Source organism: Mirounga angustirostris, unplaced genomic scaffold (assembly GCF_029215605.1).
Source record: "Mirounga angustirostris isolate CCGP_5_RB_7025 unplaced genomic scaffold, mMirAng1.0.hap1 SCAF_122, whole genome shotgun sequence".
Classification (NCBI taxonomy): Eukaryota; Metazoa; Chordata; class Mammalia; order Carnivora; family Phocidae; genus Mirounga; species Mirounga angustirostris.
In genome coordinates this window covers 20,810-156,014 of record NW_026991830.1, presented here as the reverse complement: position 1 = coordinate 156,014, position 135,205 = coordinate 20,810, and the positions used below count along the sequence as shown (strand labels likewise).

The 135,205-nt window shown below is 43.0% G+C and overlaps 1 protein-coding gene across 2 annotated transcripts; it reads left to right on the top strand.

Annotated features, from left to right (window-relative positions):
- Positions 1–14,039: 14,039 nt before the first annotated feature.
- LOC123853845 (centrosomal protein of 112 kDa) lies at positions 14,040–106,047 on the top strand. 2 transcript variants are annotated; one of them, XM_064583904.1, is made up of 6 exons: positions 14,040–14,339; positions 20,540–20,689; positions 62,750–62,839; positions 100,662–100,763; positions 104,677–104,741; positions 104,903–105,572. In XM_064583904.1, exons 1-6 carry the CDS (start codon positions 14,208–14,210, stop codon positions 104,964–104,966), a joined length of 603 nt encoding a protein of 200 aa, XP_064439974.1. In that variant the 5' UTR covers positions 14,040–14,207; the 3' UTR covers positions 104,967–105,572. The 2 variants fall into 2 exon arrangements, with proteins under 2 accessions (XP_064439974.1, XP_064439975.1); XM_064583905.1 differs by lacking the exon at positions 104,903–105,572 and adding an exon at positions 105,583–106,047 and having other exon boundaries at positions 14,048–14,339.
- Positions 106,048–135,205: the final 29,158 nt, after the last annotated feature.

Sequence of the window (135,205 nt, the reverse complement as noted above, 5' to 3'; positions counted from 1 at the left end):
TTGGCAACAGTTGTTGGGATAGTCAATCAAAGTAACTTGAGTTGATGAAAAGATGGTTGAAGTAGCTTTGAGGGTCTGGGTGATGGAAAATTCACCTACACAGCAACAAAACCAACTGAAGACCTCATGTGTGCAGACAAAGTGGGGGATAAGACATGGTTTTGGGGGGTTTTTAAAGATTTTATTTGCTTGAGAGAGAGCACGAGCAGGGGGAGGGGCAGAAAGAGGGAGAACAGGCTCCCCGCTGAGCAAGGAGTTGGATGCGGGGCTCTTAACCAACTGAGCCACCCAGGCACCCCAGGATATGTTTTATATAGGCATCATACTCATTGTTGTCAAACATTTTGAATATTATTTTTAAATAAATTGGTATGGTAAAAAAATAAAATAAAAATAAAAATAAATTGGTATGGTTTTTCTATCTCAGCATAGATGACCCTGGGAAGCTGGATAAGCTCTAAGTCGTCTTTAATTAGGAAGATCCGAAGACTGAATCTCAAGAATGTCCTCCCAGTACCTATTCCAAATTTCCAAATTATCCAGTAGAGAAAATAGAGATTTTGTTAAGTATTGAGATTTATGTTGAATTGCCTACAAATCTAACATAGCAACTTCCTGTAAATGCATTATTTCATAAACTTTCCAATTAATATTCATTACGTTCTTTTTTTCTTATATAAATGAGCCAAAAAGTAGAAAAATTTCCAAAACAATAAGCAAAATAATAATGGGATTTATGAGTATGATAAGTCAGGACTTCTCTAACTCCCAGATTCAAAGCTTATTTGAAATAATTTATTACTTGACCAACAATTCAATTAACATCATTTGGTCATTAGACAATATAAAGTCATATATTTGAGATAGATCTTCTATCTGCTTCCTAAAAGTCTTATACCAACAAATGTGCCACTCCTATGTAAATATATTAAGTAAATTTAAAATGTATATTAAGTATGTTAAAATTTGTTAAATACAGTAGTCATTTCTCTTTAACTTTTGTCAAATCATGCAACCTTAGATTTTGATGTAAAGCATAACAGTAACAAAGGCATAAAAATATTTTAGAAGGTAGAGATTCTTAAAAAAATTAATTGGCCCCATTTACATTTGGTCTTTGATGATAAATTCTTTTTTGCACATCAGAGAATAGTTGCTTCTTCCCTAGAGCAAAGTAAAGTTTTTTTTTTCTACTTCATTCTCTTAAAGTTTGTATTTCTGCCCAAGTAATAAATGAGTTTCAGTTTCTGCTTCAGAGCATTCCTTGGAGGGCGAGCTTTTGAAACATGATTAGATCTTAATTCTTTAACTATTTCCATAAGCTTGTTTCACAGTTTGCTTGCTTATTCAGTGAGTGGGGTGGAAACTCATGTAAATCTTATGTGATCATTTATGGGTGTTAGCCACATAAATACCTGTGTTGCAATGGGAAGAAAATTAGTCCTTCTGAATTACAGTGACGGCAGAAAATCAACTGTCCCATGTGATTCCATAGGTTATCTGTCATTAAATGCACATTATTTAATGTAGACAGAGAATGTATTCAATACTAATTGGGCATAGTCAGATATAGGGCCAAATGCAGGAATATGGGCACTTTTTCTGAGAATGGATCCACCGATACTTACTGAGAACTCAAGAAACAGTGATATTGATAATGATACCACAGCCCTTTTCTAAAACTGTCTGGTTTCTTTCTCCCTTTATGGAGGATGTGGCTTCTCCCTGGAATTCTTACAAAATAGTTAGGCAGTGACAAAAGCAAAGCAAAGCACTTGGAGTTCCTAATTATCAATTCTGGTTCTGGGTAAAGCAACTGTATAAAATGACTTAATCATTTTTTTAGAAATGAATTATAACTGAAGAGTCGCTCAGTGTGGAGCACGGACATCTGCAGGTCAAATGTTAATTCAGGCTTGGAAGGAGGGAGTCTAGGCTTCATGCTCCAGCCCACTCCCCACATCCACCGTATCGGGCCTGTCATCTGTCTCCCGATTGCTGCCATTCCTCTCATGGACCTCTCCTTCCTGGAGGGGAAGCATGATGGCAAGAGGGATCTGAGCCAAATGACAGCAAAGTCTCACCCCAGCCCTTAATAGTGATAGACATGAAATGGTATAAATCCCAGGTCCTAAACTCAGATGTGCTTATTTTGCTATAATCCCAGTTTCTGTTTTGAGCTACCACTTGGCTGCATGGCAAAAACTTGATACGTGTCCTCAGTCACCTCAGACCTCCATCAGTCTCCCCCTTCCCCAGGATAGCATGTGAGCGCAAGGGCTCTATCATGCCATGGTGTGGTGGATGAGACATGGAGCCCTCTGATCCTGGGTATGACCCGTCCACGAAGGCATCCACTGAGACATCTGTGGCCCCCACGAATCTTCAGTAGTCAGTTGATCTGGGTCACTTCTCTGTAACCCCTCCTTTCTCTTTGAAAGCCCCTTGGGCCTTGCATTCTCAGTGCTACATCCACGCTGCTCTCAGACACCCAGGAGGTTTTATAATCTTGCCTTTAGTCGGGGAGAGGTGCGAACGCACAGGAAACTAGGTACAGCAGTCTTGCTGGCCTGCTTAGACACACGTGCCACACAGCTCATTTCTGCTATGGCTCTAGTGTGCGTGCCAGTGTGGCTAAGAACTCAAGGTCACATGCCCCTTGCCTCCGTCTGGCATGTGAGCGCAGCCCCCTCTGCAATTAGAGTAGCCCTATCTGTATGGGGGGGAGGGGTCCATGCATTCCCCATCCTTCAGGCTTGGCCCAGAGAATAGGACAAGAAACAAGGCCTTTTCTCAAGAACAGACTCACAGATAAACATTTTCCCCTTCACTTCAGACGATGTCTCATTTCCGCCACTAGAGAACCATCTTTAGTCTGGACGGGGGAAGCAGTAGGGCAAGCAGACAGAATAAGACCCACTCTGACTGATACACTTTCTCTCAGTTTCGCAGTCTATAAATGAGGATAGTAATCGTGGCTACCTCACGAAGTTTTGGGGACGGTTAGATCTGTTAATATATGTAAAGCATTTCAACAATATGTGTCAGTAGAGTAAGAGCAAAATAAATACTGGTCGTTGTTTTGTTGTTGCTATCATCATGATCATTATATCCATCATCATTAGCCTTTAATATTTGCCTCCTACAAAAGCCTTCTCTGGTGTGAGGTGTCTCATAGTTTTTCCCTAATAACACCCTGTGCATAGCTCTCCCATGACATTTGTGCTGTATTTTATTGACTCACTTATTTGTGTCCTCCCCAGCTGCAGTAGATAGTTTACCTCTATAAACACAGAGTGTCTGGCACTGAGGAGGTGCTCAAAGTAAATGTTCGTAAAACCATCGCAAGGATATAGCAGGGTTTCAGGGCGGGCTGTGTGTGTGTGTGTGAAATTAGCCTGTTACAGTCACCTGGAAATGAGTCAATGTAAAAGAAAATATTGGTAATGTGAAAGGAAAGGAGACGGGTATCAGACTCCTGATGGTGGTAAGAGGTGGAATCCTTGTTTTGGTGGAGAAACAATGCTCCCTTAAGTTATCGTGACATAATTTCTGCATATTCTATTTTCTGAAAGAGTTTATGTGGAGTTGATATTATTTCTTCCATAGATGTTTGATAGAATTCACTAGTGAAGCTGCTTGGGCTTCAGTATAGTGTGTGAGTGAAGGTGTGTGTGTGTGGGCGTGCGTGTACATGTTTAATACTTAAAGGGATGTATGACTCTTTGAGTTCTGTATTCTTGCCTTACTTTTGGTAATTTGTATCATTTAAGAGACTTTTGTGTTTTGCCTAATTTATCAAAAAATTTTGGCAATATGTTATTCATAATCTTTCCTTATTGCCCTATTAATCTCTGTGGTTCTGATAGTCATGTCCCTTTTCTCATTCCTGATATTGGTTAATTTGTATCTTCTCTCAGTTGTTTCTGATTGGTCTACCGAGAGATTTATCGATTTTTTTTTTTTTTATCTCAGGGAACCAGCTTTTGGTTTCACTGATTTTCTTATTGTTTTTGTTTTCTATTTCACTGATTTCTATTCTGGCATTTATTATTTTCTTTCTTTTGCTTATTTTGTCTTTAATTTGATATTCTTTTTCAAGTTTCTTTAGGGGAAGCTTATATCAATATCACTTATTTCAAATTTTCCTCTTGTGCTAATAAAGTAATTCAAAGCTAGGGATGCCTGGGTGGCTCAGTTGGTTAAGCATCTGCCTTCGATTCAGGTCATGATCCCAGGGTCCTGGGATCGAGGTCCAAATCGGGCTCCTTGATCAGCAGGGAGCCTGCTTCTCCCTCTGCCTGCCTCTCTCACTCTCTCATTCTCTCTGACAAATAAATAAATAAAATCTTTAAAAAAAAGTAATTCAAAGCTAAAAATTTCCCCTAAGCACTGATTTAGCTGCATTCTATAAACACAATGCTTCCATTTTCATTAATTTTAAAATATTTTCTAATTGCCCTTGTAAATTCTTTTTTGACCCATAGAAATTAGGTGTATATTTAATTTTCTGAATATTTTGAGAGTAGCAGATACATATCTATTATCATTTCTAATTTAATTTCATTGTGGTCTGAGAATATACTGTGTGTAATTTTAATCCTTTAAAAATTTATTGAAAGTTCTTGTATGAACCAGAATATGGTGTCTGATTAATGGTCAAGTTGGTTGACAGCATTTTTCAGATCATCTACATCCTCACTAATTTTCTATCTCCTTTTTTTATCGATTCCTGAGAGAGTAGAGTTGAAATCTCATTTACAATTTGTGGATTTGCTTATTTCTCCTTTCAGTGCTGTCAGTCTTTGCCTCGTGTATTTTGAAGCTCTTGAAATTAGGTACTACACATTAGGATTGTTCTATCATTTTTATGAATTAGATTTTTATGATTATTGAAATATTCCTCTTTTTTTTGCTAAGTTTCTTTGTTCTCAAATCTACTTTGATATGAGCATAGCCACCTCACTTATGATTACCTTTTTCATGGTTTGTCTTTCTTCATCCTTTTACTTTTAACATGTTTAAATATATAGTGTTTATTTTGAAAATATCATGTAGTTACACCTTCTTTTAGATCCAGCCTGACAATCTTTGTCATTTAGATAAATTTTTTAACTATTTATATTTAATGTAATTATTGATATTGTTGGGTTTTATTCTATCTTGCTATTTGTTTTCTATTTGTCTCATCGTTTTTTTTCCCTCTTTTCATACCTTTTATTGAATTCACTGAGTACTTATTAATATTCCATTTTATTTCTACTATTATCTTAGTAGATATACCTTTTTCTTTCTTCCTTTTTTTTTTGTGATATGGAGCTTTATTACAGTCTGCCTGCATGTACTCTTATACCAGTTTACCATAAAATGTAAGTGCCTTCATAACAGTGTAGCTCCATTTTCCTATTCCTATCCTGTTTCTACATATATTATAAACCCCAAAATATACTTTTATTATTTCTGCTTTTTTAAAAAAAGATTTAGTTATTTATTTTAGAGAGCTCATGAGTGGGGGGGAGGAGCATAGGGAGAGGGAGAGAGAATGTCAAGCAGACTCCACACCCAGCTTGGAGCCCCACACAGGGCTCAATCCCAGGACCCTGAGATCATGACCTGAGCCAAAATCAAGAGTCAGCTGCTTAACCAAATGACCCACCCAGGTGCCCCTATTATTTCTGCTTTTATTTATTTTTTTTAATTTATTTTTTTTTATTTTTTAAAGATTTTATTTATTTATTTGACAGAGAAAGACACAGCGAGAGAGGGAACACAAGTAGGGGGAGTGGGAGAGGGAGAAGCAGACTCCCTGCCGAGCAGGGAGCCCGATGCGGGACTCGATCCAGGGACTCCAGGATCATGACCTGAGCCGAAGGCAGTCGCTTAACCAACTGAGCCACCCAGCGCCCTATTTCTGCTTTTAAAAGTACATTTTCTTTCAAAGAAATTTTAAAAGGGGGAAAAAGATAATTTATATTTACATACTTATTTTCTGTGTCCAGTGTTCTTTATTCTTCGAGTTGATCCAGGTTTGCTTTTAGTATCATTTTCCATCTGTTGGAATAACTTCCTTTAACCTTGCCTATTGTTCATGTCTGCTGGTGACAGATTTTTGTTTGAAGATGTCTGTAGTTCATCTTCAGTTTTAAAGGATATTTTTACTAAGTACACAATTCTAGATTGACAGATTTTTTTTTCTTTCAGCATTTTAAAGATTCATTATGTTATCTTCTGACTAGCATAGTTTCAGATGAGAAATCCTCAGTCATTCTTATCTTTTAAATGCATCTGCCTTCTCTGGCTGCTTTTAAGATGTTATCTTTAGTTCTGTTCTTGCAGTTAGATTATGATGTATCTTGATGTGGTTTTCTTTGTGTTTATCTTTTCTGTTCATTGGTTTTTTTCCACTGGTACATTTACAGTTTTTTCATATTGCAAAATTTGTACCTATTGTGTCTTCAAATATTTTCCCAAACCTTTCTCCTATACACAATTATACATATGTTAGATGACATGATATAGTCTCATATATTACTGAGGTTATTCATTAAATTCAGCCTTTTGTCTTTCTGGCAGTCATTTGGATACTTAAAATGCTTTTTCTTCATATTCACTGATCTTTTCCTCTATTGTGCCAAATCTGTTGTAATCCCATCCAGTGAAATTTTCCTTTCAGATAATATATTGCTATGCCCTGGGCTATTTAAGTTTTTTTTGTATATCTTCCATTTCTCTCCTCATTATGTTCATGTTTTTGTTTAAATATTTAGGTGTGGTTTTAATAGCTATTTTAAAAACATAATGGTAGTCTTTGTCTACTGATTTCACCATTTCTGTCATTTCTTAATCTAACTCTATTGACTAATTTTTATTCTGCTATGGCTCACATATCCCTGCTTCTTCTTATGCCATCTTTTATTGAATGCTGGACATTATAAAATTTATGTTCTTGAATACTGGGTTTTCTTGACTTCTTTTAAAAAATATTGAGCTTTGTTTAGGAAGCAGTTACTTGTCAATGACCAGTTTGATCCATTTGAGGCTTATTTTTAGACTTTGTTAGAGCAGATTTAAAGTTGACTTTATTCTAAGGCTAATTTAACCCCGTGACTAAGTGTGACCTTCCTGGATGTTCTATGAGAACCATTCGTTCTGCCTGGTCAGAAGTCAAGCTTTGTGTAAGCTTGGGAAATTGTTTATCTTAAATCTCACCAGCCACTTTTTATTTGACCTTGTAGAACCTTACCCTATACATGCACAACTCAGTATCAGCAACAGACTCAAAGGGAACCTATGTAGGTGTCTGGAGCTCTTTCTGTGCATAGCTCCCTCCTGTCTAGTGCTCTGTCCCCACAAACTCCAACTGCCTCAGCCTTCCCAGACTCCAGTCTTTGTCTCCTCAGTTCACAATGCTGCTATACTGTACTTTGATTCCCTTGCTTATGTTCAGGCCTCATGTGCCTCCAGGAAGAAAGGGGTGATTGGAGGGTTTACCTCACTTGTTTCCCCTTTCTTCACAGGGTCACAGTCCTGTGTCTCTTGTTTCTCAACATCCTAAAACAATTTTTTTCCCTATATTTTGTCCAGTTTTCTAGCTGTTGACTCTAGCAGATTAGGTATGGTCCCAGTTACTCCATCATAGCCCAAGCAGAAATCATGAATTTTACTTATGCTTCACAAATTTATACCTTTATTTTGAGGTAAAATATAAGCAACTTCAAGTTTGAAAGTTCTGTAAATATTTTAAACTAAATTAAATATAAATATGTTCTATGAATTCTCTGAATATTTTTTGTTTTTAGGGGAGTGCACAGTTGTATACTCACATCTGGCACCAACTGGCCATAACTGTATTCACAGTGTTTGGAGAAGCTTCAAATGAATGCCTACAGAGCTTTTGAGTAGGAAATACTGCATAATAATCTGAGCTTTATGTTATGTTTCAAGAATCTGGGAGGCATCCTTTTTTTTTTTAAATCCTAAAGGCAAATATTTAATTTAGAAACTAATGCTGTTATATTTTGTGGAAATTTATCTTTATAAGATCTGGGCTTGCCTCAAATATAAGTATTTTAGAGGAGTCTCCTAATTCTCCTCTAAATTATCTTCCTGGAAATATGAATGCCTGAACTTTCACCAATAATAAGAAATGGGGGCGCCTGGGTGGCTCAGTTGGTTAAGCGACTGCCTTCAGCTCAGGTCATGATCCCAGGGTCCTGGGATCGAATCCTGCATCGGGCTCCCTGCTCTGAGGGGAACCTGCTTCTCCCTCTCCCACTCCCCCTGCTTGTGTTCCCTCTCTCGCTGTGTCTCTCTCTGTCAAATAAATAAATAAAATCTTTAAAAAAGAAAAAAAAAAGAAATGGAAAATAAAGGAATGAAAGACTGTTTTGAATGAAGATATAATGCAAAGTACCCTGCAAGAAAAGAGTAGCATATTAAGATGACTAACCATCGACACCTTTCTAAAAATTGGTTTATTTCTCTCCACCAAAGTTTTAACCCAGGATTTTAACCCAAGATTTTAATAGGAACTGCATAGAGAAAGTGGACCAATACATTTGTGGCTTTTTAACAAGGAAGAGTGACCTGAGAAAGAGGCCCTAGAAAAGCAGAGGGGAACAAAGTACTTGGTGGAGGGTGGAGGGCATGACCAGCCACAATGGGAACAGTTAGGAAGAGCCAGAGATTAAAACAGCAGCAATGACAAAACAAAATAACTTTGCTCACTTCAAAATTATGATTTTCCTCTCATCTGTTATTCCACATCTGTTCAGGATATGCTGCAGATGTTTGAAAATTGTCCTTCTATATAGTAATGGTAGCTATAAAAATAAGACTTGGATTAAAATAACCATAACTTAACTTTATGTATGGAAATGTACAGTCAGTACCATCCTGAGAATAAAATTATTCAAAACATGTTTTAGGGATAGTTTGCATGATAAATTAGCTGTAAATTTTTAACCATGCTAAACCAGAGCTGTTGTTTTTTTTTCTTTTGAGAGAGAGGGAGAAAGCACTTGGGCAGGGGGAGGGGTAGAGGGGGACAGAGAGAGAGAGAATCTTAAGCAGGCTCCACGCACTTGGGGCTCGATCTCATGAGCCTGAGATCATGACCTGAGCCAAAATGAAGAGTCGGACACTTAACCAACTGAGCCAGGTGCCCCTAAACCAGAGCTTTTTCAATTTATTTGAGAAAATTCAGGCAATTGTGACTTAGTTTCAAATACATAATAGAAAGCTTGAAGGGTGATAAATTAATTTTATTTCTTCAGTCACTCTTATTATTCTCCAAAGTAGTGATTCTGTTCTATTTAGCTATTGGCAAGTTCTGGAGGTATTCATATATTAACCAGCTGGCCTCACTTTATTTATTTGTTTGTTTATAAAAGATGTATTTATTTATTTTAGAGAGCAAGCATGGGGGTGGGCAGAGGGAGAGGGAGAGGGAGAGAATCTCAGGCAGATTCCCTGCTGAGCATGGAGCCCTACATGGGGCTCAATCTTATGACCCATGATCATGACCTGAGCCAAAATCAAGAGTTGGCCCCTCGACCAACCGAGCTACCTATGTGCCCCCGGCTGGCCTCACTTTAAATTCAACATTAGTGATTTTAAGTGGGTCCTAATGCTTCCTGGAGGCCTGAGACTCATACTGCATTCCTCAGTCCTTTCCCTTTCCCACTTTCCTAGATGACCATCCATACCCTTCCCTCCCACCTCGAATCTGCCACCCCTCTCTTCTGCCATCCTCGTGCTTTGCTGTGAATCTTTCCCTCTACTTCCTGGGGAAGGTGGAAGCAAGCAGAACTTGCCCTACTGGGGCTGGGCGTGATTTATGTGGACTCCTAGCCAAGCCCCTCTCCTCCCCTGTGCTCTAGATCCTGTCCCCTCCCCTTTACTCAAGAACATGTCTCCTCTGAATCTCTGGCAGCACCGAGTTTTCCCTCTCTCCTGCTAGATCTTTCCCATCAGCCGGCACACATGCTGTTAGTTCTCTCATCGTGCGAAAAACCAAACAAAACAAGTCAGTCCTTTCTTTATCCACTTCCCCTACAGCTTCCAGCCCATTCCTCCCTTCCCCTTGTGACAGAACTCTGGACAAATTGTCTGTGTGTGCCCCACTTCCTCTCCTTCTCTGGAGCTTCTACACTACACCACAACTGCTTGTGTTCACATCACCAACATCCTCCACAGGCTTAAGCCATGTGCTTATTTCTCAGTCCTTGTTGCACATGACCTCTGTGTCCCTGCAGCAGCTGATGCAGGTGAATAGTCCTTGACACATTTTCTTCACTTGGCTTCAGGATTGCATATTATCTTGATTTCTTCTCTCTCTGGCCTTTCCTTTGGTTTGCTTTCCTCCTTCTCTCCAGCCTCCTGACATTTGCAGGCTCGGGTCTCAGTATACCTAGACTTCTCTGTTTTTTGTACACTCAATGCCTTGAAGTCTCATCCAGGAGCATTGTTCCATCTGCCACTTATATATTGCAGATGTCTGAATTTTTACTTCCAACCTAGACCTCTCCCCCGAGCTCCAGACTTGAATATCCAAATAGTCACCTCAACACAGATGTCTGAGAGACATCTCCATGCTTAATGTGTCTGAAACTGATCTCTTCATCTCCCCCCCAAAACCTGTTCCACCCATAATTTTCCTGATGTAAGGTAATGACAACCCCGCTCTTCCGGTTGCATGGGAGAAAAATCTTGAAGTCATCTTTGGTTTATCTCTTTTTATCATACAGCATATTCAGTTGGCTCTACTTTCAAATCTTTCAGAGAACCCGACCACTTCTCACCACATCCTCTGTCATATCGCAGATTATTTGTGACAGCCTCCCAACTGGCTGCCCTGCTGGGTTCTTGCCCCAAACAGGAGCTAGAGTAATCCTGTGACAACTTAAATTAAATCATGTCACTGCTGTGCTGAAACCTGTTCAGTGACTCTCGGTTTCACTCATATTATCAGCCACATTCCATACAATTGCCTACAACACCAGGAAGGATCTGGCTCCTTGTTCTCTCTCAGACCTTATCCAAGGGACATGTTGCTCCATGACCCAGCCACACTGGCCGCCTCACTGTGCCTTGAACAAGCCTCTGGGCTTTTGTAACCGGCCCTTCCTCTGCCTCAAGTGTTCTTTCCCTAGAGGTCCCCGTGGCCCCTTCATCTCCTACAGGTCTGTGCTCAGACATCGTATCCGTATCGTTCAGCGAGGCTTTCCCTAACTCCCACCTTCGTAACACTGCAAACTACCCCTACCTTCCATCACTTCTCATCCCTTTCCTGCGCCAGCCTTTCCATAACACTTGCACCATCTAAAATATTGTCACTTGTGTCAGTTAATTCATTTACTCGCTAGTATAGAATTTCCGTGAAGGTCAGGAGGAATGTTTGTCTGTTTTATACACTGCTCTATGCCCAGTTGCCTGGAATGGATGAATGAATTAGATGGTTGCAAAGGCACTTAGGTGAGTTTGTGGGATTCTGACACAGGCGGTCCTGTAGGAACCAGCATCTCTGACTCCAGCTCTTTTAGGGAAAATAACATAACCTTGATGGCACTGTAATTTTTAAATTTTTTTAGTGAGTAAATATTTTTAAAGTGCTTATAGCAGTGCCTAGCACATGGTGTGAGCTCTGTCAATGTTTACCAAATAAGCAAAAAATACCTTATCATGCATTTTGTGATTTAAAAAATATTGGTGGAATGTAAACCAAGACAAACCTCAAGAGGTTCAGAGTGGCCTTCGTTCTATAATGGAGAGTGGCTTTATTCATTATCAAGGTAGAATAGAGTCTGATGGCTTAAGAGAAAAGATAGTAATAGTCACATGCCCTCTCTAGTCGGAAAAAACAAAACTACCCAGTGTATTCAGCGGGACTATAGATGCAGAGAGATTTATGCAATAAACTCTAAAGAATTGCTTTTGAACTCAAGTCCATAAAACACATGGCTATTGTCTTAGTCAGCTCGGGTTCTATAACAAAACACCATAAACTGGGAAGCTTATCAAGAACAGAAATTTATCCCTGATAGTTCTGGAGGCTGGAAGTCTGAGCTCAGGCTGCCAGCGTATCAAGTTCTGGTGAGAGCCTTCTTCTGGGTTGTAGACTCCATCTTCTTGTTATATCCTCACAGGGCAGGAGAAAGCGAGCTCTGTGGCTTCTTGTAAGGGCCCTAATCCCATCCATGAGGGGATTCCACCCCATTACCTAATTACCCCCGAAAGGCCTCACCACCAAATCCCATCACATTGGGATTAGGGCTTCCATGTCTGCCTCCCCCCACCACCCCTGGTTTGCTCTCTGGGGAGATGGAATGAGAGGGGGGACGCAGGCGTGGCTGGGGGCAAAATGAAATTGGGATTGTGCAAGAGTCGATATCCTGAACCCGTAGATACCCTTCGGCAAACACTGATAGCCAGATCTCTGCCGCCAGGAAGTAGGCTGGAGGATGCAGCTCAGAGCAAAATGGCCCAAGAGGAATGTCCAGTCAGAGACGGGCATGGGAGAGTCCAGGCCCTCCTAAGACACCCTGTGACAGGATGTCCATGCATCCCAAGCCTGCCTGTTGTAGAGGCCTCACTTTAAATACAAAAGGTCACCAGACAAGTGAGGAGAGTTTCTAAAGGGAAAAACAGAGACAAAACTGCTTGGCAAAGCAAATACATAAAAGGAACTCAGAAAAAAACAGATGCTCTAGAGAGCAGAAAAATGTTTGTATGTGTATATGGACATTCAGATACGTATTAAGTGTATATGGATCTAATAACCTCAGCAGAGAGAGGTAGGCAATGTGCTCTGCCTGGTGGAGCACCCATGCTCCACTGAGGGGGGTTAAAGTGGCTTCATCACTTCCTAGCTGTGTGACGCTGGGCAAGTTACTTAAGATCTCTGTGTCTCCATTTCCTCAACTTAAAAAGGGGATTAACGATGCTACTCAGAGAACAGCAACAACAACAAAAACTTCTTGGAAATTACGAATAGTATGGCTGTATTTTTTTTTTTAAATCCAGTAGAAAGTTTAAAATTAGAAGTTGAGAACTCAGGGTGCCTGGGTGGCTCAGTCGTTGAGGTCTGCCTTCGGCTCAGGTCATGATCCCAAGGTCCTGGGATCAAGCCCTGCATTGGGCTCCCTGCTTGGCAGGAAGCCTGCTTCTCCCTCTCCCACTCCCCCTGCTTGTGTTCCCTCTCTCGCTATGTCTCTCCCTGTCAAATAAATAAATAAAATCTAAAAAAAAAAAAAAAGTTGAGAACTCTCTGTGAAAGATCAAAAAGACAAAGAAATAGAAAATAGAAATGACAAAAAAAAAAAAAAAAGAGATAATACACCTGAGCAGCCCAACAGCCAGAGCTGCAGAGATAGATGAACAGACAGACAAGACAGGGTGCAGGTGTGTGTGTGGGGGGGGGAACCTGGGAACAGAGAGAGGGAACTTTGAGTGTAATGACCAAGGCTTTTCTAGAGGTAGAAGACACAGTCAGGTCGGAAGCGCCTCCTCGGTGCTTTTGCACAATGAATGAGAAGAAAGGCCCAGTCCAGGCATGTCACAGAGCCATTTCCGAGCACTCAGGATGCGGTGACGCTCCCAGAGGCTTCCGGAGAGCAGGAAAGCGGGTCACATGCGGAGGACGGGAACTTGAGTGGCAGAAGAGATAGTCGAGTTCTAAGTAACGCAGACTTATTCTGGGAAGGCCACCCTCCATCCAGGACATGAAAATTGTTTGATGTAGATATATTTGTCACTTTAAAAAAGTAGCTCTTGTGTGTTAGGCAGAGTGGGGGCTCATGTCTTTGCTAGGTGAGTCTCTATCTGCCTCTGTCCAGGAGCACCCTAGTTCTTTCATCTTTCAACAATAGGAAAGAGGATTAAATTTACCTTTTCCTGTTTCTCCTCCTCCCTTTCCCTCCCCTTGTTTGCCTTCTCGTCTCCTTCTGCCGTTCCCTACTTTACCTTCTACAGCGCTCACACTCTTGCTAGGTCTATTTCTGTCTCTTCTTCTCGCTTTCTCTTTCTCTCCACAGAAGTCTGTGTTTGTCTCATAATTGGCAGGAGAGATTTTTTTTTTTTTTTGCTTTTGCTTTTTGCTTTTTAAGTGATGAATAGTTGGCGTGAGATCAAAGACAAGCCCTGTGGTTTTCTGGCTGCCCCAGTAGGGCGGTGCGGCTGGCAGTCATCCCAGCTGCCTGGTGATAGGCATGTGGAAGAGATACCAAGCTCACAGGTCACTGTGTGTGTGTGTGTGTTCATGTACGTGTGTTTTTCAGGCCAACAGCAGGCTGAAGCAGATTGAGAAGGAATACACTCAGAAGCTTGCCAAATCTTCACAGGTAAGAATGTTGAAAGAAAAAAAAACAAAATCAAAACAAACAAAAAAGAAACCTCCACATAAAAGCATTTGTACTTTAGAGTTAAACTTAATTCTCTTCATTGTTTTTATGGGTCAGTATCCTATTTTTGATGGGTACATGGATAAATAATATATGCTTTTAATATTTTGGCCTTCTTAAAAGATTTTTTTAATTAGGCATATTGAACCATTTGGACTCACACACACACACACACACACACGCACACTCAGATGTTGTAAAACCAGCCAGTGCACTTGAACAAGCCCAGGCTGCAACATATTTCACAAGGGCGGGAGATACACACCTACATTTGTGATGTAAGCAGTTTGATACCATCTGTGCTTTTTTGCAATATTCCATTTAGTTGTACCTAAAGACTGCTTAGCAATAAAGTTCAAAATGATAAATGTTCTAGGTTAAGTTAGCCGCTCAACTGTTGACTCCTTTTGGGGAAAAGAAGAATTATAAATCCCTACATTGATATCTTGCTTCTTGGTGTTGTTCTAGTAGTTTTAGTAGAAAGCCAATAATTGAATGCCTGTCTCAACTCGACAAATGATGCTTAAAATACTTTTTCTGTATAAGTTGTTGTAATAATATCCTATAGTGTCATCTAAGGAATCTCAAGCATTCCTTAGTTTTATGAGTAATTCTAGAATAAAAAATACTCATTTTCATTGTATAGATGGATAGGTTAAACCCTTCACTTTTGGGGGCATCATATGTAATGATTTTTTAAAATCAGCTCTTCTAGTATTTTTGCATATACACAGTGATGTGTAGCCATGAACCGAAATTTATGTGCCATTTTATAAGTTACCACACAGTGGTTGTAATAGCAACACAATGACAAAATAGTAATAAAATCAAGAATTTTATGGGGCACTAACCATGTTGAATCAGTGTTCATTCATGATAACTCTGGGGTTAGGAACTATTACTGGCCCCATTTAAGGAAACTGAGGCTCAGAGAGCTGAGCTCACACGAGAGACTCAGAGAGCTGAGGACACATGGGTTAGCAAGTGACTAAGCCAGGACCCCACCTGGATCAGACTGGGGAGCAGAAGCTCACAACCTGACGCCACTGGCCTGGCTCAGTCCCTCCCGTTTTTCATATGGCAGAACTCTGGGGATAGCGCTCATAAAATTTCTGTGATTATACAATTATTTCTAAAATATGCATATGCCATATAATTTACATCCCACTTGGAAAGCAAACTGTCTCTGTCTCAGTGAAGACTTACATGTATTTACCTAAAAGATAGTGATATTTCTTGATTGCCATTATCCCAGACCTTCTTTGAAGAAGGAACATGGGGAATATTCTTTTACAATCACCAAAGAAGGTTCTTATAATCAGAAGAAATATTATGACTCCCAAAGTTACAGTTTAAACTACGACTGGAAAAATCCCCAACTGGCATACCCTTACGTCCTGCTTATTTTGCGTTATGTTAAATGGGGGAGGCAGACCGAAAGTGAGATATAAGATAGCTAATAAAAATGCTTAAATAATGAGAGTGTAAACAGGAATATTTAAGTTTATCTAAAGGAATGTGTGAAGAAGCCTGATTAGTTCATATTAAAGCAAATTAAATGGAAGTTCTTGTGGAAGAAAACCTAAGCTTTGGAGTCCAGCAGACCTGAATTTGAGTACCAGCCCTACTACCTATATGACCTTGAGCGAGTTACCTGGACTCTCTGGAATTCAGTTCCCTCATTTGTAAAATGAGGGAGTAGTACTTACCTCATAGGTTAGTTTTAAGTATTAAGTAACGTAAGGCCAAAAAAGTGCTTAGTAGAGAGTGCTTAGTACACAGTAAAGCATTTAATGACTGTTAGCTCATATAGCAGCAGGATTAAAATGGGAATAGAGACAAGAAAGGAGGGAGCAAAGAAGAAAAAAGATATGGAAGGAGCAAGAAGTTATTTTTAATTTATTTTTGGGTGTTCAAGAATTGATAAAATCTCCCTCCACAATTTGGAGAGGCGGGGGGGTGGGGTGGTTGCTAAATATTTTCCCAAGTAAAGACATGAAGAAGCAGGAGGAAGAGGTGGAGGAGGGAAAACCCAACTAGGGACAGCAATCATGTCCTATAGCCATGACTTCATACGTCAAAGGACAGCACAACACCAAAAAGGAAAAAAAAATCTTTGAAAGAGTATAATATAATAAAAGACAGTCCATCTTCCTCATAAGGATGACAACCTTACATTGATAATATTTTGTTTGCCCACCTCTAAATACATATAAATACTTATACGTATATAAACATATACATATATTTGTATCTGTGTACTGGTATTTGGGAAACATTGGTCTACAGTCCAATCAAGTTGAAGAAACAGATTATTTGAAAATCAACATTACAAACAGAACCATGGACTGACTTTTTCTGTGTTCCAGTGATAGTTTGCTGGAACCTCTAACTCATATCTAAGCTGAGGACAATGCCAGAAGCAAAGTTGCTTAACTGTTTATCAGACTTAAAAAAAAAAAAAAACCCTCTTTGAAAAAAAGATTTTTTTTTAAGTAATATGATGAATGCATTCGTAACGAATGCACTGGTACCCAAGAGATCATCAGGTTAAATTTGGAAAAATATTTTAAATATTTTCCTCCCTTAAAGGAAGTTACTTAATCTTTAAGATTTTATCAAGCTTTTAAGATCTAATGGACCATGAACACCAAGCCCGTGGCATACCCAGGACTGTGCCCCTTCTGGGATTCTCCACGTTCATCATGATGGCAATGATTGCGTCATCTCTGGGCACACTCCTGAATATAATTTCCATCAGAATCACGTATTTTTCTTTTTGTCTTAATATTACATACTCACCTTGCCTTTTCAATGTTAGCACAATTGTCCCCACTCAACTGACTCACCCCGTCACCATTTTTCAGAGAAAGATATTGCCATGTTGCAAGAATACAGGTAGTTGTGGACAAGACTAGAGCTGGAGTACCAGGAGAGCTTGCCCACTGCCAAGAGCCTGGCTCCCCCCAGTGCCCTCACTTGCTCCCACATACCTGATGCAGATATGCCTGAGCGTATTCCACACGTCCCACATGCCCCCAACCTTCACGTCATTCTCCAGGGTGACAACCCAGAAGGCAAAACGCGCTGAGGAATCACCCTCCCACTTACTTGATGAGAATCCTCAGTGTCCACCAAATCTTCCCACGTATGCCCTGTTGTATTTTAAAGAAGGGTTTTGTAAAGATCTCAAGCTATACTACAATCTGAAAAACATCAAAGTGAGTTAAAGATGAAATTTTAACCTCTATACAGAATCCTATTTTTAAGACTTAATAAGACCCATGAACATTTTTTGCAAAGTGTTAACTGCTTAGCAATAATTAACTATTAGAGCTTTCACCAGTTAGGTTGCTTATGGCATCAGCCTGAAATAGCTCTCCTTTTGCTTCCCAAAATGTTAATTTTTAATATCATATGGAAATGTTCGAATCCACTTCTTTCTCTGAAGCTGAATGCAGGGTAAACATTCAGTTGAGTGGTGACATTTTGTTTTATGATTTTTAATTATGATTCAATCAAAACTGGTGGGGTTTATGATTGCATAGATTAGTTATGGTTTTTCTCAGAAACTTTTTATATCATTATTCTATGAAAGGCTAGATTATCTCAATGTAATTTGTCGGATAATTATTATTTTTATTTAGTATGATTATAGTTCCACTACTTAAATATTAAGTGCCAGTTACGTGCACTGAGCTAAGGTGAATATATGGTCTTTTACTCTATGTCTAAAATCAAGTGAGTTTTGTTCTTTACCTAAAGCATATTAATCAAGTCAGTATTATTTCTCAATCTTAAATCTCAATTCTGGTTTTAAAAATTATCCACACTTTAGCCACCTCTCTATATCCATCTCGTCTGTCAGTTTGTCAACCTCTTTATCTACTCATCTACCTACCGTGTTTCACCTGAAATGTTTTGATGATCGTCATAAGTTTTTGGAATAACTTTCCAAAGATAATCTCATTACTTCCCCAAAGAATCTCATTATTCCCCCCAGGAATGTAAGGTTTCATTTTCCACACAAAAACAAGCATGCTCTCCTCAGAACATCCTGGACTTTGCTCATAGATCCTTCCAAAACCTGCATTTATTTCTTTTTGATGTACTCTTGTCATTAAGCTTCTGAAAACGAGAGATCCCTGTTTCATGCCCTTGTGGTCACTTGAAGAACCTGCAAATATTTTTATCTTCAGTCTTGGTCAGTTAAAAGCTAATCTAATCTAAAGAAACAAAATTACTTTGTACTTTAAAAATATATTACATGATTGTGGTAGTGGATATATAAATCCGGACATGTGCTAAAACTGCATAGCACTAAACATACACGCACGCACGTGTACATACTCACACACGCATGCACTGAACACACACAGTGAACACATGACAGACTTAAGCTTACCAATTCTACAAAGTTGTAGTTTACTTAACTTGAAACGCTCCAATAGTCATTGAAATAGTAAGTTATTTTTACTATTTGGCTCCATGCTCTTACAAAATATCAATCTTAAGTTTCATGTTGGGCCAAGGAAATTTGGCTCTTTCTTATCTCTGGCCCCTCTTGCTCTGTGACTATGAGTGAGCTGATTATTCTGTGCCTCAGTTTTTGACATTCACTAAAAGAATGTAACCTTCCCTGCTTTGTAGAAGTGCTGTGAGAATTAATTGAATTGATGCCAGAATGGGAACAACATTTAATCAAAATTCAGAAAACAGATGAAAAACATCTTTATTCTCAGTAAATGGATTCCTCCACTCATAGCAAAAGGTTCAAGTTTGTATTTAGGAATATTAACGTACTGCTATTATATATTTTGCCATTTATTTCACAATGGTCTTAACATATGATGATTTACAAATCCTGAATGTTAAACTTTGTTACAGTGAGTTTGCTCACTTCTAAAAGCATAGATATTCCATATTTTATTGTAAATATGCTATCATTTATGTCCATAGTAACAATGAATATTTCTATAGGACTTGGCTTCTGGCAGACTCCAGACAGTCTCTATTTATTGTCTTACAATATCGTACTCTAGTTTTGCCACCAAATACTAGGTGGAAAAACTGAACTTCAAGGAAGATAACTGACTTGTCCAACGTATCTCACCAACCAGCCCTGTTCCCATAGAACCAACGGAATTCTATTCTAACCAGGACTAAGTTTTTTTTTTTTTAATTAGAAGAAGAAACAACTATTTCCTGCTTTTAAAAAGTCATCACTATTGAATTTGAAAGGAAATGGATACATCCAAACCCAAGGAAGAGCCATGTTCTCAGCTCATTAAGAAAGGTCCCTCATCGGATGATTACTTAGGAGAACTTAGAGGGAACCCGTTCATGGAGAGAACTAGTTCTCCAATGTGGAGAATACTACAGAGGTCTCTGAATAAACTTTCATGGATATCTATCAGTTGGGGAACTGTGTCATGATAAGCTTCTCTTCTACACCAAAACCTTGTCTAAGAAAAACAAAGGCTAGTGAGAGGAACCAATTCGTATGGCGATTGATCTGATTGTGTGGTTCAAGTCCTGCCTGTCTTTTTGGTTCGATGTCATCTTCGACAATGGGAAATATGTGACCTCTTTCTATGCCTCTGTTTCTCCATTTGTAAAAGATGGATGATAATCACATTTGTAAATGACATAGGAACTTAAGGCATTTAACACAGTGCCCAAACCTTAGTGAGTACTCAAAAATTGTGTAGAATTAGGTAAGGATAAAGAAGGAGCCCTGTTCATTATTTTTTTGGTCATTACAGTTCCAAGTATTAGAAAAGGCAAAACCGCTTTCTTCATTCTAATAAGTCTATTTCTCAGTGAAATAAAATCTGACGCTTTTCATATTTTTGAGATCACAGATGTTCTTTCTTCTGATGAGTAAATATTGTGGAATGTTATAGTGGAAATGTCTTCCAAATATATTTGGTTCACCAGTTGTTCACCATTCACAGTTTTATTATAGTCTTTTATTGTGTGGAATTTCATGCGTTATAGTGTGCGATATGTTAATTGAAAATATTTAGTTTGTGGATTAGAGTTTTGCCAAATCCGCTCTTTTGTTAAGCATAAATACATATAAAATAGATGCCTCTCACTGAAGAATTGGACGTTATAGCATGCTGTTTTCATTTTAGATCATAGCAGAACTTCAGACAACCATTTCCTCTCTGAAAGAGGAGAAGAGCCGGCAGCAGCTTGCTGCAGAAAGGCGGCTCCAGGATGTTATACAGAAGTTTGAAGATGAGAAGCAGCAGCTGATTAGAGATAATGACCGAGCAATCAAGGTAATCTGAAGACTTCGGTAACCAGTGGTACCAGCTGCTTTAATGTAATTAAAAGGAGGGCTGAAATCGCAGCAGTGGGCAGATGAATGCAGGTATCTGGCTTGCTCACACAGCCTGCTGGAATTCCATTCACTGGACTCTACCTTTGATGTATCCAGTGACTCAGGCTGACTTCCCTCGAAGAGATCACATGCCAGCATAAAAAGTCATTTTTGGCAAGCCCAGTCCATTCACATTGAACAAATATTTGAAAAATACCCTGTCCTTTCTCTTGAGAACCACTTTGGAACTGTCTCTTGAAATTAGGATGACTGTTTTAGCCCAGTACTGCTGGCTAATAAATTCGGAAGTCAGCTTCCAATTTACATTCTATTCTTTGCCCACATCCTTTCATTATGTATTCACATAATGAGAAATAACCTGTTTGAGGTTTGGAATGCCAACCATTTGATGTGCTTTGACATAGTACAGGGTAGATGTGTTGCTGCTGAGAACCTAGGCTGTTTCCAAATGGCTTCAGAGAATCATGCCTTTAATAGCAACAGAAAGTTCCCTGGACCCTGATTCTTTAGGTGATAGGCAGTTAGATCTCAAAGTAGTTTTTTTCTTAGCTTCATAGCAGCGAATATTATTGTAAGTGTCTACATCATGCTGTGTTTAATCTGTGAGGATAAGCATCTGGAAACCTTTATAAATAAGATTTAAAAGAGAACAAAATTTTTTTAAGCATTTCCAGCAAAAGATTATTTTTCAGTGATTTTACTTTGTTATAACAATGCTTAAAGCATGTTGGGTAATCATACAAAGCAAGGAAAAATAAAAGAAACATTTGGGTTTTATCGCTGCCCTTTTCTGCCTAACCCCTCCGTCTTTCTTTTCTATAGCCTATTGTAGGCAATCTGAGTAATTTACGGAGAAGCTAGTGTTAATGTAAGTTGCTTTTTAAAATATACTCTTTAAGCCTGGACAAGACTGAATGGAATAAAAAAAACCCCTTCAGATATGGACAAAATCTTGGAGGCCATTTCATCCAGCCTCCTCACTTTAGAGGTGAGGACTGACTTTATTTTGTTCTTAATGAGATTTTCCTTATATATTGCCATCAGCCAGCTTCTTTTCCCCCTATGTGGGATATGAGACAAAAAAGAGGGTTCTTTTTTATATTCTGGTAATTGAAAAAAAATCTTTGAAGCTCTTCTCATTTATAAATGCACAGGAGGTACTCGTTGATCTGTATAACTGTTTTGCTTGGCATGAACTGAGCTGAATACTTTGTTTAAATTCCTTTAGTTATATAAAAATTTCATTTTAAGTGAATTTCTTTTCCACTTGATGTCCAAATACCATGCACTAGGCAATTTCCAAATTTTAAATAAATAATTGAATCCCAATATACGCAAAAAGGGAAAACATAGATTTACTCCATAATGGCATAGTTTCTAGTATTGTTTCTTAAGATTAAAAAAAAAATCTTGAAAGAAATATAATTAGTACAACTGCCTATTTTTAACTGTTTCTGCAGTTTTAGTCCACTTACCTGTTAAAACAGAAAACCATTGTGATCCTAATTTCCAGAAAAGTGTCAGATCTTAAAGACTGAATTTAAAAGATGTACATACATAATATTATATTAAAATATATATTATATGATACTTATGACCTCCGGAACATAGGTACTTGAAAATAACTAAAATTAGAATGTAGGTAAGATATAGTTCAGTTTTTTGTTTCGTTTTGTTTTTTACGAGGGGGGAGAGAGAGAGAGTGGGGAGGAGGGGCAGAAGGAGAGGAGAGAGAATCTTAAACAGACTCCTTGCTGAGCTCAGGACCCTGAGATCTCAACCTGAGCCCAAATCAAGAGTCGGCCGCGTAACCGACTGAGCCACCCAGGCGCCGCAGATATGGTATAGTTTTGATTGACTCAATTAGATTATGTGTAAAGTGAATGATCGTTGTGGGGTTTCTTTACTAACCTACATAAGGTAAGTAATTCATTGGCACTCCTCGCCTTGCTTTTCTTTTCCAGACTATGTCACCAAAAATGAAAGGAATAATAGCTTATTCTTATTTAACATGTCCTATGTACCACACTCTCTGCCAGACATTTTTATTCATCGCCAGTCCCGTTATGTCATTTAGGCCTTCTAGTAATCTTTAAAAGGAAGGTATTTCTATCATCCCCATCTTACAGGTGGGAGAACTGAGGCTCTGAGGTTCAATAACCAGCCCAAGGTCATACTGCTCAACAACTGTCAGAGCCAGGTTCAAGTCATGGTCTTCCTGACAGGAAAGGCTCAGCCATGAACTATTGGACACACACCAGCCTCTACATTCTGTCCCTGAAAGCCAGTCGTTGGCCAAGTGCACAAATGAACCCGGATAGCCTCACTCTCATTTTCTGTCTGCCTGAGTGATAATAGCACGTCTGCAACAGCTGTTTGATTTGGACACTCTAATTGTGTTGGAGTGTTTTGTACATATAGATACATAGATAGATCCGGATACTCAGAGAGAGGCACAGAGAGAGAGGCACATGAGGCTTGTATTTGGTTTTCTGAAACCAAATGTATTTGTCTGCATCTATATTAAAACAAGCTAATATGTACCGAAGATTTTGTGATATTAAATATTACTGTATTGAAATACTGGAATCAAAGAGTGCTGTATAAAGAGTGTGCATGCTAATTGTGAAATGCACTTTGCCCCACGTTCTGGGTTAGGGACGAGCTGAGCTCTCAAGCTGGCGGTCAGGGATGAGGGTGGAGAGTAAATCTCGTACTCACCCTGCCAGAGCTTACAATAATGTCTCCGTGGATCAGCAGACCTTTTCTTAAAGTAATTCTTGAGAGAAAAGTTTGGGTATAAAGTAGTCTACCACAATCCACTTTTAAGGGCCACTACTCTGGTATAGTGTATGTAACCTGCTAAAACATTTCTGGAGAATAATTTGGCAATACCTATCTTTATTACATTGCCTGAGGGACATGCCCATTGACCCATTTCCAGAATGTGCCCAAAGGGGGCAGTTAAACGGTTGCACAGAGCTTTAGCTAGCCAAAAAAATATTCATTCTAACATTCATTCATCAATCAAATAACTATTTATCAAGGTCCTGCTGCATGCAAGGCACCCACCATACTCACATTTTCTATTTCCCTTCTATATTTTTTGCCATAGTACATAAACTAAAAGTGATGCACTATTGAAAATAGTATTGGAGAATGATATTTAAGGATAGTGAAAATGTTCACAAGATAGTTTTCAATGAAAATACAGTTTACAGAAATTGTATATGAGGTCATGTTTGCAAATAAAAGTGCATATAAAGAGAAAAAAGAAGGAATCATATATCAAAATTTTACTGGAGGACATCTCTGCGGGGTGGAATTTGTGGTAATTTTCTTTTATCTTAGCTCCATATTTTTAATTATAACATCACTTCTGCAATAAGAAACAAAACTATGGTGAAAGAGGAAGAGCCAGCAGTCTAAAGGAGCCCAGTGGATATTAATCATGGTAGCGGAGACCCACGAGCAGGCATGATCCTGGCTGTCTAAGAGACAAAAGTCCAAGCGAGGTCTTTCACAGAACAGAATTCCTGGAGTGTAAAAGGAGTTATAGAAACAAATGCATTCATTCGGGTAAATCTTTTATACTGTAGTATGCCCTATCTTGAGAGCAAAAAGATCTTTATCACTTATCTACTGCTTTAGCTCACTCCTTACCTTCAAAGTCAAGCTTCTAAAAAGAGCCGGCTCTCCTGCATATAACACACTACCCCAAAACTTGATGTTTTAAAGCAACAACCATTTTATATGCCTAGAATTCTTTGGATCAGAAATTCAGGCAGGGATAGCCTGGGTGGTTCTTCTGCTCCATGTGTAGCATTGTGGAGTTACGTTCAGCAGGAAGCTTGGCTGGGCTGCAACATCCAGTATGGCTCCAGGTGCTGTCCATATGGCCTCGCTCTCTGGGTGGTCAGACCTTTCACGTGGAAGCCGGCATCCAAGAGGAGTATTCCAATAGGTGAAGGCAGATCTGCACTTCCCTTAAGGCTACTGTAGGAAGATTCACAGTGGCACTTCCATCACTTCCATTCTATTGGTTGAGATAGGTCCCAGGGTCAGCCTGAACCAAGGAGGGAGTGGAATTAGCCTCTACCTCTGGAAGGGAGGAGTGGCAGAGATGGTGAAGCCATCTTGAACCCATACAATAATCTATGCTAAATGTCATCTCCCATTGATTCCTCACCTGTACGAAATAGTACCAAGTAGAAAAATAACTATATTTATATTCCTACGACCCAGAATCAACATTGTTATTTAACGTCATAGCCTAGCTGTATGCATAATTTTAAAGAAAATCTCTGTTGTTTTCTAAAAAGATGGATAATCGCATATGCTCACAAATGATTCAAAATGTAGGGGGAAAGGTAATATTTAAAGTAACCCCAAATCCCATCACTCAGAAATAACCATCATCACATTAAGGTGAACATCATTTCAGATAATCCTACTACATATAAGGAGAAAAGAGAAGGAAAGCTAAATAGACTCATAAAATGAGGTAATCCTCCAGATTCTGTATTTCTGCTTGTTTTAGAAAGATCTCTGGAGTTAATTTTACTTCAGTTCAACAGATGAAAGAAACTAGCGTCTAAAGAAGGAATTATTAGACTTTTGGACAGAATTTGATTTGGGGTTGAAAATGAGTACATTAAGACATTCATACTTCCTCCCATAACCCCTGCTTTCCGCCTCTAGCCTGGGACAGTGTTATTATTTTTACACTGTCCAGGTTTGTGATAGTCACAATTTGTCCATAACCCTATTCTTCAGTTTAATACTCAAGCTGTCCTTGGTGGATTTGGGGCTTACCACTGGACCTTTTACCACAGCGACTCCATTTCTGAAGTTTTTACTTCGATTTGGTTCTTAATTGGCTGGATTTCATGGTCAAATCATTTTTTGAAGACTCATGGTACTGTCTTCCCTGAATTGTTCATGTTTAAGAATGTCTGCTGATTTATCTTTATGTTTGAATGCCATGTTAGATGGGCACCATCTTGGTCATGTGTTTTCCCATGAGAACTGTAAACACTGCCCACCTAGCATTTAATATTGCTGTGGGGGAGGCTGGGCAAGATTAGGTTTTCCCCCATGGAAATGATTTGCCTTTTTTTGAGGGATTCCTAAAGAAGTCTTTCTTTATTGTGTTCAGGTTAGTAGATTAACCAGGATAAATTCGGTAATTAACCAGAATACCTCTACATGTTAAACATTCAGTATATGTTTCTGAAGCATCGTGATTCTCCCCTCTCTGTAAGTAAAACTGATTTGTGGAGTCTGTGCATTTTCTCTAATCCGAGGGGAGGGAAAAGAAGACCTGGGGTAGAGGTGTGTGTGTAGTCTGGTTGGGGTGACTGTTCTGTGTTTCTGTGTTCATGCTACCTAAATGGGAGAGGGCATCTGATATCCCTTTGGGGTTTGAATGATCCCAATTTGGCATGTATTCCTGAAGTCCTGACACCTTCACTTTTCTCAGAAATAGAAAGCCCTGGTATTTACCTGTTTTTCCATCACATCCTTTTCCACTTCTCACAGTCGGAAGAGGAAAAAGATGAGGTGGTCACTCATACAGCTTTTTTCTCTCCACATTTGGTGATATTAATGAGATTTGTCAGGATTTCATTGACTTCTAACAAAATAACAAATTGGGGGACATTGGCAGATATGGAGGTTGTGTCCTGATGTAATACTCTGGTGCGCTCCAGAATCATGTTTCTTTCCTTGACTACAGGCTTTTGGGAGGTTTTTTGTTTTTGGTTTTGGTTTTTTTGTATTATTTACCTTACTACCCTATTTCAATGCTTCAGTGCATTTTTGCTAGTTTTTACTTGTTAGTCACTTCATTTGGCGTTGTAAAACCTTCTATTTGATCTCAGAAGCCCCTCTGACTCCTTTATAACATTTAACAAGGAACCTGTGTTCATCTTCTATTGCCACAATAATGCTGCATAACAAACAGGCCCCCAAATTTAATGACTTATAATGACAAGCATTTATTTATTTAATTTTTTGCAGAAAATCTATGGATTATTGCTATGGCTTAGATTCAGGCTGTTGATTGGCTGCATTTGACTCCAGGCTTTAGAATGAGTTCAGGCCTACTCTATCTGTCTGCACAATCTCCCCAGACTAGTAGCTGCCTGGGGTATCCTCCTCATGGTGGATTATGATGAGTACAAAATGATGAACAGGAAAAAACATTCCTGCAGCCCATGCCTTATTTCCATCCACATCAATGGGGCAGGGAAATTGTAGAACCACTCAAATAAGAGTCCATGAACATCTATGAACAAGGATTTAATCGGCCACATAAACAGTCTCTAAAATCTCCCTTAGCTCCATGGCAACACATTCCCAGTTCATCCACCATTCTGAAACCCTCTCTCCCACCTCCATTCCCTGTTTCTTCCTCCTCTTTTTACATTCAAAAATAGTGGTCTTAGGTAAGACCACTTCTACTTTCTTTGTATGTATCCCGGACAGTCTCACCTCTTCATTATGTAGCTTCTGTGCAAATGAATTTTGAATCTTCATCTCCACCTAGACTTTTTTTCTGAGCTCTCAATCCAGATTTCTAACTACCATCACAGATTTCCCTTGATGACCCATTAGGCTGCTCAAACTAGACATCCTATAAACTGAACATATCTTCCTCTCACTCTTGTCTTGCCCCCAACCTGTTTTTCTTCTTGTATTGATGATCTGAATTGACTGGTCCCTCAAGTCAGATTCTGAAAGTCCCCTTGAATGAATCCTTCTCCTCCCCCACCTCTCTGAGGTCAATTCCTAGAAATAATGCCTAAATATCTGCCAACACATACCCCATTCTGCAATCACTAGTTCCTACCTTCTTAGTCAGCTCTTTATCATCTTTGTCCTTGCCTGTTACAACCCCTCCTATATAGAATCACTGCCAACAACTCAACTGTCCCAAGTCTATTCCTCCCCATGTTGATAAGGTGACCTTTCTAAAACACAAATATGAGCATGTGGTTTGCTACTTAAAATCCATCAGTGGCTTTCCATTGCCTACAAGCCTATACTTGCCAGCATGGCATACAAAACACCTGATGATCCACACCAGCAGTTCTCAAGGTGTCCTCAGACCCGTGTGCGTCCCTGATACCTTTTCAGGAGCTCCACAAGATCAAAACTGTTTTCTAAGACATCATTTGCCTTTTTCACTGTGTTCACATTTGCACTGATGGTATAAAAGCCACAGTGGATAAAACAACTGGTGTCTTAGCACAAAACACAACATTGTCACTAAACTGAGTAGTGATTATTTCCTTCACCACCATCTACTTGTGCTTTAAAAAAAAAACTGAAGCAATAAAGTATCACTTCTATTAAATCTCAACCCTTGAGAACACATCTTTTTAATATTAATAGGAAGTACACACAAAGCACTTCTCCTGCAGACTGAAGTATGGTGTTGTCTCTAGGAAAAGCAGCACTGCGTTTGTTTGAGTGCGAGCTGAACTCTAGGCACCTGGAAGGAACAAGGACTGGCAAAGTAGGCTTATTCAGATCTGACTCTCTGGCAGAGGTGTTCTTGAGAAGGAAGGAAGTGAACCTGACACTTCAAGGCCAACAACTGGTTATACTGTTGCTAATGATAAAATCTGAGCTTTTAAGCAAAAATCAGAAATTTGGAAAACCTTGTACCATCACTGTAAGCTTGACAGCACCCCAGTACTTAAAGACTTTTCTGATGAGGTCAATGGTATTACCAATGATGTGAATGGGAAGAAAGGGGGAGGAATATAATGAAGTGTATCAACATTTGGAAGATTTATATAACTCACTGTACCAGTGTTTTCCAAATGACCAATAGCTGGTGTTACAAAATCATGTGTGGGTAAAAGATCCTTACAACGTATAAAAGAGAACAATGGATTTTTTTTTAAGACTTTATTTATTTTTGTGCATGCATGCAAGAGAGAGAAAGAGAAAGATGGTGAGCATGAGAGGTGGGGAAGGGCAGAGGGAGAAGCAGACTCCCGGCTGGGCAGGGATCCCAATGCGGAACTCGATCCCAGGACCCTGGGACCACGACTGAGCTAAAGGCAGACGCTCAACGGACTGAGCCACCCAGGCACCTGAGAACAATGGATTTTAATGGAGTAGTAGGCAAAGTTCACGGCTAAGAGTTCCAAATTGGGTATTGCAGCTAACCTTTAAGAAACTACCACGTCAAGTTTGGGGTTTTTAAAAAGATTTTATTTATTTATTTATTTGTGAGAGAGAGAGAAGGAGCGAGAGTACGTGCACACACGAGCAGGGAAAGGGGCAGAAAGAGAGGGAGAAGCAGACTCCTCACTGAGCAGGGAGCCCGATAAGGGACTCATTCCCAGGACCCCGGGATCATGACCTGAGCCAAAGGCAGACGCTCAACCGAGCGAACCACCCGGGAGCCCCTACTGCTTGTCAAGTTTTGATTTGTCCTAATGAGTACCCACAATCATCTGAAAAGGCTCCTAAAATAATCCTTCCTTTCCTAATTACTTATTTATGGGAGACTAGATTGTTTTCCTGTACCTCACCCAGAGCAACACATTGCAAGAGATGGAGCGCAGAAGCAGGTAGGAGAATCCAGCTCCCTTCTATTAAGCCAGACATTAAAAAGACTCAGAAAAATATAAAGCATAGCCACTCTTCTCACTAATTTTTTTTTTGCTTTAGAAAAGTTATTTTTATTAAAAATATGGTATTTATGTTCACACACAATGGATTTATGGCTTATTTTAAAATTAATATTTTAATATTTCTTAATTTTAATTTCTAATACAGTATATATCAATAAATAGAACACACATAAACAAAACCTCTGGGATTCTTTTAAGAGTGTAAAGGGATCCAGAGACCAAAAACTTTGAGAACTGCCGCCCTTTTGTCTGCCTCATCAAACAGCCAGTCCTCAGCATTCATGCCATGCTCCCTGTGATCCCGTAACTGTGTGTGAGGTCCTTCCCTTTTAAGATTTAAATGTCATCTTTTCTGTGACGTGTCGGAGTGGGAAGCTCATGCCAGCTTTGGCCTTCCTCTGGTGAAGCTTTCACTGCTCTGTAACACTGGTCTGCAACCCCTGATCCAAACCGTGGATTGGCTATGCTCCACAAATCAGGATCTGCAGATTCCGGGAAGGTGGTACGGTGCTTGTCCTTTATCCCCGGGGGGGTTGGGTCGGCACATGTGCCCAGACACCCAAATGCACAGTGAAACGTGCTAGTATCTCAAATGGGACAAATAAAGACTAAGACCCCTGGCAGACATCAGTCCGGTTTTGTTGCCTCGCAAGTGAACCGCAACCTTTCAAAAATAATTTGTGGTTTTCGGAAGATTTTTGAATTTCAGGATTGCAGATAGGAGATTGCGAATCTGTCTTTTGACTGATTGTCTTTCTCACCGCCTAGTCTCTGAGCTTCTTGGGAACAGGCTCTTGCCACAACATTTAGTCCAGTGGAAGGTGCCAGAAATATGCTGAGTGAATGAACGATACTGCCTCATAAGTCCAGGCTCTGAGCACTAATAGTGTCCATTTATTCTCATGTTATCTTATGGATGGCAGCAAGCTTGTAAATATTTTGGGATGGTATAGCAGATAGGTGTAAATAACTTTGATCTTGTGATAAACAGTGACATGTTTGCCTGATTAGGCAGATTCAAATAAAATACCCTATAACTTGCATATATTATCCGAGAGCATAATTTGTCTCCTCCAGGGGAAGGCTCCCAAAAGGCTGTCCACCGAAGCAAAGTTATCTAAATGTTAGTTCTACTACCCACGGCACTCACAGAAGTTCACTGGGGGAAACTGTTAGAACTAGCTCTATAGAAAGACTGTGGAACATTCTTCTGGCATCACTGCCCCACCAGGGCTAAGCCCTTTCTTTGAAGCTAGTGTATTGAAAGTTCCTCACTGTGAAGCCAGATGTCCAAGCAGAGATTTCATATCAAGGAGAAATGTTGTAAAATTTTTGCTTGCAGGCATAGAAAAGAGATTTTAAAGCATTGATCCTTCTCTCCCTTGGCCACTGACTGGAGTTCACGAGAAAAGGTCGGCTGCCAGTAGGACATCTAGAAATCTGGTCTGTATTACCAGAAGGGCTTGAGGGGGGAAAAGAGAATATTTCATAAGATTGGGCAATTCTCACTGTGCTAAAAGCTTACAGGAATCCATTTCCCAAAGAATAAAATTACAAACCTCATTGTGGGGTTTTAGTAGCATTGAGAAACAGAAAGAAATCTCAGTCCCAGCATCAGATGGCTTTGTTTGGGACCTGTTCATTATTTAATTCCTATCTCCCCTGTATGCACGTCCTGAGGGTGCGGGGGCGAAGTGGCATTTTCTTTGTGCTCTCCTGAATTAGAATTAATAATGCTAAGAATAGGACTGTATTTTCCATCCCACCCAAGAAGGCTTGCCTGCGTACTCAGAAAGGAAGACAGAGCCATTCATTCATACTAGCAAAAACTGTAAGTGCCATTTTCCAGGAAGAATATTCTGGAAGATAAGGTTCGATACAGTGTGGTAGTGAATTATGACTTCGCTTCCTAGAGGAAGGAGAAGCAATAACAGTAAATGAGCAGAGAAGGAATGAACAGTTCTCCCCGCAAAGCGTTTTACCCCCATATCTTTCCTTCAGTTCTGTTCTCTGGCAAAATTTTATTTTATTTAAAGACTAGTTGAAGATCATTTGTTCAGTGGACAAAATCCTTCAGGCATTATGAAAAGTATTTTCAGCCTCTGGGACACTGCCTTCATATACTAAGAGATCAATTAGGGTTCAATGAGTGAATGTGGGAGTGACCGAAAGTGATTCAAAGAATACAGGTGAAAACAGATTCTCCTTCACTAGGAGCTGTGTAAACTCTACTCTTTGGAAGCCACTCCGTGAATTTTATTACTGCATGGTCCAAAATATGAATGGCTTTGGTGAATCAAATTTTGGGATATATAAGCATCAGTTTCTTTAATTTTTGAAAAAAATTAAAAAATAACTATTTGGAAATATTTTAATCTTTAATGATTCTGAACTATCTCAGAAACTATTTCAGAGCCAGTATGATGCACATAATGAGCACTGAAATACATAATTGTAAGCCTCCATAACCAAAATTACTGAATGATTACTATGTATATACATATGTGTATATACACATAATTATATATATATTCACATCCGTGTGTTATTCAGAAGCACTGGGTTATAAAGAATTTTAATTATTAGAAGACTTGATAATGATTTAATATATTCAGTATATTAAATAGTTTTGTGATGTCTTGATTTAATTAGCTGTTGGCCCATTCTCTCTAGCAGAAGCTGGGTTTCTGGTCAGTCTCGGGTGACTCTTGATAAACCTCTCTTTTACTATTTACCAACAGTGAAATTTATGCCTCTTCCTTTTAGGGAACATAATACTATCTCTTGCTTCCCCAGGTTTTATTCCCAAAGAATTCAGCATGTTGCTGTTGTCCTCCTATACTCTGTCCCCCACGTTGGGCATGGGTGACAGCAGCACCCAGTTGGGGTGCTGGCCCAGGCTTGTGCTAGCTTGAGTGAGCTGACTGTTACGTTGTCAGGGATTCTGCCGGCTGCAATGTGTGCACCGTGGAAGTCGGTGCACACTGCTACAAAGATTTTTTTTTGAGAGCCAGTTATTAAACATGGGTACTACAGCTACAAGAGTTCCTTTTCTCCTACTTTCTTGATGAAATCAACTTCCAGCTATAGTCACCATGCTCATGGTGCTGCTCAGCCTTCTCAGAACAAGGGGTGTTTGGATGGACAGGTGGATAAACAGCATTCTGTTATCCCTCTTGCTACTCTTTCTAGCTACCAACCAACCACTTGCTCTGCTTTTTTGGATATGTACTATATGATTTAGCTCTTCCAAATGTTCCCTTAAAGTCTGTTTTCTAAGCCCAATATCATATGGGAAGTTTACAAAGTAACCTATTACCTCTAAATTCAGTGGTGTTTTCCCCACTTCTAATCATCCTCTAACTCCATGCAGCCTTTGACTATACTGACCAACAATTTTCCTTCTAGAACAGAGGTTGGCAAACTTCTTCTGTAAAGGCCAGATAGCGAATATTTTGGGCTTTGTGGGCCATACAATCTCTGTGGCAGCTACTCAGCTCCTGCTTCTGTGGGGAAAAGTAGCCTTAGACAATATGTCAGCAAGTGGGCATGGCTGTGTTCCAATAAAACTTTATTTACAAAAACTGGATAGGTGCTAGTTTTGGTCTGTTGGCCATAGTTTTCTAACCTCTGCTCTAGAAATTCTTTTCTTGGTTTATACGATACTTCTTTTGCTTGTTTCCTCTATTGATGTCTTTCCTCCCTGTGGGTGTTCCTCAAGTCTGTGTCCTGGGCTTCACTTCCCCTTTTCCCTTCCACTGTGAGCTCATCTCCTGCATGACTTAAGCTGTCACTTCTATAGGGATGCTTCCCAGAAGCCTCAGCCTGATTCTCTCTTGGGTCCTGTATCTCATACTGCCTGTAAATCATCTTCATTTGGAGAATGCTCTACTATTTCAAACTCACTAACTACAACATTGAATTATCATCCTCCCTTCCAAATTGGCTCTTCTTTAGTCTATCAGGGTTACCCCCAGGCTTTCTATTTCCTGTTAGAAACTTTGGGTTCATCTTTGTCCTTTCTTTCCTTCATCCCAATTTACCTCAAGCCTATCACCAGAATCCGAGAATATATATCTTATTCCTCTGCTATGACCCTATTCAGAGCCCTTCTCAACTTGCAGTTGATTTAAAACAGCCTCCTCTCAGCTGGTGTCCCTGCCAAAAGTCTCTCAGCTCAGTCCAGGATGAAGAACTCTGCCAGAGAAATCTTAAATCACTGACTTCCCTGCCTTACAAAGGGTGCTTGAAAATCAATAGGAAGACTAAAAAGCTGGTGGACGAAGAAAGCAAAGGATGTGAACACAGAATTCACAGACAAAAAGCAACATCCAGCAAACCTGTGAAAAATATGCTAATTCTCATTCATAATTAAAGAAATGTAAATCAACACTACAAAGTTGTGAAGGGCCTGGCTGCCATTTGATAGGCATAAATTTTGAATTTGAAAAAAATAGCTGATAATGCGCAGTTGTTGGGAGCATAGGTAGATGCAGCCTCTTTGGAGGGCAGCAAGTACAACCACTTGAAATGCACAGAGCCTTTGGGTCAGCAGTTCCATGGGTAGGAATTTATCCTACGGACGTACTTACAGGGATATGCAATATTATTTGAGCAAAAATCTAAGGAAAATGATGAATTATGGTACACACATCCATACAACAGAATACCACGAGGCCATTTTAAAAGACTGAAGTAGATCTCTATGGGAAAGGAGACAAGATAGCCAACATGTTGTAAATGAAAACAAGGCAGAATGGCACGTACATTTAAATTTGCCCAAATGGGTCTCAAAATGGGGCAACTGGCCATTTTGGGGGATAGGACATTTCATTTTTCCTTGTCTGTATTTTGATGATGTTTTAATTTCTTACAAGGTCACATTACTAGATTGAATGTCGAGGGTTGCTTATAACCTTAAGGTGCAGCTCTTCTGCCTGGCTTTCATAGCCCATCCAGATTTCTCAGGATTCCCCAACATGCGCATTCTGTTGTAGCCAACTGGTCTCCCTGCCTGAAAGTATGAGACACTGCCTACATCCACCATTCATGGATTCACGCTGTGCCTTCCTCCTCACTGCAGCCTCTTCTCCACCCCCTCAGACTTGTCATGTATCACCAAGGCCATCTCAAGGTCCTACCTGACTATTCCTTCCCTGGGGACCTTTTACTTTCATGAAGCTCCCCTTAAGGCTTAGTGATTCTTTCATTATTTCTGGTTTCTGCATAACACCCACATCACTGGGCACCCAAGAATACAGACGTAGTTGATTTAAAGAATATAATCTCTCATTATTAAATGCTAAATCTTAGGTCTGTTATTGTATTTTTTTAAGGCAGCTTGAAGCATATCATCACCAACCTTGCAGTTAAAAGAAGTGTGGTTACACACACACACACACACACACAAATACATCTGCAGTTAACTGTCTAAGCCTTTGGGTTAGCAAACTCCTCTTTTAAGATGCAGACATCCTTGATGTGTTAACATATTAAAACCACTTGAAGTCGTTCACACTCTAATGTGAAGTTGTTTAATCAGAGACTTTCTTCCTAACAATTAGATGAGATCATCTCATTTGAAGGACTAGGAAGTGGTATCTGGAGCGGGAAGGGGGGAGCGGACAGCTATAGGGTACTGAGAGGCCTGAGGCACAGAGCCAGGGAGGGGCAGGAGGGGAGGCCACAGTGAACAGGGAGGTGGCTAGACAGGGATGGGAGGAAGAGTCCCTGGATCCCCATGGCCTGGTGGGACTTTGTTTGCCATCATCTTTGTCACTACAGAAGTTAACACCTGACTTCATAAGTCGTTCTGACTCTATTTTACATGATTCTATGTTGACGGGTGTTGGGTTTTACAAAAGGAAATGGAATGGATGTATATGTGTGTGTGTGTGTGTGTGTTGGTGTGTTGGTGTGTACATGCTTTTCCAAAAAAGATAGGATGTGTGTACCTATGTATATACATGCATGTATGTTTTCCAGCAGTTATTACATATTCTTGGTGAGAAAAAAGTGAAGCTGTGAATAAACAGTTGTATTATCATAGCTCATTCTGCTTTGTGTGTGTGTGTGTGTGTGTGTGTATTTAGGGCATTTGTTGCAGGAGGTAATACAGAATGTAGAGAGTTAATTGACAGCTTGAACAGAATTTCTAAGGAACTAAATCAAAATCAATAAATGAATCAAATTAATCCAGTTTTTGTATGTGTATTGTGTTTGCCAAATGCATATAACTGGAAAAAAAATCATAAAAAACTGACGCGATGCTGTCGAGCCATCAGGACAGACCAAAATGTCATTTTCAGGCTTGTCAATAGGAGGCTGTTTCTACCAGGGCACGGGAGGAGCAGCTGAAACCAAAGATTTGGAGCGAAAGAGATCTGGGGTGGTTGGTGGGTTACAGGAATGCTTTAATGTTGGAAGCACAGAGGAAAAAGTGGAATTAAAAACAAAGCAACAGCCCCCATTTTCTTCAAGAGAGGCAGAGCCCTTTTGCTTTTATGTCTCTGTCACTTGCTCCAGGATTCTTCATAAAGCCCTCTAACCACCTAAATAAATATTCATATGGCTGCTCACCATCTCATTAATAAAACAAGATTTGGTGGTACAATATTTCGGAGTAACATGCGATTTGCCTCTCACCCTTGTTTAACTTTAAATCTCAAGCAATTAATAAATTAGACTCGAGAGCTTTTTAAGAAGTAACATCCTCCATGCACCACAAATTGCATTATTTTTATGTGTAAATAATGATGAAAGGAGAGATTGTTCCTTTGATGTCTATAAACTACACTGTAAAATATGCAGAAAACATTCTTGAGTTTAGTCGCAGCCAAAACAAATAGACTAGTTCATAAAACAAAGCAGCGGCATTCTTAGAAACAAGCATTATTTTTCTTTTCATCTCAATGGCTCTTTTTCCATCTTCTATTCTTGCCATTTTTGTGGCAGATTTGTTCCAAATGCAAAAGCGACACTGGTCTGCATTTTCTCATCCAGAGGACCGGGTCCCTCCCAGGTTCCTCCCCAGTAAAGTTTCTTCCTCTACAGCTATGACCAGACCTCAACTGGACTGCCAGGCTTTGTGCAGGGAATCATTTTTGTCAGTAGCATTTCATTGTTGCTTTAAAAACGATTTCAAATGTTAACAAATATCCGTGTTCCTCAGAGAGATCTATTTACTTTCCTCTTGATTCTCCAAGCTGGCTTATCTGGTTTTGTTTTCTTTTTAAATAGGATCTGCAAAGTTTACGAAGTCTGAGTTTGGCCTATTTTTTTTCCTTGGGTAGAGATAATAAATAGCACCTCGTTGTAAGTTTTTACCTATCATGGGAAGGGGACAGAAACAGTTTGGGCTTCTGTTAGAATATGGCATAAGCTGGTGTGTGATCTACGTTGGACCCTGCATGTATTCTTCTCTGAATACACTATGTAGCATAAGATTAAATACTAGGTGAATATGCTTATTTGGAGAGGCCAAAGATGTATGCTTAACTTCCAGTCCCTCCCAGCCTGAGCAATGGATATTCTTCCACGGGATCAGCTCTTCTGTGGCCCCCGTTTCGCCTTGCTAGCAAGTCTACTGTTTCACTTCTTAGCCTAATGCGCTCTCATTAAAATGGATCCCGAGCTCTGATCAATTCAAATACCAGTCTTGTCTATCAGGTCCCATTTCCTCCGGCTGAGTTTTTCTTCTGATTTCTCTTTTCTCCTTGACGGCATGTTTCCACTTGAACTCGCCATCTCTCTGTTCTCGAACATCATGTCCTCCTCCATCCTTCCTGTCATCCTTCCTGTATTCTTAACCAAGTTTAATGAGCAGATTATTAAAAATAGTAGATATTCATGTGAAACTGTTTTCTCTTACACCAACTGAAATCATAGTCCCATATTATTTCATTGATCACTAGCATCTTCAAGCGGAAACGAATCTTAAAGAGTTGGCCCACGGACCTCACTGACCTCCCATTCTCTCCATCCTCGTCCCCCATTTCACAAATAAAAATCTTGAGCCCGCCTTGGGGGAGGTGCCTGGTCACACAGCTGTGGCAGCACTGAGACTTGAACCCCAAGCCTTCTGAGGCTTTGGTTTTTCCCTCGTACTCCGTGTTGTCAAACACACATGGAAATGGAATGTACGTACGATTTTTACTGTAAAATGGATGGGGCGTCTTCCTCACAATCTTCTATGGCTCCTCTCAACCTAAGCAGAACTTGCCCTTGGCTTTTAGAGAGGAGCTCAGCAAAGCCATTTCTCATTTGGACTGTTTAAGAAATGTTTCCTTCAATAGTTGGCGTTAGTGCTTGCTGTGATTTTTAAAAAATTATCTTTAGCTGTCCTTGGAAACAGAATGTTCAAGGCCAATTTAGAAAAGAGGTCATGATTTGAAAAGTAACTTTCTAAACACTTTACCTAATTTAAAGAGCATTCCAGAGGAAGGAAATGTTGATGAATAATGATCTCTTCAGCCTTTTAGATGTGGGGGGGTTCAGCAAAGACACTTATGCCAAGATTGATCTGTGAGAAGGCTGAGGAATTTGTTTTCCAAGAGGAAACCAATTATTTTGAGAATCCATTTAGTTCAAATGATTTTATTTCTGTGATGTCCAATGATCAATGAATAAATAAAAGGGGTCAGTACAACAGCACTCTTGATTTGGGGAAGGCCACAAGCGCAGTGGAATGAAGATGGCAGCCTCAGGATCACTTTGAGTGATTTTTCAACCTTTGCCAAACTGTGAAGTGTTACATGAAACCTGATCCTTTGAATGTTACCACTGTGTCATTTTTCTAAGGCTCCAGGTATCCTCTTGGGTTATCCTGCATGTTTTGCGTTAAAGAGAGGTGTAGGGCTTAATAGCATGTGTTTTAGAGCCAAACTGCCTGGGCTTAAATCTTGGCTGCACCACTTAGAAATCATGGGACCTCAGACAAGCTCTCTGTTCCTCCATTTCCCCATTTCAAAAAAGTGGAAATGATAATAAAACTTGGAGGAATTTCTGTGAGAATTAAATGAGGTAATGCTCGAAAAGCACTTAGAATCATGCCTTCTACTAAAAAGTCCTACTACATGATCGTTAAATTATTTTTTTTAGAGACCCTAGCCAATAAGAGTTGAGGTATGCTCAGATGTAACCCCTAGTAAGTAAACCTCTCTTGATCCTATTCCCCTTCAAGCTGCCGTGTCTACTTCATTCCCACTCATTTTTTGTTACTTAACAGTCTCACTTCTGTCCCTGTCCCTCCAAAGAAACCAGTCTTTGGGTTGCCAGTGGCTTCCTTGTTGCTAAATCCACCAGACGCTCTGTCTTCATCTGCTTGACTCCCCAACAGCACCTGACAGGGTGGAAGGCAGCTCTCCCTTAGTCACATTTATGGGCCCCTCTTGCCCTCAAAGTCCATTGTTCTTCAGGGAGATTGTTCTGGGCTGTTTTGTTTTTCTGATTAAGCTCAATGATCTCTTGTAGGCCATCTTGTCCACTACCACCTATATTTTGAAAACTGGCAACTTTCTATCTCTACCCCAGATCTCTTAGATCTTATTGCATTCCAGATCTTTCTGGAAGCTTCTTGGTTATCTCCACAGATCTTGACGTGTCCTACAGAAACCTGAGAACTCACCATGTTCAAAACTGAAGTGATTACCTGAGCCCCTTATACCTGATTCTGCTCCTGTGTTCCCAAGTGCAAGTAATGGCTCTGTCCTTCCTTCCCACAGGCAGCCAGTCCCCTGAGTCTAATCTTCACTTTGGCTTACCCTCTTCTCTGCACCCACAAGGCCCTTCCCCTCGTGCAGGAACCTACCAGCCCTCTCCTGAGTCTCAAGCCTCCAGTCCCTCCTCCATACCACACCCTGAGTGATTTTTGCTTCCCTGGGTCCCCATGGGCCCGAGGATGCAGCCCAGATGCTCTAACGAGGCTCACCAGACTCCACAACCACCCAGCCTGACTCTGCTGCCACTTGCCTCCCCTCCCTGCGCCCCACATTCACACCATTACTCACCCTCAAACTCTTCAGCTCCACTGAGCTTCTCTCATCCTCAGCTTTTGCCCCTTCCCCTGCCCAACTCCTGTGCATCCCATGGCCTCGTCTTAGATGTCTCTGTCCCTGGAAAGACTTCCTTGGCCATCCCAGCCTCCCAGGGCTGGCTTGCATTCCATCCCTTTTGCTCCTCTTGTGCCTGACTCTCCCACTGTCACACAGGCACACATGACATGGTAACCGCTATCCTTCTCTGCACCTCCCCGTGGCCTCTACCTCACGAGAACAGGGCCACTCACTGCCAGCCCCAGGGCTGAGCCCAGTGCCTGAGACACATGATCACTCAGAGTTCACTTGTCAATTCACCGGATGTTCGTGGCCAATAAACCCAGGCCTCGTGTCCACCCCCACGTGGACTGTGTGAAGCAATAAAAATATAGTTCCCTTTAGGAAGCACTTTCTTCTTAAAATGGTATGGCAACACGTGCGTATGCAGAGAAAACAAGCAATTTAACTTCTTTAGCATCTAAAACCTCTTATACTCTTCATGACGTATTTTGGGGTGAAGCCTCAGGTTTACCTCCCCACTCCCTCTGTCTTCCCCTTTCTCTCTCCACCTCGCTGAGGCAAATCATTAAGAGCATTTCTTTGAATTTGTCATGTGGAAACACTTGACAGAATTTTTAGGGCTAAAAGAACTGTCGTACGTACAGGCTTCACCCCAAGATGAGAACATTTTCTGGTCTGTCCTCTCTCAGTCGTAAGCCCTAAACTATCTCGAAGCTCTGCAAAGTTGGATTTCCCTTTCCTTTCTCTTATGATGTTTATCCAAGTTTTTGTTTCATCTTGTCGAGGCTAGATTAGTTCATGACATAAAAATTCCTTTCATTTTATCAGTAAACATAAACAACTATGTCAAAAAAAAGAAAAAGAAAGAAGAAAAAAAAGTTAAACTACATCCTCCTGAAATAAAATCGATAGAATTAAATCCACGGACATGTTGAACCACTAAGATCGAGGGGCCCATGGAAGGAGGCTGTCTCCCTCCTGGGATGTGTTGGAGGAGGCCCTTGGCAAACATTTAGTCACTGATTATCTTCTAGGGAAAAATAGTAAATATTTTATTGAAATTAAGTTAGTAAATACAAGTCCCAGTTAAAATGTAACATAATACCACCTTTACATTCCAGCACCTTCACTTAGTCAAGTTTGGAGAGTTAAAGAGATGAGTCAGGTTTTATATTAATAGAGAAACATTGTCAGAAAAAAATTTGTTGGGGATCCCTTTGTTTTTTAGGGGAAGATTCTACAAATGCCTATTAGTTCTGCCAATTAAATAACTGTCAACAGACAAGACAGCAGTCAACCCCCCGGCTTCTATTCCTCTCATTTCTTCCTGGTCAAGAAGTCAGGGGCCCTTTGAAACATTTTCACCTTCAGCCATCCATACCTTCACCTGGGCACAAATTCTCTAGCTGCTAGTTTTCCAAGAAATTGTGTTCAGGAAAATTAAAACTTTAAAGCCAGGAGAATCTGGAAAAAAAGGATTTGGGAAAAAGATATTTTTCAAAGCAGTGCTTTGTATTTATTATCTAGCATCTATAAAGTTTACCTACGATGCCGGGGGATACAGAATGCGAGTATGTACTTTCAAACACCAGCCTTTAGGTTAAGCTGGGGAGCCAGGAGGAAGAGCCAGTATTCAAAAGGCAGAGAGGAAAAATCGCTAATCAAAAGAATAGATAAAAATTAAGTACAGGTGGTCATAATAGGGCATTCCATTCCATTTGATGAAAATCATCAAATAAGTTTGAAACCTTATTTTTGTTCTGGTTTCTTTTTGGAATTCTTCTCTCTCTTCTGGGACTAACCTGTTTTCATATCTGTGAGATCATTATATTTTAAAGAGAGGATGTCTGAGCTGTGCACTACCCGTCCAGTCACTTGCCTGAGGCACATGACATCCTTTCAAAGGCTGTTTCCAGGGGCAAAGGCAAGTTTGTAAATTCACAGTAAAAACTTTTAAGTGTGATATAGTAAGAAGTCCTAAAATATACATGTGTATTTAGCTGAGCAAATTACATTTCCTAATGAGAGCCCAGTCATAGAGGTTAGCATTTTTCTCTTTTTTAAAGATGTATTTATTTTAGAGAGAGACAGAGAGCGTGGGCGGGGGAGGGGCAGAGGGAGAGGGAAAGAGAATCTCAAGCAGACTCTGAGTGTAGAGCCCAATGTGGGGCTCGATCTCACGACCCTGAGATCACAACCTGAGCCGAAACCAAGAATCAGACCTTCACTGACTGTGCCACCCAGGAGCCCCGAGGTTAGCATTTTTTCTAGGAATTAAGTAAAATGGAATATGTAAATGTAAATTTTATTGCAGCTGAGAATGTCTTCATGCATAAATTCTCTGCACCATTGTTTAGAGACTCCTGGCTTCTATAGATATGAAATGCAATTTTTTACTTAAAGGTTATGACAGCAGTAATATCTAGAGTCCAGACCTGTGATCATAGCATGATTCGCAGTCTCCCAGTTCCTGGGCCTTCCTGTCCCATATTGTTGCCAGCAAGGCCCTCAGCAACACATTGTCCCTTGCAATGCCCCTTTATGGCATCATGTTCTCTGCTTTTCTCCTCCTGGTCTTATAATCCTGTCTCTCATTTCCACCATTACCCCCCTCATTTGAATTGATTACACTACCAAGACTATTGTAGGCAAAGATGTGTTCCTTGCATCCCAGATGGAAACTCTGAGCACATTTTCCAAGGGAAACTGTTACAAATAGTGAAAGGGTCCCACAGTACACTTACTACAATATAATATTTCAGACAAGTAAAGGTTAAATAATCTTGTTCAGATTCAGTTCTTCCCCCAAAGAACTAAACTTTGACTTGACTCTGACTCATTCCCCCACCTAGACAACTTTCCCCTCTTAACCTGTTACAGCCCCAGATTCTTACAAGAGTAGGACTTCGCTCATCCTCTGCTTTCTCACCGGGCATTCTTTCTTGTTCTTTGCTTTATACCCTAGTTTCCAGTTCAGTATCTGGCAAAGTAGTAAGACCCAGTAAATTTTTGTTGAATGTAAGAAATGAATTTGGGATTTACATCTACCAACTAGTAAAACCACATTCTTAGAAATGATGAACTTCCTCCCACTTCCCCACCCAACTATCAGCAATGGTGGTTGTTGTAAGGTGATCATACTGATGATGATGGTGAGGGTGATATCAGTTGTGAATCTCCCCCGACTGCTCTGAACAGCATTCAGTTCTGATAACCACCTCCTTGAAATCCTCTCCTTCCTTGGCTCCCTGGATTCCACACTATACTTACAATGTTTTCTATGGTTATATTCATTGGCTTTTCTTTTTCTCTTTGGGAGCCCTCAAAATAAATTATGCACCACCGCTCTATGATTTTTTTCCTTTATTCTATTTCCCTCAGCAAATGCAATCCAATTCCAACCCTGGCTACTCTGCAGAAGAATCACAACTTTGAACTCCTGACCCTGGTTTTCCCTCAAGTTCCAGACTGAATAGACATGTCTTTATGGATGATCTTGGCATCTAGAACTCGGCATACTTCCTCCTCACTCTTACTGCTCATGACTTAAATTATACCAAGATCCTCAGCTGATTCTTCCCTTCCTTGCTTCCTACACAGAACCAGTTGTTTCTGTGCCTTAAATTCACCCTTTCCTCTCTATTAGCATTCCCTCAGTCCAATTTATGCTTGTGACTTCTCTCCTGGACTCTTCCTGAGTCTCCTTGCTCCTCCCATCCAACTCCTTTGTGTATCGCCAGAGCAGAGAAATTAGCTGTAGATCTAAACAGACCTAATCATATCACTTCCCTACTCAAGACCTTTGAATTGTTCCTCACTGCCCAGTGAGACATAAACAACTCAACTAGCCCATCTACCCCTCATCTTCTGTTTCCACATGCACCCAAAGCATCAACCAGAGTAGACTTCTTATTGCCTAACCACACCCGCTGTTCCCTTGTATATAAATCTTGGATGATGATGTTCCTTTTATTAGATCAGCATATGGGATTGCTTAATTTAAGATGTTTGAGATGCACCAATTCTAAATAATAAGAGGAGATATGTATGATATAGCAGTAGAATGGATCGCCAAAATGGAGGTGAAGTTAAGGTTTTCAGAGATGAAGAAAAGAAGGAACTAGGGAGATGACTAGGGAGACCGATGGCTGATTAATGAGGACCCTGAGGTCCTATGATTGTAGCTGAGAAAGAGAAAGACCAGGACCGGGTCACATTCTGAATCCACAGATAACAGGACAAGAGTGAACTGACAGATGCATGTACTGTTTGGTGGTGTTCATCTTTGTGTAAATGGCCAATAATTATCAAATCAGTGGTAAAAATTTTTGGTAACATATAGAGGAGGAAAAAATAGGGATCTTGTAAAATATCTGGTTTGTTGACTTTTATACATTTTGATCAGTTGAGTTATTGCAACTCGAAGTAAATTAAATGTAACAAACAGAATTACCTTAAAAATGTTACACATTTACATTGTGGGCAGAGAGAGAGAGAGAGGAGGGAGAGAGGGAGAGAAGGGCTGTGTTTGGAGCTCAAAGGGACATATTCTCTTGGGAAACATCAAATTCTTTCTGAAGAGGAGAAGGTAGAAGATGCTTGCATAATTTAGATGAGGCGCATATTCCAGGTTTAAAGAGCTGGCATTCAAAGACTTCTTTAGAAGGGTGGATGAGAAGCTGGAACGCACAAATGGAGAGTGCCCAAAGTGAGAGAGAAGAGGCAGATCAAGTACTCATCAGCTCCTCGGAGAGGAACTAGGGGAAGAAGGAAAGTAAACTGACCCGACATGGAAGGAAATAATAGCTATTAAAGAGTTTGAGGGTTGGGAATAAACTATATTCGTGAACTATTTGAATTTTACATCACCTGAGTGTGTTTCATAGGAACCAGTGGGGAACACGATAATTTGGTATGGTTCTTAAAATAACTTCAAAATTGTTCTTTAGATAGTATAGGTTTTCCTTAAATGGCTGTATTTAGATTTTCTTATGTTTTTGTTTCTAAAGTTAATATAATATGTATCCTTTGCAGAGTTGGGCTTGTAGTTCCCCAAAAATAAAAACAGCAATTTCGGAAGGCTGTGTAATAATTTTAATTATATCAGCAGGTTCTAATTATCTGCATACCTGGTAACACCCTAGACCACTACGCTCTGCTAGAAAGCCGTACTCTCCTCACATCTTATATTACGCCTTTCCGTAAAGCTACCAGAATACTCACTTGCCCTATATCTACCTACCTTCCCCTAAAACGCAGGAACCCAGAAAAACACACAGGAAAAGTGAGCATGACTGCCGTGTGGAGATTATAGTGTGGTCTGGGTTGTCCATGTTCTCTCCTTTGAAGACTTTGAATGTGTTTTCCCATTTCTTTTGTGCCTCGAGCCTGCCTTCCCTGGGTTTTATGCCCACTTTTTCCTTCCTTCCTGGCCCAGCATTAGCTAGCTCAGCTGGGCACTGGTGATTTTTGGCCCGGACCCAGGGCAGTTGTAGCTCTGTGTTGGGGGTGGCGCAGCTGTGAGTCCCATCCAGCCCTTACTTTCGAATGTCACCCACAGCACCCACCTACACAGAGGGGAGACTTGCTCACATGCTCTCATCAAAAGTGAAAATTAGAGCAGGCCCAGACAGCTCTGACCCTGCTTACTTTCTAGTACTATTTTGGTCACTATTTACACTTGCTGGTGAGAAAGCCGAGGCTTTTTTTGTTCCTCAAAACCCTTTTGAAGCCCATGGCGCAGCAGAAATTATATGTTGTCTGGGCTCTACCACTCAGAGGGACGAGTGCCGTAAGTACACAATGAGGATGGTGGTGTGCATAACCCTGGCCTGTTTATGTGACTCTCCCAAGCATTCGTAATAGGCCGTATTTCAAAAGTCTTTGGAAGTCTTCCTGCCTGGGATATAAGCAGTATTAGACATCATTTTCTCCAGGCTACTTTCTACCTGACATACAAATACTGAATACTTTAGTCTCCTCAGAGATCTAAAAGAGGTGGTTGAAGAAGTGTTTATTTTTTGTTCAACTACTCATCTTCTGTGGGTCTTCTCCATGAAGACCCTTCTCCACCCTGTGAGGGCATGAACCATTAATTTCATGCCCTGATTTCCCTCACGTACAGCACCTCAGAATTGTTCCGTTGAGCACAGTGGGCCTTGGATACATAATCGTCAAATGGGCACCAGATGATAGGGTCCCACTCAATGTGCCTTCTCCGTGCAGAAGACAGAGGGGAGTGAGGAGGGTCACTCCATCCAGCATGCCAAGATCAACGTACAAAGAGAACTGCAGCCAAGAACGGAAGCCCAGGAGGCAGGGTGAAGACAAATGTTAGGGGATATTCCCAGGGAAGAGTAAACTATAACAAGTCTCCAGTCAGGGACGTTGGGGTGCAGGGCTCCCCCAGGACCACCCACCTGCTTCAGGTCCCTGGATCAAAGACAAACAGAAAGCAAAAGTATGTCCATAATAAGCCATAGAATGGTGCTCTGGAGTCCCTTGAATATGTCTTGCCTTAGATGAAATTGCCTTTAGGAACAATTTAAATTTGTTAAGAACAATACAAATGGAATAAGAGTATGTGTCCAGTTTAAAGTCACTGTCGGACTAGGGTGACCTGAAAATCAAGGCCCCTTCTGAGTTTCCACCAGGGGACAGGAGAGAAGCTATCTCCACTAAGCAGGATTATAGGAAGAGTGGGAGACAGAGGATGGGGGCTCCCATGATCACGCTCAGTGAGTCCTACGAGTTCAACATGCTGGTTTCATATGTGTAGGGAAAAAGCCATGGTGTGAGTAGTGGTTATGTCTGGGTGCAAGGAGTATGGAATTTTATTTTCCTCTTTATGCTTGTTGATTTTCCTTCAATTAGCACGTATTACTTGACAATCAGAAGTCACACATAAAAACGGGGGCGGGGGGGAAGTAAAACAAATGTTTGAAATTGATATTAGGTCCTAGAACAAAGTTTCATTTACTAGTGAGAGGTGGAGAGGTCTTAGCTATTCAGCAGTTGGGCTAAGAAGCCATGCTAGCAATAAATCACTGAGGAAAGAATTCTTAAAAATTAATTTAAAACGTTGGATTTCCTAAACCACATCTTTTTCAAGGATACTGATCATGTAATGCATTAAAACGAGTTTTATCCATTTTGAAAAGAAACAACACTCACCTGAAGCTGTAGGTGTTTGGTTTGTGGTGGTTCATTTCAAAGGGGCCATGCTGGTCTTCCAGTTTTAGTTCCAGGCATAATTCATTAGTAAAGGAAAGTCTTTGATGAAAAGTTAAGGTTGAAAAAATATGTTTTGGCTAAGCTCTGCCAAGAACCAGCCTTGGTTTTTTGGATTTTTTTCTTTTGTTTTGGTTTTGTTTTTGTTGTTGTTGTTTGCTTAAAAATATTTTTTTAACTGTTTACATCCCTACTTTAAGTGCGATGGGTCCAACCTAGTTCATGAAATCATGGTTCACCTTGCACATCATTGTCTCTGATTAAAGCTGATTTGAAAGCTGTGGAAACATTATGGTCTTTTCTTTGTATTTATCATGTACTACTGATATCATGTACTACTGTACAGTGATTGAGGGAAAACGCATTCCTGACAATAGCAGTTGTTAATCCAGTCATTCAAAAAAAGTTTTAATCTTTTTCATTCTCTTAACTCACATGGGAAATACAATCTTAAAAAAAAAAAAAATCCAGTTGGAAACTTCTGAAACTTTCACCTTTTTTCTGTGTGTGAGCTCTACACCCGGTGTGGGGCTCAAACTCATGACCCCAAGATCAAGGGTCACATGCTTTACTGAGTGAGCCAACCAAGAACCCCTCTAAAACTTCCTCTTAAAAAAGCAACATAAACCATCAAGTTAAAGGTCTCATAATTTCATCACGAATGTAATTTTTGCTACATATTTAGGAGCATCAATGTTCGTGTTCATTATTGTACTTTCAGACCAGAATTCGGAAATAATTCACATTTTCTCTGCCCCCACTGTCAGTAAATTTCACTTCACAGGAGAATGAGCTTTTTAACACAGTGGTCTTTAAAATTCTTCAATGCCAAGACCAGCCCCTGCCCTCATGGGAAATATGGCTAGAAGAAGAGACAGATGCCAGTCAAATAAAACAATCACAGACATAAATATAAAAATTGTGATCCTGATGGAGCTACCAAAGAGAGGCCCATGGTGCTCTGGGAGGTCATCCTCGCAGGCCGGAATGGAGAAGTTGCTCTACAAGAGTGATGTTTAAGCTGGGTTCTAAAGGATGTGTGGAGAGGGCGCCTGGGTGGCTCAGTTGGCTAAGCGACTGCCTTCAGCTCAGGTCGTGATCCTGGAGTCCCTGGATCGAGTCCCGCATCGGGCTCCCTGCTCGGCGGGGAGTCTGCTTCTCCCTCTGACCCTCACCCCTCTCATGCTCTCTCTCATTCTCTCTCGCAAATAAATAAATAAAATCTTTAAAAAATAAAAAATAAAAAAATAAAGGATGTGTGGAGAGAGATCATTAAGTATTAAGCGGCAAAATCATGCTCCAGATAGAAAGGACTATGCAAAGCCCCGTGGTGGAAGCAAGATGGTAGGTGTGCCAAACTCAGCCAGTGTTGCTGCAGGGGTGGGCAAGGGCCGTGCATGGCAGAGACAGACCAGGGGGCAGGAGTCCTAGAGGCAGTGCCCGAAGACTGTGCATGAACCTTTGGAATATTTCCAGGAGAGGACGACATGACCAGATACTCCACAGCAAGTATGTATTGAGCCCCTTCTAATATGCCAAGCTCTATCCTAGGTCCCTGAAATTCAGTGATAAATAGGATCCATTCCTGGCCTTCATAGGGTCTTCTAAATAAAAGAGAAACAGAAAAGGAAGAAGAAGAGGATCAAATGGTAATAAGTGTTCTGCAAAGACCTTAGGTGGGATGTCGTAAAGGATGGCCAGGTGTCCAGTTTCGGCTGCATGGTCAGGAAAGGTGTCCCCAAGCAAGTGATTATGATCTGAGACTAGCTACAAGAAGTTGACCACGTGAAGGTCATGGGGAAAATATTCCTGAAAGAAGGGAAGAGCTAGTTACAAGTCTCAACAGTGGTAATAAATTTGGTGATGTTCAAAGAACAAAAGGAAGCCAGTGTGTGGCTGGACCAAGGACAAGAGAGAGGCTGGTACAGGAGGCCTGAGGGACAGGTGGTCGTGAGGGCCTCACCCGCCTCGGGGGAGGTAGGATATTATTCCAAGTGTAACGCGAAGCCCCTGGAGAGTTTTGAGCAGGTGAGAGCCATTCACACTTGAGTGGGTCAAGCTGTCTACCGCGTGCAGAAGGTGTAGGAGGGAGATGAAGGGAGACCAGAGGCTACTGCGGGAGTCTTCAGGTGAAAGGCGGCCATGGCTCAGATGCGGCTGGTGGAAGCAGAGGCGGAGAGAAGGGGGCGAGTTGTGCATGTTGTAAGGTAGAGGCAACAGAACTTACTGATGAATGGCATGTGGCAGGGGGGCTAGGGGAAGAAGGGATGCAATGGTAACTTCTTATATGCCTTTTGAAGTCATAACTGGCTGCTCTGTGGAGACTAGGCCGATAGGAGCCTCCAGGAGCGAGTGGAGACCAGAGAGCAAGCTCTGACAAGAGAGTCCGAGAATGTCAATTGAGATGGCACCACGTGGACCCAAGCAAAGGTATTGAAGACATTGAATCCACAAGGCTTAGTGAGGAAAACCAGGACTCTGGGGGAGGGGGGTAAGTGAGATAAAAGCAAGTTGTCGAGGAAACCTCCTGAGCTTTTTCCTTGGAGATAACAGGCTGGATTGTGTGGCTGATGCTGGTGCTGTTCGTAGACATGGGGAGAAGTCGACCGGGACGTTACTCTGGCAGCAGTGAGCTGGAAAGGAGAGACCTGTGAGTGTGTTCATAGCCCAGATGAGAATCAGCAAGCACAGTAACAGTGGGCTGGAGAGGAGATGCAGTCAGAAGGCAGGTAGATGATCCACCAGGAGGTTTAAGGGTAGGGAAAATTGAGGCATGTCTTCGAGCTTCCTGATTCAGATGACTGGGGGAACATGGGTTCCATTAATCTAGCTCCGAATACATAGGGAGATAAACAGGTTTAGGCAAAGGGGCGGGGTGGGTAGGAGGATAGGGAAGAAAGTAGGAGAACTGATAATAACATCCAGTTTTGTACGTGCTAAGCCTGGGACATGCGTCATTGGTATCTAGGTAGTAATTATGTATAAGTTTAAGCATGGCACAAAAGTGCATCTCCTCTTCACCGAATTAAGTGTAAACTCAGCCTGGCGTTCAAGGCCTCTGTGCCCTGACCTTGACTCTGTTTTCGGGACCGCCTCGCCTTCCCAGAGGCTGCTCCTTTGGACTGCAGGTCCATTTTCCTCTTATTTACCTTTGCAAATGCTATTTCTTTGGCAGACATTTCTTCTCCTTTCCCCACCTGCCTGTCCAAATTGCAACTATCATTCAAGGTTTCCCCCAAATGCCACTTTCTACATGAAGACTTCCCTGATAATTTCGTGCTCCCCTCCACCATTTCATTTTCTTGTATACATATATTTTTAAATTTTATTCCGAAAATTTGCACACCTACCCGAAGTAGAGATTATGGTACTCTATACCCACCTTCAATAATTATCCATCATCATGCAGCTTCAGTAATTATCAAGATCTGGCCACATGTACTTTATCTTTTCTCCCCATTTTCTTCGCTAACATACTTTAAAGCAAATTCCAGACGTCATGTCGTTTTACCCTGGATGTTCCAGAATGCCTCTCCAAAAATGTGGACATTATCTCACACGGTCATGGCCACTGTCATACCGAAGAAAATTAGCAATTGTCTTTTAGTATCATCAAATGCCTGCTTCATAACTAGGTATCCCCATTTGAATTTAAAATGCCATTTTGCAGTTGACTTGTCTGAATCAGGATCCAAACAAGATCCAAACATTACATTTGGTGTTTATTTACCTTATATCTTTTTCAATTAAAAGCAGACCCTTTCTCACTTTTTACTCTGTGCTATCAACTTCTTACAGAAACAAAATCCGTGGTCCTGTACAATGTCCCCCATTCTGTATTTATCTGCTTGCTTCTTTGTGGTGTCCTTGAACTCCTTTGTCTGTCCTCCCTCTTCTCTTTTGTTTTCTCAGTTGGATGCTTAAGACACTTCTTAAGTGTCTCAGGTGGACACTTAAGACTCCTGCTTTTTTTGTCCTTATTGCATACCTCCTGTGATAGTGTAAGCTCCTTAAAAAGTAAGACCACGTCTTACCCAACTTGGTGCTTTCCAAATGAGGGCTAATATATTGTCTACACTTTAAAAACATTATTCAGTGGAATTATTTAGAAAGAGTTTTGATTCCTCTTGGGAAAATGTAAACTGGAGTTATTCTCAATGTGAAGAAATCTATACTAGGATTAAGTTGCCAGAGAAATCTCAGTGATGTAGGTCACTGTTTCCTAATTGGCACTGAAAGAATTGTAGACTAACTTAAAGTGGCCCGCTCTTATATCTGAAGAGTCTTAAATTTGAAGCATTATAAAACACTTAAGTGAAATTTCCAAGCCCCCTCCATAGTCTCTGGGTCCCCACAGAAGTGATTTCAGAGATCAATTGTGTTGCGCGTTCAGCATGAAAACTAGGTCACTAATCATTTTTCTGATCAGGAGAATTTAATTTTGCTTAGTAGTTCAGAAATCAGACTGAAAGACTATAAAAACACTATCACGTGTATGCTTTGTTGTTGATAACTAACTGCAATCCAAGCTTTAATAACTAAAAGGGAGTGAAAGGAACTTCAAAAGGTTGCATGATAAATGTTTTTGACAATGTGTCAGCTGAACATTAAACAGGATCTTTGTAAATCCTCTCATTCTAAGTGGTTTAAACAGAAATTTTTAAACTTCTTTCTTTGTAAGTATTGGCTCCAGATATCACAGTATCTTAAGGTTGAAAGAAAGAAAGAAAGAGAAAAATACTTTCTGTGGCATATATAATTTCCATCCCCTCTGTGAATGTGGGAATGCTGGAAACAGGCTCACCTAAGGATCTCTGCCTCCACGTCTTGGGCATCTTCTCTTTCATGGTCTAGGAATACGCCAGTGTTTTACTGGAATGACTGCCTTTATAACCTATATGAGCATGGACACAAAATGATAGAAATGCGAATGGATACATATAATTGTAATATTCTTCAAATGCCAACTTTGGAGAAAATCTCCAAGTTGACAGATTGTCGCACGGTGAGAATGCTGTTGGTCCTTACGTGGACAAAATGAAGTCTAGAACTAGGTAGTACAAAAGGAATGTGCATGCATGCGTGTGTATGCTTCAGGGTGTATGCGTGCGCACATGCACTACAGTGTTTCAGAGAGAAAACATGTAAGACAAAGGAAGTTCCTTGGTGTGTATGAGTTCCTTAGGGTTGCCATCACAAAGGACCAACAACCAACTGGCTTAAAACAGCAGAAAGTTATCATCTCACAGTTCTAGAGACTAAATGTCTGAAATCAAGGTGTCAGCAGGGCCGTGCTAAAGTTTCCAGGGAAGAATCCTCCCTTGCTTCTTTACCTTCTGGTGTTTCCCAGCAATCTCTGGTGTCCTTGGCTTATAGATGCATCTCTGTCCAGTCTATGTCTCTGGTTTCACATGGCCAACCTCTTCCCTCTTCTTCTTCGTATAGGAAGACCAGTCATACTGGATTAAGGGCCTACTCTAGTCCAGTATGACTTCTTCTTAACTAATTCCATCTTCAAGAACCCCATTTCCAAATAAAGCCATTTTTTGAGGTTCTGAGGTTAGGACTTCAACATGTCTTTTTGAGGGCATGTAATTCAACCCAGAATATGGCGTAATGCCCTTCTTTTGTGACACCATACTCTGATAGGCAAACCACTGGCATAATTTTTACTATTGAATCTGTGACACAAAAACTTTTTTCCTCCTGCCTTCTATACATTTTGATTCATTAAGTTAAAGACTAAATATCTTAAGACCAAACTCAGATCATTTCCAGTCATTGAAGGCTTTTGAAGGAAAGTAGCATTAGCATAGACAGTTGGAGGTATTCTAGATAAGATGAAGAAAGGAACAGAGGCCCTCAGGGCAGTGTGGGGGGGGCGGGTAGAGGGGAGGCAGAGAGGCAGGTGCTCAGGCAGCACCAGTCCCGCCTCGAGGGTCCCTGGACCTGGGGCCATTTCCTCCTTTTATGACTTTCTAGCTGGAAAGCTTGGGCAATCTGTAGCAGCTTTAGCTGCCTCCCAAGTGAGGCTTCTCAGAGAGTAATTGTGAAAAGAAGTGGAGTATTTAAGGCTCCTAGCCTGATGAAGGAGCTGACATGTTAGCACAGCATCTGACCTGTGGGAGCTAACATGTTAGCACAGCGCCTGACCTGTGGGATCTGACATGTTAGCACAGTACCTGACCTGTAGGAGCTAACGTGTTAGCTTTGAGTTAGTATGCTGAGCACAGTAAGCAAGACTATGGAGGGATTTGGAACTAGGTAGAAGAATGTTAACCTTGACAGGGTTAAGAGATGGTCAGGCATTTATGTTTTTGGAGATGGAGAATGGCAATAAAAAGAGAGTCTTTGAGAAAAATTTGTCTTCCAGGGGGTTGCAGTGAGTTCACAGCCGGGAAAAATACGGAATCCCACTGTGCAAAAATGAAGGCTGAAGTAAGAGTGCCTTCAAATAGAAATTGAAGGAACTCGGGCAACTAACGGGGACTGAGAATTGAAAGAGGGACAGCCCACGGAGGGCCGTGAGTTTAAACCTGGGTGGCGGCAGAAAGAGGGCTGTGTCACTGATGGGCAGGACAGTGGGGAGGGAAGCTGGTGGAGGAGGAACACCATGAGTTTGGTCTTGGACTTGATAGTCTGAGATGATGGTGAGCAGCTATGTGCACACAGAGACAGTGGGAGACACCACACCAGAGGACATGTGAGATGTGTGTGGAGATGAGCTTCAGGGCCCTCAGCAGGAAGGTCCTTGCTGGAGCTGGGGGCCACTGCCCGCGGGACAGGGGACACTGGTGTCGTGGTGCGCACTCCACCTCTAACACTCAACTCAAGATCTCACTGCCCCGAAGTGCTTCCTTCATGATCTCTCTCTCGCTCGTGGTCGTCACTGGCATCGTATTACCACTGAATCTGTCTCACACAGAAATGTATTTTCTCTCTTCCTTCCCATATATTTTAATTCTGCTCTGTCTGTCCCCCGCCCTTAGTTAATGACAGCCCCCAGCCACCTCCGCAGGGAGCCCCATAGCCATTCCTTCATCTGCCTTCTCTCTTAGCCGGCACGTCCCTTCTTCAGTTTTAATAGAGGAGACAATCACGGTTTGTTGGAATGAATGCTGCAGGCTCAAGGGATCACGTGTGTGACTGATTAGCCATTTTAAGAAAGTCGAAATTGAAATGAATGACTTATGGGTGCTCCCTCTTCCCTGGGCTTGTGCAGAAGAGGGGTGGTCTGCAAGACGTCAACACTTTTCACTCTGTCGCCCTCTTCCATGATCCTGAAACATCCTAGCTGTGGTTCTTGAGCTTGATCCTCGATTTCTACTACCTGAGATAAGAACCTGTGATTTGGATTTCCTGAGTAGAAAAATACTTGCTACTTGAAGAGGAGACGTGGGTCAGGTCAGGAAGGTCTTTGTGTGACTAGGGAAACATTGATAAGGTGCGTCAGGAGATGCCAGCTTCCTCAGGTCATAGTCTTGGAATAACATGACTTCTGTTCCTAGAACTTGTGTTAAGACCAGGAAAAACCAACATTTTTAAAAGTGCATTTTTAGGACTTTTAAAGGAAGTTCTTTAGGAATTTTAAAAGCCTGAAAATAGGTGAGAAAAAGAGAAGAGAGATTAGGTAAAAACTTTCTTCTTCTCGGGTGAAAACGCTATTCTTGTGTTTCATACTGGCCACAATAATTTTGCCTTTCATGCTGAATCAGTAGCCTACTACATACTATAGCAATGGCTCACGTCCAAGTGCAATTTCTTATACATGTGGTTTGTTGCAACAAGGACTAGAAACTTTCCACCTGAAAGGAATCTTGCCTGATGTGAAGAGTAACATATGTATGGGGTTAACACCCCCAAAGATCTCCTTTTCTTCATACCAATATCACCAGAGACTGAATTATGAGGCTTAAAAAAGAAAAAAAAAAAGTGCTTGCTTGGAATGTGAAAAAAAAATTAAAAACCTGAATGTAAGCCATAAAATATATATATATACTGTTGTGTTTTAAATACATTAGTGGCCTCTGCAGTGACTGTGGTTCTGGTTTTCTTTAGATCTCTAGTATGAGCCCGTTCTCCATCGCTGTAGAATCACGAATAAAACTTTCTTATGGTTTGTTATTCATCCTGGGTAGGTCTAAATGAAGAAATCACTTTGAAAGAAATCTTGACTGGCATTTCAGTTGAAGACTTGTTACTTTTGTTAGTAGATTTAGCCTATTAAAAAAATAAAATCAGACAGGAGCTATAGTGGCCTCTGTAAATAGCCAGTGAGACCACCCAGGAAAAATGTCCCTCTGCCATTGTGTCATCTTCCCTCCCCCCCAGAGTTAGATCTCCTCATCTGGGAGACAGGGCTTGGTCTTCCTGCTGTATCCCAGTTGTTCAAGATGTGCTTTAAAAAAAGTCTATAAATCTGACATAAAAGTAGTGAGATTTTGTTGCTTTTCTTTCATTTTCCCTAGCTTTCAGTTAGCAATAGTAGAAAGAAAATCATCTGCTGTTTCTGTATCCATTGACATGCCAAGGAAAACCGACTCGTCAGAAATAATGTCGGCACCGTTTGTAAACTGAATTGAAGTAATGCTACTTACACAAATGTGGGCGTTATTAAAAAGGCAATTAAGGTTTAAATGAGAGTCATGCCTATATCCCCTTCATAATTATTGTCTCTTCCCTGTAGTCACAGATCAGGTGTCATTTCGGGTTGATAGATAAACCAATCGGGATGATGGCTTATATCAGGATTTTATCATCTTAATAGATATTTTATGACACAAACTTTTAAATCATCTTACATGTTTTAAATAGAAAACAGACCACTTCCATTAAAAAATAAACCTGGAATTTTACTGTCTATAAATTATATCTTAATAAAAATATAAATAAGCCTTCCCTTTCCAATTATCTTCTCCTTAGGTCAAAATATGAACATCACTCCTTGCTTCCTTAACTTTATGTTCAGAATACACATGGGGAAGTCCTTCTATATCTCTCCTACCCATTGAATGATGAATGAATCATGTCTTCTCTGAAGTAAGATAGCAAATTCAAACCTATGAAAGGAAGGATATGGTGACTTCATGTTTTTTAAGTAGGAAAAGCTTAACATTTTTTTTAGCTTCTCATTATGGAAACTTTGGAACATACACAAAAGTAGGGGGAATAGTATGCAGAACCCCCATGTACCCATCAATTTTCAACAGTTTGCCTGGTGGACTTCTTTTGGGCAGCATCTTTGGTACAGATACTCGGCTTTTTTGCTTATTAAACTCCTTGGCTGTGCAGAGACTGCTGCTAATGAGGCCCCTTCTGCATTTCACCCAGCAGAGGCTCGTCTGCTTCCTCGTTTCATGACCACAGACCTAACCCAAAGTCTTCAAAATCAATGACTTTGAGGACCCCAATTTTATATTTATACAGGGCAAAACTTAATCCATGATTTTTTGGTCTACATATGCTTTACCCCAGTTTCTTCAAATAAAAGAACTCTACACTATTCGAGATTCCCACTTCCCAGAGAACATGTAGAACACGGTCTATGGGAGAGAACCAAGGAAAGGGTCCATTTATCCTTTGCCCCTCAATGTACGGCAGGCTCAGAAAAATGTGCCCATAGGCCTCGTGATGATTTGTGAAAAAGTCAGACATAGGCATTTTGCCAAAATTTGGCAACACAGGATGAGGCAGAATGTAAGCATAAAATGCATTAAATTTCAAGTCAGTGAGAACTGGTTTGAAAACTCTTAAAAAGCGGGAAGGCATACTCCTACAGTCTACCTAACAAAATGGAAGAGCTCACTCTGCTGACAGTGTTTCCAGAAGTGACTCAGGAGAGGGAAGCTTTTTCCTCTTGATTCTATTTTGATTAGAACGTAGTTTTCCAAATTTCTCACAATGGAGGTTTTGGTAAAGATGGGGAAGTAGAGAGTTTGAGATGGTAGTCTCTGGTGACAACCTGGAGGCCAGATATTCTGGGTGATGAGCTGAGGACAAATTTGCTTGCCCAGACAGCCTACTGAAAAAGGATCACAAGGTGATAGCTCTCATGGGCCAGAATGGATGCCCACCCCCACCTCCATCTGTGGAGCTGGCCAAGAGGTTGGCTAAGGGCAAGGTCAGATCTCTAGAAAGGCTTCTGGTCACACCAAAAGACTAAGTTTGAAAGCCTCTGTCCTATGCCTTGTATACTGGGAACATTCTGTCTATCTGTCTGTCTATCTATCTATCCATCTATCTAAGCAATCTCTCTACCCATTGTGGGGCCCAAACTCATGACCCCAAGATCAAGAGTCATACACTCTTCTGACTGAGCCAGCCAGATGCCCCATTTCTTTTTTATCACTATAGCACAGGGTTTCTCCCTTCCAATGACTTTTTCCTTCATAGAATAACTTGTTAACCACTTTATAATTGAAACGAACTTGTTTCATTTATTCATTATTAAAAGGCATGTATCTGCCATCATTTCATGTTTGTTTAATTGATTGAGAACTGCCAGAGAAACTTTGGTTTTTAATAAGACTACAAATAAATCCTTAATGCATGATTTTACAAGCTGAGTGCTTTGCTTTGAATCGTGTTTATAAATTTTATGAAAATAACATCGACTCTAGTACTCTTTCTTTCCCCCCAAACCAGCAGCAAAGCTCTAGTCCTGACACAGGTGCTATTTAATGGGGACGTTAGCCACCAGCCCTTCTTACCCCACAAAGTCCACTGACATGTATAATCTTTCAGACTTTAATTTGCCCTAATTATTTTCATATTTTAAACAAACAAATCAAATTATCTTATAACATGCTCCCTTTTCAAGAGTGTGGTATACCCTCATTGTTCTTGCAAAGCTTATTATGTCATTTACATTTTTCTTCTGGAAAGTGTCATTCTTTCTTCCCGACCACCACAAAGCACTCTGAAAGTCGGCACAGTGTAGCTTCCTACAGCAAGCTGACTTACATGGCATTTAAAGACAGGTTTAATTGGGAGAAAAGAACTGCCTTTTCAGTAATGATGCAAGTTAACACAGCAGAGCTGAGAGATGAGGAATAATTTTGCAGAATAAACAGTTTAACCGTGCAAGTTGGATTGTTTTATATTTGTGACCCAATGTTGGACATTCTGTTCTTTCATTATCATGGGCTTTTCTCAGGAATAAACCAAAAGTTGTGATTTTGTGTGTGTGTGTCAAATGTCAGATCTGAAGGCTTTTGAATAAAGAAGCCACAACTCGAAAGAATGTTCCTTCTTGTACTGATTGAGTAATTGTGGTCACTTTCACACTGTCCTTATGTCAGATCCTGAGGTTGGAACTCTAATGGCCTAATAATTTTTTAGAATATGAGACTAGGAACAGCTGCCAATATAAACCATCATTTTCCTTTCATCTAAGTACATCTGAACTTTTTTGAAAGTGGTATATTATTTGGTTACTTTTCCAATTTTTTAAACTGATTTTTTAACAGATAATAAAAGTAATTTCTCGACATACTGCTTTCTCTGATTAACCTTCAAAAGGTCATGTCTTACATCTTTAAATTACGAGCAAATTTGGAAAATGGTACCTTTTTAAAAAGCAAATGTAATTTCACTTCTAGTTTGATAACATTGATAAAATATGGTTGACTTAGACTTTTCACTGTGTGGAGTGTGGAGAAAGGATCAGATGTAATTCTGTGACCCGTCCTGTTAGAAACGCTTTCAGCTAGAGTCCCGTAAGGCTCAATTCTCAGCTGCCCCCTCACCCCCAAGTTCTCACCGGCCCCCTTGGCCTCCTCCCCCTCTGCCTGCTCTTCCGTGGGCTGTCAGCCATGATTCAGATTCTTAAACCTCTTCGCTTTCGACTTACTTCCCCAAGGAAGTGTCCTATTTGCACCTAGTCTGAGACCCCTCTCCGCTGCTCAGAACCCCCTCCCACTGTGACTGGTCCTCTGTGAAGTCCCACCAGCACCTTAAACTCAACTTGTCAAAAACCAGCCTGCCTCCACTGCTCTGGCTCCTTGTCCCTCCAGTAGTCCGCGGTGTCTATTCTGTGGTCGTCCAGTGTCAAAGCCTTGTGGTATCTCGGAGTCCCTCTTTCCCTGACGCCCCATTCATGATTCTGCCACCGCCACCCCCAGCCCTCCTCCAAGCCCTCCTGTCCCATCTGGCCTGTGCTTTTGCAGCAGCCTCCTTACTTGAGCCCTGGCTTCACTCTGCAGAGTTAGTCGCTCACAATTCAAGGGAAAAAATACCGCGGCATGAACAGGGCCAAATACTGCCACAGGATGGGGAAGAAAACTGGCTTCCGGCTTGGCCATTTGGGAGGGAACAAGTGACTGATGAAAATGGACTCGGGAGCGTGGAGGAGACAGCTGGCCGGTGTGACGGGGATGCCCAGAGGGTAGAGAGGAGGACAGGGGACGCTGCGTGTGGCTGCTCCCAGGGTCCGCTGCCACACGAGGCGGAGGGAGACGAGGCAGGGAGCAATGTTTTGTTTAAGACAACAGAGGTGCACATCTCCTTTATTTCTTCTATGAAATAAAAATAAAAACTCGGGGCACCTGGGTGGCTCAGTCGGTTGAGTGCCAGACTCTTGGTTTCAGCTCAGGTCATGATCTCAGGGTCGTCGGGCTCCGTGGTCTGCGGGGAGTCTGCTTGAGGATTCTCTCTCCCTCTCCCTCTGCCCCTCACCTCCCCCGCCCCCATGCATGTGCATGAGCGCGTGCTCTCGCTCTCTCTCAAATAAATAAATAAATAAATCTTTAAAAAAATAGAATAAAGATAAAAATTAAAACTAAAAAAAGTACAGGAAGTGGTATATTTTTTATTGTGGCAGAAAGCAGACGATATTATCACAAGTAACAACAATGTCATATATATACATATATAATATATGTCTAGCTATAGATATTTGGAAGGTATAGTTGTATCTTCTCTGTTTCGAGAAACATAATAACCTTTAGTTGAATGTGCTGCATTCAGGACGTTTGGAAGCCCTGATGATTGAAGTACATTTCTTCAGGGAGGATAGCTCAAATATTTATTAGCTCCTTCCACAAACATGAATTCAGTGTCAAGTGTGTGCCAGGCGTCGAGCTGGTCTGGCACTAGGCTTGCAGGCCTGAGGGGGAGAGAGCCCCGAGCTGCTGCTTATGCTCTCAGTCCTGCATGGACACGGACGCTGATTCTCTGAAGCACTAGAAGGATAAAAGCCCCGAGGAGTCCATTCTTCGCTCTCACGATTGACGCCATCAAGCAGAGCAGGTGGGGAAGCTTGCAAGCAAAGAAAAGAGAAAAATAGGTACAGAGGGAGAAGGAGGCAGCGCGAATAGCAAAATGTACAGAATGTGAAGTTAATGTTTTAAAATTCCAGTCCAGTGCCTGAGAACCGGCCACGGGGACCTGAGCAGGCTACGGAATCTCGCCAAACCTCAATTCTGTGCTCTCCAACGCAGAGGAAGCAGCACCTACTGCCCAGGATTGCAGTGAGGGTTAAAAATAAACCCCACACAGTCAGTGATAGCCGCCCTGGTTATTGATCCTGGCCACAGCCCCTCAGCGGGATGCCGAGGCTTCACGGGGCTCAGCCTGGCCAGAACCAGAAGACAGAGGTCCCTGCAAGCCACGTTCAGGACTTTGAGCTGTATCTCAGGGACGCTGGAGTCTTGTTCAAGCATTTCAGTGGGGCGCTGACATAATTAGATTTCGGTTTAAGAAGATCTCTCTGACAGCAGGATGAGAGTGGATGGGAGAGCAGGAAAGACTGGGAACAAAAAAACATGCAAACATTCTTCCCACTACAGTAATCCTTCCTCTCCCCAATGATGCCATCAGAGAAGCGGATACGATCCTATTTATTGGTAGCTACCAAAAGGAAAAAAGAAACTGTGACTTGATCAACAAACATAGGAACAGTTACATTCCCAGACCACAATACCAGAATTGTAAACAAGAAGACCTTCAAGCTTGTTGGCAGACTTGGTTGAACTGGGGATTTTATAGTCAAACATAGTATCAAAGAGCCCCTAAAGCTTTCAACCTCATCCTCAGACCTTTTTACTTTTTAAATTAGAGGTTCTTGGCCTGGGGTTCAGCCGTGGATGGGCTTCAGGCAATCTGTAGACTCCCTGATCTCAAAGACCGAATTATAAGCATACTTTTTCCATGTGGGGAGTGACCACATCTCATTCATCAGATGCTGGCTTGCTGGATCTAGAACCCCAGAAAAGGTGAAGAACCACTATGTATATCTGTATGTAGATATACATAGCTTCAACCCAACATCTTTGCTTGGATGTGTAATGGGCATCCCAGACTTAACGTAATGCATCCCAAGCTAAACAGATGTTCTGCTCCGACCCCTCCCTTACCTTCCCCAACTGCCTTCTTCTACCTGCTCAAGCCAAAATCCTGGGGATCTTTTTATTTCCATGCTCTGCATCCACCCCTTGGGGCTGTCACTCTATCTTCAAACCCCCAACTGCCACCACCCACCACCCTGGTCCATTTCCCCATTGTCCTTCCCCAGTATGTTTCAATGCCTCTACCCTGCCTCCCTGCTTCTGCCCTTATCCCTTTTCCATCTATTCCTTACAGAAACTAAAGCAACACTTGCCCACACCCTCCAGTAGCCTTCCTTCTACCTCTGAATAAAATCTAAAGTTCTTATTTGCCCTCCAAGGCTTTGCGTGACTTAATGTGACTTGGCACCTATGATGTCCCTGATGGTTTGGCTCACCCTGTGCCCACTCTCCATGCTGACTCAAACCCGCCACCTCAGGGCCTTTGCACATACAGTGTCCCCTGCTTGGAAGGCTCTGCCTGCAGCTGTCCATGACTTGCTCTCTCTCCTCCTTCCAGTCGTTGTTCAAGTCATCTCAGACCACCGGTTTAATATTGCAATACCTTCCCCGACCCCAATCCAGAATATTCTCCTGGGCTGCTTTATTTCTCTTCTATACTTATCACTGATATATTACACTTATTTGCTTATTGTCCTACCCCCCAATGTAATATAAGCTTCATGAGAACAGGGAATTTTTTGTTGTCTGGTTTCTTTTACTATTCTATCTCGAGTGCCTATCACAGTTCTTGACACATAGCAGGAAGTCCGTTGTCTTGATTGAATGAATTTTATTTTGAGAATTTATTTGGTACCTTTGCAGTTACCATGCCATGTGTCCTTCTCCCTGTAACTTTCTGTATATCATATCCATAATTACGTCAGATTGTTTGAGTGCATTCTATTTCTTTTCGACTTCCCCTCTTTACTTAAAATAGTGATGGAGGCAATGATGATTATTGATCTCATGGTTCCTAAATTCCCCATGTTAACCTGAATTCTGTTTCCAGCAGCCACTTGGCCACTGAAAGAGCTCCTCTCCGTACACTTCTTACGGGCTCCTCAAATTCCACACCATCCTTCATGACTTAATGAAGAAATTCCTTTAAGGTTACTATTAGTGTAATTTGGAAACCTGTCATGTTAGTCCGACATTACAATTCCTAGGCTGTCACAACACTTCTCAGAGTGCAGCGTACCTTGCAGGTGGACGAGAGAGCTACATTCATTAGCGATAGCTTTATGCTTGATTGCATGCTTGTGGCTCTGTGCTGGGAATATCAGAGACATTTTTTTTTTAAAGGTTTTATTTATTTATTTGACAGGAAGAGAGAAAGCACAAGCAGGGAGAGCAGCAGGTAGAGGGAGAGGGAGAAGCAGGCTCCCCGCCGAGCAGGGAGCCAGACGCGGGGCTCGATCCCAGGACCCTGGGATCATGACCTGAGCCGAAGGCAGACGCTTCACCCACTGAGCCACCCAGGCGCCCCAGAGACATTTTTATAAACGGAATGTGCTAATGTGTCTGTCTTCTGTTTGGAATTTGTGATACTGGTTATTCCTAAAGCAGAAAACACCTGGGCGTCACCTTAAAAGTCTGGTTTTGTTTGCCTGAGCTCCGGGGAAGAGCAGTAATGGCTCGAGCCGAGGCCTTTCTAATGCCAGTTCAGGTGGCAAGACTTCGTTTCGAGGATGCGAATTTTTAACATGTACGTGTTTATCTTACACCGTTTCAGGCTTTACAAGACGAACTAGAAAACCGCGCTAACCAGGTGCGATGCGCAGAGAAGAAACTACAGCACAAGGAACTAGAGTCACAGGAACAGGTAGGCACTCCCCGCTGCCGCTGGGCCGGTTGGCCGGCTTCCTGTCCCCAGGCCAAGCCGCTTCCTTACTTCCCGTTGCCCCTGGGGTGCGCCGGCTGCGAGGAGCAGAATACCCCACCCCTAGTTGGCGGAAGCGGCGTGGGGACCGATTAGCTCCCACGACCGAAGTCTGCAGGTAGGGCAGGCTCTGCTTCTCTGCCATTCCCGTGGCTCCCCCTCCCATGATGGCTTCATCCCAAACGCAATCCAAGAGGACCACTGCAGCTCCAGGCATACCGTGCAGACCTGGCAGTGTCCAGAATGCCCTTCTGAAGAGTAAGAAGACCTTTCCCAGAACCGCCGCCGCCCCCCTCCATGCCTCCCTTCACATCTCATTGGCCAGAACCGGTCATGTGCTCAGCCTGGCCTGTCCAGGCCCTGGCAAGAGGACTCAGAGGCCCAAGCTAGCCTAGACCGATCGGGAGGCACCTGCTGGTGAGGGACTAGGAGAGGAAGGATGGCCTGGACCGAGAAGGGGGGAAATGGATGCTGAGTGTGCAGCCGGCAGTGGCTGCCACGTCATCACACTCAGATGTATGGACATTCTCGTACTCACGTAAATCAGATTTTCTTTTGAGCTTTACTTTTCCCCCTCTTTGCATTATGTTGATGAAATAAGTCTAAAATAACCAGAATAATCTGGCTATGACAGTAGCTAATGACCTATTTTATTTTCAAATGACAGGATTATTTTCATCCAGTACTTCTGGTTATACTGAATTATTCTTTGTGGTAATTTTGACAGCTTAAACTAAAAAGTCAACAACGTTATCAATAGAGATTGTGAGTCTTGATGAAACCTTTGATAAACGCATTTTCCCCAGCCATTGGATAGAGGATTGCTAACGTTCTCCTAAGTGCCACCAGCCTTTGTGCCCAGAAAGTGCCATAGGTATTGACAGATTCTCACACTTCAGTTGTCTCGTAGAAGCATTAGCTTAGATAATTAAGACCTTGTGGGAAGAGTAAACACTGAAGTACGGCTGAGAGGGAAGCTTTATTCATCTTTGCAGATGTTTACAAACAGGAACCGAGGTAGGGGATTGCACAAAATGGCAAACGTGAGCACCTAGTAGATGCTGAATATTACCGCTTAGTGCATTGACTTGACCTCCTATAATTCCTTCCTACTCTCTGATCTGTCCTGTGTAACATATATGCCATGTATCTATGTATATATCATGTCTTATACAATGTGCATAAGTATGTATGTATGTATGTGCACATACATGGATATATATGAATTTCCTAGAGTCTAATGTACAGTCAATAACAGGATCACAATGTAAGATGATACTAGGATGAAACATTTAATAATAACTACACTTGATCAAAGGTGTGAAGGTGACAGACACTGTCTGAGACACGATACACACGGTAGTTCCCTTGTCGTGATAATAACCACATAGGGCCAGGACTATCATCCCCGTTTCACCGAGGGCACGCTAAAACCCGGAGAAGCTGAGTAACTCGTCCAAGCTCACACAAGTAGTGACTAGTAGAGGCAGATTCGAAGCCAGATGTATCAGAATCCTGAACCCTTCCTCCTTCCATGACATTTCTGGTGAATAAAAAGGCTGCACAGCAGTGACGAACGGTTGCAGATACCTGGTACGGTGGCAAATGCCGCTAACCCTCCGTGGGCCGAGCGCGGCAAAGAGAGAAGGCGACCAAAGCTGAGCAGATTTGGCTGCAGATGACGATGGCTCATGGGACGGCGGCGTAGTGTTCAGCTGCATCCCCCATAGGCCTGCTCGCCGCAGAAGGGCGGCTGAGCTCACTCCGCCTGAGATGCTCAGAACTAGAAGACCAGCTGCTTAAAGGCAGGAAATGGTGCTCCCTCCTGGGGCTCCTCCAATTTGTGATAAAATATGACTTAAGGTAAAACTTTGTTGACATCACTCTAATTCGTGGCAAAACTTCACACAGAAAATTCCATAATATATTGAGAGTAGGGAAATTAAGAAATCCCAAATGAACAATAGGGAAGGATTCAGGGGCCATTTTCTGTCTTTTTTTATTGACTTCTTTTTGATCATCAAAGTTGCTTTCATCTTTGTAGTGACAATGGCTTTTTAGACTATTTCTTGCACTAATTCCTGATATCTTCTGTTAGGGCTACAGTTTACCAAAGAAATGTCAGGAAATACCCATGGGTAAAACTGAGTATTTCGTAATCATTGCAACCATAAAATGTTGAATTCTTTCCACAAGATCCTAGGGTGTGGCTAGGATTCGATGCCAATTGTTTCAACAAAACTCAAGAGCAAATAATGGGCACATAATAAATCCTATTCCTCTATCTTTCCCTTAATTTAATTTTGGTTTTATCTAAATTTGACCCATGGCCCCCTTTCAACTTGTGACACTAATGGGAATAGTCAAAAATAATTACAAGTATCGCCATGGACATTTTGTAGGGTCTCCTTATAGATGAGCTTACTTAGGATATTTCAAATGTCGAAATTGTTGTGTAGGGTTTTCTTTTTTGCATCTGTCAAAGCAACTGTAGGACCAGTAGCCAGCCTGACATCAGCCTCTCAAATAATCAAAACAACTTCTTGGAAATTTCTTCTCTTTCTTTTCAACCAAATATTATTATCCTGATACTCGTTGCACAAAGAATCAAAATTGAGACTGGCAGAATTACAAAAGACAATTTCCTGGCCTTCCTTTTTTAACTTGCTTGCTTTAAAAAAAAAAAAAAGTTTAAACTGTTTCTGCTTTTCATTTAAGAAAAATTCCTGTGTTTTGAGTCTATAAAAACAAAAAATGAATGAGGCATTTTAAAAGTTATGTTTTTAATTAAAAACAAAAAGCTGCTTCTCATCAGGTCTTGATGGGTGGTATTCTTGCTGTCCACCCCTTGCCTGTGCGCCATCACCTCTCCCCTCACCCCAGGGGCTGCAGTCAAGGAGTCACCAAAGAAGGCTTGTTCACCCATAGTTCCAAAGGGTTAATGTGCTCTGATGCACCTTCAAGATAACACAAATAAAATGAGAAGAATACTAATTTTCTAAGTCAGCCCTATAGAAGCACGTTTCCTATAATCCACAAATAACAAAGTAATTTAAAAATCATCCTTATTTTTCTCCATACCAGGAGTTAATAAATTTCGAATTCTAGATTAGATCAAGCAAGAATCCCGTAAGTGCAGCAAGAAAAAGGGATCAGAGCTCTGAGCGAACTTCCTCATTGTGCAAGGAAACGAAGCCATCAGAAAAGGAAGGGAATCCCTAACGTGGTAGTGGTGGGCCCAGGGTAGGACTGCTCCTACCTATCCAGCTCACTTGCAGGAAATTATTTTCCGTTATATGGAGCACTCTGTAAAATGGATAAATGCCACGCAACTCTTAGGTTCAGATATGTGTAAAACTAAATCTCATTCATGGGAGCAAACAAGATTTCATTGTTTGCAATGAGACTAAGTAATTTTCTAGCCCTGGCCAAGATAATTTGGTCTGATAAGTTACAGAAAAGAGAAGGAAGAAAAGAAATAGTCTAACATTTTACTTGGTATTTTTAACACTATACAAAGCAATATTTATCACAAAGTCCCCAAACAATGTCTGATAATAACATACATGGGACAAAATCCCTCCTTTGAGCTGAGTATCTTAAGTTTTGAAAGTATGAGTAGCTCTGATTACATTGGTCACACAGTTTCTCAGCAGATGATTTTAAATAAGTTAGTAAAAAAAAACAATACCTTCAAGATCCAATAAATAAAATATAATGCTGCGCATTTCACTCGCAGGGTCCTACTTTTTTTTTTGCACAAAGTCTCATTCTTTTGATAGGCATATTGTGCCAGGCAGTGATCGGTACTGAGAAGACACGAAGATGAATAAGTCATGGTTCTTGTCCTCAAGGAGCTTACAGTCAAGTAGAGTAGAGAACATATGTGTAAAAGGGACTTCAGGCATGGAATATAAAGGAGGTTTTTTTTTTCTTCTAACTGGCATAGAGGTTCAAACTCACAAGATGCAGAAAGAACATGCACGTTGGTACTGCTGTCCATCTTCCCCAAGGGGAAGGGACGGAAAGATCTCTAGCTGGTAACAGGGTAGGGTCCACCTCCCCAGGTAGGCCGTGGTTTCAGGAGCCTGTGGCCTTCAGGGGAACCAGGTCCTTGCTGAATGGTCGGGACTGGGGAGGCGAGAGGGAGCAGTACTTCTGCCAGCTTCTTGTGGAGCACATGGGCCCCTACCACATCTTGTTGCCTGGGACTGCCCCTGGAGAGCCTGTCTGGTTTTATGGCTAGCATTTTGGGGCAGCCAGCTGGTTTAGTTCCTAGTCATATCTGGTGTGCCCAGGCATGAAGGGTCTGGACTGCGCTGACACAAGTAATTCATAAATTGTCTTAAAATATAGAGTGAAGGCAACCTGCTGAATGGGAAAAGCTATTTGCAAATGATATATCCTATAATGGCTAACATCCAAAATATATAAAGAACTTATACGACTCAACACCAAAATAACCCAAGCGATCCGATTAAAAAATGGGCACAGGACCTGAATAGACATTTCTCCAAAGAAGACATCCAGATGGCCATCAGACACATGAAAAGATGCTCAACATCACTCATCATCAGGGAACTGCAAATCAGACCACAATAAGATATTACCTCACACCTGTCAGAATGGCTGGAAGCAAAAAGACAAGAAATAACAGGTGTGGCAAGGATGTGGAGAAAAAGGAACCCTCGTGCACTGTTGGTGGGAACGTAAACTGGTGCAGCCACTCAGGAGAACAGTGTGGAGGTTCCTCAGACAATTAAAAATAGAATTACCATATAATGCAGTAATTCTACTTCTGGGTATTTACCTAAAGAAAACAAAAATACTAATTCAAAAAGATAAATGCCCCCCTATGTTTACTGCAGCATTATTTACAATAGCCAAGATATGGGAGCGACCTAAGTGTCAATCAGTAGAAGAATGGATAAGGAAAATATGACTTATATATGTGAGAAGAGAGAGTATGTGAGAAAGGGAGAGAGAAATTGGAATCTATATGAAATATATATAAATGGAATATATACAATGGAATAAATTCTCTCTATATGTATATGTGTGTGTATATATATATACACACAGTGGAATATTACACAGCCATAAAAAGTGATGAGATCATGCCATTTGCAACAACATGGATGAACCTATTATGCTGAGTGAAATAAGAATGAGAAAGACAAATACCATATGATTTCATTTATGTGGATCCTAAAAAAAAACAAAACAAATGAATAAACAAACAAAAAGCAGAATCAGACCTATAACAGATAACAAACTGGTGGTTGCCACAGGGGAGGGGCATGGGGGGATGGGCAAAATGGGTACAGGGGGGAGGGAGATAGAGGCTTCCAGTTATGGAATGAATAAGTCATGGGAATAAAAGGCACAGCGTAAGGAATATAGTAAATATACTATAATAGCATTGTATGGTAACAGATGGTAGCTACACTTGTGGTGAGCATAGCATAATCTATAAACTTGTCAAGTCACTATCTTGTACACCTGAAACTAATGGAACATTGTGTGTCAACTATACTCAAAAAATTGGAAGATTATTAAAAAGTGCAAAAACTAAATCAATAATGTAATATTTATTACATGTAATATATATTATATATGCAAATATATACGGGATATAAAATCCGGTCACACTTAACATTTCAATCACTGCTTTGTAGCAGCTCACTTTATATTTAAGGTCTAACCACATCAATTAATTTAGGAGAGAATCTAGTGAACAGGACAGTCACAGATAATTGTGTGTGTTTGAGGAGGGAACAAAGGTTGGCCCAGAGACCCCTACCAAGACATGGGGAGGAGAAAAAGGAGAGGCTTCAGGGACTAGTATGATCCAACAGAGAAGCACCACTGCTTCTAGGTCGATCTTTGTCACTGTGGTCATGTGTTCTTGGGCAAGTCACTTAACCTTTCTGGATATCAGGTTCATAAAATGTCAGTAATAATACCCTTCCACAGGATTGATGTGAACATCAAAACAAGATACTGTGTGAGAAATACTTCAAAAAGTATAAAACATAATGCAGATGAAATGTGTGTTATTACAGTTGTCCATAGAGTATAAGGGGACAGGTAACCTAGGCATTAGCAGGAAGGAAAGACATTTGGAACAGAATGAGGGAAGATGTGAAGCAGAATGCAGGCTCAGAAGGTTCAGGGAATAGTGACTAATATCTTGGTCAGAGGGTAGCATCAGTGAAGAGGAGAATAAGACCAGAGAGTTAGCTGGGTTCATTTCATCCGTTCAAAAAAAGAACAAACCTGTGTTATTACCTATTCTTTACCAAGCACTGCGCTATGTGTTAGGAGCATTGGTGGCTAATCTTGGATGCAGTGCTAAGGAAATCTGTCATTGGTCAGAAAGCAGTTGTCGGCCACTGAGGATTTTTGCCCTTTAACTGGGTAGTGTTCTATGATTGCATTTATACTTTAGAAAGATTAATCTGGTAGCAGAAGATGAGATGACCAGGGGATGAAAAGAGATGAATTCAGAGGGTATAGCACTAAAATTCACATCACAAATCACAAGAGATCAGGAGGGCTCGAACTCTATCTTGTCAAAGGGAGTAGAAAGGAGTAGATGTGAAGACTCACTTGAAATTCACCGAACACAAAGATTTAGAGGGCAAAAGAAAAGAATAATACCACATCTTTGAATTGATAGGCTGATGAATAGTGTATTGTGCATGAGATATTGAGTCTGAGAGGCTAGCTGCAAGACATTCATTTGGAGACATGTAATTGAAAATATGAACTAGAACTCATAAAGAATGTATTCATGTCTGGATCCTCTTGATGGGGGAATCTAGCAAAGGCCACAGGATGAGGATGATACTGAGAGGCAAGAGATGAGAGGCCCGCGGGCAGATGAATGGACAAGAAAAAGTAGGGAGGTTTTAAAGGCATGAATGGTCAAGTCACTATCTTGTACACCTGAATTTAATGTCATGAAAACCAAAGAGAGTCCCCATAGACTTTAAGCTCCTTGAGGGTAACGGCCCTATGTATCATCTCAAGGCACTCCCCCCAGGGCTTGTCGTCACACCGAATTGCTCAGTAAAGCCCTTGCTGCCCTGAATCTCATCCTCAAAACTCTCTTGCCCACTCCATGTCCCTCTTTCATCTGTGCTCTTTTAACACTTTCTGTGAAACTCTGTTAAAGGTTTTCCCATCAAACTCCCTTAGTAGATGTTTGCCTTCTTTGAGGGTGGGCCCCTGAGCTGGGACTGTGTCATATTCATCCTTATAATCAGCATTCGGCCCATGCTGGGCCCATGTGGCACCCGGGGGATTCGTGGAAGGAAGACAGGAAGAAGGAATGGGGGATTAGCAGCAGCATCTCCACAAGGAGTCTGAGAATGAAGAGTTCCCAAAGCCACCAAACTCGGGTAGCAACTCCAGATCCTTTATATTGCACCCCTAACCATATGCTAAGTAGACTCTTTCTGAACATATTCTTGTCTAGGCTTTTGTTAGAATAAATATATTCTTGTATAATTGTCCTCTGGAGTGAGTGGGATCATTGAGCGTTCTCATGGCTTATCTCATGGCTTATCTGGGGTTCTCAGAAGGTTCGTAGCTTGGGAAAACCAAGGGAAAGTGGAATGCCAGCACCCTACCCACACAGCCCACCTTCCCTCTTGTTTTCTCAGTAATTTTTTCTACCTTTATTGAGGTATGTTGACAAATAAAATTGTATATATTTAAAACAAACATAAAGCAATGTGTTGATATGATACACATTGTGAAATGATTGCCACAATTAAGTTAATTAACACTTCCATCACCTCATGTAGTTACTGTGGTGTGTGTGTGTGTGTGGTAAGAATGCTGAAGATCCACTCTCATGGCGAATTTCAAGGAGACAACACAGTCTTACGAACGATAGTCACCGCGCTGTAGGCTAAATCCCAGAACTATCTTAACAACTGCCAGTCTTCACCCTTTACCCAACATCTCCACATTTCCCCCCCACACACACTCTCCACCCCCAGCACCCAGCATACCACTCTGTTTCCCTGAGCTCCCCTTTTTTCCATCTTTTTAAAAATCCACAGAGGGATGAGAGCCTCTGAGTTCTCTGCATTATTTCTCTCAGCCTGCTGTCCCCTGGGTTCATCCGTGGTGTGGCAAATACCATGCAGCCCACCTTTCTGCTCCTCTCTCAATCAGGGCAGATTTTCCTTGCAATCTATTCCACAAGATGCCCTCAGAAGGACAAAGCAGGAGGGATACCAGCCAAGTCCTTTATTTTTTATTTTTTATTTTTTATTTTTTTTTTAAAGATTTTATTTATTTATTTGAGAGAGAGAGAATGAGAGACAGAGAGCATGAGAGGGAGGAGGGTCAGAGGGAGAAGCAGACTCCCTGCTGAGCAGGGAGCCCGATGCGGGACTCGATCCCGGGACTCCAGGATCATGACCTGAGCCGAAGGCAGTCGCTTAACCAACTGAGCCACCCAGGCGCCCAGCCAAGTCCTTTATTTTCTCTACAGATAAACTTAGCATTCTGCAGCTTCCTTCCTAGGTTCCTGGGTTTAAGAATAAAATTGGATCCCTTTAGTATCGGTGGCTTTGGGCTCATGTTACCCATATCTGGCAGAGCCTTAGCTGTTTCTGCCTGGCCCACCCTTACAACGATCATCATTTGTATTCCCAAAGACTTTATTTGCCTCCCACAAAGCCCAGTGATCTGTGGGGGAGCAGCATGGATATTAGGAGAAGCAACATCAATATATTTAAAGCTTCCATTGGGGAGCACTGCTTGTCTTTAAACCACCTCAGTCATCAAGAGTAACTAACAAATCTATAGAGTCACAGGCAGCCCTACAGAGGAAGACGCTATGTAGACAGAAAATCAATGAGGCAATAATCGTGACAATTGTTAAGAGGAAGAATTGGTCTTTTGCAGACTTCCAAGCCTTTAATTTCTGTTTTCCATAATGGATTTTAAAACTTCACAGTCTTAGCTGCTGTTGGCTAACTCAGCTGCAGTGAAATCTATTTAAAAGTACTAACAGCTCAAAACTATGTTTTATCCCAAAGCACATTATGAAAACAGGAATAATAATTGCAACAGAAATAAAATTCAAAGACTTTTATTGACTTTTCATGTTTAATGGTTATTATTCTGGCTTGTTTCGAGTGATTTTAATAACCACAGTTTATTTACAAAATTCAGACTAATTCTTTTGTTCCCATGCCAACAAAATACATTTGTTCCCAGACAGCTGGTATGATGCATCATTCTAAAATTTGTGTTGTTATGAGGGATAGAACCACATTTAATTTTGGCCACATCTTATTCTCAATGAGGGTTTATTTGAATACTTGCCGCTGTTTTCTGAAAAACACTTGAAACACTGTGTCAGGGACATGAGTATTTTCATTAAAATATGCATCTCATCAAAATGTTCCTTATAAATCAGTTCTGTAAGAATTCTAGATTTTAGGGGCAAAGCAAGTCAACACCTGTACACAAACTATGCACAAGGATCACAACGCTGTTGTTAAAGGAGAACTTAAAGCAGCTCTTCTGGGATGAATGTGCTCTGTATTTCGTCATGGCTTTCTTGAGATTCCCTTTGTTTTTAACTTCACCAGGCTGGTTGTGCTGGGGGGAGGAGAGAGGAGGCATGTTTTTAATCCTGTGCTTTGCTGACGTATCAAATCCGGTGTCAGCAAAGCACCCACTGCATCATTGCAGGTGTTTTTCCATAAAGCATTTTCTACATTGTCGAAGGGGCTCTTTGTCCATGCAGCGAACACTGGGGGGCCACGGGGACGGGGGTGAGGGCCACAAAGTCTCTGACCTGGGGCTGCCTGGGGCTGGGTCTCATCTTGCACTCCTGTAATGAAGTAATGTGGTAATACATTATGCCTTCTTGTGGTTTAATTTTATCTTTAAGGTAGTTTTGGCTGGAATTTTAGTGGGTTTTTTTAACTGTCTTTTTATTCCAAAAATGATTTACTCCAAATCACTGAATTATGGAGGCACTTAAAACGCAAGAATAAAAGCTTAAAACCAAGTTTTCTTCTATGCCACCTTTGTACATTGGTGGACAAGAAGAATGATCACGAGCATTAGCCTGCGTAATGGAATACAGTCTCCCAGGAAGAGAGAAAGGAGACTATATCCCTGACCAGTGTCCTGTCAAGGCTTACTTTTCTGGCAGCTGCTGAGCACTGGTCATGGAATTGAGTGAATGGCTGGAAAGAGGAAGTCCAAGAAGAGAGAAAGAGAGAGATGGTAAAAGAGGATGGGAGTGAGTCAGCACGGTGACAGGGAAAAACATTTGATGACTACTTACTGTGCCTGTCACGCTCAGAAGTCATCGCGTATTCTGAGCTAACATTTACTTAAAATTCCTCTTCTGCTCTCATCCAGCCAGAGAAGATCTCCTTCCAGTTGAAAGAGGCTATTTGGAGGTAGAAGCAATGGAAATTGTTTATTGTCAAACAAATGACAGAGCCCAGGTATTTTCGAGGCCTCAGATGTATATCTGTTTAAACTAGAAATAAGGAAAGAAAGGTGATATTTTTATACAAAGGAAAATTGAGAAACTTAAAAGGCCCTTTGAACATACGTAACCTTTTGGATTTCTATACAGAACTCGAGGACAGTTCCAATTGAAGAAAATATTGTCATAAAATGTTCAAGTGCAAAGAATGACTTCTTGAATCACATAGAGAAATTAGAACTAGTGAAGAATAGAGCATCATTGGCGTGGTTAAAATTGTATGAAATATGACACCTGTTTTGAAGCAGACAATCTAATACCTTCTCAGCACTCAGCGTATAGAGTTGACATGGAAACCTTGTCCTCTAGGAGCTTCTGTTATTATAATAAAGGAAAACATCATTTAAAGATCCATTTTTGGTTTTGTATGTGAGATTTACACTCAGGATTATTGAGAAGAGGCAAGAAGTAGGAGTAGAAAGCCCTCTGACAGATTTTCTAATTTTAATTAAGAAGTAAGGGAGGGTTTGCACTGTTTTAGCAACGACAGACTTATGTGGGGGGCTCTTCCTGGCTCAGGTAGGTAGCAAGGCATGGTGGAGAAGAAAGGGCCCAGATGTCAGGCTTACATCAAGCTTGGTTCTTTCGGTAGCGGCAGAAAGGATCTGACAGATGGCACGTCAGGCCTGGCCCCCCACTATAGAACCAGATCAGCAATTTATCTCGTTTTTCTACCCTTCTGCTTTAAGATTTTATTTGAAGGAATGCCCATGCAGAAAGAATGGGAAAAAATTGGAAACCTAGACCAAATGATTCCAAATGCTTCATTTGGCTCAGAAGATTTTGAGGTTTTGCTTGAGTTGGTAAAAAGAGGAAGGTAAATAAGATGGTAAATTAGAACATGCCACAGCTCAGGGTGAACTCTCTAAACTCCTAAGTGATACATTCAACATTTCAATTCAATTTAACAAATACTTCCTGAGCAACTACTATGTATCAGATCCTTTACTGGCCTTGATAGACATCAGTGAGCAAAGAAAAATCCTTGCTCTTATGAAGCTTACATTTTAGTGATAGGTTTTTTGTAGCCTTTTGCATTTCTGTATAAATTTTAGACTCAACTTGTCAATTTCTAATGTCTCCCAGTCCATGAGCATAGTATATCCCTCTGCTTTATTTAAGAATTCTTTAATTCTTTTATTATTTTATGTAAAGATATCTTACACATCTCATGTTAAATTTATTCCTATTTATTTTACATATTATGATGCTTTTTGAAATGGTACTACTTTTAAAATTTTATTTTCTCACCATTGGTTCCTGGTATATAGAAATAAAGTTGACTTCTGTGTAGTTTCCCTTTTCATATTAAGAAAGTTTCTTTCTATTCTTACAAAGATTTTTTTCACTTTTAAATTATAAATGGATGTTTCTTAAAGGCCCTTTTGTCCATCTTTTGAGATAGTCATATGAATTTTGCCCTTCATTCTGCTAATACTATGAACTACATAGATTAGTTTTCTAACATTGAATCATCAGTGTTGAGTTTCTGGAATAAGCCCTTTTTGATTGTGATGAGTTATCCCTTTTTATCTGTTGCTGGATTTTGGTTTACCAATATTTTGTTTAGGATTTTTACATCTGTGTTTATGAGTGAGATTAGCCTATACTTTTCTTTTATTATAATGTTCTTACTAGATTTTGGTATCAAAGTTTGCTGTCCTCATAAAACAAACTGGAGTGTTCTCTCTTTATCTGTTTCCTGGAGGAGTTTGTCTAATACTGATACTATTTCATCCTTAAAATGGTAGATGAAGCCATTGGGACTTAGAGTTTTCTTTGTTGGAAGATTTTCAATTAGTCATGTATATACTTTCCTTAGTGGTTATAGTATCAGATTTTCTATTTTAACGTCTGCCTGACTCTCTTTCCTCTTTTTGGGACTATAATTATATGTATGTTAGATCTTCTAACTTTGTTCCCTGTGTTCTGTATTTATTCTGGATATTTTTTAAATCCAGCTTCTGGTTCCTTTCCTTAATTGTGTTTAATCTGCTGTTAAACCCATTCTTAATTTTGGTTATTATATTTTCCAGAGCTAGAATTTCTGCTTAGTTTCTTTTTAGTTTCCTGTCCTGTGCTGAAGTTCACAGCTGTTTTTCTTATTTTGTTGAACATATTTATCTCAGTTCTTTTAAAGTCTAAGTCTGATCATCATTATGTGGAATTCACATGGATCTTATTTTATTGTCTTTGTTTCTCTTGGCTTTTGGTCATACTGTCTTGCTTTCTTGTGAGCCTGGCTATTTTTGATTGAATGCCAGATATTTTATATAGAACTTCATAGAAATAATTTGAAGCCTACCTAGAATGATGATAATTTTCTCCAGAGAGAATTTACATTTGCTTCTAGGTGGGCAGGTAGTGGCACTTGCTATCCTGAATAACCTTAATCCATTTTCAGGAATTGAGATGATTTGAAGCTAGTTTTAGAGAGGGCTGGTCTATTTCCAATTCACTCCTTCTCATAGGGTGTGAAGTCCACCCAAAGCATGGGATTTTACCGGGTGCTCCCATTTAGTGAGACCTGGACTGCAGCCTGTGTCTCCATGGCCTTTTTTTTGTGAGGCTGTTAAAAGATCTGTTCAGCTTCTCAGCCTCTTACCAACCACTCTAGAGTTGGCAAAGGCCACTACATAAAAATATTCCCAAGACTTACAAGCTCTCTTAATATCTATCATTTTCAGGATCTTGGTCCTATGCTTCTTCCCTCGTTAGTTCCATAATGCTTTGGGGGTTTTTTTGTTTGTTTGTTTTAAAGATTTATTTATTTATTTATTTATTTATTTATTTATTTATTTATTTATTTATTTATTTATTTATTTATTTATTTATTTGACAGAGAGCGAGACAGCGAGAGAGGGAACACAAGCAGGGGGAGTGGGAGAGGGAGAAGCAGGCTTCCTGCTGAGCAGAGAGCCTGATGCAGAGCTGATCCCAGGACCCTGGGATCATGACCTGAGCTGAAGGCAGACTCCCAACAACTGAGCCACCCAGGTGCCCCAAGTTCCCTAATACTTCAAAACAGACTTGGAGAGAATTATTTAAGTGGAAATCCAGTATTTGCATTTCTGTGAGTTGCTTCATCACATTCATTGCTAATTTGTTCTATCGATTTGTTTTCCTAATTTGACCTATAGAAATTAATTTTCTTACATATTCTGTATCTTAGTGGTGTGATAAATAAATTGCAAGTGCTTCCAGTTTCTTCTCCTTTAATTTTATATTCAATATTTTAATTTTTTGAGAACACTATTTTTCATTTTTTCTTTATGGTTTCTAAGTTTGCCTGGGAAGGTCTTCCCTACCCTAAGATTATAAAATATATTCTCTTGGGGCTGCCTTTGGCTCAGGTCATGATCCCAGGGTCCTGGAATTGAGCCCCTCATTGGGCTCCTTGCTCAGTGGGGAGCCTGCTTCTCCCTCTGCCTCTGCCTGCCGCTCCCCCTGCTTGTACTCTTTCTCTCACTATCTCTCTCTCTGTGTCAAATAAAAATAAATAAAATCTTTAAAAATAAATAAATAAAATAAAATATATTCTCTTTGTAAATGTAGATAAGGTTACTAATCACTGACTTCAAAATAAGGAGTAGGCCTAATCTAAATCCATGACCACTTAAGGGCAGAGAACGTTCTCTGGCTGGAGGCAGAAGAGATGTGACAGAAGAAGAGGGCAGAGAGATTTGAAGTGTGAGAAGGATCCAGTTCACCGGTGCTGATTAAAATTGGAGGGGGTAATATAAGGTGGCCTTCAGGGCCTGAGAGAGACTCCCAGCTGACCGCCAGCAAGGCAATGGGGACATCAGCCCTTTCAGCTGCAAGAAACTGAATTGTGCCCCAAACCTGAATGAGCTCAGAAACAAATGCTCCCCCAGAGCCTCCAGATGAGAGTCTAGGCTAAGCCAACACCATGATTTTGGCCTTGTGATACCAGAGCAGAGGAACCAGCTGGGCCTCTTCAGACTTATGACCTATAGAACTGTGAGATAATGAATTTGCATTGTTTCAAGCTGCTAAATTTATGGTAATTTGTTAGAGCAACAGTAGAAAGCTAATGCAGGGATCTTACCCTATTTTTTATAATTTATTCCCAAATAGCTAGCCAGTTATTGATAACATTTATTGACTGAGATATTCTTCCCATTTATTTGAAATGGCTACCTTTGTCAAGAATCAAATTTTCCATATATGCATGAATCTGTTTGGGGCTTTGTATTCTTTCTTATTCATCCATTTCCTATGCCATTTCCCGTGCCAATTCATCCATTTCCTGTGCCATTTCTCTCATTTTTATGGTGTTTAAGAGCATGAACTCTGGAGCCACGATGCCTGGGTTCAAAATCCAGCCCTGCCACCTCCAGTTACTTGCCCTGGGACTTCAAGCAATTTACTCTTTTTGTCTCAGTTCCCCTATCTTGAAAATGGGTTAATAATAATACGTACCTTGTAAAATTGATGTGAAGATCGTCAGTTATTACAAGTAGCATCTTTAGAAAAGTACCAGTATGTAGTACCTATTACCTTTAGGGAAAGGTTCCCCTCACGATCTCTTTTTAGAATTGCCTGAGTCGTTCTTAAGCATTTACACTTTCATGTGAATCTTAGAATAATCTTGCCAACTTCCGTTTTGTAAAGTCTCTGTGATTGGTTGGAACTGCACTGAGGTTATGAGTTAGTCTGGGAAGAATGAACGTCTTTGCAATATTGTGCTCACCTATTCAGGAACTTGGCATCTCTTTGCATTTCATTATGTCTTTTGTGTCTTTCAGTACAATTGAAATTTATCTTTTTATGGATGGATGTTGTGCATTTCTTATTAAATTTATTCCCAGGTGTATTATGGCATTTTTTTTTTCCCCTTCATGGATTTTCCCCATATAGTCTCTAAAAAGTCATGACTCATGTTGAGGAAATTGTTCATATGTTTTGTTTGTCTATATCCAGCCAACCAGAACTATTCTCAACCTTCATTCTATTGAATTTTCAGTTGATTTCTTAAATTTATCTAAGTAGACCATTATATCGTTCCTTAACAGATAATTTTGTGTCTTCCTTTCCATCTTTCGTCTGTATTCGATTTTGTTATTGCCCAGGGGAGGCCTCTGGTTCAGTGTTGATGAGCAGCAATGACAGAATGTGTCCCTGTGTTTTACTTGTTTTTAACGAGAATGCTTCTTAGGTCTCACGCAAGTGTTTTGGTTTCTGAGAGGGTTTTTTTTTTTTTTTGAGATTTTTTTTAAAATTTATTTATTTGACAGAGAGAGCGAGCACAAGCAGGGGGAGCAGCAGAGGGAGAGGGAGAAGCAGCTCCCCACTGAGCAGGGAGCCCAATGTGGGACTCGATCCCAGGACCCCAGGATCATGACCTGAGCGGAAGGCAGACGCTTAACCAACTGAGCCACCCAGGCGCCCCTGAGGGTTTCTGATGGTTACTCTTTGTGGGGTTGAGACACGTCACCTTCGTTATAATTACCTATGTCCATGTTTTGTCCTTCCCACCAGGCTAAGACTCCTTTAAGGGCCAAGTATATATTAGAGTAGGAATACACGCACACACACGTGTGTGTTTATATACCCACATGTACTTAGCTCGTGTGTGTGTGTGCGTATAATAGATACATCTGCTTCATAGTCAGCTTTTAGCACTGAGAAGACAGAGTTTATCTCCGGTTGGTATAGGGAACGTGCAGCAATTAGACACGCAGAAGCCCTCCGAGTCCTCCTGCACACACAAGATAGAAGCACCACTGCCTCTGACTTGGGCTGTCATCTGCCACCAGTGACTTCTCAGCCCACTCTTACTATACCACTGGGGTCTCTTACACACCATGCAAGACCCTCATCTCCGAGGCGGAGAATCCCCCCATGTAGGCGCCAGAGGGGTCGTCTCCCCTTATTGCATTTACACGCTCCCTCCCAGCTCCCCCTTCTGGATCCCTTGCACCACAGTCAATGGGAGGTTTCTCTGAAGCCACCCTGCGGTCTGACCTTCAGATTCCCGCCCACTAACCACTGTTTTCCTTTTTGCCACCTGCTTATAGTATTCCTCTTCTCAACCAGCTGCGTACTATTTGTTTGACTCCTCCCCATGCAGCCAAACAACCTCAAAGGACATCCGAGAAATGCGTTTCCCTTTAGAAACAGTAGTAGACATGTCTTTCTATATGTTAATGTATTTTATCTAATATTTTCTTTGTTTCTTCATAATAGTGAGTTATCCTTTCAAGGGCAGTAACATGAGTTAATTCCCCAGTCATTCACATTGGGCTTAATCTGGGTACCTGCCTCTCAACCACAGCAACCCCACCGCACTTGGCACAGAGTTGGTATTCAACTGCTTGATCTGTGAATATATGAATAACACATCCCATACATTTTTGTTCTTTTTTTTTTTAAAGATTTATTTATTTATTTGAGAGAGCGAGAATGAGAGAGAGTACATGAGAGGGGGGAGGGTCAGAGGGAGAAGCAGGCTCCTCGCTGAGCAGGGAGCCCGATGCGGGACTCGATCCCGGGACTCCGGGATCATGACCTGAGCCGAAGGCAGTTGCTTAACCAACTGAGCCACCCAGGCGCCCCTCCCATACATTTTTGGACTGAATTGGCTGACTACCTGATTAATGATTCTGAAGTAGTGTCTACTTAGTTTTCATTAATCCTTAAAACTGCTAAATTCTTGCCTATACCTCTATTGGCCTTTTTAGTGAAGCTTGCATATGTAAAAATTATGTTGGTTAATTGCTGCCCGTTCCACTCCTTTGTGAGCTGTGACATTTAGGAGCAGCTAAGTCTGGGGAAAGGCAAGATTAGGTGGAAGCCTGAAGTATGCATGAGGTATTATAAAGTTGGCACTTTTTGGTATTTGGTTTTTAAACAGGTGACAAATAATGATAAAAGTGTCCGCATTTGTGCGTACAAAGATATTGCCAGCAAACAGAAAGTTTCCTGAGAATTTAAATTATGAGTTTTAAAAATTCCAACTGAGTTACAACAATGCACAGCAATAGGACCCAAACAGTGAGCTGACCTGCTTGTCAGGGGAATCTCGCTATGGTATCTATGCTGCTATATTAGGGTATAATTAGAGCATATTTTAAAAATGACAGAACACAAGAGTTTTGGACCCTCCTCTAAGCATCAGTAAACCTCAAAGAAGAGATGCCTCACTGATGGGAGAAACAAGCTATTTTTAACAGGAGATGGCTCCTATTCATTCAGCAAACATTCGATGGACACCCACTATGGGCCAGGTGCCATTAGCCTGGAGTGTGAGATGAGTGGGAGGAGCTTTCCCAGAAGGAGCTCATGACCTCGTGGAAGAGATTCTTGAAGTTAACCTGTATTGCCCTGTGGACCCAGCATAATCTGATTTTTCTGCTCCTTTTTAGACCTCCCTCTCAATCTCTTCTACTGACTTCCGGTCTTTGACAGTTGCCCTTTTTGTAGGTAACTTCTGCTTTCTGGTTTTCCTTTCTGACTTCTCATAGCTATACATTCTGTCTTCCTCAGTGGTACCATCTATCCCCAGGGGCTCCAGCACTCGTTTACGACAGTGATTTCCAAATTTCTAGTTGCAGGTGTGCCTCTTTCTCAAACTCAAGCCCTGCATACCTGTCTATGTGGTGACACCTGCCCCTTAGTCGGGCATATCCGACTCCCAGGTCTAAAGCCAGAGTCTTTAGGAAAAAAATGCCTTGCTGCTAAATCTAGGTTTTATAGTTGATCTAACGGTTGGGGCTCAGTCATCTTTGGGAGGAAAGAGAAATGAGTCATTAGTAACAGGCAATATTAATGGAGTTTGTCTTAATACAGAGCAGTCAAGCTGGTGGTGTGATTTCAGTGAAGACGGGGAAGGGTCAGCTGCCCCTTTCCCAAAAGTGTTTGCTCTCCTGACTTGTTGAAAACTGAATTTATGGGCCCACAATTTCAGGTAGCAGAGACCAGACTTTATTTTTCAATTAGAGACATACTAGTGCAAGATATCCCTCGAAACGGTCATCCATCACAACTTTTACCAAAAGACATTTGGCTAAGAGAAAGTGGTGTGAAAATATTGGGCACCAGAACAGGATGGGGAGGAGGACAAGATTCTGTGTGAGGACAGAGGACTAGTTTTGCATGGTGTTGGCCTGGGAGTCAGGGAGAGCCTGTCTGGTGTTGGGGCAGCAAGGAGCACGCTGGGATGAGCACCGGGTGTTGTATGCACGTGTTGAATCACTATATTGTACACCTGACGCTAATGTTACCCTGTAGGTTAACTAACTGCAATTGAAATAGAACTTAGAAAGAAAAAAGAGCCCCTCTGAACGTGTTCTTGGCCAAAAGGGTGGTACGAACTCTTTCCATGAATCAGTAGTGCTGAACTGAGAGAAGACAAACCACTCCGATTTTAGCAAAGCGAGGGGAAAGGAAGCCCTCTTCTTCTACCCCAGGACAGGGGGGAAGCAGGTTTAGCTTTGTGTTGTTGTCAGGGAACACTTTGATTCCTGCTCAGCTTCTGTAATCCCAGGCACGTTGCTCCCCAAAAGCCACATGTAGTCAGCTGGTTTTAGAGTTTTCTCTGCCCTCGTGGTTATGAATTACATGGACCTTTAGGGCTTAACCACCGCAAACAGAGGATTTTCCAGGTGGGGGATCAGAGTTAGGAAAAGAAAACTACTAAAACACAAGTCACTGGGGTAATAAAATCTCTTTGTTGAAATGGGGTGACTGCCCTAAGAATGGGGTGCCGGGCATCGGGCTCCACCCTGAAGGGCAGGAATAGCTGCGACACGCAGGCTTCCCAGGTGGTGGGAGATACTGCGCGTATTAACCGCCAGGCCAGGACGGATTCTACGGTGTCTGCGTTGTTGTGCATTTTGTTCTTTGTGGTTGTTCCAGAAGTTACGTTGACTCTCACTACACAAATAATACAAGCTGACCTTGAAGCTGTTTCCATTTTTGTCTACCTGAATGTATGAAATGTAAAATACACTTGTTCCTGAAATTAATGCTCACCCTAATTCCCATTGCTAAGTGTGAGCCTCTCTTGGACTCCTTTCAATGGGCCTTTTGTTTTTGCACAAAAGTAGGAATATTTTTAAAATGTGTATCTGTGATATAATAAATTATAGAGGCATAAGGGGAAAGAATATAGGATTTTAGAGTTTGGGGGGTTTGTTTAGGGTTTTTTGTTCTTGTTTTATTTGGTTGATTTTTTTTTTTTTTTTTGCTTTCTAGTACATCAGAGTGGGACCACAGCTTAAGTCAATCCTATAACAGATACCAACTCAGAAAATATCCTTTTATTCTCTTACCCCATTGCCCTCAAGTTGTGATTGCTCTCCGTAATTCCTTGGGCTTCTACATTTGGTTCCCTGGACATTTTCCCAAGCTTGTTCAACCATTAGCCTTCTGGACTTCTGGGTTTAAGTACTGTCAGATCAGATTTAAATCATGTGTTGGGGCTTGGTGGGTCCATCATTGTCCTCAATTTAAGAAGCATTATAGAGGTCACGACATTGCTACAAAGAAGGCGGCGCTAACCCCTCACTTTATAAAAGGGAACGCTGTGGTTTGCATTCCACCAAAGGCACCAGCCCCACCAGCACCAGGACCCAAGAGCCAGCCATGCATTCATTTCCTCAGTTCTCACTGTGTACTTCCAGGGATGGGTAGTACCAAACCAGATGTCAGCTCTTTTCCAAATACTCCTCTCTGACTTAGCATTAAATTTCCCTGAGACCAGATGCCAGTGTTTAAATAATATCCTAGAGGATCCAAAGAGAAGGAATTACTCATCGTGTTTCATTCATATAAAACCTGAAATAAAGGGGAGAAGAGTACAAAGAAACCAGAGTACCTTGACTGTGTCTTGCCAGACTCATAATTTGCCAGCCTCGCTTCGGAAAGCTTGGAAGTGAAGTGTCCTTTTTCTTTAATTATCGATCAAACCTCCCATTACTTGTTATTAGTGCTTTTTCATCAAAACAAAAGTAGTTTCTCTGGTGAGGCAGTTTGGTTCTGTTTTCGGGAGATTGGTCAGCCCTTGCTTTAAAGCGGCCCCGTCCTTAATCACTTCTACCTACTTACTTTATTGACTTACACCTTGCCCTCTGAAATTATTGCTATGAGGGTCTGCATCAGTTGAGAGCCACAGCAAATAACCAAACCCCTTGTCTTTGAATAGTTACTTTCTGTGGTGCTCCCCAGGTGGTACCCAAAGTTTCACCAAGCACAGGTACCATTAGGGCCTCAAGTACCCCAAGGCCAGTCATGGGCAGATCGTTAGCAATGTTGGCTGCTGGGTATGTAGGTCTCTTGTGAGATGGAAGCTGTGTGGCAAAGGGCCACCACACAATGTAAAACAGAGGCCAGCAGAAAGTTTACCACCAGTGGAGAAGGTCCACCGAGGTTAAATAGCATGAATGTATGGTTGATCCTATCAAAATAATTGTGTGTGTGTGTGTGTTGTTGTTGTTGTTGTTGTTGACTTTCTGCAGCAACAAAAGAGAACCTCCGGATGGGGAAAGCAGGTGGTGGGCAGTACCCAGAGCGGGGGTTTGGCCCGGAGGACCCAGAGACATCAGATGTTAGTGTGTAAAGTCTAGCTGAAGTCAGCAAGAGAGCTCACGCGGGGAACTACACCACTGATTTGTAAAGTAAGGAGGCTTTGAGTGAGCAGAGTTAGAATGCAGTGAGGAGGGAGGGTGGGGGGCCAAGGTAGTTGGCGGTGCAGAAGGTGGTGTGGGGCTTGGGGCAGAGGTCAGTGCCCAAGGAGCCAGTCCGGTCAGTAGGGTGTGGTGACTTTTAAATAGTGGCCATCCTCACGTCATGGTCGCTGGCTGATGGGTTGGGTCAGCTCGTCGGTTGCAAAGTCAAGAGGCTTGGCGGAGGATCTTGGCCCCTGTCAAATAATCCATTAGAAATAGCTAGTTGAAACTCACACGGGTTTAAACATTAAGAATGTTCTGATTCCTGTAACTGAGAAGTAGTATTGGCTTCAAAGGAGGCTTAATCCAATTACTCAAATTATGTGACCAAAAGCCAGTTCTCTCTCTCCGTTTGTTAGCTCTGTGTCCCTATTGCGGGCTCCAGTGTCCGCAGGTTGTCCCCCTCATCGTTGCAAGATAACTGCTAGCACTTCCTGGGCCTGTGTTTCCAGGCTCAAATTCGCAGAAGAGAGGAAGTTCCCTTCCACAGCCCCAGGAGTCTTGGGCTCAGTTTCATTGGCCCCGAGCTCTAATCCTGGCAGCAGCCTGGAGCAGAAGGCAGAGGGGAAAGGCAGTTCATGCAAACCAGTGGGGTTAATGAAGTAAACCACCATCGCCTGGGGGTGGCCACTGGGTCCTGAGTCCACAAAAGTGAGAGAACTCTGTTGTCTCCAGCCATTGAGCCCCAGCTACTAATGTGCCTCCTGTCCTTACCTGGTTGTCTCAGCAGCTCTCGGGGCTGGGCTTGCAAATGAAAAGGCCCAGTGACTCAAGCAGAGTGAGGAAGAAAACTATCTGGAGTGTGGAAGTGGTCGTCATTAAAAGAGAGGTGTGGTACAGGGGCGCCTGGGTGGCTCAGTCTGTTATGCATCTGACTCTTGATTTCAGCTCAGGTCATGATCTCAGGGTGGTGAGATCGAACCCCGCGTCGGGCTCCATGCTCAGCGGGAAATCTGCTTGAGATTCTCTCTCCCTCTCCCTCTGCCTCCCCACCCCCACCTGTACTCTCACTCTCTCTCTCTCTCGAAAAAAAAAAAAAAGTGAAGTGGTATTATGGGCTGGATGTTTGTGTCTCCCCAAAATACTTAAGTTGAAGCCCGAAGTCCCAGTGTGATGGTATTTGGAGATGAGGCCTGTACAGAGGGTTAGTGAGTGTCTCACAAGAAGAGACACGAGAGGTCTAGCTCACTGTCTGCCGTGTGAGGGAGCTGCGAGAAGGTGGCTGGCTGTAAGTTGGCAGCAGGGCTCCCTCACCAGATCCTGACCCTGCTGGCTTCCTGATCTTGGGCTTCCCAGCCTCCAGAAGCAGGAGAGGTGGATGCCTGTGGTGTAAGCCACCCGGGCTGTGGAATTTTCTTACAGCAGCCCAAGCTGACTTAAGACCGGCGGGAACCAAGAGGCCAAACGTTTGAAGATAGTCCATCCGTGAGGACATCGAGCCCTAACCGTGTCTGCAGGATTGAGAGGAAGCCTGTGCTTGCTGTTGCCTTGGACTCTGCCTCCTCCATCAGTCACACCTGATAACATCTCATCACCCAGTCGTGTGATTTCTCCATCCTCTTCAGTTCTGTCCGTCCCCTCCACCCTCTGGCTGTCATCTTTGAATCCGAATCACCTCGAGTTTGGAGGAAATGGCCTCTTCCTAGCTGGTGTCCCTGCCTCTCATCTCTGACTAATCTTCCTTAAATACCACTGCTGTAGTGTTTTCTCCTGCTGGAAGAGACTTCTCTGCCCGATTCCGAGGGCTCTCGTGGTCTGGATGACCTCTCCAGCCTTGTGTCCGGGCCCCCAGTCCCCGCAAGCAGGCCTCCGCTCAGCAGGCTCTCGGCTTCCATACCAGTCATGCTCACGGGGTATTTTTCTTCACCTGGAATTTCCTTTCGCCAAATGTCTGCCCATCCAACTGCTATTCACCTCTGGCAGTACACCTAAACACCCACCTGCTCCGCTCTGACCTGCCCAAAGTGCCCCATGCCACACAGATCTCTTTTCCCAAGTTTCTATGATGCTCCGTTTCCCCATAGCTGAATGTGTAATGTTTGTGGGCTAATTAGGTTTCCCAACAAAATTGGAAGCTCCTTGGAGATAGGGTTTGCTTCTTCCTCTGTGCTCCTCGCCGAGCATAGGCTGGTACTAAGAACGATGAGGGGCTCGGCACTGATTAGGAGAGGCGGAGAGGTGAGTGCATGGTCCATAACATGTCTGGGTCCAGTCCTGAGCACACTGGGAGCCAGGCTTCCTTGAGGCAGCGGCTCTGATCCTAGTGGATTGCCACCTGACCACCCACCAGGCTCTGCGTCCCCTTGGCAGGGAATCGTTTAAATGAAGACGTAAAGATTGCCCCAGAAATCCTGAGACAGTAGTTTAAAGGCCCCTGTGCCCAAGACTAGACACCCTTTGATACTTTGCACCTAATCCTTATATAGCCACGCTGGCTACCCGCCTCTCTCCCAGGCTGCTTCTGGTTACCGCATGCAGCCCAGCAACACAGTTGAGCTCCCTGCGTAGATGAAATTTAAAATGTCAGTGGGATTTTCTGAAAGTGCTCGTTCCATCAAACGTGTGCTCTGCCTTACGGGACATTTAAAGTATATATTAACCTAAGTTTGCAGTCAACAACCCTTATTTTTCCAAGATCACTGAACATGACAATGGTCACACAAGCCACTTTTCCAGGGACTTGGGCCCACCTGTCTATTTAAAATCTCCTTTAAAAAATAAAAATAAAATAAAATCTTCTTAAGGCCAGGAGGAAGGAAGATTAATTTTCTCAAAGAAAATCTATCACAAAAATATTTTCTCGGGGCTGTAAAAAAAAAAAAATGTTAGCATAATGCAAGATAAACGGTATCCTTATCCCCCAAATCTCGGACTTTTTGCTGCCGCTATTGGTTTTCAGTATATGCACAGGATAAAGCAGGGAATGAAAGGACTGCGGAGTCCTGAGCGACCCACTTGGGCACTCGAGCCACACAGAAAGATCTGATAGCAGCCTCCAATGCTTGGAAATAAATAGCAAAACAAAACCTCTAGAATTCAATCTGGATTAGAAAAGACACCCTTTCTGTTTGTTTTCCCATATAAATGAGGTAGTTGAAATGTGCGCTATAATATATTTTACCTTGAGGGCCAATAAGCCTGAAGAATAACATTAGTCATAATATCAGCACCTAATGTTTAGGAAATTTTTTTCTAATTTTAAAGAGTGATTTTTCTCTGTCCTTGAAGTAAAGAAGAAAGCTGTCCCGATGAGGATCCCTCAGCCAGGAACGGCTGTCGAGAGCTTTTTCCTTTGTGTCTTGACTTCTCCACCGTGAATTCTTTTCAGACATCATCAGAATATGTTTCTAGATTTCAGTACATTTTTAATATTAAAGAAATGTCTTCAACTGAAAGAACAAAATCTTCCTGCTCTTTACTTGACCTTTGTTGGTTTGATGTGTTTTAGAAAAGATCTGGGCAACAGTTTTATAAAGAATGCGCCGAGACATTACTGGAAAAGCACACTAGTGAAAAGAATAATGAAAAAAAGATTAGAAGAGGAAACCTCTTGCTCAATCTAACATACTGCTAATCTCCCCCACAGTTTCTTGGGGTTGTGCTGGTTTAACTGAAGACAGGAACAACGTACCCAAGTTTTTAAAAGATACTTTAATGTAACTGTTTCTAAAAGAAATTTTACTTTTGGTAGGCATATGTCCCAGTAGACCAAGCCAAGTTAATATTCCTACCAGTGTGTCTGATTTGTGAAAATAGAGACCCCAGTCTCTCTCACACTGAACGTGAACTGCTCTCGGGCCATTTCTCCATAGGACCTAGAGCCGGGGTAGAGCCCAGATGTATGTGGTCAGGTATGTTCTGCTTCATGCATAAAAAGCTGGCAAAAATGCCTTTATGATGCCAAAAACAATCCTTATAATGTTTTCAAACTTCAGCTCAATAATGAGGTAATCTTATTTTCTTTTTAAATAGCGCTGATCTCCCGTAAAACATAGAACCTACCCTCAGGGGACCCACAGTCTAAGAGGAGAAAGCAGTGCATAAATAATTATCCTGTGACAATGAAGTAAAACAGAGGCTCTGGGTACGGGAGACCTAGATACGGGTCCTAGAGCACCTGCTAACTAGCTGTTATGGCTGTGGATAAGACAGGAGCCTCTGTCGGCCTATTTCTTCATATGTAAATAATCATAAAGGTACCACATGGAATTGGTAGGGAGAGTAAATAAAATATAGTATATGCAACGTGGTGCGTAACACATAGAAAACACTTAATAATTGTCAGCCGTCGATGGTGGGGGTGCTGACCACCATCACAACAATCCTAAGTGTTAGATGCATCAGACTTGGAGGCATATTAGGACTGGACGACTAAGGAAAGGTGTCCCAGAGAGGTCTCTCTGAGAACAGTGAGTAGCGCTCCGGCTGGTCAGGAGAAGGAGAAAGCACAAAACAATATGCGCAAAGGCATGAGGCACGAAAAGTCATGGGATTGGGGGGGGGGGGTGCAGGGGGGCAGGGGGGAGGATGCAAGTCCTCACTGAAGCACAAGGCATCCCCGAAAGTAAGATCAGCTGAGCAGGTTCATAGGTGATCGGTGCCAACAAGGCTGTCCTTAGTCTATAGGTGCTGAAACGCTTTCTTGGGGCTGGGGGCAGATGGTCAGATCTTCATTTTTGAGAAACGGGCAACAGTGTAGATAAGCAGTTGAAGAAAAAAAAAAAAAACTAGAAGCAGTCCCTACCCGTCTCCTTCGTCCCCTGCCCACCCCCACGACCCCCGTCCTCACCTGACCACTTGGCAGTCCCGAAGCATGCCACATGCGTTCACCTGCATGCTTCTAGCTCTTCCTCTCCTCCATCCAGAAAGTTCCTATTCATTCCACAAAGTCCCAGTCAAATCTCATCACCCCTCTAAAGACTCCCATTATCCCACTTAGAAGTAATCAATCTCTCCGATTCCCTTCCTTGGCCTATTATCCTTCAATTATGTTTTTATATAGCTCCTTTTTACGTGTCTGATGTCAAATGTGTAAGCTACCCAAAGACAAAAACCGTTTGCTACTCCACACAGAGCCATGCAGAGTAATCACCCGGAAACGTTGGCCAGATCCAGATCCCGACCGTTGTCATTCAGAAAGCCTGAATAGAGTCTTTGGATAACTGCACGTTCCCTAACTTTTAATTGAATGAAAATTTCTTTTATCTCTGCTGTGTAAAGGTGAACAACTCATGAATTTAGTCAGTGACTGTTTACAATGGTGTTTTGAAATTTTCTGCTATGAGGTTGTGGGGTCTCTGTTCCCATTAGTTGGGAGGTAAGGGGATTCATGCACAAAATCCTCATTAGTGTTAATTGGAACTGCCTAAGTAAATCCCGGGTGCACCAGTGGGACAATGACCGCCTTTGTATTCCTATTTTGTGTTTTGTATAGAATGCCATATCTGGCAAGACATGCCTTCTCAAACATAAGGAGATAATTGGTACTTTGAGGGAGAGATTTAACTTATTTATAATTGTCAAGAGTTTAAATATGCAGAAAATAAAGAGCAGTCATAGCTTGCCTCTTTTGAAAAATACCCTCAAACCAGGTCAAAAATCTCAGACTAAATCAGATATTTGGAGTGATATTTAACTGAAGGTTAGATGTGGATACTCCTACTGTAATTTTTGCTTTAAAATAGGAAACAACATATTTATCAACAAACTAATTCCATCCTAAACCCTTATTTGTAGCGTTGCCGTTCACCCAAATCTCTCAGGACCGATATGCGGTCTAGATGGCTTCGTTTCACACATGCTGACAACATGGGGAGCAAATGATGCCCATGGTCCCTGGCCTCCCTGCAGCTGCCCCTTCCTGTGAAACCCAAGGCCGTGCTCCCTACTCCGCTGCCTCTCAGCCCGCCTCTCCCACCATTCCTGATCTTTCTCTTGTTCCACTTCTCCTGCGCCCTGCATGGTGGAGCCCCTTGTGGGTGACTCTCTGCTCCTGGGGGATTCTTAGTCTCTCCTTCCCCCTTCGAGAGCCCTTCCGTTCCTAAGGCTTCACCTTGCTCTTCCAGCCCAGGCCTCTCAGGCATCTAATCCCAGCCTTTCTCATAAGCTCCACAGCTGCCTCTCCTCACAAACGTCTCCCGGCGCCTCAAACTAAGGAGGTCTAAGTAAATGCAAACCCAAACCATGTCTTCTCTCCCACCCACACACAGACGGGCTCCCTCCACCCATTACCCCGTCTCTCCAGGGACATCACTCTTCTGGGCACATGGCTGAGGCCTGAATCCTCATTCGACTCACCTCTCACTTTTATTCTTTATAAGCCAGTTCATCGTCAGCTTCTGTGATAGGACCTTCCCACAGCCTTGCCTTTGAACCAGAGCTCTCTCTCTCTCTCTCTCCTATATCACTCCAGCCGCTCTTGCTGTCCCCGAGGCCCAGTCTGTTCCTCTCCTGATATTTCTTTACAACATTTTCAGATGAATCCTCCTCACCCCTCACCTCCCAGTGTCCCCACCATAAGTGGGCACGGAGCGGGTTTAGATGTCCAGCTTCAGCCCTGGGTCTAGCAGTTACTCACTGTGGGCCTATTTCTTCATCTATGAAATGGGTATGATACTATCTGTCTCTCAGATTTTATGGAAGGATTGAATGGCGTCTTGACAATAGGTGGAAGATTATGTATCAGTTCCTTAATACATAGCATAGCAGGGGTTTGTCCATGCTGATTTCTCTTTATTTTCTATTACATTCAATCGAAACTCGATGGGATGACTTTTACTGCTTCCGTAATTTCAAGGTCCCCAACTATCTATCCAGCCATAGCTCTGTTCAGTCATTAACTCATTAAAACAATGTTCGCTGAGCGTTTACCATATGCCAAGTGTTCCAACCTTACTTCAGTTCACAAAGAGCAAATATCACATGGACTCCAAAACCCCTACCAGCCATACTGAATATCAGTCTCACTCCGTAAGTCTTCTTGGGTCTTCTATTTAAGGAAGTCAGTTAAAAGTCTCGGGAGTCTTTCCCCTCCCCCCTTGGTTGGGGTTTCGGTCCTCCGTTGATGGACACTACCTCGGCACGCCCCACCCAGAAAGGGCTGACCCAGTCTGTCGCTGAGAGGACAACAGTGAAAACAACCCCGTCCCCCCCCAAAGCGTACTCTCCAAACCCTTTTGAAGATGGACCTTCCGAAGTAAAGTGGACACGTTGCTTCCCTTTAACTCCTATAAACTCGGCCCCGCCGCGTGTCCACGTTCTCCAGCACGTGCCTCCACAGGCTCCCCATTCAGCCTTTCTCAGTCTCTGCCTCCAGAACTGGTGCAGGCATCATAGCCCTCTCAGACTTCAGCCAGCCGATCTTTGAAGTAAGGGTGTATTCCTAGCATGTATCAACGTATGTGAAGGAAAATTCCAGCAATGGTATTGTGCAGAAGAAAAACATTAGGAATAGAAACCAAAATAATATATTCCAGAGAGAGAGGAGCCAGCATTTAATTTCAGGAGACACACACACACACACACCAGGAAGCAGGAGCCATTTAATGTGGCGACCCTATAAAAAGTCCTGTCGTGAGGAGGGGGCAGAACATGGATGAAGCAAACTCCCCTCCCTCAGGCCTGAAGCTGGCCCGCTTATTCGTAGCCACGGCACTGATTAAAAACTGCAGGACCCTGATGGTTCCTCATGGACAGAATCGGCTCTTTGTCTTTCGGGAAAGGTTTTGTGAGTTGTTTGCTCTCCACATTCTAAAGATCCTGTCGTCTGAAGACAAAGACGGACCTAACACGGTGTGCTGTGAGGTTTGATTCATTCATTCACTCAGCAAATATTTATTGAGTTGCTACCATATGCCAGGCACCAAGATAAATGCTGGCGCCACCGCAGACAGCAAAACAAGTGCGCTCCCCGCCTCGTGGTTCTCGTGCGTGTGGGGACCAGCCAACGTTCTGTGCAGGGCCCCAGAGAAAATGGCTTAGACTTAACTTGTGGGCCACCAGGTCTCTGTCAGGATGGCTCAGCTCTGCCATTGTCATGCAAAGCAGCCACAAGATAATAGGTAAGCAAATGAGCATTTCTGTGTTCCAATAAAGCTTTATTTACAAAAACAGGTGACGGGCCAGATTCGGCCTGTAGGCCAAAGTTTGCTGACCCTTGGTCAAACAGACGCAACACATAGATGCAAGTTAATATTTTGCCTATTCTACCCCTTTTTAATCAGGACTAATTTAGTTGCAAGTGGCAGAAAATGCAACCCAAACTGAAAAAAATCTAAGGGCAGGGCAAACTTCGGGGTCAGCCGGACAAAGGGCCCAGCCGGACAAAGGGCCCAGTTTCTCTCTCTCCAGTTCTCAGCTCTTCTTCCTCTGGATTGGCTCCCCTCTCAGTCCAGCTTTCACTCTGTGGTAGCAAGATGGCTGACACAACCCCAGAATGACGCCCCCTGGGTGAAGTCTAGTGGATGAGAGAGTTTGTCCCATGATTCTTGGTGACTCCGGTGACCTCAGCTTGGATCATGTACCCAGGCCCCAAATGATCCCAGCACAAGGGGCATGTGATGTGATAATTGGCTAGGCCTTATCACATACTCCAACCCCCATGATCTTGAGTGGACAGTGTGGGGGAGGAGTGTGTTCCAGTAAGCAGAAGCCTCTCGAATGAATGCTGGAGGGTGAAGCAAATATCCACCACATATATCTTGTGAAATTCTAAATGAGTACCTCCAAAGGCCACATTTGTTCATAGGAGCTCTAAAATACGGTTTCAGATTTTTCTTCGACATCAGGAGGGAAAGGGTACCGCTTATGTGCAACATGTCCTCCAAAATTTTAATATTCACACATTTTTATTTCCTGCCACCACCTCAGTCTTTTTATTAGATATGTATTTAAGTCTTTGCTTCATGGACAGATTTGGGCAACGTATTGGCCTCTGATTATCATACCCGCTTCTCATCTTTTCTATGTGTGTTGATTCTTATGAATAGACTATGAAACCCAGGTTTCTTTTTGCTGTCAGGAATCTTTCCAACCACCCGCAGCTGAATTTAGAGCTTCCAAAGCTAACAAAAGTGCTAGGTTCGGACCATTGTCTTCACCCTCGGGCCACAGTTTTCTCCACAGTACCAGAAAACTGTTCCTTCCTCTTAAAACAATAACCCTTTCCAGAAACTAGTTCATGCTGTCCTCCCATTAGAGGGGCTGGTGGCTGCTTCCTTAATCAGCCGCCCCCTTTCCTGGGAGGCTCAGGTCCAGTCTGCAGCAGGCTTCGCTGCAGACCGGACCGGAGACCGGTCCCTAGGTACAGGGAACGAGGGGGTCCTCTGAGCTGCAGCCTCGGTCTGAGGGCACCCCGTTGGAATAAAGAACCATAAGATGAAACTGTATTGAAGAAAGAGGGGGGAAATGAACATTTTGAGGATTGTTGAGAAAACTATGGTTACTTCTACATTTTTCACTTTGTATTTGAGAATCAAAGTACACCAGCTATGGCTGCAGAGCACCTTTCTTAAAATGGATCTCGCTCGGCAGTTGCTGTGGCAACGCATAATGCCTTAACCCCAATAAAAATGACATTTCTTAGAAGGCAGTGCATTTTTTCTCAGCTGTACCAGAGCATTTTTTGGGCACCATCTTTTACTACAATTTCGTTCACTCTTTTTCTTTAAACCACATTGGAATTCAGTATCAAACTGATGAGTTTTATATACCCCCTCCCCTAAAAAGCCCATGCAAAAACTTTTTGCTGCACAAAGGCCCATTGCTCAGAAACATCCCCCACATTTCTGCTCGCCTTCTATTAGACGCCCCCCCCCCCGGTAACCTCCCTCCCTGTGTCCCCCTCCTGCCCACCTCTTAACTTGCCTGTCACCATCCTTCAGAAAGCCCGGCATCTTTCTGATGTTCTCCACTACTCCAAACCCTCCACTGCAGCGCCCACCCATGTTCACCCTGTCTCAGACTATATGCTATGCTCCAAACTTACCTCTTGTGCTTTCCCTCATCCCCAACCCCCTACAATTTATTCAACAATCAAACTCCATTTGCTTTATGGCGTTCAGCTAAGCCAGGTGTTAGAAGGACACAGTTCTGGATCCCCGAACCCACAGTGAGAAGAAGCATCTGTTAATTTCCCCCAACCCTCCCATATGTATCTAATGGGTAGAAATCCAGGCTGGGTGGAGAGAGAGCTTTAACCTGAGATCCTTTCCTTAAATCATTCAGCGTGGAGCAATGATTCCCCACCTGTGGACCAGAGCTATTGGCAAGGCTCTGAGGAAACTCATACATACACCAATCATGGTCGGTAGCCAGGATAAATAATATGAGTCAAAAACAGGTACTACTGCTTTCCAAAGGCATGTAGATAATTTTAATTATAAAATACAAATTCACTTAAAATTGATTCTGAACTCATAGAAGCTTTTTGTCATGATGTACTTTCTCAATCCGTAGATACTAAAAAATGCAAAAAGAGGTTTAAATGGAACCCTCAAGTTAATCGTGAATATATGCAAATAATTTGCTATCAGGATTTCTATTTTTTTATTTTTTTAAGATTTTATTTATTTGCGAGAGAGAGAATGAGAGACAGAGAGCATGAGAGGGAGGAGGGTCAGAGGGAGAAGCAGACTCCCCGCTGAGCAGGGAGCCTGACGCGGGACTCAATCCCGGAACTCCAGGATCACGACCTGAGCCGAAGGCAGTCGCTTAACCAGCTGAGCCACCCAGGCGCCCACTATCAGGATTTCTAGTATTGCAAATAATTAGAAATCAAAAAGTGTAGTGCTAGAGGCTTGGCTAAATGAAATATATATATATATATAATTCATAATATACATAGATATAATATAATGAAATATATATGGATAGCTTCCATTATATGATGTAATGATAACTAACATTTATGAACATTTATTTACTAAGTGCCACTCTTGTAAAACTCCTACATGTATTAAGTCGCCTAAATCTCACAGCAGCCCCAAGAATTTATAATTCCCATTTTCCTGATAAAGAGAGTGAGGTACAGAGAAGTTAACCTTCCCAGGGCATGCAGTTTAGGGACCCAACTCAGATTCAGCTCCAACATTCCCGCTCCAGAGTCTGGGTTCCTAACCCCTACACTTGACTATTCAAAGGCAGGTTACAAAACAGCCTGTCCTTTTGCACAAGATGGCTCTGTAAGGTCAAGTCATGGGCACCCCCTCTGCACCAAACACTCAATGATAATTGGTAAAATAGAAAAAGAGAAAATGCAAAAAGAGAAAAGTAAAACGGGGGCACCTGGGTGGCTCGGTTGAGTGTCTGCCTTTGGCTCAGGTCATGATCCCGGGGTCCTGGATCGAGTCCCACATCGGGCTCCCTGCTCAGCGGGAAGCCTGCTTCTCCCTCTGCCTCTGCCCCTCCCCACTGCTCATGCTCTCGCTTGCTCTCTTTGTCTCAAATGAATAAATTAAAAAATCTTTAAAAAAAAAAAAAGAGAGAAAAGTAAAATGTACTGGGAGTCAAAAGCAGGATGGACATCTGTGTGTGACCTGGAAACAGAACAGAACCCCAGAGTGATGAGTGAAGCCAAAGCCGCGAGTACAGGGTCCCGAGCCCATCAGCAGGCAGAGGCAGCTGGAAGAGAAGTCCCAGGAGTAACAGGGGACAAAAATGCTGAGGGGGCTCCTTGACAGTGAAATGACAAGAGACTGGGTCACAGCGTGAGAGCGAGGGCTGTTGTGGAAACTGAGGAAGGCTATTGCCTGCCACAGTGAGGGGCTCTAGCTCATCTGAAGTTGGGAGGCAGTTGCCCCAGATGCAGCCTCCTCACCAGGGCCTGCCCCCTGAGACCACCATGCTGCGGGACCCTCTACACCCAGAGATCTAGATGGAGGAGTGGCAAAACCCCACGGGGCAGGAAAGTGGGCAGAGGAAAAGGAGAAAGGGCCTGTTGTGAGGGAAAGTATCCAGGCACCTGGTGAACGGACAGAAAGAAGCCAACGAGTCTGGTGTCTGGAAGTGAGAGGACCGTCGAGTGACGGCAATGAGAGGTGAATAGAGACCAGACGGTGCAGGACCTTGTTGGTCTCACTAAAGGATTTGATTGTGATTTTAAATGTTAAGAAAATTTGAATCAAAAACCAAAACCAACATTACTAGTACATCTGTGGGTCAGGTGCAAGACAAAGGCATCCCGGATTGGGACGGTCCCAGGGCGACAGCAAAGTGGGGAGATAGTTCAGAGATGCCATCAGTAGAAGTCTGACTTAGTTCCCTTTTTCATCTGCTGAGCTAACCCCCAAAATGCTCGGTTGGATTTTGTAAAGTAATACCAGGCACAGTCATTTTCCAAAAGTGCTTCCCTCTTACCTCAGAAAACAATCACAAATGACTATGCAGGAACGTGTGACACAGGAACCCCAGTGGCCTCCCCTTTCCTCACCTCTTCAGAAGTGAATGCCGTCTTGGGTGCATGGAAGCTTACGATAAAATAACCTGTGGCTGAGGCACCATCCCTAAGTTGTGTGTATAAAGCTGCAGGCTTCCATCTTGTTGTTTGTTATACCACAGGAGGGTGACATATTTGACATGGTTATGACATGTTAACATCACTAGTTGATAGCATTTTTCAATAAAAACACCACAAAATGTGCTTTCGTTCTCCTTCCATGTTTTCAGTGAAATTGTAAGGTTTCCAAGGTTCACTTTTTTCAACATCACTTTGAATTTTTATCTCCAGAGATCCCATTGGCTCAAGTCAACTACAGATTCTGTAGACTCTTGTTTATGCGAATGAGTATTTGGCCGATAACCCGGGATGTAAGTTTTACTTGAGTGTAACACTAAAATCTAGTTATGGTTGTTCTCAGTCTTCGTGGTCCTTTTTTAAAATTAAAGGAAATATTGTCAGTGCTCTGCCTTCAAGGGAAAGGTGGGCAGTCTGTTGCCATGGTGCGGAGCACAGCTGTCTTTGGTCACGCGGGCACCATGTTATACATACACCATTTCCACTCAGCGTCCAGGGGTCTTATTACATCACAGGAATGTCGTTGTTTGTCACAAGGTCCTATGTTTCCTAATTTTCCTTTGCTAAAGGGAAGAAGATGAAGGAAAGCGGGAGGGGGGAGGCTGATAATCTATTTGGCGTGAGGTGGTTGAGGAATGTGGAAGAGCAGATAATTATGCACAGTGCTTTTAGAGGGCAGTGGGATTGCTGAGGTAGGGTAGAAATGAGCCAAAACAGTCCTGGAAATGCCTTTCCAGAATTATTCAAGTGAGAACAGTCTTTGAATGCTTCTGCATTTAATAAACTAATATAGCCTTCACGAGTATAATTGGACAGTATATGCTAATGAAAATTAATATTCAAACCTAATAATATAAACTTATATATAAAAACTTTCATTTGCCTTAGTAAAAGGAATTGTATGTCCATCAAACCCTTTGCTTAGATCAGTTCAACTTCCTCTAGCTTCTTGATCTGTTGTAAGGTCAGATTCAGACCACAAGGGAAATGTGGGAAGGCAGGAAGACGAAAGGAGATTGGTGTATTTGGCAGTTCATAGTTTGTGATTAGTCTATAGATAAGTGTTATCACCCCCTCATTATTCCCCCTCAAACACATCCTGGGTCAGAGGTGGGGATAGAAAAATAGTAGCAGGAATTGAAAGTGATATGAAAGAATATAAGCTAATTCTTTCCTTCCTCTTTCTCATTTTGCCATGTGACAAACTTAGATACAGCTTTCACTGGTTGGACCGTAAAATGTGTGCTTCTGTGGGGGATTTATGGAACCTCTAGTTTAGGTCAATATGTGCATTGCACTTGTAGAGATTTTTTAAATTAGTCTTATCTATAAATCTTCAATTGAAATTTTAAACCAGTGGGAAAGTGTGAGGAAGAAATTATTGTTGTTGTTATTATAGCCATTAAAAAGAAATAAAGCAAAGAACAGATGGATGTCTGGAAGGATGGTCGTATGTCTGCCCCTTTCCTCAGCCCCTGTTATATTGTGGGGAGCACCAGTGTGCAGTGGATGAAACTTCTCTAACTGGTTGTGTCTGTGATGTCCTTCTCCTTTGGGGGTAGAAGAAACATCTCAGCATTTGGAAAGGTTATGTGAGAAACAGCAGAGCATAGTGGCTAAGAATGTGTGCTTGACAGTCAGACTCCTTGAGTTCCAGTCCTGGCTTGCTCGCCTCTCTGTGCTTACCTCACTGAGTTGTCAGAAGGATTCACCACTTAATAAAGCATTTAGAATTGTATCAGGCACATCGGAAGTACTCAATAAATGTTTGCTGGTCGTAACATTTTTAACCTTATAAATAGAGCAAAACAAATTAAAGTTTTCCATGACTTTATTAAGGTAACAGGATTCTGTGTGGTATAATGATTTTTAAATTCAGGATTTGGGTTTAAGGACTCAGGGTAGTAATATTTTCCTGGTCGATAGTCTCATTCATAAGTGAGGTAATTTCAGATTTTCCAAGAGCTCATTTTAAGTTCACTCAGATTCATTGAAATCATAAAAACAAAGGAGTAGTAGACAGAAAGTGGAAATGCCCGGATCCTCAAAAAAAGTTGGAAAATATAGCCAACTGAATTTAAAAGTGATGTGATAGGGTGATCAAAGGGCAGTCTTGTTCACACACCATTCTCTGCTGTCTGTGGCCTAGCCTCCAGTAGAAGGAGGCCATCAGATATGAAAGGTGAAGTGGGGACAAGACAAAGGAGTCAAGAGAAACTATGAGAATTAACCGAAGAACTTAAGTGCTTGGCCTTCACCTCCAAAGTACTTAAAACTGAGGGAAGATAGCCCCAAGAAAAGACAGAAAGGGCATACACAATGTCTCAGGAAAAATGGTCATGGTTAATACCAAAACGTATCCCAGTGGAGTTCCTGAATCGAGGAAAAAGAAAAATCACATGGGCATTCAAGCAGAGAAAGTCCCCTTCAACACAGAAAACAACCCAGCCTGGCTTCAGACTTCACCGTAGGTGGATGTGATGCCAGAGGACATTGAAAAAAAAAGTTGCCAAAGTCCTAGGGGAGAGGAAATGGGGGTTGGGCATTATTATAGCCAGCTCAGTGGTCTTGCAAATGTACAGACAGTGGGCAGACATTCCAACCAAACAAGGATACAAGAGAGATAGCACACAGGAGTCCCTTTTGAAAGAGTAGTAGCTCAAAATTTCAGAGCCAGTGTTGAACAATAGAAAAATATAGTCAATATACCAGCTTGTGGACCCTCGATAAATGTTGCCCTTAAGATCTGTTTTATAAAGCATGTGTTTCGCTTTGCATGTGCATTTCATTTTGATCTAACTATTGAACTTAAGTCCAAGAGGAGAAGGTGGGAAAAATTATTACATCACTGGGAGAGATCATGTTTCATTATTTCTGTTTTTCCTTTAGGTGTAAATCACAAGATTATAACATAGGTCAAAAAACACTTTGCCAAAAATTGAAAAATCATATTCTAGAACATTTGCCATGGGATTTTAATGGATAATGAAATGAACTATTAGAACACATTTCTTAATTCGGTTTAGTCTAAGAAAAGTTGGGAATTAAGGCTGGTAATTTTAAATTATCTTCAGTAGATCAATGCATAGACTTGTCTTAACTGAGCTCAGTTGCACATATTTTCATAGTATGTTACCTTATTTCCAGGTGCATCCAATGAATCATTTATGGGATACTATGCAATTCTGCTTTAATACTCAGTTAAGTCACACACAGCACATGCAATAGGTTTTTGAATTCTGTCACATCTCAGATTAAGAGGAAGAGAAATCAAATAACTGGAGAAAGACACCAAGACACACATACTCATGAACCTCTTCATTCTGCTCAGGCATATCCCTCCAAAGACTCTTCTTCTGCCTCCCTCCTTTGCTTCTGTCTGTAGCTTTTAGAGAGATGAGCCACCAAACCAGCCCAGGGATCCATCAGTTAGCTGAGCCCAGGCTTGATTGTGTTCTGGAGGAAGAGGGAAGCCCATGAGCCAGAGAAGTTCACAATGGCAAGACACTCTGGTCTCCCTGTGTTGAGGAGTCTTGGAGGCACAGCAGCAGGGATTCTTCTTCATTCCTATCTTCATTGTCCTATGGATTATATCGAGCACCCAGCTGCCTAGCCAGTTGGAGGGAGTGTCTTAATCAGAGCAACAACATAGCCTGAGTTGTCCTCAAATCACAGTGTATCAATGATCATAATCCACATCCTGATCAAGAAAAGGTTAGCATAGTGCATATATCACGAGCGGTGAGGAGAGAACAGGCATTTTACTTATCAAGGGCTGAAAATTGCGTTAATGGGGATTTTAAAGAAATAAAAGTGTTTTAGGAACTGTCTCTCCCAGACTCATAAGGGCAGACCGAGTGCCTTTTTGTTTGTAACTCTGTTTCGTGTCGTTTCATCTTTATTGACCACATGTAGCAAGCTTACCTTTGTGATAAATAAATATTATTATTTATTATTTTAAAAATTGAAAACAATCATTTCCGTGGGAAAAAAAACTGATAAGCTGTCTTTTTTTTTTCACTTTAGATAACTTATATACGACAAGAATACGAGACCAAATTCAAAGGATTGATGCCAGCATCTCTAAGACAAGAGCTGGAAGACACCATTTCCTCCCTAAAGTCACAGGTAATTACCAGAATCAAGGCATTCCCTCGGGGTTCAGGTGGTGTGTATATCTTGAAAACAGACTCACAAATAAGTTTAATTCTGAACTGATGCCAGAAATTAATGTAATAACATAACATACAACCAGGATGAATTGTTTTTTGTTTGGATTTTTTTTTTTTTAAGTTTTTCTTACTAGTTTTGCAACTCATTGTCTCAATAAGATTTCCTTACAAGCACCCGTGAAATTGAAAAGTTCAGTTATGGTTACTTTCCCTCACTTACAGTGTACATTCCAGTACAGCCTCCCCGTTTCTCCTCTTGGTACCAGGCCCCAAATGCCATCGCTTGACACATCGGAGATTTCCTGACTCTGTGAAAGGGCAGAGGAACAGAAACGATGGCTAAATTAGAAGCATTTCTATTCTGGTGTGTTTTGTATGCTTGTTAGACATAACAAGATGCATTTTAAATTCCAAGCAGAATAATGACAAGGTATTCAAATAATTCAGTTAAATATTTCTTGCTGAAATGTGTAGTTCTTGGAATAGCTTATGAAATACAGTGTGAGAGATGCACTGGATTTGGAAATGGAAAGAAAGGTGCTGGGACAATCAGATTATTCAACAAGTTAACTCAAAACGGATCATAGACTGGATGTAAATTTAGATGCTTAAGATTATTTCACAGCTCCCAACGTCAGTTTTCTCCATGTACTTCTAGAAACACATTTTATATATTGCCAGTCTAATGACTCTAACATGGGAACGAATCTACACGTTCCCACTTCTAATACACTTAGGAACCTAAAATGTACTTTCCCCTGTCTATGTCTAAGAATCCTTGTATGACTGAGATTGATGAAAAGCAATAGCTAGGACCCAGAGTAGCCAAAACCATCTTGAAAAAATAAGAATGAATTTGGGAGGGCTCATGCTTCCCAATTTCAAAACTCACTACAAGGCTGTCATAATCAAGACAGTATGATATTGGCAAAAGGATAGACACAGAGATCAGTGAAATAGAATTGAGAGTCCAGGGGAAAAAAGAACATATATATTATATATATATATAAGATTTTGTTTATTTGTCAGAGACAGAGAGAGGGAGTGCACACAAGCAGGGAGCACGGCAGACAGAGGGAGAAGCAGGCTCCTTGCTCAGATGCAGGACTCAATCCCAGGACCCTGGGATCATGGCCTGAGCTGAAGGCAGATGCTTAACCAACTGAGCCACCCTATTATATATTTTTTTGATCAGTTGGTTTCCAAATGTCCCAAGACTGAGGGAAAAATGGAAAGAAAGGTGCTGGGACAATCAGATTATTCAACAAGTTAACTCAAAACGGATCATAGACCTAAATGTAAGAGCTAAAAAAAAACTCTAAGAAGAAATCTTCTTAGATTAAGGAGTGCATCTTTGTGCCTTGGGTTAGGTGAGAGTTTTTTTTTTCGCTGTGACACCAAGAGCCCAAGCAGCAGAAGAAAAAACCAGATGAATTGGACTTTACTAAAAGTTAAAACTTTATACTTCAAAAGACAACATTCAGAAATTGAAGAGACAAACCATGGTATAGGAGAAAATATTTGCAAATCATGTCTCTGGTAAGAAACTTCAAAAAAAAAAAAGGAAATCATACTTTTTTCTGGGAAAGCTCCTTGAGAGAAAGAGGTCTTTGCTCTCTGTGCCAAGAACAGTGCCTGCCACATAGTAGGTGCTCAATAAATTGATTTACGAACCGATACGATTGGATGATACCCACATGTGCTCTTTGTAATGTGTAGGGCAAAGCGCGCGCAGCAAACTTCGGCCACCCCGTATGTATTCCCCCCCGTCAAAAGCCTCTCACCTGAAGATGAAATGTCCATTCTAGCATTCTGTGGGCTACTGTTGGCTTTGCTCCTGCCAGCCACATTTTCCCTCGTTCGCTCCTGCCTATAAACATAAGGACTGCAGGGACACCTGGGTGGCTCAGTTGGTTAGGCGACTGCCTTCGGCTCAGGTCACGATCCTGGAGTCCCAGGATCGAGTCCCACATCGGGCTCTCTGCTCAGCAGGGAGTCTGCTTCTTCCTCTGACCCTCCCCCCTCTCATGCTCTCTCTATCTCATTCTCTCTCTCAAATAAATAAATAAAATCTTTAAAAAAATAAACATAAGGACTGCAGGAAAGTGTTAAGGTAGAAAGGGTTAAGTCATTTTTATTTACATGGAAAGCTCCCTTGCAGTGTGGTTTACCCATTAACTCTGTAGGAGAGCTTCCATAGGGTTGGCTATGGAGGACCTGGCACCTTCAGAGGAGGGTTTTTTTAAGGAAAAAAGACCGAAAGAAAGAAATCTGATAGCCACCTGCAGGGCTTCTGTTATCATTCACCTCATTTCCCTGTAATAAAAGCCACTTCAGCCTCCTAAAACTGGAAGTTGACCCAGAAAGAGAGTCCTGCTAGCTGGCAGCTGCGTGGAGGAGTCGCAGGCCACAGAGGGTGCAAATTTAGTTTGAAAGCCCAGGTGTCTGTATTTTCTGAAAATTGTTGGGATTCCAATCGCAAAGCAGGGGTGCGGAGGGGAGGCCGAATCGGTGTAATGCTTGCATCTGTCAACATTATCAATTGTCCTATGGGTCATTTGAGCAATTGGCTAGAATTAAGACCAGGGTGATATTACAAGTAAGCAAAACCGAGGGGGACCACCTGGATATGTACCCGTCTAGAGAAAGTGTGCTTTCCTCTCTTGCAAGCACATTTGCTGTTCGCCGGCAGTGTTCTCTGGCCAACTAGGCTTCAGAATCAGCCGTTGCCATGGTTTCAGTTCAGACCAAAGCAGCAAGAGTAAACAATTCTGAAATGATCAAATACCGCTGACTCTTGATTACATCGAGCCATAGTAGGAGTTACCCCCAAACTGTTTCTATTTGTTCGTGTAAGGTGCTTTTGAATTCATACCTGATAGAGGTATCTTTAATACTATATAGAAATTTATGCTTCCAAAAAAATCAAACCACACTGTAAAGATCTGATTTAAGAGAACATGCTAAGCCACTAGGCGGCTTCTATTAGTCTTTTCATGTCCTCCTCCTAACCTTGGGAAGCAGCTCTCATCGATCCCATTTCACAGATGAGGCATCAAGAGCTCATGTAACTTTCCTAGAGCCATCGAGGCCAAGCCAGGAGTGGAACCCAAGCTGGCCTAACTCTGGCCTAGGCTCTTTCCACTACCAATATTGTCTCTCCAACCTCAGGGAATCCCCAGGACAGACTGAGGTTTCCAGAAGACAGTAATTTTCTTTCTCCTCACTCATTCACTCATTAAACACTAGTGAACACCAGGGTCCCACCCAGCCCAGTGAAAGAAGCTGGGGACACAGGGACGAAGAAACATCCTCCCTGTCCCAGACGAGCTCTCAGGTTTGGGGGAGAGATATGAAAACACATAACCCCAATGCAGCTTGAGAAGTGCTAATAATGGAGCACAGGAGTAGGAGTAAAGAGGAGGGGCCCTGACTTTGCCTAGGATGTGATGAGCTGTTGGGGAGGAATCGAGGAAGTCAGTAGGAGAGGTGACATTTGAACTAAACGGTGGAGGATAAATGGGAGATAGTTAGCCGAGCATTCCAAAGAGAGAAAATGCCCCGTGCCAAAGGGCAAAGGAGTCAGGAAGACATGGTGTACAAGGTGGTGATGGTGGGGAGAACGGGAGGAGAAATGGAGCCTCAAGGACGGGCTGGGGCCAAACCAAAATGGCTCTGCAATAATGAATTTGGATGGACTCTTGTCTCGGATTGCTTTTCAGGAGGGATGCAATGTGATCAAAGGTGAAAAGCACAACACTGACATTCAACAAACCCTCTCCCTTTTATCTAGGGAGCCACGTTATTTGCACCATATTTTGCCATTTCAGCCACATTCGCCTCTGCTCATACGTGGTGTCTTTTTCTAGGTTAACTTTCTGCAGAAGAGAGCATCCATCCTTCAAGAAGAACTGACTACATACCAAGGCAGAAGGTACAGCCCACGCTCCTAAGGCCTTCTGATTAGTTAGTATTGTTGGCACCTGTGAGTCTCCCGGGTTGACCGTAGGGTCTTTATTAAAATGCTTACACATAGTATCAATTTTGAAAAAAAAAAATACCGATTTTTTTTTTTTTTTTTTTTTTACTAAATAGCCTGTCTTTGAGAAGCCACCCACCCCTTGTAATCGCAGTGCTTAGTACGATCAGAACAGAATGAGAGAATCTGCAGATGCCTGACAAGTCTGGGCCTCACCTGCATCGCCCTGACAAGACATTGTCTTAAAGCCCAGTTGCAGGGTTAAGGAGACCGTCTTTCTTTGAAGATAGCGAGCTGATGCAGTCCTTAGCGTGGTGGCCCACATCTTCAAAGCCCCGTATCCCCTGGAGGTTTGGCGCTGCTGCTGCTGCAGATGTTCTCCAGACCAAAAGAGATAAATGGCTCGGTGGCGTGGCAACACGGTGACTTTAGTGCCCTCAGCATGCGCTTCTCAAGGATGCCTTCTTAGTCCAGGGTCCCCAGAGACATCACAGACATAGATTATGTTTCCCTGCTCTAAGTCAGTCAAACAGCCTCCCTTTTCACGCAGTGAAAGGCCAAAGCACTTACTTGGCATCGGTTTAGAAGTTAAGACCTTGTGAATCATTCACTTTTCGAAAGAGTCTATTGCCTGGTGCAGATGGGATTGGATCCTTTCCGGGCATAAATGATGAAATTTTGATACCGAATATCCTTTTTAACCTCTATCCAACTCCTCCCGAGTTAGGACATATTTTATCGTTGACATGCCCATCAGACCTGGAGAAAATCATTAACTGAGATTTTTGATTTTCAGGTAACTGCGCGAAGGCTTACCTGAGTAGCACAGGGCGAGGGCAGTGGATGTCACTGTCTGGGCTGCACTGTGGATTTCTTCCAGCAGGTTTGAAGATTTGGGTATTGTAAACTGTGAGATCAATGGCATTTTTTAATACTTAAATGTAATTAAGATCATAAACACGTGCATCACTCATACGCTATGGGGTGGTTTTATTTGTGTCTGCCTAAGTTATTTTTTTTTTTAACATTCCTTTATTTCGGATTTCCATATTCGCGTGCATTTGAGCATGTGCTGAGAATTGCTTATATTGGGGAAAGAAGTGATTTCTCATAATATGCCTTGTTGACGCTTTTGTATAGAATTTTACCAGTTGCGTAGGATCAAAATCACGTTTGTAGTATCGCATCACAATTTTTAGCATGCTTACATTGTTTTCATGTTTGTGTTCACATATTATTAAAACATTATATTTTGTACTTACCAATTTTATTTCTACTTTTTATTGCACCTCGTTTGCCAAAATAAGTATGGCGTATCCACGGTATTTTTCCCTCGAAAATCCTGACAATCTCAAATTGTACTATGGGGAAAAATACCTTATGTCGTGTCAGAGATCACATCCATAAGCAGTTCGTTTATTTAGAATAAAAATCACTGGGTCATCTGATACCAGTTTAAGGAGTTGTCGCGTTGGTCTCGTCTGACCCTGGGACTCCAGAGGCAGAATGGTGTAAGAATTTTATGTAGCAGCTATGGTTTTATTGTTGCTTTCTCTTTTTATGGTGATTGTTTCATTATCGTATCAATTGATGCTCTTTAAGAAAGCCTAAAAACAGAAGGGTGTGTTCCAAGGCCACGCAACCCAGTGGCAAGTGGTGGCAGATGAGCTGTGATTGGTCCCATTTTCCTCTCTGCGAATATGGTGGTGTTCTCCTGATTGGGTGTTTGTCTCCACCCAACTGACCAATCAGCACATTGCTTCTGATTGGTCGTTGCTGATTGGTCTGTGTTCTATGCTGATTGGTCAGCCCCATTTGCTGAGGAAATTCTGAATTGCAGTGGATGGATGCTCTGTATTCTTTTGACTTCATTGTGGTGTATGCCATGGACCCTTTGAGACGCTCTAAAAATCTGGACTGCGGGCAGGGCCATGATCATCCCGTTTACTGTAACAGGACAGGGCAGAACGTTACTTTAGGCCTTTTCGAAATTCTTGTCTCTTTCCCACGCCCATCTCCGTTGTTTGCTGCCCAAGGATTAATTACCCTTTCTTGTACCGTAACCGAGACCCAGAGATGATAAGGAAGTAACAGGTTTTACAGCCACTTCCAAAGCCAGGGCCAGGAACCGCATAGACGCTGCCTTGGCGGCTGCCATCAACAAAAAACCTTGCCTTCCTACTCTAGATCACCTCTGCCTGGTGACGTTTGCCCCGACACCTGCAGGAAGAAAGATCCCTGTCCTTTGAAAGCTCAGGTCTTTCTTGCATTTTCAATAAATTATAGCACTGGCTTGAAGAGTATTCAGGAAAAAGCAAAATCGAAGCAGATGCTATTAAAACCACCTACCAAATGAGGACAGTTGGTACTCAGACTATGATTTAGTGCTCAAAAGGGAAAGATTAAGGCTACATGATTAATTTTTAAGTGCTTCTCTACAGACCGTGAAAAACAGGTTGAAGCTCAACAGATTTCGTTAGTAAGGTTATTAGCTGCCTGAAGTGAAAATACTTGGTGAATTGTATTGTCTGCTGGAATTGGAACTCCCACTCAAGAATATTTATTTTCCATGAGTAAATATCAGTAGGTGTTTTGGAAAGTTGCCTGCTATTCTTTCTTTTCCTTATTTCAAGGGTTATGAAATCACAAACACTGGTGAACCTTTGACATTACCCAGATCCTGTTTCCCTTCTGATGGGTGTCACATACATCTGGGAGTAAGCGTGCTGAAACTTTAGGTCAGTTTGATTGTGTGTGATGGGACTGGATGGCCGACACTAATGTTTTTGTGAATGTCCTCTGATAAAGGAAGAGAAAGAAAAATTGCCTTTGGCACGTTTAAAATCCCTTCCTGAATTGAGCCCTGGGTATATAAATGGCTACTGGGAGATCAAGCAAGTGCTCAGTAAGTGAATTATAAACATTGTGCCTTATTATAAAATCATCTGAGGTTTCATCTTTTCTTTTATCTGTTGGAAGATCGATTGTTCACCCCAAGTACCTCATTCAGTTCCATTTCAAGTTGTCATTCTTGGCTCCGGCGGCTGTGTCATCCACCTGTGCGTGCGACCGTCCTCGGGTAGTGGGTGATAAGGCGTGGGGAACGACCCAGCAGAAGGAAAGCCGTGGGCGCGCAGTGTCTTGGGTACGCGTGTTTACCCAGCCATGGGGTCGAGCGCAGGAGAAGGGTTAAGGCAAGGGCCAGCTGTCCATCATCTGCCCATGTCATGGTCTTGTTTGAGTCCTACCACTTCTGTGTCACCGAGCCGCAAGCCCTTTCAGGGGTCTGACCCCTGATTTTGCAACCTCCCCAGTCAACAATCAGCTCCTCAGAGGGCAGCCATCCAGGGGCACCGAGGAGAAAAATGGCCTGAGAGGGGGGCAACAGAGAATGGGTCTACTTGCTTCAGAGTTTGTACAAAAGAATCGGCTGTGACTCAAGGGAAATTGCCGGATTCAGACGTTATCCTGTAATGTCACCTAGTAACAGTGGATTCCTCAGAAGCAGGCATATGCCTGTCGTTGTGAGCAACCTCATTAAAGGTGTCTGCCGAGAGAGTGCAGACAGGAGAAACTATATGAGTTTGAATTAACAATTAACAGCCCTGTTATTGAAGTGCATCAGCATCCACAGAAGGCAGTGGTGTTTTAGCTTTCGTTCTGAGAGTAAAAAGGAAAGGTAAAACATCAAAAATGGTCAGAGAAAAGTTTCAGAACACAAGGTCATTTTAATTCATAGTTTCCTTAAAAGAGCAGTCTCTTCGGAGCTTTCATATTTTGTTCAGAAAGGTCGTCTCTTTTAAGCCTTGTCATTAAAGACAGTTTGCTCTTTAAAGTGAATTATCAAAGTGTGTAGAAATTGCAAGTTACTGAAACTAAAATGCATGATCAATTTTAAGTCTGCTAACTAAAGCTTACTTAAAATTGGATGTGCTTTCGTCCTAGCGGCCCCTTTGATAAGACCAAAAAAAGATACATGGTTGGTCAACTCAAAGTAGGAGAAGAAGATAATTAGATAAAACCTTTTTTCACCCGTTGAAGTGGTTCTCGGATTTGGAGACTTGATTGGGAAGCTGTGTTATAGGCTGGAATGGTAAAAATCAAATATCCCAGATTTTGACCTGTATTAACATTCTTCCCTGTATTGTTTTAAGAACTGACTCAGACTTCAGATCCTATTATTTACCTCACATGGAGGAAGAGCGATGGAATTTGTAACATAAGACTAAAGGAATTTTTAAAATCTGGATCCTTCACCAACATCTAGGTCAGTTGAAAATTCATTCTTCCAGAGATTTTGGTTTTAAGCAAGGATTTCCATCAGGCAAATGTTTTAAGACCAAAGGCCCAAGTATGTTGCTATAGATCCTGGTGTTCTTAGAAGTGAGCTTAGTCTAGACGTCAAGCTAATAAATACCCTTATATCCTCTTTGGGAGTCTACCATTTAAGAGAGGTCTCCTGGAAAACAGCTAGCTGGACACAAAGACTTGATCAGCAAGCAGAAAGACAGGGCTACCTAATAAGAAGCCTGTTATATTTAATTAGCTGAAACATGCTTGTGTAAGTGAAACCATGTCGTCCACACCCCTTTACTTCTGCTAGAAAAGAAACTTAGTTCATAGGTGGAGTCTACCAATTAGCTTCGTTTCCCTAGGTAATTCCCTTTACCTCTCTATTACCTCTCTGGGCCTCACTTTGGTCATCTGTAACATGATCAATAATTCCCAAACTCTACCATTTCAAGCTCTAATTCAGCCTTTCTCCTGCTAGTGTTCTATCAAGCCCTGTTTTGTATGACTTGTCTTGACATCTCAGATGGCACATTTAGGAAATGTGGCAAACTAGATGATCCCCCTCTTGAAGGCTCCCCTTTGCGTCGCTCACTCACTCACCCAGTCATCCATGTAACAAACGCTGATTGCCTACCGTGTGCTGGGCGGCACAGGAACCCTCTCCAAAGTTAGTGGCTTCACCATAATTTATCATCTCTCTTGGTGCGGAGGGTTGACCAGGCTCAGCTAGGCTGTTCTCGCTTGGGTTTCAAGTCAAATGACCATGATGACTCACTCCCAGGGCGGCTGTCAGGAGCCCTTAAGAGCAAGCCCAACGAGAGACCAGATGTGGAAGTCACCAGAAACATCACACAGGAGGGCACAGCATCACTTCTACTGAACTTTGTCAAAGACAGAGCCCACCCAGAGTCGAGGACACAGAGCCTAGCAGTGTCCAAGAACCTGTGGCTGTCTCTAATCTGCCACGCCCTTGGGTAAAAGGAAACCTATCTATCTTTAACTTGGAATCTCTCCTTAAACAATGTGATCCACAGAAGAGTTTTTCCATAGCGCACATATTTTATTGCCTGGTGTTCTGAGAAATATTGACTAGGGCCCAGATCCAGGTGATTGCTAAAAAGTCTCTTCCCGTGCAACATTCTGCTAGTCTCTGTTGTATTTCTCCGATCACAGGTTAATTAGGATTTGGAAATACCACTTGGGAAGCCCTGAGTTGTGAGTATTCACTAAGGCCGTGTCTTCCTCTGTGATTCTTTTGAAAAATGGTAGCAACCACAGGCGAATGTTTCTCTCAATCCTTTAAAGTGAGTAAAGTTTGGGGCTTGGTGTGCATTGTTTACCGTAATTATCTTAGCAAGTGTATTATTATAAAGGTCCACCAAAACACATACCCTGTGCTTAGCGTGGTTTCTCCTTCTTTCGTGGAAATATCAGGCGCATGGAAGGGTGTGGTCTTGATGAGCCTGTGAGGGAAAATTCCCTGAACCACAGAGCACTCAGAAACTACTCAACTAATCATCCAGATAAACGAGTGAATCAGCCTCCTAATTGCCCGTTAGCTTCCTCGCCACTGCTGGGTTATCTCTGTTCATGCCCCTGAGCCCAGCTCCTGGATCTCACCAGCCTGAGCGGGAACCTGGGTGGGGGAGGTGAACGAGGAACTGAAGCCTAACGGCCATTCCTCTGCCTTCTAACTCCCAATCTCGCTGAGTGCTGCAACTGACAGATTGATCCGACCTGGTGATCAGCATGTGTTTTGAGAAAACATCAGAAGGCTTGGTTTGCCTGGAGTTCAGCTCTGTTCCGAAAGCAGAGCCTGACAGTTTAAGGGGGAGAGGAAACGAGAAAAGACATGTCTCCCCAGGAAAGAGGAAATATTTTCCTAACAGGGTGGTAGAGAGTCCTGAGAATCTTGCACTTTTTGCAGAAATACCTGGATATCGGCTGAGATTTCTCAGAAGCGGGTTTGCGTTCCCCACTGTGGCTCTGCGCAGGCTGACCGATGCTGTCGTTCACCTGACATTGACCATGATGTTGCTCTTCAAGTTCTGTGCAAACTCCGGTTGCCGTCCGGCTCCCCTGTGTACGTTTCGTGTTTCCCAGCTACCGCGGTGTCACGATCCTATGTGAAATCCTTTTCAGAGCTGATCATTTGGCCCCTTACTTATCATTGTGTAGGTAATAAAAATATTTATCCAAGCCGGGCGCAGCAGTTACGGCGCAAAGCCTAGGCGGGATGGCCTCTTCATGTCTCCACCTGCTCCCTCCCAGAGTTAAGGATCTGCTAGCCGTTTTCTGCCTAGAGTGGTATTTCTTACAATGTTAGGGAACCTTTCTCTGACTGAGTTCCCACTTGTGTTATCTGATTTTCTTCTTCGGTATTTTTATTTATGCATTCGGGCATGTGAGCTTGGAAGCTGCTAGAATACAAATTGGGTGGATTAAAGGAATTTTTTTTCCTTTCAAAATCATTGCTGCAATCTTATCTGGAGTGTGTGTGTATGTCAACTTTTTTTCTACTGGGTTAATGAAGACAGCAAACGTAAGTAGACCACCTCCTGTTGGCCCCTGCTACCAGGCACTTTCCCTAAGACGGTATAATGGTCACTGTCCCTGCCTTTTCATTGGTAAAGGAGAAAGATTAATTGGCCTCCTCTCTATCTCACATTATAATTATTGTTCTCTCTGTGATATCACCTCTAGCATATGAGGAACATTTTTACCTCATGCAAGCGGTAAATTGAGCTCAGCTCTTCAAAACTTTACTTTTGCTCCCAGATTAACTACCCTACAGACCTTTGCTGAGTGCCTCATGTGTCCCGGGGACTGAGCCTGGCAGATGAGATGCACAGAGGTGAATGAGACCTGCTCCTTGCCTGCAAAGAGCTTGTAATCCATATGGGAAGATAAGACATGTATCGGAAAGAGAGAAAAAAAAAAAAAGATAAGACAGAGCATGATCTTTGTATAAGAGAAATGCCAAATATTCTGGAAATTTGAAGGAAGTGGTAACATTTTGAAATCGTCTCATAGGAGGAGGTGACATTTAGTCTGGACGTTGGAGTAAGAGTGAGATTTCAATCGGTAGAAATGTGGGACGGGCCTTCCAGCTGGAATGCTAAGCCAGGAAGGTCGTTCACTCCTCTGCATCACCCACATGGGAGGAAGGGAGTACGAGTCAAGGCTTAAAAGGTGCATTGGACTCAGGTTATGGAAGCCAAAGGGAACTTACTGACCACCTTCAGTGCTGAGTGGGCCTCTCAGCTCATGTGGCCAAGGCCTTTGGGGTCAGAGGGATCTGGAGCCGGGCAAGTTGCGCAGTCTCTGAGTCTCGGTTTCCTTATCTTAGAAGGTGGAGGAAATAGTAGAACGCAGTTGTGAAGATTGAATGAGATAATGCATTTTCAAAGTCTAACATGCAATAAACATGCAATAAGTGAAGGCCCTTTTTATTTTCTGAACATCCTCAATGATTTCACGAGCTAAGTATGATTCATGCTTGAGGATACCGAAGCAAAGGGAGGCTTGGAAGTTTGCCCAAGGCCCCACTTTGAATATGTGGTGGAAGCAGAGGTTGGAGCTCATGTTCCTGTAATTCGCTCTTTGCTCCTTCTGCTACATTGCATCGCCTCCAAGGGTGAGGAGAGGTTTGGACTCTATGTTATAGAAAACCAGGGAGCAATTAAAGTGTTCCGAGCAGGGCAGTGACACCATGAGAAACTGCCGCCATGAGCATTTGTCCTGCAGCAGCGTGAGGCAGGATAGTTGGAGGCTGGAGGCAGAAAAAGAGAAAGGAAATAGGAACTGTGTGCAGGAGTCCCATAAGTGCAACGGAATCCCCAGGGAGAGGAGCATCTCTCCCTCTCCCTCTCCCTCTCCCTCTCTCTCTCTGAACAGAAAGTAGGTCAAAGATTCAGTAGCTGCCGTGGCACCTGAATGAATGAGATGATTGTGAAGGAGAAAGAAATGTAGGGCCAAGGTTCACAGCCTAAAAAGATGCGGGGTGCAGATCTGGGAGTGGGGGTGAGTACCTGGAAGCCTGGGTCAGGGCCCAGAGATTCGTCAATCAGGAACATGTGGGTGAGAGCCGAGGTGGAGAAGCTGATGGTTTCACCGAGAAGGGGAGAGGTCTGGGGGAACCAGGAGAGGAGAGGGAAGGGGGACAGGAGGGGACCTAGATCCCCTAGGAGGGGAGTGCACGGTTCCATCGGCAGTTGAAGAAAAGAGTTGGAAAGAAGTAGGGATAAGGAGAGGGCCAGCAGCAGGATGAGGCTCTGGGTGTGCATTGGAGGACAGAGTAAACCCGCGGTTTGCCCTGGGGCAGAGAGGCAGGTGGGGCGGTGAGTTAGATGAGCCACGTACATTCCTTGAGGGTCCAAGCTGAAGGGTGCGGTGCCTCCCAGACATGGACAGCCCTGAGATAGGTGGTGGAGAGCCAGGTACAGAGTCCTGAGGGCTCCTTAGGGATGGGTGGCAAGGTTTCCTCCTCGGATTCCAGATAACAGCTTACAGTTGGCGAAGTTTCCACTGGACACCAACCCCACAAAAGGCCTGGAGCAGGCGCCGGCCGCCCCTGTGAATGACTATCCTGGCTGATCTAGGAAAGTTAGGGAAGTGTTTGTGAAAGTTCAGTTCTTCTCTCAGCCTAAGGTCTTCACCGTTTGTCCATTTTGTGAAGTCACTAAATGAAGTTAGCTGTTTTTGCAAACGAGCCCTTGGGATAAAATCAGGGTAATTAAATGGATTGTCCTCAAGGGATGTTCCTCTACATTCAAATATTTTTGTTTCTGATCCTTACTGATACGGACTTATTGTTGGTTTTCAGGCATTTTTATTTTTACAGCAACAACGAAAAGTCACCTTGAACTTGATACTTAGGTAGAATTTAACCTAGAGTTAGTATATTGATCACAAAATTACCCTTTTTAAAGTCCTACCCACCCCAATCCCAAACAGTAGTTAAGAAAACGAAGTGAATACATTTTGAGGATAAAGAAGACTGCATTAAAAATCGAGCAATTTAAGGACAGTACAGGGGCTTTAGTATGGAAGACCAGGAGATGAAACAACTTTTTTTTTTTTTAAGATTTTATTTATTTATTTGACAGAGAGAGAGACAGTGAAAGAGGGAACACAAGCAGGGGGAGTGGGAGAGGGAGAAGCAGGCTTCCTGCTGAGCAGGGAGCCCAACGCAGGGCTCGATCCTAGGACCCTGGGATCATGACCTGAGCCGAAGGCAGATGCTTAACGACTGAGCCACCCAGGTGCCCCGAAATAACCTTTTTTAAAGGAAGATTGAAACTTATTAATATTCTGGAAATATAGATGAGACTTTCTTACTACCTAAAAGCATTTTGATGTTCTAAATTTCTTTAATACATTTTGTAAATATGTACCCCACAATGTCTAGAAGCCATAAATGTCTTCCTTTACTTTTTTTTTTTTTAATAGTTTGGCACCAAAATATCCTTCATGCCAACACCAAAAGTTCTTAGTGGGGACTTAGAAAGAAAATAAGGCAAGACATTATAATTTTGCTAAAATAGCATTGAGCATAGGCTTATTTTAGAGGGTGAGGGAAAGATGGCTTTTCTTTTTTTTCTACTAAGAAAAACTGAGAACTGGATATTTGTTCACTTTGTATCTGCAGCAGGGGTGGGAGGGTGGGAGGGTGTCCATGCTTTAGATTTGCTCACTGTCCTGGCTTCCCCAGGGCACTGGGAGTGGGTCCCCACTGGGAATGTCTAAAGGGGACTGTGGTGCCTGCATGTGTGGCACCACTAATTTAGCTCTAGATTTCTTTCTCAGTAACAGAACACGCTCCCCCCACCCCCCACGCCCCACCAAGCTAGGAGAAAAAGAAGTCAGAACCCAGCGTTGACCTCAGAGCATGGCGCTGTTTGGCTTGTGTGCTTGCAGAGATCAGCAGCATAGACAGTGAAAGGGAGGTTTGGAGACACTGACTCAGGGTTTTTCTGCGGCTGGTATTCCAGAAGTGATGCCATTTCTCTGCCAGATGGCATCAGCCAAAGGCCAACCCAGAAAGGCCGTGGGTAATTAGGAGCTTGATTTTCAAATACTTACCACTCTGCTGCTGAATGGGATGTCCTGTTCACCCAGGTGCTTCAGGAACAAATGCAGAGGATCCCAACAATATCTAGGAGCAGTCTTGAGAAATATGTGTAGAACTAGGAGTGGCATTTGCCTTCCTCTGAAAGGAGTCTTTGAGCCCAGAACAGGTAAAGCCTTATTTCAGGTTAGCTTGACTGTAACACCATCTAAATAATTCCATTTCATATATACTTAGGTCATAATGGTTTTATCTGTGATTATGCCCCCCAGGGTGGTTGAATTTTATATTATGCCTTCTGACCACAGGAAAGGGAAAGTATAATTCTACTGGGTCTTCAGGCAAGTTACTAAATATTTTAAGGTGCAAGTATAGTTCGCCATACTTCCTTTAAGGCGAGAGCTTGTACTGATAGACAAATGTCCTTTCTAACACTGGAGGAATTGGCCTGTAGGCTACCTGCTTAAACTCTGTGTGCCTTGGGTTCATTATCTAGATAAATAGACAAGAAGTAATGACTGTCAGATTATCAAATTAGGGATGTGTTTAAGATCTAAGAAATCACGTAGGCCGTCTTGAAAGGGAAATGGCATCTACAGCTGGTGTGGACAGCACCTCACATCCAGCAGCTTGTCTTGGCCCCCATCTTCTCTTAACCTGATTAAAACCACTACTTACCACCAAAACATCTCTTGACTGTGGCCTAAGTAAGTCAGACATACAGTCTACCCACTCAAGGTCAAGGTCGGAAGTGATTTTTCTGACTCCATCTACAGCTTAGAAAAGAAAAATACATCCTTTTTGCAATACTTCCCTTTTAAAAAATTTGAGTATGTATCGAAAAAAAGCAAATGGTGATGTGTGGATTCCTGCATCAACAGAAGAATAAACCAAGGCCAGAGTTTTGGAAGTAAAGCATTTAATGCAAAGGAAGACATCTTATTTGATTTTGAAGGACACAAAATTTTGAAGCATGTAGGGAGCCAGTTCCTTGGTTATGAGAGAATGGGATAGGCTCATTTATAAAGTGGAAAAAAATGTTGATGGCATAATAGAAACCTAATCAGGTGTAAAGGATCCGTCTGTTTCAGAAACCCGCAGTAGTTCAGGCAAAAATAATAATAATAATAACTTTTATCCCAAACACATAAGAACAGGAAGGCATTTTCAGCACCACCAAAGCAGTGTTTCATTACTTCTGGAAATGAATTTGTTAGTTTGATGTCAAAGTACAGGAAGGAGAAAGCTTTCAGAACCTATTCAGAAGCACCCAAGAATTCTACAGAAAAGTTAATGAAAGGAAGCAATGGAGTCTTCTCTCCCCCCACCGTTACCACTCGATGGGTTTCTAGAGTGTCAGCTCACATGAAAGCCACGGTCCCTGTTTTCTGGAGATGACCCTCATTTTGAACACAGTTCCAAGGCCCTCCAAGCAATGAAACATGCTGGTACAAAGATGTCATTTTCTGTCCAACGTCATTGGACTCATATTTTAAGAAAACGCATCCAACCCAGCCCATGAACAAAAGCCTGTAGAAAGGAACATGATGATCTAGTGTTATTTTGATTGAGTGATTTTTCTGAGACCAAAGGGAAAGTGATTTTCCTGAGGTTGAAAATCAGCTACCGAAGGGCCAAATTTGGTCTAGAACCCAAATTTTTGGTTTCATAGCCCATATTTCTGCTTGTTCTGTCCCATCCTTTCCCCCATAATGTATTAGACACATTAACTGAACTCCCTGGTGATAAGAGTCTTTTTTTTTTTTTTTTTTTTTTACAATGGCCACACTTGGACCAATGTCCATTTACTGGTTGCTTCAGTATTTTATGTGCTTCGTGATCTAGAGAGCTAAAAGGTCTGGCTAGACCTTCATGGCCCTGGCAACAGTGTCTGTTTGGAAATGGGCTATAAGGCATCAAAGCCTAATTTCATAAACCATCTGATAAGATATTTTATAGAAGAACAGCACTTGTCAGAGAAGTGGCATGGGCAAGAGTCTGCTCTTGGGCAAGAGTCTGCAAAACAGACAGGGGGTTGCAAGACAGGAGTCCTGGCATCACTTCCAAATGCTTCCTGGCCTCCAGCAATTCTCCCTCCATGCCTGTGCTCTCGGCTTCCTGTCTCTTCCCCAGAGAGCTCCCCTCTGGGCAGTGGGAAAAGGGTCCACAAGGAAGCCGCCTTCTTCCAGTGTCAGCCAGTGCTAGAAATGAATAAGGAAGTTCCTTCTCTGCATTTTCACTTCTTCCTCTTTATTTGCAAGGTTAGAGGAACCATCTGAGAGAAGGCTTCCCTTAGCCCGGAAGCTAGTGGGTCCTTGTTCCTGCAAGAGCCTGGGAGCTGTGGTGTCTGGGAAGCAGGAGGGAAATGAGAGAGTGTGCATTGTGCAAGCCCTTAATCTGTATCTCGTGGGTCCTCTGTAACTCCAAGATCCTATGACAAAATCTTAGGATGCAGATTAGTAGCTACACTTGGGCAATGGGAGTGAAAAGTGTGAAGCAACCAGACAGATCCTTGATATCCAGCCACATAGCCTCATACGGGGACATTATTTTTAAAAAGACTCTTACTGCAGAAAGCTTGGGCTTTTCCATGGCTGCCGTCTCTGATCTCCAGTTGGAGATGGTGGAAACACAAGCTAGCGATGTGGATGAAATGTTGCTGGTTTCTGGGGCAGCCCGAGACATCAGTTGAGAAAGAAAGAAGCAGAGCCTTCTGTTTTCCCAGTTTGGGTCTCCCTGTCACTGAAGACAGATTTTTAAAAAATCTCATTTTTTTGCTTGAAACAAAATGCTCTAAGCATGATATGCAAGCCATCTCCCTCACAAGTCATCGGGGCGCAGGATCACTTCAGAACAAGCCTGGAGTCCCCATGTCTTCTCTGGTTCGCACACAGGTTGAAAAAAAGGGTGCGAGCAATTCCTGGAGAGAGCCTGACTTCGGTTGCTGGCTGTATTTATTCTAGAACAACATAGAGCATAATAGCTTTGAACTAAAAGCATTCATATGTGGATCAGTTGGGAATAATCTATTTTCTGATGGCAAGCTGCTTCTGCAGGCGTTTCTCCTGAATCCTCACAACTACTCTGTGAGGTGGATACCATCAGCTCGTCTTTACAGATGAAGAAAAGAGGCTGAGAAGCTGGGTCCACGTAAAACAGGGGGTTCACCAGGTCTGTCTCATGAAGACCTTTCCACTAACCCAGCCAAAGTGGACAGTGGTCCTCACTGAATCGTCTGAGAAACTTTTAAGACACACCTGAGCCCATCACTCACCCAAGACCAATTAGATAAAAAGCTCAGGGCTGGGGCTGGGGCCTGCTAATGTTTTGGAAGCTCCTGGATTATCCTAATGCAGTCGAGGTGAGAACACGGCTCAAGGACCTTCCAGTCCCGGACTTGATAGAGATTTATAAGAATCCCCTATAAAGAACAGAGAAGGGGGGATTCCACCCTACAGGTGTCAAAATTGGCCACTAGATGAAGGTGTGGTTGGTGCTTTGAAGCATTTTCTGTTGCACAGAAGTGGCCCCCTGCCCTGTGGCAGGAGGTTTCCTATGTCACTGTCTCAGCTGTCGATATTGGAGAAGGAAATCGGTGAAGATAGGAGGACCGCTCTGCACAGCTTGGCCATTGGACTGCCTGTGGGTGAGGATTGAGTTGGTTGGGGGGTGGGGGGGGGGGACTGAACTGTTTCAAGGCCACGTGCCAAGCAGCGTGAACTCGGAGCAGCCAAGTGGTGTCATCTTTTCTGCAGACACTTGTATTGCTCTCATTGCCCCTTGTGTTGGGAGTGAGTCAAACACACCGTCCCCTCTGCCTCTCCCAGCCTGAGCTGAGGCTTCTCCCAACGTCCCCTCTCACGAGAACCTGTGCAGTGGCATCTGCCAGCCCTTTGTGCCAGCAGAGAAACAAAAATGCTGTATTCAGATTCCCAATGCCCTGCCCCCACCCTCTGCTTCACTTATAGGGACAGAAAACCTGCCTCAGAGGAGAGCCGTAGAGTTAAAGACAGGAATGCAAGTACTGTGCCAAGCCAGGGCCTGACGCTGGCAAGGCGCCCCAAGAATGGTGACGGAAGTGATGGTGACGAGGAGGAGGAAGCCATTTACTTCCCTGGTTTCCTTCCCCGCTTTGGTGTCCTGCCCCTCTTGCCAACCCTGATGCCTAAATGCCATGTTCTTAGAAATACCTGGAAAAGCACTGAGTCCAGGGCCCTTCCCGCTATGGGAAGGGAGGTGTCCACTGCCTGTGAAAAGCATCCTGCAGCCCAGACTTTTCCTGATCCTCCCATTCACTCACAGCTCATCTTAGGACCAGCCCGTTCCTGGCCAGGGGACAGTCAGTGCTGAGGACTCTGCTCCCTTCCCAGCACGCCTGGCCAGGACAGAGCATGACGAAGGGGAAGTAGCTTGAGGTGGCTTCAGATCCTGGTCCTAGCATTCCCTAGCTCTGTGACCTTGAGATACGACCTGGTCCCACTGAGTTTAGTCTCCTCTCCTGTATCACGGTATACAATGCCTACCGGGGACAGGGTTGTATTGAGCTCGTCCCACCCCATCCCCACAATATGTTACCTGACACATGACCTCAACCCAGACGAAATACTTACCTCCCCAGAGTCCCAAGATGAGCAGAAGGCTGGTGCAGGCAGGTTAGTTAAGCAAACATGCCTTTTATCAAAACCCCTCAAATCGAGTCCTGAGTCCCCTCCTTCCCCTTCAAGGCCCCTACCGCCAACCTCAGCTTGTCCCTACTTCCACTCCAGTGCACATCCTGTCTCCAAATGTGAAGAACGATAGGACCTATCACCGGTTGTTTTCTGATCCCAAGGAGCATTGTATAAACCCATTCATTCAAATGAAAGATCCCATTATACTGTGCCGATTCATTGTGTCTTCATAATGACCAAAGAGACAAGGGGTTGAAATGAAATTTTCTTAAGATTTTATTTTCTTTATTTATTGATTTGAGAGAGAGTGAGTGAGCACGAAACAGGGGGGAAGGGAGGGGAGAGGGAGAGAGACAATCTCTCAAGCAGACTCTGTGCTGAGCATGGAGCCTGTTGCAGGCTTAACCTCATGACCCTGAGATCACGAATTGAGCTGAAACCAACAGTTGGACGTTTAGCCAACTGCGCCACCCAGGCACCCAGAAATGCAGTTTTTCTAATGGAAAATCAATAGACTTTTCAAGCTTTGTTTTAAATTTCTGTTTTGAAAAAGCAGCAAATGTTACACAATCTACAACATCTGTAGCCAATTCAGCTGCTTCCCCTCTAGTGGCAACGTCTCTCATGGGTGACCTAAGAATTGTGGTGCCCCCCTGGGAATAAGGTCCTTGTCCTTATGGAGTTGGCAGGAGGGAGGAGAGGCTCAGAGTCAGCTACACCCCAGCCCACTCACCATGAGAATTAATCTCCACCATTTTGTTCTTCGGGAAATAGACACTGCCCACAAGTACCATGGAGACAAAGTTGGAGGGATTTCATCCTCAGGGACCATGAGATGACAAACCTCCCAAGCTCTTGTGTTTTCGCAGGAGGTAAAGGAGGGAGATTTACAGAGAGAAGCAAAGCAAAGCTGGGGATATCCTTAGGCCTAAGCCAGTTGGGATGGATGGGGTAGGGCAGCTGTGTTGAACTTCATGAAGGTGGAATTTGCCCAAGTTCACAAAACTGGAAGATTTCAGAGCTTGGGCCTGGTCTGACCTGAAGCCATGGTCTTGGGGATTCATCTAGTCCATGCACTTCATGGACAACTAAAATGCCTTTTCCCCTCATGTGTTAAAAACAAAGGGATATTAAGACACTGCTGTTATTAGGAGGAGCTGACGTAGGCAGGCACGGGGCCTGGAGACCAACTCAGATGGGGTAGGATTTCTTGATGAAGTCGAAGTGGGGGGTGAGGGAGAAAACGCAGGATGGCTCCGAAATATCTGGCCTGAGCAACCCCAAAGCATGCCGTCCGTGCATGTAAATGAGAGGACAGACTGCATGTGTCCAGGTGGGAGGGAACGGGGAACTGAAGCTCGGTTTTAATCATGAGAATTCTGAGAGGTCTGTTCCTCACGTGTGTGAAGCCCAGCACAGGAGGAACTCAAGAAAGACTTGCTGCTCTCTGTACCTTGAATCCTGTAGGACTTAGGTCTTCAGAAAAAGCCAGAATCCACTCACTCTCTTATCCTAGCCATGGCGATTGGCTCTCTCTCCCCATGAGGAAGGCAGTGGGCTTCCTCCCCAGAGCATCTCAAAAGCCCAGGGTGAGCAGCAGCTGACCACCTGGAAGTTCCCTTGTGTCAGGACCTTGTGCTAGAGGGAAGCTGACTCAGGCCAGTGTCACACTACAGCTTTGAACTTCAACCCAGGGCCCCAAGCGGAAGTGTCAGCAAGGACCCCTCTGTTCTCTGTGATTCAAAACACATTCATGTTCTTCACAGAGCTGGGGCTTATGACTACAGAAAGGAATCTGGGTCATATGGCGGGGCCCTTATCCATTCAAAGAGGAGGAAACAGGGACCAAATTATGGGAAGGCACTTACACAATATCACATAGCCAGTTAGTGGTGGACCTAAGATTAGGTAAAGTTCTTAATGCCCCATCTACCCTACCACCCTTCAGATGGGGCTGAGGGCACCAGGCTGGCTCAGATAGAAGAGTGTGTGACTCTTGATGTCAGGGTTGTGAGTTCAAGCCCCACACTGGGCATAGAGCTTACTTTAAAAAAAAAAATGGGGCCAAATAACTTGCCATAGATTTCTGTTTCTTGGTAAAATGTTTTTTACTGTTATTTTAAGAGCATGTTATAAGCTCTTTGAGAGCAGGAATTCAGTTCAGGTCAACATTTGCTGACTTCTGGTTTTGTGCAAGATGCTTTCTAGGCCCTGCTGCTCAGAAGTATAGCCGATGTGGTCTCTGCCCTGAAGGACCCCCGCCCCTTAACTGAATCCCCTGCCCCTGTAGATGCTTAGAAAATATCCAAAGAGGAGTATACCCAGCCATCTCAGATGCCCTTCTCCTTGCTACCAATACCTCCATATAAACAGAAACATATCCACACCCTAGATGTTCTAAGGCATAACCATCATACCACAATTGTCTTATTCTTTTGGACAGAGGAGGATGTTCATTGTATAAAAGATTGGGGGGTAAAGACGATAAAGACTGCAGAGTTCCAGTAATGGCAGAACCGCTTATGTTGAACCAACTCTCTGAAAGATAACAATGATAAACTCTTGACAAAAATCATGTTTTAAAAAAACCTATTTGGAGGCACTGGAGAGTGGCCAAAAACAGGCACAAACTGGAAGGTAGTCAACCTTTGAAAGAAGGGAATTATACTGAGAGCCACGTAGATGTAATTTCCCTGCCCCATCCCGCCCCAAGAGCAATCCAGTCTGCATGCCATGGAGAAACTAGAACTCAAGCGAAAGCTACAGTTACTGCGTTGAGGTAGCAGAAGACCTAAGTGGGGCTGCCAGAGTGGCTAGAAATTGAAGGGGATACCCAGGAAAAGAGGGAACAGCAGATTGGGAGCCTCAAAATCTAGAGAGGAACCTCAGATTCTTGGCTGACTCCTTAACTATCAATGTGCGGGGAGACCCCAAGGAGCTACAGAAAACAGTAGCTGGGAGGCTGAAAGAGCAGAGCAAATATGTCAGTGTTGTACCACAGAAGAAACTGAGTTTATTTTATTTTTTTAAAAGATTTTATTTATTTGTCAGAGAGAGAGTGTGCGCACAAGCAGGGGGAGCATGGCAGGCAGAGGGAGAAGCGGGCTCTCTGCTGAGCAAGGAGCCTGATGTAGGACTCAAACCCAGGACCCTGGGATTGTGACCTGAGCCAAAGGCAGACGCATAACCGACTGAGCCACCCAGGCGTCCCAGAAATTGAGTGTAGATTTTGAGACCTATTATGTTGGCTGTCTGCTTGAAAAAAAAATCACTATAGTCTTCAGAGGACGATCAAATCCAGTCTCTATAGCATTTATAATACAATGTTTAGTATATAACTTAAAAATTGCTGGGGGGCGCCTGGGTGGCTCAGTTGTTAAGCATCTGCCTTCGGCTCGGGTCATGATCCCAGGGTCCTGGGATCGAGCCCCACATCGGGCTCTCTGCTTCTCCCTCTTCCACTCCCCCTGCTTGCATTCCCCCTCTCGCTGTGTCTCACTCTGTCAAATAAATAAATAAAATCTTTGAAAAAAAATTGCTGGACGTGAAAGGGAACAGAAAATATTAGCTCAGTCAAAAGAAAGAGCAATCAAAAGAAACTGACTCCAATATAGCATAGATGTTGGAATTAGCAGACGAGGACTTTAAGGTAACTTTTATAAACATGTTCAAAGATTTAAAGGAAAAGACGATCACAATGAATTTGAAAATGGAGAACTTAAGATGAGAAATAGAATTTTTTTTAAGAACAAAATAATCAGATTCTAGAACTGGAAAGTATATCTGAAATGAAAATTTTACTAAATGGGCTTGACAGCAGATTGGAGGTAGTGAAGAAAAGGTCAGTAAATTTAAAAATAAAAAGCATCCAATTTGAAGAAAAGTATGTTGCAAAAAAGAACAAAACCTCTGTGATTTCTAGAGTAATATACAAGGTCTAACATACGTGCAATTAGAATCTCAGAAGCACAGGAGAGAGAATGAGGAAGAAAAAATACTTGAAGAAATAATGGCTGAAAATGCAGTAAATTTCAAGGAAACCATCAATTTAGAAATCAAAGATGTTCAGCAAATCCCAGGCAGATTAAATACTACAAAAAAAATTGCACTTAGGTACATCATAGACTGTTAATATAAAGAGAAAACCTTGAAAGCCACCAGAGAAAAAAAGGCATTTCAACCAGGGAACAATGTCAAGAATGAATGCTTGCCTGTCATCAGAAACACTGGGGGCCAGAAGACAATGGGTCATCTATAAACTGCTGAAAGATGTCAGCATCCTTTCAGATTGTTTCAGAAACCACCTTTTAACCCCTACCCTCCCTGACGCTTCTGCCGCTTGGCTTGGAGAGCACTGGAAATGTGTATGTGTGCCTCTGTGTGTTTAGTTCTATGCAGTTTTATCACAGACGTGGCTATTTTGTTTCATTGTTTTTTTCTAATAGATAGTTATAAGCATAAGACATAGTTTGGGGGCACCTGGGCGGCTCAGTCGGTTAAGTCTCAAACCCTTGGTTTTGGCCCAGGTCGTGATCTCGTGGGTTGTGAGATGGAGGCCCATGTCAGGCTCCTCGCTCAGTGGAGAATCTGCTTGAGATTCTCTCTCCCTCCGCCCCTCCCCACCGCTCACAAGCCCATACACGTGCATGTGCTCTCGCTCTCTCTAAAATAAATAAGTAAATCTTTTTTTTTTTTAAGATTTTATTTATTTATTTGACAGAGACAGAGACAGCGAGAGAGGGAACACAAGCAGGGGGAGTGGGAGAGGGAGAAGCAGGCTTCCTGCTGAGCCGGGAGCCCGATGCGGGACTCGATCCCAGGACCCTGGGATCATGACCCGAGCCGAAGGCAGTCGCTTAACCAACTGAGCCACCCAGGCGCCCCAATAAGTAAATCTTAAAAAAAAAAAAAGACATAGTTTTGTGCTAAAGAATTTATAGTCTGGTTAAGAAAACCAAGGAAACATAAAAGAAAAGTTAAAATATACATTTAGGAAATGGTTTTGTTTTGTTTTATTTAGCTTTTTAATTGACTATAATATATGTGCAGGAAGGAACACAAATTGTAAGTGTACAGCTTGATTAATGTTTATATATCTGTGCACTTACATAATCATCACTTAGATTAAGATGGAAAACACTCCATCACCCCAGAAGGTCCTCTTGCGCCCCCTCCCAGTCAGTGCCCGCAGCCAGAGGTAACCAGTAGTCCAACTTCTACCACTAAAGTTAAATTTTGCCTGTTTTTGTACTTAGTATAAATGGACTCGAGTCGTATGTCCTCTTGCGCCTGGTTTCTTTTGTTAACAAAACGTCTGTGAGTTTCACCTATGTTATTGTTGTATTAGTACTCAATTCCGTTTTATTGTTGTGTAGGATTTCATTGTATAAATATCCCATGATTTGTTTGTCCGTTTATCTATCGATGGACATTTGAGTTGTTTCTAGTTTGGGGCTATGAAGAATAAAAACAGTGCGAATATTATTTTTTTAAGATTTACTTATTTATTTGGGGGAGATTGAGGGGGGGTGGAGGGAGAACAGAAGGAGAGAGAATCTTAAGCAGGCTCCACACCCAGCGCAGTACCCAACATGGGGCTCAGTCTCACGACCCTGAGATCATGACCTGAGCTGAAATCAAGAGTCGGTCACTTTACCGACTGAGCCACCCAGGTGCCCTACTGTGAATATTATTATACACGTCTTTTGGTGAGCATCAGCAACACTCCCTCTGGATACGTACCAGAAATAGAGTTAACGGGGCCTAGGAGAGACATGTATTTAGCCCTAGTAGATACTGCTAAGCAATTTTCCAAAGTGGATGAACCAATTTACACTCCTGTCGATGATAGATGAGAGTTCCCATTGCCTCACATGCTTGCTAACACGTTTTATTGTCAGTCTTTTTAACTTAAGTCATTCTGGTGGATGTGTAGCATTAGCTCGTTGTGGTTTTAATTTGCATTTCCCTGACGAGTAATGATGTGCATGTTGGGTCATCCCAGCACCTAGGGCAGACTGAGGCAGAGCGTAGGGACTGTGTGTATTGGATTAAGCTGAGTCAGCTCACTTCCTGTACTGTGCTCATCAACCTCCACCTCACCCTGTAACTCTGCAGTGAGACCTTGGGACAGACTTTTTCAGGAGTGAGAATGCGAGATTGGGGAGAAACAGAACTATCCCCTGCCTTAAGGCTCTGCCTTGGAAATAAGGACAGTATGTCTTCATCATTCTTCCAAGGGAACTAGTACTGGGCATTGTCCTAGAATTTCACAACCTCCCTGGTCAATGAGATCCCTGGGGACTAGCCCTATAAATTGGCCACAAGGAGGAAAGTGGCTCCCAGTTGATTATATCAAGATGGTAGCAACAACTCAGGGGAGAAGTCAGGTCACCTGGCTGAATCGAAACTCATGGCTGATCTCCTAAGATACGGAGTCAGAGGCACGCTCCACCTGATGCCTCCAAAAGACCATCCACCCTGGTACTGTTGTGTTTAGGACAGTAGCCTGTTGCCAGGTGGCAGATAAGTGGAAAGCAGCTGCCTTTGCCTTGGGCCCTGGATTGGAACGGCTGCTTTTCATCCCCACCTAGATATTAATCACTTTGCAAACTGCCAGCCCGTTGCCAGCAGCATTCCTTGACGGCCCATGTTTTAATAAGGCCTGAGCACTCCTGGCAGGCCGGAATACAATGTGTGGATTCACCAGACAGGATTACAGAGGGGGCTTTTCTTTGCTGCACTAGGCCTGGGAGTTTGTGTGCATTTCTGCTCCAGCACAGCATCTCCAAGGAGGCTTTCACTTTCTAAGAAGGATGCTACCCACTGCGCTATTCAGTGTGGGTAAATGAGAAAATGGGTTAATAAAATACATGCTAGAGAAAAAGAAAATAAGATTAGGGGGCTGATGTTTGGGCTGAGAGTGCTTTTCTGGGCTCCAGGAAAAATAGAACAAGATGATTATTTTTTTTCGGCCCAAAGGACGTCATGCCCAGAACACCACCACTAATCCAATTTTCCTGCTCTAACAAGTATTTGATCAACACTTCTTTAAAAGTTCAATTCTCATACTGACCAGCCCACCAGTTCCCCTAGTTATTGATATATTTATATAGATCTATTTTCAATTTCTTTGGCAGAACTACACGATGCCCTGACACGAGAATGGGGGGGGGGGGGTCATATTGTTCATCTCCCGTAACTACAGTTTGGGGGGGGGGGTCTCACTTTTAATTGCCCAAGAGCCTGTGTGTTAATTAAGAGTCATTCAGGCAGTGTGGACATCGAAAGTCAGCAACCAGCACTGAGTGCCTGGCCCTCCCCAGCTTGATTAGAGTTAATTTTGTTTGGTGAAGAGGCAGTAATAATTTTTCTCCTTAACCAGGGAAGGGGGGTTGGGGAGGGAAGGTACAGGGAAGCTAAGAACTGAAGGTTTCGTCAGTTAAGACTCTTTCCCAAACTTTCAAGCTGAAAAGGTTTTTGAAGAGTTTCAAGCATGTTTTTGCAAGACATTAAAAAAGAAGAAAGGTTAAATATAAAAATTGAAGTTTGGCAGGCAGTATTCCCTGAACTCAATGCATTGCTTGTGGTATTTTGAAAAAAGAAAAGAATTTTGCTTTGAAAATGTCATACTCCAAAGAAGTTTTTGTAAGTTATTTCTAGGGGAGTTGACTCCTATTTAGTTGAATGGATGATTTGACTGTTCCTTTAAAGATATTTCAAACTGTTCCAAACAGTTTCTCTTTTTTTTTTGAACAACAGAAGACCTACCCTACACAATGTTCCAGTAAAACAGGGTAGGAGGGACATTTCCATTTCAATGGAAAAATAATAATTACAAAAATGTTAAGATGCTCAGGCTCATGCCTGATAATCTTCTCAAAAGATATGGAAACATATGCCGTTCAGCCGGTCCCAGAAACCCGCCCCCCCGCCCCCCAGATGTGAGGCAAGCAATAGGGGAACTTCAGGGAAGAGGTGCCACGTGCCATCAACACGACTGTTCTTGAAAATGAGCTCCGCCTGTGTTTATTCTTCCACCTCCAAGGGCCCGATTTCCTTCTCCCCTTCGGGAGGTGCTCAGGGAAGAGTAGATGAGCTACCAGGTATCGGACTGGTCTCTCTTCGAGGCAGGGGACAGGATGGCATCGAGGCCTTAGTGCTCCGGCAGTTCTAGTAAGGAGCCCACCGAAAGTGGGTGGCACCACCAGGGGTGAGGCCCTCGGACGGGAGGGAGCCAGCTTCTGATGGGGTGTGGAGGGAGACGATGCGGCAAAACATGATGGTGACGGACAGTACGCTCTAGCAACACCGCCATTATACCGAGTGATGTCAATTATCTGTTCTTTTCCACATGGATCAACGATGCTCAGAGGATTTTTTACTGAAGGGGACTTTGGAGATGGTCTAGTCCAAACCCCTCACTTCACAGAAGAAGAAACCAGGATACCGAGAATTTAAATGGCTTGGCCGAGACCGTGGGGGTCAGCCGGCGATACACACGACTGAGTTGGTCATCCAGCCCCGGACATAGGACAGCACTGTGATAGACAGGGCGGCTCACCCTCCTGTAGTGGGGCTTTGGTCTCAGCACAGCGCCCAACACATAGTAGGGGCTCCATGAATGTTAATGGAAATAAGTAGTGGACAACCTCATCAGATGAGCCACACATCCGCTCCCGCCAAGAGCGAAGGCCAAGGCAAGTGCTCAAGACACATTGATTCCAGCGAAGATCACCATAAAGTCAATCCATTGGCTTCCATTGTGAGACCAGAGTTACTGGCATCCAGATGGGGCCAGAGAACCTCTGGTGATGTGTTCAGTCTATTAGAGCATCCATCAGTGCCATGGCTCGGATTCCCTCTTGGCTCACCCCATTTCTTTGTGCCAGCATTCAAGATTATGCCCTAGTCAGTCATCTTATGTTTGTGATGGGCCATGGAGCCCAGGCAAGCTAGCGAGGGTGGATGGAAGCAGATTCTTCATAACTGCTAGACAAACAGAGCCATTCGGTAAGGATCAGATTCCGTCGGAAGGAAGGTCTGTGGCACTTTGAGGGTGCTTAGTCCCTGGGTGTGGCATATTGCCAACAATTTGAGAACTCGGTGGCATTTTGGTTCTTCTAAGTTAAGAATGTCTCCTGCACTTTCGTCTCCTCTTCTGTTGCCTCTAGGGCCAAGGATTCCCCAACTCTGAACTTCCTCCTCCTCTTCCCCTCCCTTTGGGCTAATTGCTGGCCATGTCTGATAGAATCCAGTTGCATTTCCAGGCTTTCCCGGTAGGTGCCCCCGTTCAACACATGGGGGACTTCAATTTGCACCTGAGGTTGGCCACTTCCATTCAATAAAAAGACTCAGCGTCCAGTTCTGATAATCCTGTAAGATTAGGCTCTTGTAAAGCAAAGGCGACTATAGTTCTCACTCCCTCACCTTCTGACCGACAGCAAGTCTGCAGAGGTCCGTGGCCGCAACCATGACCACGTCCTGGCGCCCATCATGTTCATGGCAGAGGGCTCAGATCTGAGGATACAAAGGGAGATGTGGTTGCTACTCTCGAGAAGCTTGCCGTCTTTAGGGCTACATGAAATCCATTCATTCTCACCCATTTTTGTGCACGCAGAACAATTATTGGGAAAATAATAACAGGTGTAGTGAGCACTTGCTACAATGTGCCAAAGGCACTCCAACTGCCTCTGATAGCCTCAGCAATTCTATGAGACAGGGATTTCATCCCCCCGACTCCCCACCCCCATCTTACAGGATGGAAATCGAGACACACAGAGGTTGGGTAACTTGTTCCAAGAAATGTCCTCAGCCGACATGCGGCTGAGTGAGGTGTAGACTCAGGCGACATGATACTCCACAAAGCCAGCTTACTGGGGCCATGGGTGTGACTCGCTCTGGGTCTCTGGATCTCAAGTTTATTCTTTACTTCCATAGAAGTGAAAAGCATTCTGGAGTGTTCCTCCCGCTTCCCCTCCCCCACGTTCATGCAAACACACACACACACACACACACACGTACCCCATGTCCTTTGAGAGCTGACCTGGAGCTTGTTTCTGTTTTGAGGGCCAAGCCTGGTGGAAGCTTATTAAGAAGAATGTCCCCGGCTTTGGGCCCTCTTCTGCCTCCAGCAAAGCCACCTATAATAGAGCTTGTTCCTGACACCTACTCTGATCACATGGGAAGCCTTCCCCTCTGAAAGCAACATGAAAAAACAGCCTTTTACTTGGTTCCTGAAGTAAGACTCTCTCTGTGGCCTTTTCAGCCTTTTTTGGAGAAACTTCTTGGTAAATACAGGTTTAGCTTCTCTTGATAATGAACATCCACTTTCTCCTGCTGCAAAAATGTTTGTCATATTAAAAAAAAAAAAAAAAAGGCAAGGCGTCCAGGGAAATACTGGCATTCCCCAAAGGGAGATCTGGACAGGGATGCTGAAGAATCAAGCCAAGCCCTGACCCCAGCCCCCCAAAGCATTCAGGGTCGCCGGTCCAGACTCCCAGGGTCTCTGCACCAGCCCAGAGCCCTCTCCCCGCACCTGACTGCCCAGCCCCATCCAGCTGAGTTACATATCAGGAGCCCGAACTAGACTTGCCCAAAACCAACTATTAAAAATAGACCTTGTATCCTATCTTCTTTTTTTGAGGAAAGAACACTGAGAGAAATGTTTCAAAAGTATTTTAGAATAACCCAGGGCGTACTAAAGCTCTTAAAAAAAAAAAAAACAAACCCAGGTCCTCCACAAGCTTCCCCCCTCTCCCATTATAAACATCCCCAAGCATCTTCCTTTCCAATGTGCAAAGATCAGAAAACCACTATAAAATGGAAAATCCTGAAGTAAGGACGGGAGATTACGGTTATTCCTAATGTGGGCCAATTTGGGCTCACAGTGCCTTTTAAATCTTTTATTTCTTCACAGTAGAAAAGTTTAAGCCGTTGTAGTTCTGGCAAAAATGCAAATGAAACCCTCCAATTCAAGTAGAAGTTCCTCCAGGGTCTGCACAAATCATATTATAAAGCAGCTTTTATGTATCTAGAATAATTACACTTGATTTGAAGAAGTTTGTTTTCTGTTAAGCTAACTTTAGCATCAATTCTAATTGGGAGCAGACGCACGCTGCAGCATCCCAGGCTAGAGAACCTTCGCTCACATAGAAGTGTGGGTGTCTGCAAGGACGCACGTCAGAGATAGGCTTCGCCTGGGGCATCCACCACCCCACAGGGCTGTGGCCGGAGCACCCCCACATTTCTATGACATCTCCCTGGCAGCGCTGGTGTCCCCTGCCCCTGTCCGCTGCAGGTCCCCGCCTCATTCCACACCCTCAGCCCCAAAAGCAGAATGGCCCAAGCCACGGGTGACCTGCCCATTCGTGACCCTTCCGGTTCCTTTAAACCCAAGAAGCCAAAGAGCGACCTGGAAGAAATGAGGGCTGGGGCTGTGAGGAACTCTCTCCCAGAAAAGACTCAGTCCTGGGAGAGAAGGGCCCTAGGCCTTTGGAGAAAGTATGAGAAACATTTTGATCTTTGCACAGAAACCACTTTACTTTTCAAAACCTCTGCTGTTGCTTTTTTTTTTTTTTTTTTTTTCCTTTCCCAGAGTGCTAGCTGAAGTGTGTGTCTAAATAAGATAGACGAAATGAAAACCCAAGGCCGAGATATTTTGAAACCAAACCCAAGACAGGCTCCTTTCAAAACCTCATCAGAAGCATATGCACTGGGGTCTCGAATTAGTAGATCCTCCTTCCCAGCTCTGGCTGGAGGGCCCGACCAAGTCATTCCCAGGAACACGAGAAGGTGCAGGCTTTGCTTCCTGTCTGAACAGACTTGGGGAGCCACCGGCTGCCTCCCTTACCCGGGGAGCACCGTGAAACCCAGCCCCCAGAACCCAGGCCACGGGGTCCAGCACTGGCCCTGATTCAGAGAGCTTCGGCACCTCCCAGGCAGAGGGCAGGCCGGCCCAGCCCACCTCCTCCCTGCGGGGCCTTCCTCAGCCGCCTGGGCTGCCCGCCCCCCACCCCCCACCCCCACCCCCCGGCCCAGCCCCAGGATACCCAGCAGGGGGAGAGGTCGGGCCTGTGGTGGAAAACACTGTCAGGGCCAAGCAGATGGAGAAGGGGGCTTTCCAGATGTGGCGCACAATAAAGCAGGGGTTTATTTTATTATTTCTTTTTTTAATGAGGAGAGGGGGAGGTGTAACCAGGGCAAAATGCGAGCTTTCCATCCTCGGTTGGCGGTGTGTGTGCGTCGAGCGAAAAAGAGGTGCAGGCTGCCTGGTGGAGGGACAGACGCTGCAAATGTCACATTTAAAACCGGGCGAGGGCTGCTTCTCGCTCCGGGAGACCGCTCCTGGCTCCGGCAGAAGCTGGCTCTTCCCTGTGTTTGCATCTTCCCGGGCAGACAAGCCTTCCAAACGGGACTCAGTGACACGGAGAAATAAAAACACGCATTTGCAACGTTAGTTAGCACCCCCCCCCCATTTTCTTTCTTTTTTTTTCCTTTCTTCCTCTCTCTCTCTCTCTAAACAGGGAGACAGGCAGCATAATGATCCTGAAAGAGCTGCTGCCTCCGGGAGCCCAGAAAGACTTTTGCAAAAAAAAAAAAGGCGGTTGGGGGGGGGGGCGAGTTGTGCTGTTTTCCCTCCGATGCTGAGGATCTGTGTGTGAGACTGACCTTCCTGCTCGGTGGGAGAAGCCGGGATGAAGGTTCCCCTCTCCGACCGCCCCTTTGGGGGACAGATCTTTTTAACAAGCCATTTCCTGGCGCATGAATGGCTTGGTCCCCCTTCCCCCCTGAACAGTGTTGTGCACCATGTCAGACATCAAAGCCCTAATTAAACCCATTCTTTAATTGTGTCTTTTTGCTTCATTACTTTCTCTCCTCCTTTGATGAGGGCTGCACCTCTCTGATCGCCACCCCCCAAATCATCCCTTTCTCTTCATTTTCCAGAGGATCTGAAAACTGCTCGCTGGGCTGTTGTTTTGGGGGTCCCCCCATTTTTTGTTTCTTCCCCAAGTCGGGGCGGCAGTCCGGTCCCTGCCCCACCCCCCACCCTCCCAGGCAGGCCAGCGGTTAAAGGGATATTCACACCTTTTCCCTCCCGGCTCCTCTATTCTTATGAAGTTTCCATTGATTCTTGTCCTGAGATTCCTTGGTCCAGTCATAGATAAAAGGATAATGACTTCAAAGGGAAGAGTTAAGAGTTTAACCCCAAGCTAAGAGAGTGGACAACTAGATAATTGAGGGTAATAACCCATCACAGACTCGCTTTCAAAGGATCGCCGGGCGAGCTCTCAGGTGGCTTTAATTTTATTAACATTTGTAGCCCCTGACTTGAGAAGACCGTCTGAGTCCTTACCGAGCTTCAAAGCTCCAGGTAACACTCCGCCCGGCCGGGAACCTGTCTTCAATTTGGGCCTGAGCGCTCCCCTCCCAGGATGGCCGTGATGGCTGCTAACCCTGAACCTCTCTGCCAAACCACAGACCCCAGAAACCTGGGGGGAGGCGCGAGAAGATCAAAGGTCCCACTTGGCCCCCACCTCTTCATGACGGCAACTGAGAATTCAAATCAAATGAAGACATGTAAAAAGCGCAAGGGTTTTCGGCGGCGGGGGGTGGGGGGGGATGGGGGTTGGAAACTGGGGCGGGCTTTACAGAGGCCGGGGTGGAGGGTGCCGGGTGTGCTTGGAGCCCAAATCCACTCGGTGCTGGTCTGGGGGACGGGCAGTGGGCGGGAGGAGGGCTCGAACCCTCGGTGGGGGGACCTCTGGGGGTGGAATAGGGCCCCCTGTGGGTGCCCCTCCTCAGCTGAGCCTTCTCTCAACCTCCCTTGCCTCCTCTGAGAAGCCCCTGGCGTTCTCGGAGAGAATCAGGCCCAGCCACAAGGCCAACACCTATTTTCTGGTGAGAAAGGTGGGGTGACTTGCCCTGAAACCACCAGCTAACTGGTAGTAGCAGAACCAAGAGCTCTGACTCCCGTAGCTACTGATGGAGGAGCAGACAAGACCTGGGGAAAATGAACTAGCAGATCACCCAAGGGAGACTCGACTCGACATTCAGTGTAGACATTCGCAACATCCCTCAATAGTGTTTGTGCGAAAGCTCTGCTCTGCGCACCTGCATCTGGCCCATCAGTAAACGGCAGAGGCCAGAAGGGGTCTCCTCCTGGTCATGCCGGCCGCTCGGACCCATGCCCTGATTTATGGCACGGATTGCCCGGCGCCCAGCTCCATTCCCCGGGTTGGAGGGGAGCCTGATGTCCTTCCAGGTCGCTGCAGTTGGAGGACTTCCCTGTGTGTGGCTGGCTGCCGGCTGTCCTTTTGGCCGTTAGAAGTTTAACAATAGGCCTTTGAAATGGATCGACACTTGCACAGCGGCCAACTTGGGGCAGGGCTCTCTGACTGCATTCTTGGGCCTGGCCCATGGGGAGGCTGGGCCCCGGGGGAGGTTGCTGGAATCCCTTCACCCCTGCCAGCACCCACCCCTCAGCGACGACGGCCCCTCTCCTCCTTGGCTTCGAACAGAGAGCCACCTGTGTCCCCCGAAGGACCAGAAAACGCAGCCTGGGCCACCAAGGTTGACACAGCGCTTGCCCCCCAGGGTCCTGTAAAGTTCCCTCGGTGTGCACGCAGCGCAGGGGGCTCAGCCCTAGCTCCGGGCCAGTGGTCTTCGTGGGCCTGAGACCACCCGACGGCAGCCCCATCCACCTGCAGCCTTCATTCCAGTTCTTGCAAAAACCTTCCCTCGAGAGGTGGAAATGCCACCCCAGCGGGAGGGTTGGCAGCTTCTCAAGCTGCACCCCAAACTCCTGAAGGGAGAGGTGCATGCTCAGGCCTCCAGTGGAAGCATCTGGGCAGAACAGGAGATGGCGGAGGCGGGTGGGGGGTCCTCCTGGCACCTCTGCGGTCACACCTCCTGGGCAGCGGCCACCCCCTTGCAGAAAGACCACCTAGGAGGCGATGGGGCAGCGCGTGGGACCGGGGACAGGAGCCGGCTGTGCCCAGAAGTTTTGACACAAATGCCCTAACCAGTCGGCCCCCCAGAGACTCTCCGTGACCACAGAGGGGTGGTGCACCCTCCGAGTTACGCCAGGGAGGATCGCGCAGCCAGCTCTTTGCATGGGGTTTGTTCTTAGAAAATTATGATGAATTTTCAGCATAGCCTGATAGGGGGAAATGATGTATGTGATTTGTTCCAATCCAAAGTTTTCAAGCAATCATCTGCTAATTTCAATATTGTATACATAGCTGCATGTGGCTATAGAAGAGACCCCTTGGAGGAAACTGGAAACACATTTAGTGTGGCCTGTCCCTCCTGCTCCGGGGGCGCTGCATGGACACCGTCTGCATTCTCTTACCCAGAACCCCTTGTCAGCAAAGATGTGCCTGAGG

Excerpts from the sequence above, each read along its gene's own strand:
- LOC123853845 (XM_064583904.1), top strand. The coding sequence starts at position 14,208 with ATGTGGAAGAGATACCAAGCTCACAGGTCACTGTGTGTGTGTGTGTGT. Across the intron at positions 14,340-20,539 it reads AGCTTGCCAAATCTTCACAG|ATCATAGCAGAACTTCAGAC; the intron begins GTAAGAATGTTG and ends TTTTCATTTTAG. Across the intron at positions 100,764-104,676 it reads TTTCCTCCCTAAAGTCACAG|GTTAACTTTCTGCAGAAGAG; the intron begins GTAATTACCAGA and ends GTCTTTTTCTAG.